The sequence below is a fragment of the Schistocerca serialis genome, chromosome 2 (genome assembly GCF_023864345.2).
Source record: "Schistocerca serialis cubense isolate TAMUIC-IGC-003099 chromosome 2, iqSchSeri2.2, whole genome shotgun sequence".
Lineage (NCBI taxonomy): Eukaryota > Metazoa > Arthropoda > Insecta > Orthoptera > Acrididae > Schistocerca > Schistocerca serialis.
Window position 1 is genome coordinate 632,208,320 of NC_064639.1, and position 131,715 is coordinate 632,340,034.

Consider the following 131,715-nt stretch of genomic DNA (forward strand, 5'->3'; position numbering starts at 1 on the left):
TGCACAGTTAAGTCACAGACAAAAGTCAGCAGTTGATTTGTCAGCTTACGTTTCATGTCTTAACGCTATCGAAACGAAATTTCAATGACGGAGATTTTTCTCAACATAGTTTGTGAATGCGTTATAGAAAATTGACCACTTCTTACTACACTAACTGATCAAAAGCATCCAGATACCCATTAATCAACACTAATATTGGAAGGGGGGCGGGGGAGAGGGTGCGTCCACTGTGCGCCTTTATGACAGCTTTAATTCTTCTACGTACACTTTCAATGGGGTGTCCAAATGTCTGTGGAGGAATAGCAGACCATCCTTCCCCAAGAGCCGGTGGTGATATTTCCTGGAGTGCAATTGGCGTTTTAGCTCATCCTGAAGGTGTTCCATTGGTTTCAGGTCGGGAATCTTGGCGGGCCAAATGAGTTCAGAAATGTTACTGTCTCCAAGCCATTGTCTCGTAAGTTCACCTTTATAAAAGGATGCACTGTCATGCTGATGGAAACAACAGTCGCCTCCGAACTGCTCCTCTACAGTACATAGTGCTGTAAAATGTTTATATCCTTTCGTATTTAGAGTTTTCTTATGCACAATAAGGCGACCACAACCTAAGCACGAGAGATATACCCATCCGGTAATACCATCTCCTCCACGTTTCGCTGTTGCCACTAAGCCTGAGGGCAGGTAAAGTTCTTCGTGCATTCGTCAAACGCAAACCCTTCCCCCGAAATGTAGGGGGCACAGCATTTATCATCACTCCAGATCGCTCATCTTCAGTCGTCCTCAAACGTCTATTAACGTTAACTACGTAGTATTATGCCGATACTAAATCAATCGCTAAATCCAAGATCACTTGATAATTAAATCAAATTACAGCAAAAAGAACATTTAGTTCAACAAAACTTACATATATGGTTTATGACGAAAATATCGACCGTTGAGCCCCATTCGTTTTATCTCCTTTCTCACATAAATTATAGAAACCGGACAGCCGGTAGCACTTTGAAACTCACGAGTCACTCCTTGCGCTGATTTTTTGCAGACACTCTCTGCAGTATTCGACGATGCCTGAGTGCAAGTACATAAGTACATGAGGTCTGCCTGGTCTTGCTTCAGCTACTGCTCTTCCTTCGCTTTTCCACTTCACAACCCTATCACCAACAGTCGACTTTCGGAGAAGGGCTGAAATATACCGGACTGGTTTGTTAGTCAGGTGACATCCCGTGACTGGTCCACGTTGGAAGTCACTGAGCTGTGTCGCTGCTGTGTCGCTGCTCCTCTCCTCACGACACAACACTTCCCGTCTCTCGTAGTACCGGGGGGGGGGGGGGAGGGGGGGGGGTCCACCTCTCGTGATGCTTAGGGATCAATCCCGAATTCAGAATTTTTTTGATCACGGCCTGTATGTCAAAACAGAGCGTAAATTCCGTCGGTTACGATATTGCAACCCTTCTTATTACTCTGTAGAGACTGTATTTGTAACAAAGGGCTATTTACGACTTTCCGTAGGATCTTGATATTATAGCGTCACCCACAGTGCCAACACAAGGTCCACTTGACGCAACAGGCAGCTCTCATCTCATTCATTTATCATTACGACTTGCTTCAATACAGCACGCCACCACTGTTTGTCGTTGTTGCGTCCATCAGTCCGAAGACTGGTTTGATGCACTCTCCATGCTAATCTATTCTGATCAAGTATCTTCCTCTCCACGCACTATCTACGGTGTTAGGAGACAATGCCTCAACGGCTGATCTAGGGCGGTTCTTATCATTCAAACTAAGGGCGAATGTGTTGCCTTCTCTCCCAGGGCTTCACCCTACCTCCACTTTAACTCTCCCTCGCTCCCTCTGGTGCTGTCCGTTCGTCTTTTCACTATCTGTGTTTCTCTTATCTTATGTTTTCAGGCTGAAGATTTTGTTGTGTTGCAAAGTGGCTGGCTCATCCTCTTTTTATTCTTGCTATCAGCCAGCCCAAGCTATCTGCTTTATTGTTTTAACACCTTCTGCCGCTTTTTTCCTTTTAGTAAATGTGCTCACTTTTGGCTCCCTTTCTTCGTTTTCTCCTTCAGTGTGGTTCTAAGGTTCCATTACGCCCTCTCTCGATTTGGGAAGACAGAATTCTTTTGGGGTATGCTTTTAATTGGTGCACTATGTGACTAAGGAAAAAGGGACTGATAACTGCGCCGTTAAGTTCCTTTAATTCACAAACGAACCAACAAACCATCTTTGTCTCCGAATAACCATTGAAACCTACATCCTTGAAACCTACATCCTTGTGTATCTGCTTACTGTATTCATCTCTTGGTCTCCCTCTGTGATTTTTATCCACCCCCCGCCCCCCACACCCACACGCTTTCCTTTCATACTAAGCTGACGATCCCTTGATGTTTCTGTATGTGTCCTATCAATCGATCTCTTCCATTAGTCAAATTGTGCCACAAGTTTCTTGTCTCCCCAAGTCCGTTCAGTACCTCCTCATTAGCCACCCGGTCAACCCACGTAATCTTCAGCATTCTGCTGAGGACCACATTTCAAAAGCCTCTATTCTCCGCTTATCTAATCTGTTTATCGGCAATGTTTCATTTCCACACATGCCTAAAATACCTTCAGAAAAGGCTTTCTAACTCTTATATATATACTCGATATAACAAAATGTCCCTTCTTTAGCAACACATTTCTTGCCATTGTCAGTCTACATTTTATATCCTCTCTAGTCTGATTCCTTCAGAATCACTTGATGTTATTCGACTACATACCATTGTACTTGTTTTGCTTTTCTTTGTGTTCATCTTATATCATTCGTTCAAGAAACTATCCATTCCTTTCAGCTGCTCTTCCAAGTCTTTTACTGTCTCTCACAGAATTACAACGTCATTGGAAAACCTTAAAGGTTTTATTTCTTCTCCCTGAGCTATAATTATTGCTTCAAATTTATCTTCCGTATCGTTTGCTAAACTGAACTGAATAACATCAGCGATATACTGCGACTCTGTCCCACTCACTGTTCAGCCACTGCTTCCCTTTCATAACTCACGACGCTTATAATTGCCGTCTAGTTTCTGTACAAGCTGTAAATAGCATTTCCCTCCTTGTATTTTACCCCTGCTATCCTTAGACATTGAGAGAGGGTATTCCAGTCCACATTGTCAAAAGCTGTCTCCAAATTAACAACTGCTATAAACGTTTCTTTTTTCCTTTCTTTATCCTATCTTCTAAGACGAAAGTAAGATGTAACTTTAGTTCTGCCTGACGTGTCCCACATTTCTCCCGAATCGAAACTGATATTTCCCGAGGTCGATTTCTACAGGCTTATTATATAAAATAATTCGTGTTAGTACTTCGCAGACATGATTTATTAAACAGATAGTTTCGCAATAGTCACTCCTGTTAGCACCCGCATTCTTTGGGATAAGAATTATTACAATCGCCTTTCTCATGCAATTTGGGCACCATGTGGAATATTTATTTCTTGGCTACCTCTCTCAGGGCTATCAGTAGTTCTGACAGAATGTCATCGACATCAGGCACCTTGTTTCTACATAGATCCTTTACTGCACTGTAAAATTCTTTTCGCAGTAACTAATCTCCCATCTTATCTTCATCTACGATCTCATACCTAGTTATAAGATCATTGCATCTTCATCCACGGCCAAAAGTAGACGTTGCAAGTCGAGGATGACGCAACCGTCGACCAGCAACACGCCCGCGAATGAGCTACTGCCGACGAAGGCGTTATGAGCGCGGAGACATCCACCCGTGTGGCTGTACTCGTCTCCCCGACGCCCCATGTGTACGTTGTGTATAATATTTCCCCTCTACACATTTATACTCTGAGATACCAAGTAGTAGTCGTCTGGAGCCTCCAAAGGTAGTATGACCACATAAAAGCAGATCTCAGATTGAAATTCATTGGTGGTATCTTAAGGAGACGTAAATCATCTACTAAAGAAGTCGCTTACTCTCATTCGACAAAGTCTTGAATTCTTATCATTGGTGTTGGGTCCTTAGGAGGTAGGATAAATGGAAGCGATAGACGAAACCGACGAATCTTTCCGCAGATGTTCCAGAGACAGTAACGGGACGCGCTACGTGAGAGGCGTTCTGCTTCACGGGAAGTTTTACTATTACAATTTTGAGACCCTAGTTTCCAAGAAGATTCGGAAACATATTACTTCCTTGCGTGCAGGTCTTCCGAAATGATCCCGACGAGAAAATTACAGACTTTGGATGTCATGTGGAGTTTAGGCGAGACTTACTTATCACTAACGCCATTCGTGAATGGATTGGGGAGGGAGACGAAGAAAGGTACCAGAAGTAGCCTCCGATACACCCTGTAAAGTGGCTTGCAGTGCACAGAGTCACTGTCCGAAACATGGTTATAATCAGCTAGGAAGTTTCCGAAAAATCTGTTTATAATTTCGTCTAGTTCATACTCTGTACTTAAATAAGTTTTTCCTATTTTCAGTATGCACTTTGGTGTTGTGGTAGTTACATGATGAGTAGCATGGAAGGCCTTCTGGCCCTCCCACACATGGTAATAAGACTCATCAAGCCAGACCATCTTCAGTTGTTGTGTTTCATTCCGCATATATGCATATGTTCTTTAGTATGCAATGGACATATTTCGTTATGCGAATGAATGATCGGACGCTCTGTACCGGCACGTAAGGGAAACAATTTGCACGGGTGACGGATATAATATTTTTGAATCATTTCTCCTTGCACCTTGCGACCGCCGTGGATGCTGAGGATGATGTTTGGTTTGTGGGACGCTCAACTGCGCGGTCTTCAGCGCCAGTACAAAGTCCCAAGTTTTACTCAGTCCAGTTTTTTTCCACAGTCCAATCTAGCCATTGTCATGAATGATGATGATGATGATGAAATGATGAGGACAACACAGACACCCAACCCCGGGCAGGGAAAATCCCCAACCCGGACGGGTTCGAGCGTAACCGGCGAGGGGAGAGAGCTGATGGATTCCCAGAAAAGCTGCCGGCCTGCAGAACATCCGCGCCAGCCCAGCGGGTGAACAGACCGTGGGAGGCCGAGGTCACCGAGTTGCCTTCTGATGTTAGCAGTCGGCGGCCGGCGAGCGCCCAGGAAACCGTCTTATGAGGGCGAACGCCGTTGTCCAGAGCGGCGTCTTTTGAGAGAGACGCTAAGGCCTCCAACACTGTCTGCTGGGGCTTCGCGGAAGCGGGCATCCATCTGGACAGGGCTGTGCCATGGCCGCGTCTCACATATATGCAGATATTCCGTAAGTCATCCTGTGGTGCGTGGCGGAAGGTACCCTGAGCCATTACTAGCCATCTCCTTTCCTGTTCCACTCGCAAACTCAGCGAGGGAAAAGCGACTTTCTATGTGAGTCCTAATTTCTCGTATCTTATCTTCGTGATCCGTACGCGAATGTACATTGACGACAGTAGAATCGTTCGGCAGTGAGCTTTAAATACCGAGCCTCTAAATTTTCTCAGTAGTGTTTCTCGAAAAGAATGCCGCCTTCCCTCCAGGGAGTCCCATTTGAGTTCCCGAAGCATCCTCGTAACCTGTACGTATTGTTCGAACGTACCACTAACAAATCTAGCAACCGCCACTGAATTGCTTCGATGGATTCCTTCAATCCGACCTGGTACGGATTCTACGCACTCAAAAATAGATCGAATCAGCGTCTATATGCAATCTTCTTTACAGGTGAAGCTCACTTTCCTAAAATTCTCCCAATAAACCGAAGTGGACCTTTCGTCTTCCCCATCACAGTTCTCACATGTTCGCTCTTTCTCTCTCTCTCTCTCTCTCTCTCTCTCTCTCTCTCTCTCTCATGTCGCTTTGAACCGTTACGTCCAGATAGTTAAACGATATGAATTTGTCGATCATGGTACCGGTAGTACTGTGTCCGAACATTTCAGGTTGCATCTTCCTACTCATCCGCATTAACCTATATTTTACCACATTTAGGGCTAGCTGCAATTCATACACCAACTGGTAATTCTGTCTGTCTTGTACGTTCCTACAGTCACTCACCTTCGACACCTTATCGTACACGATGGAATCACCAGCTGCTGCCCACCCTGTGCGCCAAAACATTTACGTGTATAGAGAACAACAGTGGTCCTATCACACTTCACTGGGGCATTCCTGACGATACACTTGTCCCTGATGAACGCTCGCAGTCGAGGAAAACATACTAGGTTCCATTTTTTAAGAAGTATTTGAACTTGTGCCGTATGCTTGTACCTTCGTTAACAGCTTGTAATGGGCTACCGTGTAAAATTCTGTCCAGAAATCTAGAAATATTGAATCTGCCTGTTTCCCTTCAACCATTCGAAGAACATCAAGTGTGAAATTGGCAAGCTGAGATTCGCACGGGCGATGCTTTCTAAACCTATGCTGATTCGTGGATATAAGGTTCTCAGTTTCAAGGAAATTTATTATATTCCGACCTAGAATATGTTCAAGAATTCTGCAGCAAACGGAAGTTAGAGATATTGGTCTGTGATTTTGCGGGTCCGTTCCTTTATCGTTCTTATATACAGGTGTCACCTGCTTTTTTTTCCAGTCGCTTAGCACTTTGCACTAGGAGAGAGATTCACGATAAATGCAACCTAGGTAAGTGCCGTAAAATTGTGACCATATAATTAGCAAATTCCGTCACTGTCCGACGCCCGAAAGCTTCCGGCTTAGACATCTCGCGGAGGCCGTGAGAGGAAGGTTGACTACGGCAGTCATGCAGACTGGCGGGAGGAGCTGTCAATGGTGGCTACGGTGACGAAATTTGATAGTGAAAGATTTGATGTTTTTATTTAATAACCATGACTGGCGGAAAAATTGTTGTTATACAGCATTGGCTGGTCACTAGCGCAGCGGAGCTGAAGCTGTGACGAAGAAAACACAAGGTGGAGGCGTCCTGAGCATCGCAGGAGTCGGATGTTATTCTCTCTTCCGTACTTTATCGGAGAGTAGTTTGCTACAGACTTATCTCTCCAGTCAACCTGGGCAAGTAGAGTGTCGGGGTCGATTGTGGAGCCCTCTGCCTAGGACACCATCGGCCTCATAGCAGCGCACTCGACCACGGATCGCAGCCGTCGGCTACACGCCCAAGTTTACCGTCTGTGGTAACGAACGCCATTCTGCCAAACAGGGAATCCATCGGTCGATGTCAGGCTTCAACGCAGAAGCCTTTTCTTCACAGCGGATGCACCCAGGTAGGCACCCTATTGGATTTTTTCCAGTGCCTCCATCTATTTTTGTCCGTAAATTTGTCAATAACTCGCGGCGCTTCTGATTTTCAAACAGCTCATATTAGAATTTCATGCTCATATTTGTCTTTTAGTCAACAAATCCCAGCCGGCCTTGGTGGCCGAGTGGTTCTAGGCGCTTCAGTCCGGAACTGTGCGTCTCCTACTATCGCAGGTTCGAATCCTGCCTCGGGCATGGATGTGTGTGATGTCCTTAGGTTAGTTAGGTTTAAGTAGTTCTAAGCTCTAGGGGACTGATGACCTCCGATGTTAAGTCCCATAGTACTCAGAACTATTTGAACCATTTTTGAACAAATCTCACTGTAATATTCTAGATCAGAATATCTCCTTTCCTACCAGTCATTATTTGTGGAGTTTAACCGGCTCAAGACGTGTTACATTGGGTTCAAATTAATTCAGCTTCTTTCCGTGCGTGGAACTGAGGGTGTGAGGTAAGCATCAGAGCAGCACTCTGGTCCTAATTATGCACATCGGTTAGGTACACCCACACGCAACCACATGCATAGTTCCACCTGTCACGTAGCATTCCCAGAGATGCTGGTCAGTACCTGAGAAGCAATGTTACAGTAGCGATCGACATTGATTTGGAGGGCCACACCAACCTCTGCTTTCCCTCCGGTTGAGGTGGCGTCAGATGACGGCGAATCCTACTCCAATACGGAACAACTAGTCCGCAAACAGAAGTCACTGACGAATCTCAAGAAACTTAGTCTTACGCCATCTGACGACGCCTCGATCTCGGAAGGCGTTACGCCTCGATCTCGGAAGGCGTTCTATTGAGCGCGCCCCCTTCCCCTCTAGCTCAGCGGTTTGTCCTCCGTAGCCTCTGACGCCTTCCCCTCCACCGCCTGCGCCCTCTGTTACAAGCCGTCATTGGAAGATGCCAACCAGCAGCGCGGAACCGACGATTGTACACCTGAACAACGCACTGTTGCTCTTCTATTTCTTGGACGAACGAAGTAAAGAAGGAAACGGAACGGCCTATGAAAACTGCGGGCGGGTTCGTTCCGCCGGTTGTGCCGTACGCCATCTCATAACAGTGAATACCGCCTTGTGCGGTCTGCCCTAGGCTAATGCCACTGGCGGACAGTAGCATTTACGGAACAGTTCTAAGGCGACCTACGATTACTGTCAATCCGTGTGCCGGATGAACTGGCGATGCTGACATCGAAGTGAGCCTATTACAAGAAGTGATGCTGGTGGTTATCTTAACCTATCAGGGTGTACCCCTTACGTTTCCCACGCGTCGTGTTCCGGTAGTGGTATGGCCATCCTACTTCATGAAGGGTAACCTGTCGACAACGTCCAGTATCTTCTGGCAGGGAGGGGCACGGCTGTCCCACTCTTCCACGTCCGAGTTATTAATGTCTACGCTCCTCCAGAATCAGAGAGGCGAAGGGAGCACTCTGCCTTCTTTGCGGACACAGTCTTACCTCTTCTCTTGGGGTGGCACGACGCATTGATGATAGGTGGTGGTTTTAATTCCACCCCGAAGATCAACTGCTGCGTCATTCGCCTGGGGCATAGTTTGCCATGATTCTCGACCGTCTCACCTTGTAGATACGTGAGGACACGTTCATGGTGACCCTCCCGGTTCCATGCATTACACAGCACATTCTTCTAGTCACATTGCTCAGCTTTGTATCTCGAGCTCGCTGATCGGAGGAACCCGACTGTCGGAAATTTGGCCTGTCGCATTTTCCGACCATGCAGAGTATGTCTGCACCATCACCTCTGTCGCCAGAGACTGTGCTATGGAAGAGATATTTGGAAGATGAATGTTGCTCTACTGGAGTCTCCTAACGAGGTGCTTAGTGCGATAGGCGTGCCCCCTGTCGTTGCTGCTGCATACCTAGTGTTATGTGGCCTACGACAAAGGCTGACGGGGTCTTTGGGTGGACAGTGACTTTGCTGCACTGCCTGTGCAGAAAATTTGTACCATTGCCTACGAAGTTCCGACGATATCTGGGCAACGTTTGCGTCAGTGGCGATCTACAGTGAAGCGTCGAGCAGCTCCCTTAATATTCGTTAACCGAGGAAATTTCTATCGGTACAGGTTCGCCTCGAGGGGAACGTTGGACTGTTCAACGTGGCTGATGTCTTACGTTGCCTTGGCATCGATTTTCCCGCTGACCTGTGGCGTACTGTGGTGCAGTGCGGCGCTCAACTGCAGACGACTACTGCAACGTGTCAAGTTCTGACTCGTTGAACGTTGTCTCCACTCCCTTGAACCCCTGCAATACGCTCTATGTCAACACTCACACACCATGGCTCGACGCATGTCTTAAAAGTCCGCTACGAGTCCCTCACCCTTCCCCAGGCTTGACGACGTGTGGGTCTTTACCATGTTCCAGATAACAGTTGGTGACGTGGCGGCATTGCCTGGCGTGCTTCACCACATTATTGCTTGGTGCACATGCCCCATCGAATATCTCAACTCCCTACTATCACAGAGGACTCTTTTTTCGGAGCGTAGCTACCTTTCCGCCTCTATGCCAACTGGGTGGCCTACACTGAGATGCAATAGGCCCACACTCCCACTGTGACAGTGTTGTGTTAGCAGAAGAGCCAACATCGTGTTACTGGAGGAGGCCTAAATGCACGCGTTTTAGCTCACTCAGGCTGGCGTGAGAAGGGAAGGACTATACTGACGTGAGACTGGAACATGAAAAGGAATTAGAATACAGAAAGCGGACGTAATTAGTTTGATAATTAACTTTAATCCATTAATGATGAACGTCTCTCTTGACGGTACATGATTCACAATATTATCTGTTCAGATTATAGTAACTGAATATAGCGCCTTGCTAGGTCGTAGTAAATGACGATGCTGAAGGCTATGCTAAACTGTCGTCTCTGCAAATGAGAACGTATGTAGACAGTAAACCACCGCTAGCAAAGTCGGCTGTACAACTGGGGCGAGTGCTAGTGGAGTCTCTCTAGACTAGACCTGCCGTGTGGCGGCGCTCGGTCAGCAATCACTGATAGTGGTGACACGCGGGTCCGACGTATACTAACGGACCGCGGCCGATTTAAAGGCTACCACCTAGCAAGTGTGGTGTCTGGCGGTGACACCACAGACAGAACAGAGGTACCCGCATTACATGTGGTGCAATATATGGCAGGCCGTGAACGCCCCTTTTCTTGACACTGCCCCCACACTCTGCATGGTATATCACCGTCAAGGACATACTACCCAATCTTTCTCGTCTTCACCAAGTTCACCTCGCCGACTCTCCGCTTTGTGTCGCGTACTGGGTGTCGCACATGGACGATCATTACTTCTTTTGGGCCCCGCAGTAGATGTCTGGCACATGGTCCAGTGAATTCTGGAATTCCTCACATGTGCCACTCCTAACGGAATTACACTGCATGTGATGTTCCTGGATGGCGCGTATTACTCGCACACAAAGACTGACTCTGTGAACTGTTCCGTGGCCATGCAGTTCGATATCTCTTGGTTACTGGCGAAGAGAGTGTTCTCGATAATAGGACTAACGCGAAAGAACGACATTGCGCCGTTGTCTGTCATCTAAAATACAGGCAATACTTACCCAACTTCCTTTGGAGTGCTTTCTACGACCCACTACGTTGGTGAAATGCCCCTGGAATGAGAACCTGATTTGACCAGATTCACTATTTTTGGATTTCTGATACCATAATCCCCAACGGTATTTCTCTTTATTTTCTAGATGACGTGCACGGATTTCTGCATGGCTATGAGCGAATTCATGCCCTTCACTACACGGTTTAATACAAAGATTAAAAAAATAAAAATGAATAAATGAAATTCTTCTCTGTTACAGCTTTATGATACCCTCTACCTCCCATTCCTTTCCTTCTCTCCTAGATTAGGCAGAGCTACTGGGATAGTTGTAGTTTGGGGTCAGTGCTTGAAGTGGCAAAAATATTGCTTTTTTTAAGATGAAAGTGACGGTGGCAGATAGACTTTTCGTGTAGGTTCCTCCATAATGAGGAACGTGAAGTGGAGAAAAACAATAAAAAAAGGGGTAGCGTGTTTGCAGCGCAATCAAAACGTCCTCATTTACTGGTTAGAACCCACCCACTGATTAAACTTTGAATGAAAATTTTTAGCAATGGCGGCTGAAGATTTACTGAATAAGAAGTGAACCCTCATGTTGCCAACGGCCATGTCAAGGAGGGTACAGGTTCAGGGCACTATCTTTCCCTTGGTGTGGGAATCCGGAATTATCAGCAACGACAAATGGCATTAAGATACAGAAGGCAATGAAAACCACTGGATTAAAAACACATAACGTATCTCCATAGGACACATAGCCTGCAACTGGAAAAATGATATCTCCATTGGCAAAAGATTTCGAATTAGTCCCCGATTAACCTCCGGGAGGGGGTTGACAAGGAAAAGTGACCATGATAAAAAGATGGAATAAGCAACGAATGAATGACTTCTGCGAGTCGAAGCAAAGAATGTCAGAAGTTTGAACGTAGTAGAAAAGCCAGAAAATCTGAAAAACGAAATGCAAAAGCTCAGTCTAGAAATAGTAGAGGCCTGTGGCGTGAAACGGAAAGAAGTTAAGGATTTCTGGTGAAACGCATTAGTATAATAACAAAAGCAGCATGAAACGGAATTACAAGAGTAGGACTGCGAGCAGTTTAGTGACAGGATTGTTCTCATGAAGTTCGAAGCAAACTAAAGCTGACCGTAACAGTTCAGTTATGCATGACGACATCACAAGCAGCTCAAAAGATATAGCATACATGGGGATACTGAACTGGTAAATCAATATGTAAAGGGAGACCAAAATCTGATAATTGTAGGGGACTGGAAGACGGTTTTAATGGATGGAAGACAGTGTCACGGGATATTATGGGCTTGGCAGTAGGAATGAAGCTCGTTAAAGATGTAGATACTGTGATAAGGTGCAGCATAGTAGGCACTTAAGTTTAAGAGAAGTACTGAAAATAGCAATTACTGATGTTTGACAGACAAACATAGGTCCAAGGGAAGAAACTGCGAAGAAACCCTGAGTAACAGAAGAAATCACGACTTTCAAGGCGGGAAGGAGCGCCTGGTCCCCGGCACGAATCCGTCCGGCGGATTTGTGTCGAGGTCCAGTGAACCGGCCTGTCTGTGGATGGTTTTCAGGCGGTTTTCCATCTGCCTCGGCGAATGCGGGATGGTTCCCCTTATTCAGTCTCAGTTACACTATGTCGGCGATTGCTGCGCTAACAAGTTCTCCATGTACGCGTACATACCCATTACTCTACCACGCAAACATAGGGGCTACACTCGTCTGGTGTGAGACGTTCCCTGGGGGGTCCACCGGGGGTCGAACCGCACAATAACCATGGGTTCGGTGTGAGGCGGTGGAGGGGTGAAGTGGACTGCGGTAGTCGTTGTGGGGTTGTGGACCACTGCGGCTGCGGCGGGGACGGAGCCTCTCCATCGATGGTAGGTTCAAAAATGGTTCAAATGGCTCTGAGCACTATGGGACTCAACTGCTGAGGTCATTAGTCCCCTAGGACTTAGAACTAGTTAAACCTAACTAACCTAAGGTTATCACAAACATCCATGCCCGAGGCAGGATTCGAACCTGCGACCGTAGCGGTCTTGCGGTTCCAGACTGCAACGCCTTTAACCGCACGGCCACTTCGGCCGGCTGTTTGTAGGTCCCCAGTTAACATACAATACATACAATACAACAGAAGAAACACTGCAGTTGCTCGACGAAAGAAAGGAGTTCGAAAGTATTCAGAGAAAGATAGGAATACAGTTCTACAAATGGCTTAAGATTAAATAAATAGGAAGAAGAGGGCAAGCAAGGCATAATGGCTGCAAGAAATACATGAAGAAATGGAAAAACTAATTTGAACCGTGTTGTAGCTCGCGTTGGTGTTGTTGGTAGGTTGGGATCGTGTAATAGGGTCTCATTCTCTTCTTGTGTTTACTGGCGCCACTACATTTGCTAGCGCTGTCTGTCCATGAGTGGCAGCAGCAGCGGTTATCGATATTTATTACTATGGTACTATGTTTGGAGGGACGTCAAGTGTTTTCCCCGTCGGAGTGAATCAGGGAGTTCGGTTGCGATGGAGCAGGAGTGCGGTCCGGCAGCGCGGGGACATGCCGGGACCACTGGTGGCACACAGGCACTGCTGGATCGAGGAGGCTGTAGTTGCGAGGGCCACAACCTCGTCGTCCACCGGACCCAGGACGTTTTAGTTGAGTGAATATTAAATCAGTAGTGAAATATCCACGATTTTGAGATCACGCCATTTGTTTGCACGTTGCTGCTCGCAGGGTCGCTGAGACGAAGATCAGCGAGTGGAGTGTTTGGAGTTGGCGAAATTAATTAACCATCCCCCACTTCTTATTATTAGTCATTGAATTCCTTGTGTTATTATTGGTGAAGTTTAGCCAGCGGTATTTTCTGCCTAGTGGCTGCTAACGCCCCAGTACCTGACCTGGAGATTAGCGTATTTTCACGGCAGTGTACCTTTCCTCGCCTTGCCGCTGCTGTCCGGTAAGGCGTGTAGTTCGACAGCCTCCTTGGTTGTGGCTCGGATATTTTGTTTCTTTTGGACTACTTTGGCCGTAGTGGTTGCTTCTGTTTCTGGATATTCTAAATACCAGATTCTGAAGGCGCAGTGCTGTCAGCCGGTCCTGCCTTGCCTGGGTTATTCCATCACTGTATTGGTTATCAGACGTTAGGTAGATTTTGCAAGAGTGTTGGTATGCGTTTAAACTGTCACTAGTTTGAGTTGCCATCCTATTAAGCGAATACAACTCTTGGCTGCCTGTCTCATCGTTCAGGAAATTGAGTGATTTTCCCAGGTCGATCAATGGAGCACTGTCTGAGGCCCACTTCTCTCTTGATTTGGTCAGATTGTGATGATTATTGTATTAAAAAATATTTTAATTTTGAATTATTACTGTTTCGGCCTTCAGTCGACAAAGACTTTGAATTTCTTGCTAATAAGGCCTGCAGTCATGAGTTTAACTTGTCTTAAGAAATTTTAATTAGACAAAATATCTTACCACTGAAATGTTCGTGATTGTTCTTTAAATATCTCTCGAAGAAGACTATTTGCTCCTCAAAAATTTGCTATCCAGGCCTTCAACCGTCAAATTGTTTTTTGAGTTATTACTATTGGGGCCATCAGCTGACAAATAATTTGAATTCCTGGCCTTCAGCCGTGAGTGCAACTTGTTTAAGAACTTTTTTAATTAGACATTGTGTCTTAACAGTCAAATTTGATAATTGTTCCTTATTGTCCACTTATTTGCAATTCATTCCAAATAAAGTGTACGTGATATAAAAAAAAAAAGCTGAGCAACCAACTGTAACTGATTATGGCCCAGTCCACACCGAATCCTACCTTTCACTAATACCAGGTCTCATAATTATCGTCGTGAGGACTGACTTAGCATACAGAAAAGTCGAAACAACATTCAGGGGAAATTAAAAGCAAGGGTGGTAATACTAAGAGTGCAATGGAAATTCAGTTGTTAAGCGAAGAGGAGAAAGCGGATAGGTGGAGAAAGTACATTGAATACTTCTATGAGGGGAGGACTTGTCTGATGACATGATAGAGAAGTAATTGAAGCAGACATGGAGTAAATATATGATCCTCTATTAGAATCGGGACATAAAAGAGCTCTGGAAGACTTAAGACCGAACAGGACAGAAGTAATTGTTAACATTGCACCGGAATTTCAAATATCGTTGGCGGAAGTTGTAACCAAATGACTATTGAAGCTGGTATGCAGAATCTATGAGATTGGCGATGACCGTTAGACTTTCGGAAAAATAAAATTCACGCAAATTCGAAGACAACAATAACCTGTAAGTGCAAGAATTATCACCCAATCACCCAATCAGCTGATGTATCCAAGTTCCTGACGAGAATAATGTACATAAAGTTGGAAAAGAAAATTGAGGATGTGTTAGATGACGGTCAATTTCACTTTAGGGAGATAAATGCACCAGAGGGGCAGTTCTGACTTTGCGCTTGATGATGGAATCGAGACTGAAGAGCCGGCCGAAGTGGCCGTGCGGTTAAAGGCGCTGCAGTCTGGAACCGCAAGGCCGCTACGGTCGCAGGTTCGAATCCTGCCTCGGGCATGGATGTTTGTGATGTCCTTAGGTTAGTTAGGTTTAACTAGTTCTAAGTTCTAGGGGACCAATGACCTCAGCAGTTGAGTCCCATAGTGCTCAGAGCCATTTGAACCATTTTCGAGACTGAAGAAAATTCAAGACGCATTCATACGGTTTCTTCACCCAGAAAAAGCATTTGACAAGGTAAAACGGTGCAAGAGCTTAGTAATTCTAAGAAAACTAGGAGTAACCTACGGCGAAAGACGGGTAACATACAATATGTAGAAAAACAAGAAGGGAATATTAACACTAAAGGACTAAGAAAGAAGTGCTCGGATTAAAAAGGGAGTAAGACAGTGATGCAGTCTTTCAGGCCTACTGTTCAATCCATACGAGTACGTAGAAGAAGCAATTAAGGAAATAAATGAGAGGTCTGAGATTGGAGATAATATCCGGTGTGAAAGGATATAGTAACTTTTCTTCTCTATATACACACATCAAAAAAGGCTTTGCATCGCCTCGGTTCCGAGAGTTCAGCAACCTGTATAGAAAATTGGAATAGAGATCGATATACACATCATTTCGGCCCTTTTTATTGTTCATGAAAACCACACATTGCATGTTGCACAACTATACAGCGAGACCTTCAGAGATGGTAGTCCTGACTGCTCTACACACCGGTACCTCTAATGCCCAGTAGCACGTCCTCTTGCTCTGATGCATGCCTGTCTTCGTCGTGGGATACTTTCTACAAGTTCATCAAGGCACTGATGGTCCAGTTTGTCCCACTCCTCAACGGCAACCTCAAGACACTGACTGCGCCACGTGTGCATGGCGACACCTGATGGCACGGACTGTCGCCGTGGACAGTGGTCATGACGTTTAGCTTATGACTGTAGTGTCTTCTTAATACAGGTGTTCCAAAATAATGTAATCGAGACGCCCTGCTACACCCACAGGACAGGACAGGTAGTTAAAATTGCGGAAAGGGACCAGAATATGTGACTGTCAGTTCCTCTCGAACATACAACTTTATTATTTGATCAAACATTACAGGAGCCCCAAAAAATTTTTTTTGAAATACACAGCTTTAATCTTTGGTACTTAATTACCGGCTGAAAGCCACTTTAATTTAATAATGGCTGAAGGCCAATAACTTAAAACGCAAGCATAATCAGAAATTTAAAAGGCAAACCTTATCTTACAACAGTTCTTTATTTAGGCTGAAGGCCCAAAGAATCTGTGATTTTCAGAGCAAACAATTTGAATCCAGAAATCGGCTGAAAGCGCAACACTTAAATCTAAACAACATTATTAAAAAAAACAAAGGCATTACGTAAAACAGTTCTTAATTAGGCAAAACGCAACCAAAACAGAAATTTAAAAGCAAAGCCTTATCTTAAAACAGTTCATCAGTTAGGCTGAAGGCCCAAAAAAACAGACAAAAGTTAAATTCAAATCGGCTGAAGGCCTAACACTTAAAACTCCATAACATTAATTTTTTTTAAATACCAAAGGCCTTACGTGAAACAGTTCTTTAATGTAGGCTGAAGGCCTTAAGAGCAAAACAACTCAAACTCAAAATCGGATGAAGGCCCAACACTTAAAATTCAACAACATTAAAAACTTTAAAATTCCAAAGGTCTTACGTGGAACAGTTCTTTAAATTAGGCTGAAGGCCTAAAGAGTCTTACGACTTAAGGGCAAAAACAACCTTAATTTTTAAAAAAATCGGCTAGAAGCCATACAGGTACAAACAACAAGAACAAATCAAAAAAATTGCAGTACGCCCAAGGGCGCTCAGATGTTCGGAGGGTAAGCCTGGAATTCAGACACTAACGCTCGCTTAGGTGAGACAGGCAGTTGGGCCAACCATTCACGATCCGACGACACCCCAACCGACCGACAGTCAACGGACCCACCGACAAGAAAACTGCCACTTCACCTGACCAGGGCACAACAGATAGTTCAACGTAACAACGTAGAAGATATTGGCGCCCACTACCAATCGCACATGGAACTGTCAAACTACACACCGTGCTGGACAACCACAACACAACGAGGAAACTACACTGCCTTATATTTACGTCAACGGACAGGGCAGGTAACCGGAACGTTAACGGCCACAAAGCAGACGATTCCTCTGGTGCACTTCAATTCAAATAACCAAATACAATGAAACTCCACCGGAGGGTGGCTAGAATTTTCCAACTTGAAAACCACGTCGTTGCTCGCGGGAATATCCCAACAGCCGACAACGAATTCCAAACGACAGTATGTGAACAGTCTTGACTTGCTTGCAGGTTAAATCCAAACTCAACATTCGTGCCCAGGGTCGGTGAGCCACGAGCCTCGTAACAATGGGAACAGCCGCACACACTCCGACACGGCGTAGACACTGCCAGCGCCCCCGGCCAAACTACGTCCCGTGGAGAATTCCTCGCTGCTCCACGCCTACCAACCGACTGAAGGCCCGGAAGTATTCAAAGGACCAAATATACGTCGGCCGATGAGACGACCAACCGAACGACCAACCAACGATCGTCCCGCTCCAATCTTCCTCCGTCGGACAGTTCATGTGTATCGCCAGCGGTCGGCGAGCACTGGCTGTTAGCGCCTCACTGGCGCTCCGTCCCTCGACTTCTGTACTGCTGCTTCCCGACTGCACGACGACCCGGAAATGCTATCGGTCGCTCCAGAGATGGTGCGACAGTGCACTTATCGATACGCGCTGCTGATGCCACTCACAGGCAAGTAAGGTAGGAAGTTAGTGACGCCAGTAAAGGGAATAAGTAAACGAGGCGGCAGTACCGTAATAGAAGATGACAGACAATAAATGGGATAAACGCGAGCTGTGCACGGCTCATTAATACTCATTGAAACTGAATCTCTCTTCAATTATAGGAGATAGAAGTACAGTACAATTTTTGTGGTGCATCTTAAAGTCCAACCAAAGGTGGTAAATGTTCGAAATGGCCTTCTTCCACAGCAAAACGCCGTCGATAACGACTTACATCAGGGCAGCATGCCAACTGTACTCCCCCCCCCCCCCCCCGAATAGAATAGCATCACAGGCCTGCTCAGATTTCTCTTTAAGATTAGCCAGTGTTTGTGGTCTTGAAGTGTAAGTGTTCTTGAGAGTACCCAACAGACAGAAGTCTAGAGGGATTAAACCGGGAGAGCGGGCTGGGATCTACACACTCCCACTTCGTCCTATCCATGTGGCAGGGAATGTCCGATTGAGAAATGTACTCACATTAGTGTGACAGTGAGGTAGCTCTCCATCCTGTTGAAAATAATAATCTTCATTTTCAAGAAAGGCGTTAAGACCAGGAGCTATCATACGGAACATTTCTACGTAAAAGGCCCCTTTGACAGTGTTTTCAAAGAAGCAGATCCGATTAAACCCTCTAGAAGACAGACCACACCAGACGGATACTCCTGGTAGATTATCATGCCTTTCGTCGGTTGCGTATGGATTCTCACTGGCCCAATATAGATAATTATGGCGGTTAATTGTGCAAAAACAGACATAATGTGTGATGCGATAGCAGCATCAGTGATTGTATAATGTTACTTATAATCCGTCTTGATTGCAAAAATTGTTTTTTATTCATATGACCGGTTTCGGTTCATTCAGAACCATCTTCAGATCTGATATTTCAGTTACAGGAGTAAACCGTCCAAATCCAGCAGCTTTCACACGTTGCGTCACTGAAATATCAGATCTGAAGATGGTTCTGAATGAACCGAAACCGGTCATATGAATAAAAAAAATTTGCAATCAAGACGGATTATAAGTAACATTATAGCCGTTAATTGTTGCATTACGTTTATAGCTCGGTTCATCCGACCAGAGAATTAGATCATTGAAACGTTAATGTTCTGCACGTTTGCTAATGAATACTCGCAAAATTCACTTCCCCTATCGGTATCGGTATCATTCCCCTTAAGAGCATGGGAAAGTCTTGGAATGTAAAGCTTAGATTTCCGAGAGCGCAGAAATCTATGAACACTCCTTTTGCAGACCCCAGTCTCACGAGAGCATTATCTCACAGATTTCTTAGGGGACTGTGTGTACACATGAATTATTGCTTCAACTCTTTCGTGTCTGTAATCCTTACCCTTGTTGGTTCTGGTGTTCCAAAGACAATTCTCCAATGACGTCGTATCTCACTCACATTTTTTTTTTCCAGTAACACTCCAGTACCCACTTCCGTGATCCAGCTATACCGTCTTGGTTATTTACAATCCTGAAACAACATACAACGTTGTTATGTTTTCGCCGCCTTCTGATTTATTAACCGCAGAAATTGTATTTCTACCTTTTATTAAAAAAATTAAAGAGATATTCAATGTCAAAAACTGTTTACATTATTTTGGGACTCCCTCTGTATTCATCGTCGCCGGCCGTTGTGACCGAGTGGTTCTAGGAGCTTCAGTCTGGTACCGCGCGACTGCTACGGTCGCAGGTTCGAATCCTGCCTCGGGCATGGGTGTGTGTGATGTCCTTAGGTTAGTCAGGTTTAAGTAGTTCTGAGTTTAGGGGACTGATGACTTCAGATGTTAAGTCTCATAGTGCTTAGCGTCGTTTGAACCATATTACATTCTGGAAAAAATTTGAGTCAGCATCAGTTACTTTTCTGTCCAAATAACCAATCTTATCTACTACTTTCAGTGTCTCGTTTCGTAATCTAATTCCCCGGCGTCATTCATTAGCCTTATTTTGCATTCTGTTTATGTTCACCTTGTATACTCCTTTGAAAACACAGTCCCTTCCGTTCAACTGCTCTTCCAGGTATTTTGCTGCCTCTGACAGAAATACAGTGCTATCGGCGAACCTCAAGCTTTTCTTTCTTCTTCCTGAACTTTAACTCTTCCTCCAAATTTTTCTTTGGTTTCCTTTACTGCTTGCCGGACGGGGTGGCCGAGCGGTTCTAGGCGCTACAGACTGGAACCGCACGACCGCTACGGTCGCAGGTTCTAATCCTGCCTCGGGCGTGGATGTGTGTGATGCCCTTAGTTAGGTTTAAGTAGTTCTAAGTTCTAAGGGACTGATGACCTCAGATGTTAAGTCCCATAGTGCTCAGAGTCATTTTTATATTCATCGTCACTGTGATCAACACAGTTATTTTCACAGTAAGTTCTGTCTTGTACAATCAGCTTGCGATTTAGTCCTAAATAAGGGCAGGCCAGACGATTTTTGCGTCCTCTTCACGCCCCCTACAAATCTCTTAGTCAAACTCACCGTCTTCCTAAAAGCGTGACGCAGACGTACGTATAAATCGATCGAGTAATTTTCTCTGTCGGCTTTGTGTTGGCGGATGGTCACCTTCACGGCATAAAGAAATGTGTCTGTGATCCGGGCTGATGGTGTCATCCTTCCTGTGGTGCAATCGTCCTGCGGAAAGACTTCCGCCGCACTTGTCGTTATAATGTGGGCCCGTGCTCCCAGCAACGCGGCCCACTCTGTGTTACCGCCTCAGTCTCAACAGTCAGTGATGTATCCAGCAGGCCTGGCCACGACGCTGCTGGTGCTGCTGGCGAGAAATGTCACCTCCAGCCTCGACTGTGTCTGCAACGACATCGACTACGTCACCGACGGAATCTGTGATGGTGAAGGAGTGATCTGGAAGATATACTGCGAAGGTTTCGGTGAGTACGGTCTCGTACAGTATCGATTCACGCTTCGTCATCGAACATACAGTCATAGCTACTCAGAGACGGTTTCACTTGCTAGTACTGTTGTGAAACGAAGTAAAACATTCTCGACTCAACAGCAAAGAACTATTTTTATTAGGGGAATAACTGCACGAGGTACTGGCGGAAGTAAAGCTGTGAGGACGGGGCGTGAGTCGTGCTTGGGTGGCTCAGATAATGTAGGTCACCAGTAAAATGCAAGGTGCCATCTATGAAAACAATTGGCTGTCCGTTGACATTCTCCAACGCATGCGACTCCTAAGCAGTTATACATTCAGTAAAGCGTACTATACGGACCAAATATTTCCAGTCCCCAAGATGCAGGCCAAACACGTGATGAAACTCTCTAATAGATTTATCTGGCAAGAGCATCTGTTCAAAGTGAAATACACCGCGCTGACGTCTTCCAGACAGGCTGGCGGACTCAATATGCCTGACATTAACGGAAAGCGTACTGCGTTATATATTAAACGAATCACCCACTTGTTGGACAAGGAACCTCTCAGCGTAACCAGTTGGCTCTTCCGAACCTTACAACCCACCGATTTGCACCCACCCATTGATGTACATTACAAACTACGACATGTCAAGCAGTTTTTTCTTGAAGTAAGCTATTTTGATGGACATTATATCACGCAGGATTTACCGACGACGCACCTGCTATTAAAAAGATGGACATCTCCAATAGTCCGGAATCCCACTGAACTTATATGCCCGAGTGTTCATTGGAAGGCAGTTTGGGACAACATAAGTTTAACCGTCCACACTGCTGAGGTGGGGTCCACATGGTATAAAGTGGTAAACGATGTTATACCCACTAATGAAAGGTTGCATAGAATCGGCTTATGTGACAGTGATAAATGCGTCCGCTGTGGTCTGGTCGACACCTTACGCCATCACTTCATTTGTGGCGGCCATCCGATTAACTGGAAATGGGTGCAGCAGAGGCTGGGCCTGTTTACCCGCAGCAGCCCAGCCAGCCACTGCACTGACATCCTGCTCTGGCCGGACACGAAACATTTTCCCGCTACCAAGAACAACACCGTGATGTGGATGTTAGGACAGTTTGTGACATATATCATCATCCACAATAGTGAAGATAATCTCATTAGTTTCAAGGCTTATATGAGAACGGCACGTTGGAAGATGAAACGTTACCCAAATTTCAGGACGATGTTTGGTAACATGTTAGACATACTGTTTGGAAAACAAGGCGTAGGGTAATTCCCCACGACGGTAAGGACACAAACTACGTGCAAGAGTATGTAGCGAACAAAATACACAACGAACAAGGGGTTACACCTGTTCCTAGGACTGCTCCCGACTTCTCAATGGTGTTATTAACTTCATTTGACGTGTTCCTTAATTTATGTTGCCTGTGCATGTCTTTGTTATTCGTTTGTATGCTCCAAATGACTTTCTGTGAAGAATTTGGACGGTTGTGAATCAATCGACAGAATTGCAATTCTAATTCTGCCAATTATATCCAAATATATATATATATATATATATATATATATATATATATATATATATATATGTTTGCATTTTCGTTCTATGTCTTTGCCTGGACTGAAGATGCTCTTGTCAGTTTAACATTTGTGTTCTGTTTTGTAAGCTTACAAATGTCACTATATGGTACTATGTTAAAATGTGTTCTTCAGTCTATTGTAGGATACAATTCGCGTTGAAACAGTTCCAGTACTTCATTATTTTGTTTTTGTACTTTTGTGCTTATATGATTGTTTTAATAAAGAAAAAAAAGATGGTAGAGCACTTGCCCGTTAAAGGCAAAGGTCCTGGGTTCGAGTCTCGGTCCGGCACACAGTTTTGATCTCCCAGGAAGTTTCATCATGAAGTATGCTTTGAAAAATACCCGCCCATAGCTGAGATAACGTTTTTATTGAGTCCAAATCGTTTCCCATATGTGCGAGACTAGGTGGAAAGCAGAGGTTGCCAGACGTGACGGATATTTTTTTGAACATCGAGGCGTGTTCGCGGGGAGGTTGTGAAGTATCTTGTCATATTCGGGCCCTTTATATAGTGTATATAATTATGCGTTTCACATATTATGTAGATTCACACACTACAATACAGAGCAGCTGTAAATGGATGTAGCAAATACAAAGAGTGTGAAGTTCTTCCATTTGTAAATTAACTATATTTATTCATATGAGATGTGGGTTACTGTAACGTTGAAGTTGCTTAACTAAAATAAAAGTACTTCGATGGAGTCCCTATTTTCGGTTAACAGTGATAACTACCCGCAATCTTATCAGAAATAATGATAGTGCCATAGATTACGGGCGACATCTTCAGAAGTAGCGGTAACCCGCAGTGGATAGGAAATGGTTTAAATGCTTGTTGAGGAGAACGACCGCCGAGATAACCTCATCTCGGCTCCTTTGTGGAAGATCGTGCTTGTACGGCTCTGAGGTCACTCCTCGCGGCTAAGCGTCTGTTTCTTTACAGAGATATTAAGTCTTATTCTTTTTTTCTTAACTTCACAGCAGAGGACTCTCACTGTCTGTTTTCTCACGCATTTACTCAAAAAGTTTTCAGTCGGACTTGCCAATTATTATTCTATCCCTTCGTAAGGTAATCAGCTGGAAGAAAAGCTTTTGCGCGCCAGAAGGCCCTAAAGTTACTGACACATGAAATTACACTGAGGTGACAAAAATCATGGCATAGCGACATGCACTTATACAGATGACGGTAGTACCACGTACACAAGGTGTTAAAGGACAGAGTATTGGCGAGGCTGTCGTTTGTAATCAGGTGATTCAAGTGAACTCTTTTCCGACGTGATTATGGCCGCACGATAGGAATTAACAGATGCTGGACGCGCAGTGATTGTTGGAGCTAGAGGCATCGGACATTTCATTTTTGAAATCGTTAAGGAATTCAGTATTTCGAGATCCAAAGTGTCAAAAGGGTGTCGAGAATACTAAATTTCGGGGATTGCCTCTCACCACGGACAACGCAGTGGCCGACGGCCTTCACTTAACGTTCGAGAGCAGCGGTGTTTGCATAGAGGTTTCAGTAGAGTTTTCAGTGCTTAGAGTCAAGCAACACTTCCTGATACAACTGCAGAAATCGATGTAGGACAAACGTACGACGAATGTATCCGTTAGGACAGTGCGGCGAAATTTGGCGTTAGTGGGCTATGGCAGCAGACGACCGCCGGTGTGTCTTTGCTAACAGCATGATACTGCTTGCAGTGCCTCTCCTGAGCTTGTGACCATAGGGTTTCCCCCTAAGTGATTCGAAACCCGTGGCCTGATCAGATGAGTCAGATTTCCGTTGGTAAGAGCTGACGGTAGGGTTCTAGTGTGGCGCTGACCCCACGAAGCCATGGACCCAGGTAGTCAACGAGACACTGTGCAAATTGATGGTGACTCTGTAATGGTGAGAGCTGTGTTTATATGGAATGGACGAGGTGCTCTGGTCCAAAGGAACCGATCAATGGTTGAAAATGACTATGTTTGGCTATTTGGAAACCATTTGCAGCCAATTTTTATGGATGATGTTACGCCATGTAACTGGCGATTTTTTGAAGAGCCTTCTGGACATTTCGAGCGAATGATATTGCTAGCCAGAGTACACTATTGGAGGGTAGTCCTGTTAATAGGAAAAGCTAATCAGTAGAGTTACCATTTTTACAGGCTTTGACCATACGATGTGTCTAATGGAAAAGGAAATCAGATATTGACTTTTTATAACCAACCAACTTAAATACTAAAATACTTAGATACAAAAGTACACACTTATTTATACTGAACATTTCACTTCAAGAAAATCTGTTTCTTACAGGAATTTACTTTTAAAAGCTATTACTCTCATTATTTATGACTATTTTATACACACAAATAATTTAAATACAAAATATCATCAAGAAGTTGTTTAACGTAATAAACTATTTAGATAGTATTTTACATATGTAAACGTAGGCTTCCGAGGCCGTTGTCACAGTCAATAAAATTCTTCACGGTTTGAGTCCGCATTGTCATCTGTAAAATTCCGACGTTTCGGTGACTGTTGCAAGCGGCCTTCCTCAAATTGTATTGCAATACACCCTGAGGAAGACGCCTTGCAACAGTCGCCGGAACGCCGGAATTTTACAGATGACAATGCGGCCTCAAACCCTGAAGAATTTTATTGACAGTATTTTACATACATTACTTACATTCAATACAAATAACTTCAACCTCCACTATATCACATTTTATCATGTAGTACCAATAGGAAAAATATTCAAAGCAACAAATTTAAAAAGTATAGATGAACTATAAACCAATAGTATAATACACAGTGTCAGACACATGAGTCATTCTGCTCCAAGCTATAAGATTCTCTTCATATTTATATGCAATGCCACCATTTTTAACAATTTTCGTGTTTTCTTTAATGCATTAAATTCCTGCGTTTTTCGACCCATACACCAACATATGGCTATTTGCGGTTGCTTTGGTTTGCACAATTACCGGCTTTCCAGAGGTTTTCTTTGCTTGTGTTAAGAATAAGGACAAGACTCATTGTCTCCATGACAATAATCATGGGGCTGGAAAGGACAGCTACACATCTTTTGATACATGGCTGCCTTGACAGCACAGATTTGGGTAAATAATTGTATCAACGTGTCAAGCAGACGTAATTCATTACCTTAAACGACATAGTGTTCTAACACTATAACATAAAACATTATTTCATAAATGTGATTAAGTTTCACCACGCTACGCAACTGTCATTATGCACTTGCATAAATACCGATCAGCCTCTCCCATCCAATCTACAATTATTTTCCTCCATAACACTTTTCCGATTTTTGAGGTGAGTTATGTACAAAATATATGGATTTGTTCGTCAGCTTGGGACTCCTACCTGCTTGGATTTATAGATGTGTGGATAATCTCCATGTTTTATCTGCACTGTGATGTAGCACCATCAAAAATTCGTACTACGAACTACACTCTGCAGCATGTGTAGATGTCGAAGCGTTTCCAACTCTAGCAACAGCTGCAGTTCTCACATCATTGCCCCTATACTTACTGCACTAAAATGCTTACTGATCACGTATGCTATTTTACTCTCACAGGCAAGGCACGTGACGTCTCTGTGTGTGTACGGTGCAGCTGGAGATCTGAGACAGGCAGAGGACGTAGCACATCAACAGACGCTGCAGGCATGACGTCTTGCTGCTGTACAGCCTGTCCCTTTGTTCATTTACAGATATGCATCAAGATGTGGTGCTGATGTATATGTGGGCGCAAGATACACGCTATTCCAGTATTTGAGGTGATGCTCGCTAGATGGTGCAGCAGGCGACTGTGTAACTCAAGTAAAACCTTAATATCCTAATGAAATTTAAACGAAGTACAGACTATAAATGTATTTGCAGCTGAATTATTAGCATCAGTACAGCTCATCTTATAACTGAACTAAAAGGGCTTTAACTGATATCAATATGACACAGCAATAAGAGCTTAATAAACTTATATGAAACAATTGATCTAATTTTATGTAATGCCCTACCAAAGTGGTAATTCACAATGATTTGCTGGGCGCAATTCGTGTCTCTGTTTAAGTGGCACACACGTTCTCATAATATAAAGAACATCATTATCAAATAAATTATGGACCATACATGAAGTCAAAAAAAGGTAGACAATTATTCTCATAATGACAGTAACAAGTAATAACAACAGATTACTCAGCTATACAAGAGAAAAAAGATACGAAATAAGTGATACTGCAAAGGACATGGAAACACATTATTAATGTATAAAACTGCATGTGGCTCAGTACCATGATACTAATACTCTCCACCACCAGGTTGACATTCCTGCTCTTAAGAGCAGAAACGTGCAGATTAAGTAATTATGTGCTATGAACATTGCACCAGTGAAATCAGTCCTCGTATGCGTCCAATTCAAGGTGTTAATATTACCCAAGGTCTAGGTTAAAACGGGTGTAAAATAGGAACCAATGTGATAAAACTGTCTCCCTCAGACAAAGCGTGATAATTTATTTCTGTATGTCTGTATTGTTTGTAATGTGCATGTGTTTGAAAAGAATATGATGTAATTTTTGAAGGCTAGGTGTGAATGTAACGGTACATCGATTACTGCCAACAATTTAACAGTAAATCCTAGTATAATTATATGATTAGTGTGCTTATCTGCTTTTCTCAATTTCCACAGGCATGATAAATGTATGAGTTTGTAGTATATACTAACTGCAGCTAGCAATAAGTTGTCGCTCAGGGCTTAGGTAGTAATGTTACCCAGGACTCAGGTGCAGCAGGTAAATGACAGGAAACCAATATGAGTAAACTGCTGTTTACAATATACATGGGTATACACATATATATATATATATATATATATATATATATATATATATGTATGTATGTATGTATGTACACAGAGAGCAGTTGTAAAGACGAGTCATATTTGTTGCCTAATGCTAAGTGGTAATGTTGCCAAGGTGTAGATTATAGCAGGTATAAGTTAGGAAATAAAATGATTAATCTGCCTATCTAGAACCGAGTATAATAACGTATTCCTGAATATCTGCATTGTATATCATGTACATGTGCCTGAAAAGATGCGGCAGCAGTTCAACCAGGTGTCAGTCTCAACATATGCCTTGGTTACTGGCTTATATTAAATATAAAATAACAGTATGAAAGTCCTGAGTATTTAAGTTGATTCCTGTTTGGTCCTATTTGATGCTGAAGACGTGATTTCAAGATATTGTCAGTTCTGAAGCCTACTGTGATATTACATTATTTAATGTAGTGCTCAGTTTCTTCAGATATAATCCCGCTGTAAGGCCTTGAAATGTATCTTTTACTTTCCTTTTTATAGTTTTTTCTAAAGAATTGTTTATTTTTACTTAATTTATTGACAACATTATCACACCTGTTTCTTTGTAATCGTTAATATTTGTTATTTATTTAAATATCAGAAGCTGCTTCAGAATCACATTTTGTGGCAATGGCACATTAAGTAACTGCTGTACCCCTGTGCAGCAATAAGACATCTTATATTGTACAGCATATTGTACAGAATTTATGATGGTGTGTGTACATATTAGTTTGCGATAAATACTGAATATGTGTTAACCTCTAGTAGGCTCTTATTATCATTTTATCTTCAGTTATGTCATTTCATTATCAGTTATTATCAGTCAGAGCTCTGGTCGTTCAATTTTTTAAGATGGACTGTACTGGTGAATTTTAAATGTATTTATATCCTGTTTTTCATTTAAATTTCATTAGAATATTAAAATTTTACGTAAGTTACACAGTCGTCTGCTAGCACCGTCTAGACACCATCGCCTCAAACAGTTCATCAAAGGTAGCAGCCATCAGACATGTCATTACTGCAGTTGTGGCAACTCATGTTTAGGTGATGTGTATTTCAAATACTGTGTTTCTTGAGCATTGTAATGACCATCAGCTGCAATACTATAATCATATGCCATGTTGTAATAACGTACTTTACGATAGTCTCCTCTATAAGATAACACATATAGCGATTAAACTGTGTCAGTTACTAAGTTTTAAAGCATAACGTCTTAAGTAAGACGATAACTGTTACATGCACATATTCATTCTAGTGGATAGTTCTGAGTTTTGTCAATATGTTCCCTCATTTTCACTGCCTCTTTCTTACCTTAACATACGTTTTTCAGTTTTATGATTTTCGTTGTACTTGATTTGTCATGAACGATATAAAGTTTTTTCACCTATACATAATGTATGGACGTTGCCTCTTTTACAAAAGATTTTAAAGATGTGTTGAGCTGTTGTGGTAATTACAGTATCAAGAATATTTTTATGGTACGCCTCCTGTTATTACATCTTGTTATATGCATTTGAACTTTGCTATAGCTTTGTGTGAAATTTCGTATTTTGGATCTGTAATTTGGTTTGTATAAGCTGTTTATGTTGCTGTATTCATTTCGGCAATTTTAAATCTTAGATGTGAAGATGACTTTTGTGCAGCAGAAACTGTTAATCAATATAAAAAGTTATTTGTTATATTAACCTCGAGGACTTTCAACCCTTAATATAAAAAAAGTCTTATATTTGTTGCATAACATATTGGAAAGTCGAAGTACCTCAAACAGAATGCACTTCCCCGTGGTAGCAATTATAGATCCTGGAAAACTTGGTTCATACGGAAAAAGACTGAAGCTTCCTGCACATGTTATGCGATGGACCATGGTTCAAGGCAATCAGAGGGGGTCAATATTGACTTACAAGTAAATTATAACTAATGATCACAGAAATAGTTATTAAATGGAGTGCTATCAAATTGTCCATGAAATGATTTTTTTTTTAATGGGCGACTTAGCATGGATAGAGAGTCCTCCAACATACATAGAAGTAGCCACGGAGAATTAGTTTGGCACTCTTAATATTTGTGTTTTGTGTTAATTACCTAGCAGAAACTTTTAACACAAACCTCAAGTTGTGGAGGTGTCTATATCGAAGTGCTACATGAAAAAGCTGCAGATGCTGATACGATTTGAGACTGGTGTCTAGAGGGACAACTTGGATGGAAAGTTCATAAATAAAAAATTCGGCAGGTCACAAATCGGAACATGTCAGCTCGTAGAAATTGTTGGGTATAACAATTTGTGGAGATATGATGTGGTACTGTCACACTGGAATAATAGCTGGAGAAGCAAGTACTAGACTATGGTCCGTTAGTAGAAAACTGGAAAAGGAATCAGTGTATACATGCGGATGAGAATAAAACGGTTGTTACTCGAGTGTATAGGATCAAAATCCAATGTGACTATCTGGCGACATCAAACATACACACAGAGGGCAAAACGGATGGTCATAGGCTTCTTTCAGGGTGTCATGGGAATCTTGCAGAAGCAATACTGCAGAAGATGGAGATCAGCTACACCACAAGAGACTGCGAAGTATCAAGATCAGTACTAAGCGAGGAGTCTGTGAATAAACTAGAGCCAACTACGCATCATTCGCTTAGGCACCATGAAGACAAGGTTAGACTAATTACCTCATGGCCAGAGTAACTTAGGAAGTCATTCTTCCAGTGCACCTGTACACAGCTCTGCCATCTTTGACATCAGCTGTGGCTCTTAACTGGCTGGTCGTCTAGTCGAACAGTGCTTGGATGTGAGGGGAGGATATGTCGTTCAGTGCTACCTCAGCTCTGTCTCAGTGGCTGCTGACTGGTGGTTTGCCAGTCTCTCAGCAACCTGCGACAAAATGTTTACAGTGGCTGGCAGAACTGGGGAAAATCCTGATCAGGGGAAACTTCTAAGCTCTGTATCCACCGTATTGAAGAATGGCGTGACAGCATGGGCTCCATGTAGTCTTGAACTTATTTGTGCAAATATAATGCCTGAGTCGAACATATGGCAGAGTCATCGGCTTGAGAAGTCGGAAGTGCAGTGAAGACTGTCCAAATTAACGGATATGAAATATGTGTCAGATGGCACACTGTAGTACGACGCTAGGTGCTGGGCGTGCATGACAGTGACGAATTCAACCTGACAACCTTCTCTCTCCTTGGAGCGTCAACACAGGGAAACGTCCGTCGTGATGCTGAAGTCAGAACAGGGACTCGTCTGGAAAGACGACGTGTTTTAACCTTTCAGAAGGTCGTCGTGCAGCACACCATTACTGGCGATCCTTTCTCTGTGTCCGCGTTGAGGGTACCCACCACCATGGTCGCCGTGCTGACGGTCAGCTGAAAAACTGATCCTTTTCCCGTGGAAACATGTGGTACACTTGACGCCATGTTGACGTTTATTCGTTTCATGCTGTTGTGATTTTAATAGTTGATAGTGTTGATGTAACTAGAACTTGAGTGCCTGCCTAGCTGGGATGTTAGCAGATATTTACATAAGCCACTTAGAACAAACATTTTTCAAGGTTAACAGTCACATAAACAACCAACTCATCTACTACAAAAGGGAATGTTCATAGTACAATAATTCTTTTTGATGGTACCTATGGGTAAATTGTTACATTAGCGTCAGATCTGAGCAGCATCAACAGAAACGTTCAGTTCACTGTTGTACATGAGACCAGCAACAGCACCAATTTCTTAACTTAAAAATCACCAACAAGAACCACAAACACCATTTTCAAAATTATAGAAAACCGACAACTACTGATGTGTGTATCAACAGCTCATCTTGTCATCCAAATCAGCATAACATGACATATTTTAGCTCCACGCTAAATGGCATACGTAAGACTGCACTTGAACCAGTTGAAAAAGAAAGCAATGTCAATAAAATCATAGCCTCAAAATACTGATACAGCTCTCTCACGATAGATAGACTATCACGAAAATCCAAAAACTTTCAGACAACAAAGCTTCTCATCAGAGAACAAAGCACTTAACACAAAATAAAGTAAAAAGCACTAGAAATATGCACTACTTTTCTTAGGGAGCATATCTTACAAAACAAAAACGCAATCTGTTTAAAAACACAAACATTTAGATCAGATTCCACATAAATAAAGATCTTGAGCAGATAGCAATTCACAACTTAAAGAATAATGAACCCCTGTACAGAAAATCTGCCTGATACAGACTCAGCTGCCAAAGCTGCCCTTCCTACTATATAGAATGAATTGAAAGGAGCTTTCTGACTCATTTGAAAGAGCATATAGATGTCATACGTTTGAACAACAGAAATAAATCTATGTGCACAGTGTGCACAACTATCGACAATCACGGAGTAAAAAGCACTGAAGACCACATACAAGTATGACATGATGCTGGAAAATGTGGCTTTATGAATTTGCTTGAAGAGATTGAAATATATGTACATAAAAGCAAATCACCACGAAGTCTGAGCAATGAATAGACTGAGCTAGTCAGTGGCGCCTTTCTTGAAAATTTCATTCATCTGCTTTCTAGTTTAAAATAAGCACAACACCATTTCACAGTAACAAGACGCAGGCACTAACTCAACTTGAAATAGTACATAAAATATAACACCTTGCTTATTCATACAATGTCTTCAACGAGCTGTGAAGCTTTAATGTAATGTCCACTATTGTGATATTCAATTATGTACGTCTATCCCTCATCATTTACGTTGCTTGCTGTGTATACTACAATATTGATGTGCCATTCCAGTAACGGTTTATAACAAATTGGCTTGTTTATTTGTTCATCTTGATTTTCATCAGTTGCCATTTAGTATAACTTGCAAGTAATGAAACGTTTGTAGTTTGTAAAATTTCTGCTGTCACATCAATGTACATACCAAAATGTCTGTGAATGAAATTCTGTAGCATTTTTCAAATGGTTCAAATGGCTCTGAGCACTAGGGAACTTAACATCTGTGGTCATCAGTCCTCTAGAACTCAGAACTACTTAAACCTAACTAACCTAAGTACATCACACACATCCATGCCCGAGGCAGGATTCGAACCTGCGACCATAGCAGTCGCGCGGTTCCGGACTGCACGCCTAGAACCGCGAGACCACCACGGCCAGCTTTAGCATTTTTATGGTTGTGAAATAGCCACACTTCCATTTAGCTAGATTTTTGATGTTCATGAGTGGTGCTTACACTGAGTATGTACACATACAAGATTGATTATTTAATCCATAATTGGGAACAACTCAAAATAGAAATGAGATACAGCCAAATGCCTTAGATAAAAGATACAACTGACAAAGACGGTAACGCATTGCTACTAATTGCCATGACTTACAACGTCATTTTCAAGACTATTTGGAGAATAAATTTATTTATTTAAATGGGAAACCTAATATTTGATTTAAGATTTGGAAAGAGTAGCAACTTTTACCTACGAAATACACTATACAGAGTCATGACAAGGTTTAATGAAGGTCAAATAAGCAAAGTTGGTTTTAGTTGTGCTACTTATTAACTCGGAATAGAGGAGGAATGCAGCAAAATACACATTTAGATATAAATTAGAAGGGGCATGAGGGGTCACGTATGATTACCAATAACAGTGATCTTAAAGGTAATTATTGACAGTCATTCGAGGGCTGAGTTCTGTTTCAGGGAAATCCCTATTTATTGTGTCGGATTTGGAAAGAACAAAGAGAAACTCTAACTTCAAATTGTAAGTAAGGTATTTCTTGACAAAAATAAATACAACGCAACTTATAAAAGTTATTTTGGCATCTACAAAACAGAACAAACATCCACAAGATATAGATCATTAATTTACAGTCGCTGTGTGAGTTCCATCACATCTCATTCCTCAGGACGTCGCTCCGAATTTCTATCTGACATTATATTGTGCTTTATCCCTCCACTATCCCGGGTTAACCCCTAGTACAACTAAACACATATTGGCTTATTTGACCTTTACTAACCAAGGCTATGATCTTGAATAAGTATCGTTTTAAAAGCAAAATTTTTCGCTCTTTTCAAATCTTAAATCAAACAGAATGGATACAATTAAAAAAGAGAAACACTAAACTTTAAATCACGTTCATGTACCGGCCACCATTAGTAGAAATGTGTGACCCATGTTTGCCACCCCATCTGCAACGTTTATCTCAAACATTTTACTGTATCTCATTTCTATCCCTATTTATTCCCCATTATGGATTAAAATAGTCAACAGTGAGTATCAAAAAGTGCTTTAAACAGTCTTCTCTATGCACGAAACAAGCAGTCTGCATTGCAACATAATTGTGCGCTATTTTCAAAGTAAGTAAATAAAATATTATTTATAGTATTCTGTTTGCATCGTTTGAAATTGGTATGAGGCACAGTTACAGATAAATAGACAGTTTATCACGTCGTATTTTGGTTGTAGGGCACCATTACTCCAAGAAATTTGCAGCACATGGGGGAATAAAAGAGGAAATTAATCCAAACTGCCACAAAAAGATGTACATTAACGTAACAAGCCGTCTGATGATGAACCTATCGATTCGAAACCGGCAACAGCGCACTGTAAAACGTGGCTGGTTACTGTTACCTTTTCTGCAAACTTCAACCTGTGGTCAATAAAACCTGTCTAAGCAGCTGGTACGGTAGCCTCACGGTGACTGACCAACGTTCCACAGATGATTACTGGGTGCACGAGACGTGCGAGACCCTCGCACCGCCGTCCGTGGCAGCGCTGGCCCTGGCACGCCTGGTGCCGCGCAGCTGGAGCCGCGGGCTTTCCCCACCAGTGGAGTGGGAAGCCCCGCGACCTGCAGGGGCAGTCCGGCGGCCTACAGGGGGAGTCCCGCGGCCTGCAGGGGGATCCCCGAGTCCTACGGCAGAAGAGGGGTGCGGCGGCGCCCTGGCGGCGTTCCGCGGCCTTCAGGGACAGCAGGCCAGGGAGCTGTTCTATATAGACATTCCGTGCCACATCGCTACCGACTGCATCGACTCCTGCCGTGTACACGGGTGAGTATGCCACTAAAGGCCACATCAAGTAATCGTACGCCTGATCCGCTCCTCTGCTTCTTAAATTTATTCTCTACCCTGCCAACTACTTTTCTTATTTTCTCAGACTGACGTCCATCAGTAAACATTGGTCACTTCCTACGAGTCATTGGATAAACGCTTGTGACTCCTGTATACGCGAGAGACGTTTCATAAATGATGCACACAAACTTTTTGTTTCACTTACACATTTACTTATTTCTTGCTTTTTCAGTATATCTTTACAGTCCTTGAATACATTCTCCCTGCTTCTGTATAACTGAACCCCAACATCTCAGAAGCCCTATTATTCCATCCAAGACCTCTTCCTTTCGTCTATCGAATGTCTTGAGTAACGATGGTAGGAAGCTCTTCCAGAGAAAGATAACGACGTCCATGTATGTCTTTTCAGCTTCCACAACAATTAGAAGTGTGGTCGATTCTTGTCCGAGCTGTAGGGAGGCTTGGGCAACGCTTTCAATTCGCATTCGCGCTGTTTATGGGTTGCAGCACTGCCGATATGCGAGCGAGTATCGTCATAGAGAATGAGCGGCCTAGCCTTGAGCAAATGACGACGGGTTTTGTGCATTTTTCTGCTCACATTTTGCATGAATTTACGATAATACACTGCTGTCACACTTCTTTTACGAGGGACTCCATCAGTCATGACGATTCCTTGGTAATCATAAGTACACATCATCAATTGCTTGAATTCTGATTGAACGAGTCGAAAATGTTTTGTAAGTGGAGAATATGAAGATTTTCGCTCACTGGACTGTCATTTCTATTCCGCTTTCATCAATAACGACTATTCGACACAAGAATGCTTGACCTTCACTGCCGAATCGTTGTTTGAGCAAGGTTATAATGTCCAGACGTTTATGCTTCTCTTCAGCAATCAGTGTGGGACCCAAGTCCCAGAAACTTTTCTCTTCAACAAACTATTTCTCATAATACAGAATATCGAGTTTGTGGGAATTCTTGTGGCTTCAGAGAGTTACTCACAAGTCGTACAGCTATCTTCTTGAAGAGCGTCTGCCACAAGTTCCGCACTTCGTTCTTCTGTTGACGTTTTTGGCCTTCTGAGTTCTGGATTGTCGTCTACGCTCATACGACCTCCACTGAAACGACTAATGCAAAGTGAAACTGTACTAGGGTGCACTGTAAACTCACCACAAACTTCACTTAACGCACTGTGGATCTTGATGTACGACGTCTGATCTTCAACAGTCACATTATGGAAGTCCCCCACAGGGTCCATTTCCACATCTCGTCAATTTCAGATCAGAGTACACATCGAAAAAACAAAAACTGTGCTTCTTCCTCAAACTACCAATTAAATTTGACGTAATTCTCGTTGTTGTTGCATCAAACCATCCGCAGTAATACCAACCTCTGTATTATTTATGAAATGTCCCGTATAAGAAGGATAAAAGAACGAACCCGAAAAATTACAGGCCATTATCTTTAACATAGGTTTACTGCAGGATCCATGTTCATGCGAAACCCAGCTTGCCCTTTTCTCACGTGAGATCCTCTGAACCTTTGATGAAGGGCATCAGAGGGATTCCATATGCCTAGGTTTCCGAAACGCACGTGACACGGTGCCACACTGCCGACTGCTAACGAAGGTACTAGTATACGGACTAGGTTCCCAGATACGTGAGTGGCTAGAAGAGTTCTTAAGTAATAAGACCCAGTATGTTGTTCTCGACGGTGAGTGTTCATAAGAGATGAAGGTATCGTCAGGTGTGCCACAGGGAATTGTGAGGTGACAGCTGCTATCTTCTATATACATAAATCATCTGGCGGACAGGGTAAGCAGCAGTCGGCCGCTGTTTTCTGATGATGCTGTGGTGTATGGGAAGGTCTGGATACAAGATGAGTAAGCCAAAATTTGGAGTTATTGTGATGAACGGCAGCCATCTCTACACGTAAAAAAATGTGAGGTAATGCAGATAAATAGGAAAAACAAACCAATGTTCGACTACAGTATTAGTAGTGTGCTGCTTGACACAGTCATGATGAATAAATATCTAGGTGTAGCGTGGCAAACCAAAATGAAATGGGATGAGCATATAAGGACTGTAGTAGGGAAGGCGGTTTATTGGGAGAATTTTAAGGAAGTGTGGTTCATCTGTGAAAGAGATTGCATATTGGACACCAGTGCAAGTCGTTGTTAAGACTGTTCGAGTGTTTGGGATCTGCAGCAGGTCGGATTAAGGGAAGACATCGAATCAATTGAGAAACCGGCAGCTAGATTTGTTACTGGTAGATTCTAACAACATGCAAGTACTATGGAGACGCTTCGGAAAAACAAATGGGAATCACTGGGGCCGGCTGGAGTGGCAGAGCGGTTCTAGGCGCTACAGTCTGGAACCGCGCGACCACTACGGTCGCAGGTTCGAATCCTGCCTCGGGTGTGGATGTGTGTGACGTCCTTATCTTAGTTAGGTTTAAGTAGTTCTAAGTTCTAGGGGACTGATGACCTCAACAGTTAAGTCCCATAGTGCTCAGAGCCATTTGATCCATTTTTGAATCACTGGAGGGAAGACGACGTTCTTTTCGAGAAACACTATTCAGAAAGTTTAGAGAACCGGAATTTGAAGCTGACTGCCAAATATTTCTACTGTCGCCAAAGTCATCTCGCGTAAGGGCTATGAAGAAAAGATCACAGAGATTACGGCTCGTGCAGAGTCAAACAGATAGTCGTTTTTCCCTCGTTCTGTTTGTGAGTGGAACAGAAAAGAAAATGACTAGTGGTGGTACAGGGTACCCTCCGTCCCGCACCACACGGTGGCTTGCAGAGTATGGATGCAGATGTAGATATACAGTAGACATCGCCTTTAGCTTTCACAGCGGCCTCCACTGGGCGGGCAAGAAACTCCACAAGTTTCTTCAGTTCCATAACACACAGCGGAAGTTACCCCCTGACGATCATTCGGTAAAATTGCCATTCTGTAATTTCCACTTTCTTCGTTGCTTTTTTTCGCCCAGTGGTAAAACTAGTCCCAGATGATTTGCACGAGATAATCATCGGGTGATTCAGAGCGCCACTCAAGGTGTGGTGGGTTGACTGAGCGTTTGTCAGACCAGGAATGTGTGCGTGCGGCCCTATAGACATGGCTGCTTCTCTCATCTTGTAAGATGAGAGTGTCCACGGCACACTTATCACAAAAATATAGGAGAAAGGGGATCGTTTGGTGACTGAGGATGAGGAAACCGTGGTTCGTGTCCACGGTAACCTGAAACAGCTGGTCCAAGTGGCGGTAGGAAAACTAACCCCCCCCCCCCCCCAAAAAAAAAAAAATAATCACAGAACCACTTTGGACCTGAGCTTAGCCCTCTGCACACAGCAGGGTAAACGTCTCTCATGGCCGTCGGTGTCCTGGGCGCCTCGCATCATTTCAGACGAGCTGAAATAGCAACATATCGGTTCACGCTAAATGCCTCCCCACAGCTGCAGCTCGCTGCCTGTGTTAACTAGCCCACTGGAGATGCGTATCTTAACTATGCAATTGCGAGCAACGGCATTTCTCCAGGCATTCGACTCAAAGTTTCTGGTCTCTGCAACTCCCTTCGTGATGCTAGCCCGGAAAATGGTTGAGGCCACCCTGCTTTCTATGGCAGCACAATTCGTGTCGTGTTGGAAACACCCTGCCATTGACCAGGAGTGTCACTCGTCTCCGCCATCTGCCGGCTACGATCATTTTAAGATCACTGCCGTTACGCAGCGTCAAGTGGTAGCGACTGGTACACCACTCCTTACACACATATTGGACGGTCCACGTTGATACACCAGAAAATCGGTAACTACTTTCATGGTACAGTCATGGGCAGTTCGAAACGCAATAGCCGCTTTCTGCCATTCTTTAATATCTCCGCGTCGATACATCACAATCATCAACACGACTGAGATGGGTCGATGCAGAGATACTAAAGATACAAGGAACTGGCACATCCACACAGCAATTACCTCCACATCGTCACGACTGATGACTGCAGCCGAGGGTCACGTTGTGGGACGGCGAGTAAGCTACTTCACTGGTTTAATGTTTTGATGCCGTCTTTAATCACGTGAGCCTGGCAACTAATTTGGTGGTCAGCCAGAAAGGGAAAGTAAACATACTGACCTTAGTTTCCAGTCTGCACGGCCACATTCCGGTCCAGCCCACTGAAATAAAAGTGTCTATTTCCCATTTGTTTGCGGGATCAGGACTATGACTTCAGTAAAAGTTTAAAGTTCCAATCATGATTTAATTTAATTAAAGTTTCTCACAAACAACACTTAAAATTGCTTTATGTTCAATTGAAAACAAGTATTTCTAATCTAACAGCACCTTTGGCAGTTCAGAGGCGACCTCTACGGTAACTTCCTACCAGATTGTTTTTCGCCCTGACTAGCATCACTCAATTGAAAGTTCCCAATAAATGTTCAAAAATTAATGCTCGCCATAAAAGTGGAAATAAATTCACCACTTGCCCCGCGGAATTGAATTTCACACGGACGGCGCACTAACAGTTACTTTACCGAATTCTAAACGATCCAGGAAGGTGTACAGTCCTCGCGAGTTCACTATACGTTTTCACTCCCAAATACGCGCTTGTCACAGTTCGGTTCTGACGTCATCCGAGGCAGAGCGCGACCAGACGTTTAACTGGCGTGGACGTCACAGTGTCTGAGAGCGAAGCGAACCTTCCTACTGCTTCAGGGGCTGTATTTATAAGGTGCCGGTGCGGACTGCCGAGAAAATATCAGTTGTCTCTGTCTACTTGCATTCGGCGGCAGTCTACAAACGACCGCTATCTCGGGCACATAATCTTTAATAATATAATTACCAATTATTTCAGAAACTTCTTAATTTTTGCTGGTATGCAGATAAGCAGTTTGAAAGCACGTAGAAAGTTTCAGCTCGCTAGAATGAAAACTTTGCTTAATAGAATTTATTTAGTGGAACTAATGGTAGATTGTTGCCTCTGAACCATACCTTTGCTAAGACTTATATCAGTTGCTATTTATGTTACAAGTCTTAAACTTGGTGTAGCTCTATTATTTGATATATTTGATCCTCTGGTTTAACCAAAATCCTCTATCATTAAAATTTCAAGTACTTAATCTACAACACCTAGATACATTTTAGTTACAAAATTAGTTTCTATTTATTTACTCAAATATATAAGAGGTAGATTAACGTGGACTCTCTGTTACTATTTTTAGGGTGTACTGAAGCATAAAACAAATTTTCAAGTTTCTAAGTCCATTGTTTAGCGCCTCTGATTTTTCCGAAAAACGTGGATTCTGGTGTTAATTTTTGTTTTATGGTTTTGGAAACCAGCATCACTTACTTCTAACTTCTAACTGCACCTTCTGACCAAATTCTGGCTTCCTAGCGTCATTATTTAGCGCCTCTGATTTTTCTCTTAAAACGGCATTTTTCCGTAAACTATTAAGTTTAGAACATCAAGACTTGGTGTGGAACATTATTACACTAAACTATAATTTAAAGTTTTAAACATAAATTTTGACTTTTAATTTCATACTAAATTGTGGTGCAATACTTGTGCGCTACATGTAGACGCGTTAAGGTGACGTGGCGCTACTAGCAGTGAACTGGTGTAAGTCCTGGTGCACTCGCTCGCCTCTGTATCTCACACATTATACAGCACTTGGTCTGCTTCAACGTGGCTGTGTGACACGGGATTACTTAGATATTTTCCGTTCCCAGGCAGAGAAAAAGCTTTCTGACCCTCATTTCGACATAAGTGTACCAGCAAGTAAATTACTTCTGTTCGTAATTGACTTGTACAGCTACTGCTGCTGCTAATAATACGAGTGGCGTTCACTAAGCAATGCAATATTTTTTTTCTGACAGCGGGTTGGTTTTATTCAAATGGTTCAAATGGCTCTGAGCACTATGGGGCTTAACTTGTGAGGTCATCAGTCCCCTATAACTTAGAACTACTTAAACCTAACTAACCTAAGGACATCACACACATCCATGCCCAAGGCAGGATTCGAACCTGCGGCCGTAGCAGTCGCGTGGTTCTGGACTGAAGAGCCTAGAACCGCTCGACCACAGCGGCCGCCGCACAATTACATTTCTTTGCCATTTATGGGCAATTTTAGTTATGAACTAACAAAACTTTTTCGGGGGGGGGGGGCTTTCTTACAGTATTTTCCGCGGTAATGTTGGTAAACTTTTTCCCCATTTCCATTTTATAGCTACATTGAAATGTGTAAAATTCGTCGACTTTTAAAGCGACAAACTCGCAAGTATCATATTTGAGTCAAAAACCCCTAATGGCTTGGCTTACAAGACGACATAAGGCCGCAGACGAACAGGGCTCATATTTCTGCAGAATTACGAGAGCCCCAATATTACGTTAATAGTACCGATTTCACAACTTAAAAAAAGGCCTCACTGGCGCCATATATTTGGTCGTTAAGGAGGGACAAATCTTTGTCGTCCATATGCCTAAATTTTTCAATTTCTTCCTAAATGTTTAACTTCTTACCCTTTTGCCCAAAATACAAGATCTTAAGATTTACGTTTTTTAGAGCAATGATCACGCATGTATGGGAATTGCCATTATCTGACGACGCAGTTAACAGAGAACTTGACAATCTAAAGTGTATCGTCCGTAATAATGGCTACAGTGTTGCGTTAGTTGATATGTTATACCAAGACAAAACAACGGTGTCCCTTCGGAGTACACTTAATGCACCTTCTGTCGCGGAGCGCAATTACAAATGGTCCAAATGGCTCTGAGCACTATGGGACTTAACGTCTGAGATCATCAGTCGCCTATAACTTAGAAATACTGAAGCCTTACTAACCTAAGGACGTCACACGCATCCATGCCCGAGGCAGGATTCGAACCTGCGACCGTAGCGGTCGCGCGGTTCCAAACTGTAGCGCCTAGAACCGCTCGGCCACACCTGCTGGCTTGGTTTTATTCACGATTCCAATACACCATATCATCCTCCACCCCTTTGTCTGCAAAAATCTATTTTTCAACATACTCTCCGTTCAATACGACGACATAACACCGCCTAACTGGCAGGGCCTGTATGCCCGCATGGTATCACTCTACTGGTCTACATTGGATCCCACGTCTCGCTGTACCAATAACATCCCCATCATTCACATACTCCTACCCGCGGAGTACATGCTTCACTCCGACAAACATATGAAAGTCTGAAGGGGCGAGATCCGGGCTGCAGGGTGGATGAGGGAGAACGCTCCAGTGAAGTTTTGTGAGCTCTTTTCGGGAGCGCAGGCTTGTGTGAGGCCTTGCATTTTCGTGGAGAAGGAAAAGCTCTTTTGCGTTTTTATGGCAACGAACGTGCTGAAGTCGTTTTTTTATATTCCTAAGGGTAGCTTAGTACACCTAGGAGACGATCGTTGTATTATCAGAGAGGAAATCAGAATAACCCCTTCAGAGTCCCAAATGACAGTCGCCATCCCTTAACCGGCTGAGGGGACGGCTTTGAACTTTTTGATCTGAAGAGAGACGGATGGTGCCGCTCCATGGATTGCTGCTTTGTTGCCGGATGTGATGATCACATGTATTATCACGTATGACGATGTTCGATGAAAGAATTGTCACGATCAGGCTCGTACTGTGCATGCAATTCCTCACTGACGGTCCTGCGGTGCTCTTTATGGTGTTCTGTTAGGTGGCGAGGAACCCAGTTGGAACACACCTCCGTGTACCCCAACGGGTGGACGAGTGTGTCCGCACTACCAACAGAGAAGTGCAATTGTGCAGCGAAGTGTTTCCGTCCATCACCTCGAATGAGAGTGTCCGCAGGTTCCAACATTGCAGCAATCACAGCTGTATGCACTCTTCCAGCACGCGGGAGTTCGGACTGGTTTGCTCGACCTTGTTGCAAAGATAACTGGCGCCTCGCCCAACGACTCACCGTGCTTTTGTCCACTGCCTGGTCTCAGTAGACGTAGAGCGAGCGTCTTTGGTTTGCCGCCAAAAGAAACTCAGTGACAACTCTCTGCTTGGAACGCACCTCCGTTTTACACTCAATTTTCAAGGCTACGTATTGCACCGCCACCTGTTGTAACATATAACTGTAGAAGCGAGAATACTCACGCTTCTTCCACAACAAATTCTGCATTAGCCACGAAAAAATATGCGTTGCATTATTTACTGAACGCCCTCGTAATAATAATAATAAATATATGCGTACTGAACCCAGCACATTCACATCAGCAAAGAGTGCTTCCCCTGTAGTGAATTCCTCAAACACATCTTCACAGTATAGTTGCTGCGTTATGTAAGAGTTCATAGAGACCACTTCAACACTGTTGACTCAGTCCTGCGTAATGGATGACCGTAAATAATAAATGAGTCTTTTCAGGTGCGTGAAAGAGCAGTCAGTGAACAATTGTTTGTAGCAGCTGACTTACAAATTCGTAGTGCAATCTCCAATTTACAAACAGATGTCGAACGTGGTTTTCATGCAACCTTCTATGCAGAGCACTTTAGGTTTTTATTCCGTTGACCTTAGATTAGTCATGGGTCAGCACACCACATTGTGCATGGTGTGCTCCAGTTTCACAAAGTGTCTGCAAGATGGGTGCCACGGCGGCTGACTCCTGAAATCAGAGAACGACGTGTTGATGCTTGCGAAGAACTTCTTCGGCGCTTTGAACGAGAAGGTGATGGCTTCCTTGCAAGAATCGTTACTGCGGACCAAACCTGGGTTCACTTCCACCAACCGGAAACGAAGAGAGCGAGCAAGGAATGGCGCCACTCCTCATCACCAAAACCAAACAAGTTTCGAACAGAACTATCAGCAAGCAAGGTTATGCTCTCTTTTGGGACGAAAAAGGCTTCATTTTGGAGCATTACATGCCTAGAGGGACCACTGTCACCAGTGCGTCATACACAGATCTCCTAAAAATCATCTGCGGCCTGCAATCAAATCAAAGCGACCTGGATTGCTGTCAGCAGGTGTCCTTTTGCAACTTGACAATGCAAGGTCCCACACAGCCCGTACAACAGTTTCAATAATCACAGACCTGCATTTTGAGTGTCTTTCCCATCCACCATACTCACCAGACCTTGCCCCAAGTGATTTTCGTATGTTTGGACCACTCAAAGACGCAATGGGAGGAAAGAAGTTCCGTTCTGATGAAGAGGTACGCCACGCGGTGTATGAGGGGTTGCGAGGACTACCAAAGGAATTGTTTCTAAAGGAATTTATGCACTTTGTAAGCGCTCGGGGGCTTGCATTGAGCGTGGGGGAGATTATGTTGAAAAGTGATACAGCTTTGTACCACTTCTGCACAATAAACAATATTTTAAAAAATATTTAAGACTTTCATTTGACTCACCCACGTACTTAAAAAGCCTACGTTGAGATGATGTATTTACGTGATACTTTGCAGCTTCGATAGGAAAAGCATTTAAGTGGAATCAGAGAGATAGACAGCCGGCATTTAGTAATTTTATTCGTTGGTAGCATATCTTTTACGGTGTTGCTTAGCGAAATTCGCCATCATATTGCCAGTTCATATACTGGAAGATTTTAGTTTATCGCTGCAAGTATTAAATTGAAATATTGGATTTCTATCCATCGTATACTCCTGTGCATAGTACTTTTTCATCGTGATTGAGGTTAGCTTTGGTAGTAGTTAACCTTACGAACCTAGTCATATCATGTGAGCCAGATACCTCATTAAGACCAGTATTAACATATCCCGGCAGCTACCAATAGCCCCATTATACCACTAAAATATTAATTGTGGCAATCCTTCAGCACATAGCGTCGTTGTAGTGATAGTGTGATATGTAGTGAGAGAAAATTAACATCCAAGCATACCTGCCATCGTTGTGTCTGGATGGACGATCATTCCTGAATACACAGATTACGTCGTTGATCTTAGGTATTGTTTTGTCTGCACAGTTAATGACGTGTTCCAAGGTAGAGGCTACACTGTTCGGCGTTGCTTTCTCTCTAACGTGTCGCAGTGTTGCTAGAATCTGCTCATACTGTGTTAGTTCTACGAGTAGTTTGTTTCTAAAGGGTGGCTCAGTACATGTTGCAAAGATCAGCTCGCTAATGCTATGGTTTTGTGCACTTGCCCTTCACCTTCTGTTTCGATCTGAAACATTTCTACCTCCTAGACGAAACAGGCTTGGAAAATTGAGGATGATTTAAAATCCTATTGTTTACAATGCTCCCTTGAGTTCTCCAAAGACCTGCTGACAGTCCTCTGTCCGTCTATATGGCACATTCTTCCTTAACGGTGTCCTCAAATAAGGCGCTCTGAATGAACATCAGGATCCAGTAAAATACCTACACCACTGACAGCGTATCCCAAGAACTTCTTTTCTTTTCTCGTAAATTGCATTTTGCACAATTTCAACTTTATTTCATCACTTTCTATAGCTTCTAAAACTGCATCCAACAGCACACAATGTTCTTAACAACTAGGAATCGAAATCAACACATCGTCCACGTAGATTGTAATCCTCTTTAACAATTCGTCAGCTATTGCTTAGGACATTGTCCTAACTAAAGAGCGAGCTTTGACTCTCAGTTCAAAAACTATCATCTTTTAATGGTCACACAGACCCACAAAGCCGCGCAGAGGGGCCGCGCGGGTTGAGGCGCCATGTCACGGGTTGCGCTGCCGCTACCGCCGGAGGTTCGAGTCTTCCCTCGTGTGTGTGTTGTTCTTTGCATAAGTTAGTTTAAGTAGTGTGTAAGTCTAGGGACCGATGACCTCAGCAGTTTGTTCCCTTAGGAATAGACACAAAAAAAGAAGACAATCTCACAAATAGGAAAGGTGTGTACATCCTGCATTCTTTTGCTAATGGTGGGTTCCAGTATCCATAAGTTACATTCATAGATGTGACAAAATTTTGCACATTTAAACCTCTGTAATAATTTTTCTATATTTTTAGGACTACCACTCACTGGTAATGTCATTTTGTTTAAAGCTCTTGCATCCAATGCAGGCGTGATTCATTGTCTTTTAAGGGAAAGACAAATAGGGGATTATTACAAACACTAATACCCTGTTCAAAAACTTTCCATTTGAGCGTTTCCTGAATCAATTCCCTTAGCGCTTCCTTATGTACATCATCCACAGCAAATAGCTTCCTAAAAGGAAGTGTTATATTCGTGTGTGGTTAGATAACATTCATAACCGCGAACTAAGCTTCTCATAAAATATTTCATTAGGCTTCTGCAAGACCCAATTTAGCTCATTCTTCTGCGTTTCTATCAGAGCCGATATTTCCTGTACTCTTCAGTTCTTATCTCGATCTCTCGGATTTCAGTGGTTTCTACTTCCGCTCATTCTCTGTACGTGTATTGGCTGTTATCTTCGCTGTTATGGTCTCCAGTCCAAAGACTAGTTTGATGCAGCTCTCCATGCTATCCTATTCTGTGCAAGCTTCTTCACCTCCGAATAACGACTGCAACTTACATAATTCTGAATCCGCTTGCTGTATACATCACTTGGTCTCTCTCTACAATTTTTACCATCCCCCCCCCCCCACAATAGTACAACCCAATAGTAAATTGGTGAACCCTTGATGTCTCAGAATGTGTCCTACCAACTGATCCCTTCTTCTGGTCAAGTTGTGCCACAAATTTCTTTTTTCCCCAGTTCTATTCAGTAATTCCTGTGATATGACCACCTAATCTTCGGTATTCTGTAGTATCACATTTCAAAAGCTTCTCTTCTCTTCTTATCTAAATCGTTTATCATCTATGTTCCACTTTCACCAAAATACTTTCAGAACAGACTTCCTAAAACCTAAATCTATATTCGATGCTAACAAATTTCTTTTCTTCACAACGCTTTTCTTGCCATTAACGGTTTATATTTTGTATGCTCTCAATTTGAGTCAGCATCAGTTATTTTTCTGTCTAAATAACCAATCTTATCTACTACTTTCAGTGTCTCGTTTCATAATCTAAGTCCCCCTGCGTCGCCAGATTTAATTCGACTACATTCATTAGCCTTATTTTGCATTCTGTTTATGTTCACCTTATATACTCCTTTGAAAACACAGTCACTTCCGTTCAACTGCTCTTCCAACTATTTTGCTGCCTCTGAAAGAAATACAGTGCCATCGGCGAACCTCAAGCTATTCTTTCTTCTCCCTGAACTTTAATTCTTCCTCCAAATTTTTCTTTGGTTTCCTTTACTGCTTGCCGGACGGGGTGGCCGAGCGGTTCTAGGCGCTACAGTCTGGAACCGCACTACCGCTACGGTCGCAGGTTCGAATCCTGCCTCGGGCGTGGATGTGTGTGATGCCCTTAGCTTAGTTAGGTTTAAGTAGTTTTAAGTTCTAGGGGACTGATGATCTTAGAAGTTAAGTCCCATAGTGCTCAGAGCCATTTGAACCATTTGAACCTTTACTGCTTGCTCAATATACAGACTGAATAACATCGGGAATAGCGTTAGAGCGAAATTTCATGGAAGTTTTGGGAATCAAAAGTGTTGCTGCCTAGTTTGTTCCTTGGATTCTGACTGAAAATCACACCATAACAGCGAGAAACACGGAAAAATGTGGCAGCCAATTTGTTAGAGCAAACGGAAATAAATCCAGAATTGTTGAGCCATGCTATCACTGGTGATGAAAGTTGGTTTTTTCAGTACGATCCAGAGACAAAACGCCAAAGATCGCAATGGTGCTCAAAGGATCACCCAGACCAAAAAAAGCTCGCATGTCAAAGTCAAAAGTGAAATGCCTGCCTGTGTGCTACTTTGATTCCAATGGTATTGTTCATAAAGAGTGGGTGCCTCATGGACAAACAGTTAACTAATATTACCACAAAGAAATTTTTGAAAGACTTCGTAAAAGAGTTCTTCGTGTCCGTGACAACATGGCTGATAATTGGATTCTGCATCACCATAATGCGCTATCCCATATTGCTCTGTCAGTACAGCAATTTTTAACCTGAAAACAAATTTCAGTACTACCACAGCCACCTTATTCACCACATATCACTCCGTGCGACATTTTTCTATTTCCAAGAGTAAAAACGGCTGTCAAAGGGACACCATTTTCAAACAGCACAAGATGTCCAAAAAGCTGTGAAGAGGGTCTTGGAGGATATTACAGAAGATCAGTTCCAGAAATGTTACCATCAATGGAAGAAGCGCCGGAGAAAGTGTGTGCAATCAGAAGGGAACTACTTTGATGGTGACAACACTTAACTTGACTAAAACGGTAAGCAACATTTATATTTTCACATCAGTCTCATTACTTTATTGTCGCACCTCGTACACCGTTGAATGTACCTGCATAATTATATCTATGTGCAACACATATTTCAAGATATATCACAACATCAAAAATAGATCAATATGTATCACGTCTTCAACGCTGAGATGCGTGAAAATCTGCCGCGTCATGCAATGACTTTTAGATTAATTATTAGTCACTCGCTGATCCGATTTAGAAAAAAAAATTGATATTGAGATGGACTGAATGCTGAGGAAGGACATAGGCTACTTTATAAAGTGTTGGTAGTAGATACTAAGTTGAAGAATATAACGCGAATTGGGGAAAAATATTTACCCTTTCAAAAACCAAATTACTCTTTGACTTCCGGTGTTCTTCATACATGAGAAAATTATTTTCTTGGTTGATATATGTTTCATGATACGAAAAAAATGGTTCAAATGGCTCTGAGCACTATGGGACTTAACTTCTAAGGTCATCAGTCCGCTAGAACTTAGAACTACTTAAACCTAACTAACCTAAAGACATCACACACATCCATGCCCGAGGCAGGATTCGAACATGCGACCGTAGCGGTCGCGCGGTTCCAGACTGTAGCGCCTACAACCGCTCGGCCACCCCGGCCGGCTTCATGATACGATTCAAAATACTGAATGCAAGGCTTATGTAATCTTCAACGTGTTTATTGCATACTTCCGCACTATTTGTTGCATAATGTACACGTTGCGTAAAGTACAGCTACTACGCGCACTGTCCAGTACTTGAGAACGGGAGAACTTGGTGGCTTGCAACGAAATTTACACATAATTTCAAACCGTTACGAAATTTGTCTCGTTGACAACACTCACAAGACGGTGAAAGGTAAAAAGTTTTTCGCTTACTGCATTTCCGCTGTTCATGTAGTAATCTGTCTTGTCAGGCATGACGTCATGATGTTTACACTTACTGCTTCTTTGCTACTAATTCTATTTGCGACACATTTACAAGACAATATGCAAATATGCTGCTGAATGTACCTACAAAATAATATTGCTGTACGACTCGCATGTAGTTCAGGTGACATGAGGGAAGGAGCCAACGGACAGATAAAATGGGAGCAGGAGATGGGCATAGGGAGGGGAAAGCAGCAGGTGGATGAAGGCAGGGGCAGGAGCAGAAGCACAGTGTGTCAGCAGTAGGTGAAACAGAGAAGGGGGAATAGGGGCGTAAAGAGGAGAAATAAACACATACCACGGCAACGCCAGGTACTTAACTAGTTTACAATATGATCCTGCTCTAAAATTTTACTATCCAAAATTCGTTCCTTGTCAATCTAATTCCTATAATCGCTGTTATTATCCTCTCTTTCACGAAAATCTGCCACGCTCCCCTTAAAAATACATAGCCTTCATCTCTCGCTTCTATTACAACTGTTTTACTGCACCAATATTGCAAATTTTTGTTTGGTGTGGGATTACAAATAGATTTGCTAACGGATTTGACATGTGCTCGTACAGTATGCAAATGCTAACCCTTTTACAGACTCCTATTAATTTTCCTCACCTTCTGTGCTATCATGAACGCTAGTACTACTTTCTACTGGCTGTCTAGAATATCGTTCATCTCATTCGGTTGGTTGCTGCTGTTGGTAATCGGGATTCCTTTCCCTGTTCCCTGCCACAATATCTACTTCTAGCAGGATAGCCTCGTCATCTATACCTTCTCCTAGAATGATTCAATCGTAGTACATCTATTCTATTTACATATGCTTTGATCCTATCCTCATTTTGCCTATTGTGAGGCCTATAATCTCTATGTGCATTCTCCTCTGACTTCTACCCTCTCCAGACAGAGAATAAACTCATTAATGGCATCCCTGGATACAGAAATTACCTTGTATGGCCAGTACAAAGGCAACTTATTCTCAGTTCCCATAAAAATCTTCTCAGTTTGTAATTCAGTGCTCAGTTGCATAAAGCTGTTACCCACTTTTGCACAAATGTGTTTTAGAATCAAACTAACATTTATTTCAGCTTAACCAATATTCCTCAAAGAAACCTGTTAATTAACTTCAGATAAGTTTCCCCATACAGGAGCTTCTGCCATTTACTTCGATATCACAGAGCCTATTTTCTGAATGTTGTTCCATAATATAGGCAATACATCCTCAAAGTTACTCCAGAATTTCTTATGCAGCACGGTTTAATTAGGGTCAAATCTCAAAACATTTTCTGTCGGTAACGTATGCAATTCTAGATGATTCTCCACACCACAGTACATCACATGACCATTACTGTTAGGTAAAATTTGTTCTACTCTTTGAAAATTACAATCACGGTGATGCAAGTTATCACTCAGAGCTGCACTACATTGCGTCAAGTTATTTTCCAAGTTGTTAACTCTTGCTCACACGGTCACACCAAACTCTTTGCACCTATATTTTGTTCCTTTTTTCAAAATATTATGGTTATTGTCACATTGTTCTTCAATACAATGTTCTTGAACCTGAATTCAACTTTACCTCAAACTGTTGGTTCTCTTCAGCAACTTCCTCACTTTCCACTGTTACATAAGCGTTATTACATTTCTGTTCCACTTAACCAATTTGTCCTTTCAAGTTATTATTAAGTTCTGAGATGTCATTTGTCAATGAATCTATTAAATTAGAAACAGTTTATTCGGTTCCCAGTGTATTTCACTTTTGAACTCTTTAATTTTGCTTAGAATTCTGCTTAATGTTTAATAAACCTCTGGTTAAGCCCAGAAAACAATCCAGTGGTTTCATAGATCATATCAGATATCAAGCAATTCATTTTACTATTAATGTCGCCACTCAACCAATTCATTTCAAAAGTCAGTCCGATTCTTAAATAGACGTATTTGTTCTCTATGTAGATCAACCTGAAGATGCCTAAATAAGGCGAAACGCATAGTTGAAAAATTAAAAATTAAAATTGCAGCCAAGACTGTTTTTGACCAATGATCTCGATATTTCAATAAACGGTTTAAAATTGAAGTCTCTTCACAATCATGGTAAAAGAACCGAGAGAACGAGCGATTTACTTCTCCTTAACTGAAGTTGGTGTGGAGCGTTTGCGAAGTTCAGTACAGGAGAGACTCCAGAAGACATTGCACAATGACAGCACCAGTCCTTCCGCTAAGCACGGGAAGTGCTTGATTCTCACTGGGTGATGACCTGAACAGCCCATCACAATAGCTCCTGCTCTCAAATATCCTCTGTAGTCCCTAAGTTGTCATACGCGGTATCAGCGATGTATTTCGCTCCAAAGGTGACCAAACAAGCTATTAAGTTGGTGTTCATAAAGTTTTGGCTCATCAGAGTACATAATAGTCTGAGCTATTAACGGTACAGCTGTAGTAGCAATGCAAGAATCTGTGTCGGGTATGAAATAAATAGAAGAAAAATTCCATAATGAGATTTTCACTCTGCAGTGGTGTGTGCACTGATATGAAACTTCCTGGCAGATTACAACAGTGTGCCGGACCGAGATTCGAACTCGAGAACTTTGTCTTTCGCGGGAAAGTGCTCTGTCGATTGAGGTACCCAAGCACGACTCAGGACCCGTCCTCATACCCTCAGTACTGCCATAATGCCGTCTCTTCCCTTCCAAACTTCACAGAAGCTCTTCTGCGAACTTTGTAGTAATAGCACTGCTGGAAGAAAAGATATTGCGGAGACATGGCTTAGCCACAGCCTGGAGGATGTTTCTAGAACAGGGAAGGGAAATACGTAAAGCCTCCATACTAAAACAAAACAAATTTCAAATTTTAAAAATTCTCGTTTTCACCTCTAGTAATTATCCGCCGTCCACACAACTCTTTGCTACTACAGTGTGGTGCCAGTTAGTACTTGTGGTGCCAGGTTGAGAGGTGTGTAACGACAGTCAGGAAAGAAGTTTGTTGGCAATTCAAAATAGCATCAATTTAAATCATATCCAAATCAAGAAGCGAACTCCAGTTAACATTTACAGTTTAATAACATAACTGATAGCTACTCTAAAGCAAGTCCAATAAGAAAGGAAATATCGAACTTTATAACTACTACAGTAATATTTCAGACTTAACTCTGACAGTACCCATCTCTTAATGTCACAGTTTAAAAGGTATCCCCTAAAACTCTCAGGTCTATGCCAGCGTTCACATTCCTTTTTAAAATAATTTCGTAACTCACGTTTTGATTTCAGATCCAGATTGTCCCATCCACAGAAATCAGACCCAAACTTTAATCAGCAGAAGTTTAAAAAATTAAGGCATAGTCTAACCAGGGCCACCCAAAAACAAGCAGTGGGCAAAACCTTAACAATAAAGATAGGAACCAAATTATCATCGACGCCACTGACGACAACCACAACAACTGTCATTCGATTGGCAACATTACCATGGAGCCTGTGAATGATGGTCAGCACCGAGTAGAAAACATCTGTACAAATTTTAAAAAAATAATAAAAAATAAATAAAAAATACCACTTTTAAAGCTGTCAGTAAGAAAGGATGTAGGATGTCCGTAACCCAGTCCCTACGACACAAAACAGGTTGCTATTGAGCCAAAATTCGGTACACTGGAGCTCCCTTTAATACAAGCGGAACTGAGCTGACACTGAGCCAAGGTAATATGCCAAAGGCGAACCAAGTTTATGAAGACAGTTTCCAGCCAGATGGAGACTCATGGCACAATGGACGCACTAACCGCCGTTGTGATGTTAGGCGACGTTTTCTTACTGGTGCCTCGACAGGGAACGCGGCGCTGGGAAAGCCCCGCCTCTGAAACGGTCCCAAGATGGCCCGCTCGCCAGCTGCTGCCAGCGTGCGTTCTCCTTCAGCAGCGCGGGCAGCACACCATCTTCATTATACGGCAAAGTCTTTTGGTATTGCACTGTGATTCATACACCCTACTCGCTAAACTGATACTCTAAGCTTCTCATATGACGTCTCTGAAGATATTATCAAGTTCAAATCCTAAAGCAGGATTGACAGAGAGGTACCACACGTAACGCTGACACCTGTAAAAGGAAATCATCAAAGACGCAAATAATGGTCGTGATAACCAGTGTTGTAGGATCAACACAGTATGTTCTTACTTTGTTCTTTGGAATTTTACAGTGGAAAATAAATAAATGAAGAACGCAAATGTTTTCTTTAATCTCTCTACGTGGAATACAATTTAATCTGAATCCTGAACTCACCACATAGTATGATACAAGTTTTTTCTCGTAAGTAACATTTAACAGAAATTTTCAGATGTAAATGCAGGCTTTCTTGAAAATCATTATCGTTAAAAACATGATTTCAATAAGTTACACTGCTGGAAACAAACTTAGTTCAGTCTTTTAGTGATTTCCAATTCACTCAAGATACATTGTTGCAACAGTTCATATGGAGTACATAAAATGATTAGGTTTACAGGTCAATGGCACAAGCGACTCTGAGGTACGAGGTATCCATCCTGCTGAAACAGCCGTATTAGTACACAGTGAGCCTCCACAGGCGGCAGTGCAGGCCCTGAGTCTGGCATCCAACCGATTTTACAGAAGACGTTTGTTATCCTGGGACACAATGGATATCGCTTCCCAGGATCCCACCTGCCAGACCTGTCCATGTAGTTTTGTGAGAGTTGTTGGCTGGCGAGTCACACGAGCCACTTCCCGTCCTGTCATATCCCACACGTGCCCAATTGGAGACAAGTCCGGAAACCGTGCTGGCCAGGGAAGTTGCTGAAGGTCTTGCATGGCATTTTGAGTTTCACGTGCAGTGTTTGAGCGAGCATCATTCTGTTGGAATAACGCATTACCTTCCTGTCGCAAGAATGACAAAATAAGGGGCCTGACAACATCCTACACATACCAAGTGCTGGTTAGAGTCCCCTCCAGAAGCACCAAAAGTGAACGAGAGTTGTAGCATCAAGCATCCCAGACCACAAGGTTTGGGGTGTGGCCAGTGTGTCTCGGACGAATGCATTCTAGCGACAGCGCTTACCAGGTCTACATCATACGTATAAACGACCATCACTTGGGTGCAGGAAGAATCTGCTTTCATCGCTGAAGACCACAGCACACCATTCCATCTTCCAAGTGATCCTCTGATGAAGCCAATCAGCCATGCAAGTCGATGCTATGGTGTGAGTGGAAGACAGGCTAAAGGGGTGGGAGCCTGTTGTCCAACTGTTAATAACTGGTTCTGTGTTGCGTGGACATCTAGAATCCTGTCTACGACTGTGAGGATGTTCACGTGACCACTGACACCAGCGTCGTTGCACAACTGATGTAGCGCGACTTACTGTTGCGGCAGTTCTCCGGAAGGACCATCCTGCCACTCGGAAGGCCACGATTCGACACCTTCCAAACTTGCTATGTTGGTCATAGGAACCATTAACGCCTCACTGTGGCGTGGTTGAGTGCTTGCTTCACACCTTTGCACCACTGAGCCTTCTTTCTGTGGGCATTCCCTATTAAGTGGTGTGCCTGGTAGCTATGCCACTACGCTGTCTTTTGGCGCACGACGTTAAAGCCATTATCGGTACAGCTACTGTCTCCCAGATAGCATATGCCGTTATCGGATCAAAATTGACGTCGTATTTCCGGCAGTGTAGCATTCTAGCACTTGTTGACTGCAAGTTTTGTTTGTTGTTGGGATAGGATATTATCGTTAACATAATATGCACCTACCAAGTATTCCAGAAGAAGAGATTTGTTGGCGTGTGTCGCTGCAGGCATAGCCCCACAGTTCCTACAGAGCGAAGCAGGTGCAGCAAGTAGCGCTGTGTCAGACATTCACTGCCCGCAGGTTCTGGAGGACGGCGCTTCAACATCCACATGTTAGCTGCCCATTATTTCCATAAATCCTCTCAAGGGACAAGGCCAATTTCCTTCCCCAACTTTCCTCATTTCAAGACTGCGCTCCGCCTCCGACGGCCCTGTGCTTGACATGACGTCAAACCCTCGTCTTCGTCTTCTTCTTTACTTCTTAGATGGAGTTCCGAGTAACATGTTAAGAGTAAGAAAGTCAACAACTGGGCATGTTTCGAATCAATCAACTGAAGTAAGGCTCTACAGCATGTGCTCTAGGAAAGACAGTAGTTCGGAGATGTAGTCCCCAGGAAGCCACTGGGAATGCTAAGAATGTATAAGACTAGGTGTTGTATTTAAATCCACTTCTACACGCTACCCATCAGTATGAAGTGCATGGAAGAGGGTACATTTCATACCAAACACCACACTGGAAAGTAAAAAATTAACACTCATAAGCAAAGTTTCTGTAGGAATTAAGTTTCATTGCCTCATTATATTGGTGCATCAGTATTCCAATATTAAATGTAACTGGGAAAACAGAAATTATGGAAAGAGCAAAACGCCCAGCCACTGTAAATCACTTACAAGATTTCCACAAGATTCAAGACTAAGCTATCATTGTAGGAAATATCTGTTTCCTGCTACAGACGGAAACATGATTCAAAGAAAAGAGAAAGTACAGATTCAGGTCGACAATGTATCGAGCGTGTTTGCAGCTCTTTAGGTCGTCAATTAAAGGAGCCTTCTCTTTCACAGTTGCATCCATTTAAATTTCAGTAATTCCTCTCGCCATATGGTCCACTTACAAAAAAGAGGCAGTAACTGGTATACTGGAAAGTGAAGAAACGCTGAAAGAGACTCGTTCGAAGGTAACTGAGCATTTGCTTGGGAGAAGCCTCGTAGTGGTTTTCAATGATGGCCGCCAGAATAGCTTAAACTTCTAGAGGTACAGAGATGAGGTACCGCCGTCTCATGTGCAACAAGTCAGAGCTCGTCAATGCTTTCTGTTCATGGAAGTTAATGTGAATGCGTTTCGCGCTGCAGAGGTTTCTGAATTTTTCTTACGTGAAGATATTGATTCCATAAAATGGCTCGTGATGATTGAGATTTGAGTCCTTTTGCCCATTATCTAGAATGCACTTGGAACTCCGTCAGTAGCCAACAAAGACTCCCCCACACGCCCCCTGCCAATACAGTACTGGAATCACCAGACAGAGAGCATTCGTGATAGGTAGGGTAACAGTTACTTGTAGTAAATAAACTAATCATCAAACGTTTTGCTCAACCCTTATATCTGGGAACACGAACGGGCTTACATTCCCGTGCAGCAGAGTGTGAGAAAATCAGACTTATGAAACTAAAAATGCAACCTCACCGTAAAAGAAGAGCGAAACAACAACCAAAATAAATGAGGTCGGTTCCAACCTCAGTTAAATCGATGTCTGTTGCCAGGAAAGATTCATCACCATGTTGCCCCGCCCCATGCTGTGTAGTGTGTTTGGATTCCCCTCTCAGTTGTTTTGTCCACTAGGTGGTCGAATTGTTGCAGCTTCTGCCTCTCTTTCTCGTCCACGGCGGCCTTCCTGTGATCATCCAGGTTGTAACGAAGCATTAAAACTTTGGAGCAGTCCCAGTACACTGATACGCCAAAACGCTATCGCCACTGCCCAACGCGAGGATGGATGTCGCCTATTGGCGTTGCGGGAACGTGACACGGTAAGGAAAGTAAGAAGTGGATCAAAGGCGGATGGGGAATCATTCTAGAGACGAAACGGGCCGAAAATGGGGAAATATACTAACATGAGCAACATTGTCAAACATGATATTATTACCAAGAGCCTGTGAACGAGTATCTCGAAAAAGGCGTAGCTGGTCGAACGTTCACGTGCTGCTGTATTGAGCATCTATGGAAAGTGCTAGAATGACAGTGAAAGTACCACTGGACGATAAGTGGCTGGACATCTACGGCTCTCCACAGAACCTGGGATTCGGAGGCCGAAATAACGCACTGCTGGTGCACGCACAAGTGTTTTGTAGCACATCATTCCTGTCACGTTTTTGATCATAGGACTCCATAGCAGACGACTCCTACTTGTTGACGCAACGACATCGTCAATTACGAAGCAGTGGCCACGGGATAGTCGAGACTGCAAGTTGGATCAATGGAAACGCGTGGCCTCGTCGTATGAATAACGTTTTTGCTACACCAGGTCGGTGGCCGACTCCACAAACGCCGTCAAACTCGCGAATGGCGCTTCGAAACGTGCAGCGCGCTACGGGAGCAGGCTGGTGGGAACAGTATTATGCTATGGGAGATATTCTTCTGCCTTTGCATGGGGCCTGTAATAGTGATCAAAGACAGCTGAGGTTCACCTGCATCGCTTCATGCTTTACGTCTTCCCCAACGGTGATGTCATCTTTGAGCAAGACAATTGTTCAGAACAGTAGCACAGTGTTTTGAGGAACATGACAGTTAACTCACACTGTCATCTAGGCCGCAAAGATCGACTGATGGAACCCATCTGGGTCGCTACCACTCGCTAACGCCGCACCCTCAAGCAGCAGCCCTTTGTTTGCGGAAATCAAATGAATTGCGCTAGAAATCTGGTGCCAAATATTTCAGCCGTCTTTATTCCATAGAAATAACACATACATGAAATGAAATGGTACACAGGTGGTCATAGGGTTTTGGCTCGACAGTGTAGACTCATTAGGTTCCCTGAAAACAGACACCACTAGCTACGCAATTCGTTTGATACCCATCGCCTGCAGAAAGTTATTTACGAGGAGACCATGATGTTCCCACGCAGTATCCTTTTGAAAGATGAAGCATCACCGGAATCTTGTGTGTCGAGTTGGACGGCAAGCTGAAGGCTACTGTGTAGCGCTAATATTACCGTCGGTACCCGTCAGAAGTATCACCTATCCCTTCATCGTACCAGCCCAAATCATAACTGCCACCGCACCCCCACCCCAAGCCAAGCCCGTGGGACTGCATGGATAAGACCCGGTCACCTCCACACTCCTCTACGAAGATTGCGAGGCTCGATACAAGTTCTATAATACCCAGTGAAAGTAATCTGACACTGTAACCCAAGTTCCGTTCGAAGTGTTCCCTTTCTCAGTTTCTTTACACACCAGGATCCTGATGAATGTGTAGTGTTGTTCTTATGGACGCGAAGCAACCAAACTGATGGTGTGCAGCTGGTTGAGTACTCTCTGGGTCGACGTAGTCCTCATATTTGACATCATAATGAATGAGAGTTAATGGAGACTTGTGCCAAATCCAAGTAAAAGAGGGTCATAGCCCTCCATTTCTAGAAGAAAGAGGGACACAGGATCTTACTGACACAGGAACTTACACATCCTATTAGATCGGATCAAAAGTTTCCCACACCTACTTCCCTAAGTAACTAGGTCACGAACCGATGAAACGAGATTGGCTCAATAGTAAGTCTAGTACACCACATCGTCGGAAACAAGTGGGGACAAAATTCAGATACACTACGCAGTGATGCAGCCTGTCTTGTGTCCTCAGCTACTGAACATGGTGTCGCTGCATGGTAGAACAGCCCACATACAAATAACACAGAATGATGGCCTGAGGAGCATTAATAGCACTAACATGTCAACTCCCACTCAATGGTTCTCTCTTCTGTCCAGTATTGCTCCTACTAGACAAAGGCGCCAAGAGAATCAAAGGCACCGCGGAGAGTTCCAGAATCCATTAACTGAAGAAATTTGCGGGGTGTGATCTTTCGCTTCACGAATACTTAAGACCCTACCATATCTGAAAGGCACAAGGGAGACATCCTCAACAAGTGAGCTTGTATGGAAAGTGTTGCTTGTGAGTGTGGTGCCAGCAACATACAGTGAGAAATATGGCGGAGAGCTGCGCATTGTAGCCTGAGAGACTTGCCCAAATTGTCACCGAGTGCAACGATCTGATTCTCAGATTTAGACATTACCCTGGGAATATATTGCGTATGAATATCTGTATGTTGTGTAAAGAGACAGGTCTATAATGATACTCCTGTACTAGACCATGTTCTAGTCCTGTCAGAAGTTTGGATGTGTGCACAGGCGTTTTTGATTTCAGCAGAGGCTGCTCCGTTTACAAAAATGTGTCAACAGACTAGTATACCCTTCATAATTTACACCGGAATAACTCAGACCAATACCTTGCTTAATCCTTAATGCCCTGGAACTCTTTCAGTGCAAACAATAAACACTGTGGAAGGGGCAGTTGAGTTTAGCTTTCTCTATTTTGTTCCAGAAAATACAGTCCTGTTTCATAATATCATTTATTATGTCAGCTGATTCCATTTTCTTTTGAAAGGTTGAACGACGTGGAATGGAACTTGGGAACGCTGCCAAATGATCATCTGAGGGACAGTATTCTTTCCCCTTTAATGCACACTGTTCGGCGCATCACAAGAGCCATAATCGTCAGGAGATGGTGCTATTACCGACGACAAATTAAGTTTTCTGTCCGACACTTGAACAAAACTGGTGAGTATCTTTTAGGTAAGTTTTATGTTGTTAAATACCGCGCAATGTTCTCAGTAAGGCACGCCATCAAGAAAACCTCTCCTGAGATAATGTATACATACATGACATTACTGTGTCGGCGCCGACAACAGTGTCAAAATTCATAGAAAACTACTGTCGTAGAAGTAAGTAATAAGCGAATCGGACGAAACCATTTATTATGCTTACTAATGAACACGAACTCTGACAACAATTTTCACCTGATGTCAGATAAGCACGTCAGACAAAGAGTTAGTCGCCCGCGGGCAAGATGACGCTACTACTGCACAGTTCACTGCCTGTAGCCTAGATAACTGAGTTCGGGGAGGAAGAGAGTGTCCACAAGTTTCTCCAGGTGTGCCACACCCAGTAGCCACTCATCAGATCCCGCACAGACACCAAATTGCGAGGATGTTGGCTGTTGTGCTTCACGCTCCAGACCGTCACATTTCCTGTGAGACTATAACCGTGTGATTAAGCGAACCAGTGGATGCGTTATAGGACGTCTGAGTAGTCGTCAAGCTAGGGACTGTCGTCTGGAAAGACAGGAATGTCCACCGCACGCTCTGAATGAAGATGGAGAACAAGAATGGGCTACGAAATTGCTACACTATGCGATGCCGTCTAGGCTGCATGTTTTCAAAACTTCAACGCACAGCTCCAGAAGGCGTTCTTTCGAAATTTCTGGAGATTTGAGGCCATCTGGTGCCCTGAGTAGCCCATCTGGAGGTTTATTGAGACCTACCTTTTAAACACACGCTACGGAGAGTACATGGATCCACTACCAATGCAAACCCCAATAGATCAGAAAACATGAATTGCAAGAAAGTAAGAATAGACCCTGCGCCACTACGCAATGGTAAACGTGGATTCCAAACCACATTGAATTTCGAAAATTTTGATTCTCTTGTTTATTTATTTATTTATTTCACATGGTCAAATTAGGGCATTTATGTTCTCTCTTACATCTAAGCAGACATCCTTAGGGATTGAACATTACAACATGTATAGTACATCAACAGTATATAGTTATAATAATAATAACAATACTCGTAATAGAAGTAATAGTAATTATAGTAATAATAGCAATAATAATAATAACAGGTACAGGAATGAATATATGAAGCTTAAGAAATGTTCTGTAATATCATTTTTAGTCAAAATACACGTACTACCAAAATGTTAACCCCATGTTTTTTTAATTCATGCGGATGTCAAGCATCCCAAAACATCGATTTCGGAGAAATTACTTATCTAACGATTTGCAAAATCAGGATTCGTTACTTTCTAGTATTTCTACGCCATTCTAGTAACATATTACTCCATTATAATAATATCAAAATTTTATGTACGCAGCTGCATTAAGTTATGGCTGCCAGCAGAACAAGAACGATACCGCACCGGGCTTAGCCTTTGAGCTGAGAGGAACGAAGGGCGAGTCTATCTTTCTCATTGTCACTCTTTGTTTTAACTTGGAACTGTCGCTAAGTATCGAAAGCTTCCCCATGGGCCGTGTGATTAGAAGAGGCCCGAGATATGGGAAAATTCAACACTGATTGCATCATGACCACACAGAGACTCCGAAATCAGATATTTGATTGTAAGGTGTATCCAGTGCTATTTTACTGTGGTCCTGTCGGTCACAAAATGGAAACCACGGCTTAGACATTGTCGTAGCATTGTACTAACTTTCCAATACCCTTGTCATAGAAGGCAGCTGCCTGTTCTTCTCGACAATTCTCTGCGTCGGTCTGCAGCTCGTTATGTGTGCAAAAATGTTATCTTCATATCCCTCCTCACTGCCTCTGCAGTGTACGGCCGAGAACTGTCATGAAGAAGGAATTGTATGACAGTTACGTTATGTGAGCTGCAGGATACCAGGCGAAATCTCTCAGCATGCTCTCACACATGGGGAGAGATCATTCTCTAGGCATCTTTACGTACAGAGATGAAAGGACATACAAGATATGATCGAAGGGCATACCAGAAACACTGCTCAACACGTCTGTGCAAACTTTCTTGGATTTTCACTGTGGTTTCCATTTCACCACCGATCGGACCTCAATAAACGAATAGTCCTCGTAAAATCGAATTACAACTTAGTTATGATGAATAGTGGACTGAAGCTTAAGAGAATGGTCCACAAGAACCAATGTGGATGAAGTGAGATACTGAAGCGCTGGGCATATGATGTGGTGTGCTGTAATTTATCCAAGGCTGTAGATATTACGTTAATGAATTGCACAATAGGCAATTCATTTGAAGAGAACAGACATCAGTAAAAAGGGCAGTCAGAGAAATTACACAGACAAATGTAGATATAAGGTAGGTAACAGCGAAGAGTAACATAAAAAGGACTTCAACTGATTGACAAAATAAGAAAGTATACAAATATTCAAGAAAATGGAGGAATACAACAATGTAATCCCTTAGGAACGAAATAAATAGGAAGTACAAGGAACACAAAGAGAAATGGTTGCTGGAAATATGTGAAGAATTATAATAAGATGTGTTCGTCGGGAGGACTGATTCATTGTAACGAAAAGTCAATGGAACATTTGGTTAAATTTAAAGCAAGGGCATCAACTTTGAGGCTGCAAAGTTAATTCCACTGATCAACAGATAAAAGAATGGATAGGTGTGTACAATACACTGAAGGCATCCTCGAGGGGAAAGGCTTGTCTGTTGACGTCACTGAAAAGAAACTGGAGCTGCAGTGGAAAACATAGGTGATCCAAGTAGTTAGAGCTTAAAACAACGTTGGAAGACCTGCGGTCAGATAAGGTGGACGGGATAGATAAAAATTTTCTGAAATCATTAGTCGAAGTGGCAGCCAGACAATGATTGAAGTTGCGTGTAGAATCTACGTTGTATGAGTTTGGAGATACACCTCACACTTTCTGAAAAATATAATCGCATTACCATGAAGGTAGCAAGGGCAGTTGTGCGAACTGTCGCACAATCAGCGTAACAGCTCATGTATCCAAGTTCCTGGCAATCGAAAAGAAGATTGAGAATATGTGAGAATATGTAAATATGTAAATGAATTACAGAGGCGGTTCTGAGGTTGCGGTTCGTGATGGAAGCAATACTTCAGAAAAACAAGAATAAGACTGGAAGAGCAAGAAAAAAATGCTGTTCTTTCTTCTTGTCAGCGTTTTCCCTATGTTCCATTCTTCACCGATTCTGCGGAAAACCGCCTTATGTCTTCTTTGATCAGTCCACCTATTTTTCAGATTGCTTCCACAGCACTACATCTCGAACGCCTCGAGTTTCTTCTTTTCACTTTCATACAATCCTGTGTCCCAAATTTTGCCCTCAAATTAGAGCTAATGTTTGATAATAGTGGATTTGTTTTGGGTTTTGGGCGAGAATGCCACTTCGCCTGCCTGTTCTAGTCTGGTTTTTATGTCTTCCTCAATATTTCCGTTATGAGTTTTATGCTTTCAGGGTAGCAGAATTCCTTTACTTCATTCACTACCTCGCCCAAAATTTTTATGTTAAGTTTATCAGATGTGTCAATTCTGGCACTTTTATTTTGACCGATTTATTAATTGAAGGGGTTGTAGAGTTTTCTCCTTTTCATATCTTCAGTTTCCTATCGGATCATCCTGTGTGTTCATTAGACTGTTCATTCCAGTCAACAAGTTCTACAGATATTCTTGGCTTTCAATCAGGATAGCAATATCTTCAGTCAATCTTATTCTTCGATGTACTGTGTGAAAGATTACATTCTCCTGTTACTCCCTTTCTAATGTGAAAACTTGGTTGTTGGTCTACGATTCCCATTTTTTTTTCTTCTTGTTTCTTGGAAAAATGAAATATTACCGACTTTTCCTGTAGCTTACACCTACGATCCTGAGATTTTCTAACATCTTGCAGTATTTTAAACTGTCATTTGATTTTCCTACGTTGGCAAATCCTCTGAACCTGACTTGATCTCTCGTAAGTCTTGCTTTAATAATCGATCACAGCCTCTGTCTCTATGGTACCTTTATCTTTCCTAAAACGTAACTGATCGTGTTCTAGAACTTCCTCAGTTTTCTTTTCCCTCTTTTGTAAATTAAACCTGTCGGCAACTAGGATGCATGAACTGCTAAGCTGATTGTGATAAAAGTCCTAGCACTTATTTGCCCCTGCTATCTTAAGGACTGAGTGGATGATATTTTCCCATATTATTTCAGTTGTCTTTACACTTTGTCTTCCCTGTACTTCTTATTTATTTCATTCCTAAGCCACTTGTGCTGAATTCTTCTTCTTTATTTGGTCGATTGAAGTATTTTTTTCTGTTATCCAAGCTGTCCTCGCTGCTGCCATCCGTATACCTATTTTGTCTGTCCAGTGATGTTATTCCCTTTTTTAGAGATGTCCATTGCTCTTAAACTGAATTCATTACCGAAATACCCTATGCCCGTAACGTCGAGATGTATTCTTGACCTATTGTTGTTGTGGTTGGTTTGTTGTCGATTCTGATGAGAATAATCCTATCACCGAGCTGTTCACAGAAGCCTGCCGGTGTGGCTGAGCGGTTCTAGGCGCTTCAGTGTGGAACCACGCGACCACTACGGTCGCAGGTTCGAATCCTGCCTCGGGCATGGATGTGTGTGATGTCCCTAGGTTAGTTAGGTTTAAGTAGTTCTAAGTTCTAGGGGACTGATGATCTCAGATGTGAAGTCCCGTAGTAGTCAGAGCCCCTTTGTTCACAGAAACATATTCTCTGCTCCTCCTTCCCATTGATGACGACCCCTACATACATCTCTTCTTTTTCAGCTTGATATTAGCCCATATTCTGCTGACGAGAAATCCTTTTCTTTCCATTTCATTTCACTGACCCTCAGTAGTTATAGTTTGAGCCTTGGTATTTACGTCTTGAGATATTCTACCTGACCTACCACGTTCTGATTTCCGTCACTCCACGCTTCGACTGCTTTTGGTTTACGCAGTTTTCGTGTTGCGGTCACCTCTCACTCTGCAGTGCCCACCTGCAAATACCAGTGGAAGACAAATCCGGAATCTTCTGCCAATGGAGACATTCATGAAACATTTTCAATCACAGGACACATATTCTGTGGATTACATTACCTGTCTTTAATGCCATGGTTTCTACTGCCTTCAGCATACTCATGCCATTGATTCTTGTTGAGTCTTCTGACCTTTACGGGTAGTTTCGTTAACAAGGCAGATGACAGATCGAGGCTCACCGCTTGTACTTGAAAGTTTTCAGCCACTTCTGTCTTAGATAGCTTTAGTTTCATGAGGAACAATATCGAGCGCATCCGGCTGATTATAGCATACACGAAGATTCTTACGTGTTCTCTTGCTCTCCCAGTTGAGGTCATTAGGAAGAGAGGCTAGAGACAGAGTTACACGGAATTTCCATGAGGTCTCCTAAAAGCGTAAATTCTTTCCCTGTTTGTTATTTTTTAACTACGAAGGTGACAGTTTTCTAGTCGTCTCTTACATCTAACTGCAGGTACTGAAGGATGTTCATAAAGAAAATATTGTATATAGGTTTCAATCCAACAAACAGTATGAAAAATACACGTTTCGATCAAAACGTATTCGGTATATGTACTAATAAAAGGCATGGCAGCAATGCGGAGAGAATTGAATCGAGATCGAAGACCATCTTTATGACACTGTTAGGACACACAGTTGCTGTAATGCCACGTGTTAAAAAAATTAAAATAAGTAAAAAAAAAAAAAAACGACGCACAACGAATGAATTCTCCGAATGGTACGGAAATCGGTAGAGCTTATGTACACGTTCAGATAAACAAGTGATTACAATTTCATAAAAACTGGATGATTAATTCAAGATAAAGAGCTTTACAAATTGTGTGAAAGGCGTTAGTCCACCTCTGGCCCTCATGCAAGCAGTTATTTGGCTCCGCATTGACTGATAGAGTTGTTGGATGTGCTCGCGACGGATTTCACACCAAATTCTGCCCAACTGGCGCGTTACATCGTCAAACTTCCGAGGTGTTTGAAGGTGCCTGCACATTATGCTCTAAGCGTTCTCAATTAGAGAGAGAGGTCCAGAGAACTTGCTGGCCAAGGCAGCGTTTGACAAGGACGAAGACAAGCAGTAGAATTTCTCGCTGTGTGCGTGCGAGCACTATCTTTCTGAACTGTAAGGCATGTGGCTTGCCATGATGCGCAGCACAACGGGGCGCCGACATAGAGCAGTGCTATAAGGATGCCACGAAGGACAACCAAATGGGTCCTCCTACGAAATGAAGTGGCACCGCAGGAAATCACTACTGACTGTGGGCCGTATGGCGGCCGACAGTCTGCTTGGTACCCAGATACATCCTTGCTGGTCATAAGGTCTCAGCTGGAAACGGGACTCACCACTGAAGTCAGTTCTACTCCAGTGAATGAGATTCCAGGTCTAATATGCCCGACACCACTGCAAGTGGGCTTGTCGGTGAACTGTCAGTGTTAGTCGGCCTAACGGGCGCCGTGAGCTCAGGCCCATTTCTGTGAGCCGCCTCTTTAGTGCTTAGTTGTGGTCACTGAAGCGCGAGAAGCGCGTAGGATCGATGATAACGACGAATCCGGGGCTCTGAGTGCTTCTGACGATTGCTCGGTCCTCACATTCTGTCGCCTCCCTAAGTCGACGCATCCTTCTGGAAGCTGTATTCTGCCATGGTTCACCCCGTCCTGCCTGTACAGAAATAAATTCTCAAAAAACTTTATGCCCTCGTATCGTCATGTCCGCTGTTTACTATCCTTACCATCTGGGCGGTGAAACAGCGCTGCAGTGACACACATTCATCCGCCGGCCGCCAAAGTTACAATTTCGCATCTTCCGTCGATATAAATAAGAATTTATAACCTCGTGGTCCGTCTTGATATTCTTTTTGTTTGAATGTATTATGGGTACTACATGGTTCAACATTCATTTCGTATGGACTAAGAATATATAACCTCGTGGTCCGGCTTGATATTTTTTTTTTTTTGAATGTATTATGGGTACTACATGGTTCAACATTCATTTCGTATGGACTATGAAAATAAGAAATGCTTTTTGAGTATCGTCTTGAAGGATTAGTTGCGATTTTGAAACACATGCTGTGTCTGTTGATGAGCACTCATTTATTTATTTCATTAACAGCACAGAGTACCCTCCACCTCGAAATCTAAGGTCGATCGAGGGCTGCTAAATCTAATAGCAAAGAGCTCATATTTTTACAGCGTTATTGGTACGCATTTGTTAAAGCTATTTTAAATAACATAAATAACAAAGTACATAAAAAATTTTCTACTTTTGCAGAGAATTTAATGCTTTAGGACTGCCAAAGTTGTTTCTGCCTAGTTGAGGAAAATATAATTTATATAATGCAAAAGTCGAAAAAATGTCATACAATAAGTTTGTTAAAAATAAGGTACAACACGTAGAGAGAAGTGATATGCTGCATTTGGATGTGTTAATATAGGCTAAGTAGCTTGTTGGTTGATCACATCAGAGATGACGTTGTTGTGGGTTTTTTGTGTTCGTGTGTGTAGATACATGGGGAGTTGCACGTTGGGACACTGTATTATATTCAGTAGACTTTTGTATAATTGTTGGTAATTGTGGTATATTATTTGTGATACCTTACATACATACACACCTGGTGGTATACAGATTATATACTGATCTAGCATTTGATACATGGGGTACACGAATTTTAGTTTTACATGAAGAATAAACGTCTGGTTGTAAATTTAGTAGTAGAAATAGAATGTAGTTCATTGTCTCTTGAGTGCAGTAATCCTTAAATAACTTAACCCATTAGATTTTTGGTTTTATACATGGTTTATACAGAAAATACATCTGATGTATAAAAAACATTGGTTGTAGCTTTACATAAAGAACAGAATATACTTCTGCCTACACATAACAAAACGTATAATACATTACTGCTTGTGTACAGTATACTATACACAACATGCAGTGCGTCGTTGGGAAGGAGGAGCCTCGGAACAAAAATTCTTTCGTGCCTTTTCCTCCCAAACGACGTTTGCCTTTTTACTAAAGTTCTTTTATGTGGTGTCACTCATTCTGTCAGTGCTTTGTTTGTTTTATGATTGTTACTACCTGTTGTGTTGTTCGTGGCTCTGTTATGACGTATAGAGTCGTGTGTTGTTGGTTTGGGTCCCTTACGTCTTGATCCCATTTTAATCATATTCAACCTTAGTGTGTTGCTTTATTCCTCAGTTTAGGAATCTATGGTCGTGCTTGCGTCCTCCGACGTGGTTTGTTGTGTTTTTGTGCTTGTGTAAGCCTCCTTACATATAGGTTTTGGCGCTTGTATTCTTCGTACAATGTGTTCGATACACTATCAGCTACGGGATTACATATTATTCTGGCGATGTCATTATCGTTCTATATAGGTCCCACATGTGCTACCGTGTTACATTGCAGTACGATGCGTTCTGGTGTCCCAGTTTCTCCACAAATGCATATTTCAGTGTTAGTTAGTTGCCGGTCAGGAAATGGACCATCCTCTGGCTTGGGTCGACGTGTTTTAGTTGCAACATTTCGCGTACGTTAGGGAAGAAAGAGTGAACTTGGCGACCCTTGTCGAATGCCTTGCACTCTCTCTGTCATGTTTGAATCCGCCATTGTTTCATTTGTGTTTTCTTTGTGATGATGATTCCTGTAATCTCGGTGAATTTATCGAGCTTGCCGTTCTTAAGTCCCCATCACAATGCAGCGTGTCTCTAGTGATGTGGTGTTGAAGGCTCCACTCATCCTCTTGAGTACACTCCGTTGACCTCGTCTTGCAATTATCTTGTTAGTCTGTATGTTCAGTCTTGCACTTGCGGTGAAGCATGCAAAGCATGAGCATTGCTGACAGCGGCTTTTATGATGGTATACGTCTTCCTGCCCCAACTCCGACATGCTCTGTGGCTGACAAATCAGGGGACACGGCTTGCTATTCACGGATTCGTGCATTCCTCTAGATGTCTGTAAAGTATAAGTTCGTGTGGTATTCCGCTGAAATATGCCACTTGGTACCATGCACACAACGGGTATGACATCAGAGTTTACCATTTTGCTATATAGTGGCGAGTATACAGCCCCCTTCAGCAATTTAGAAATGAGTTCTGCTGACATATCAGTAGCTTCCCAAACGATGATACCATGTATTGGAGAGATATGTATGTCGAGTATCACCGCTTCCTGAGACTTTTCAGAAGGTCGTCTGAAGAAAAAGCAGCGCCAGGCTTACTACCACAAACAGAAAGTCATTCCCGTCGATGAATATCACGCCATGTCCCAGTCGACACTGGGTCTGCTCGATCCAAGTCTCTGTTGTCAGTGGTAAAAGCTACATGGCAAATCCACATCTCAAACCAGGTTCCATGAATCGCTTCCTGTCGGTTGGTGGTCTTCTTGCCACACTCTTGTCCTCAGTCCATCATGTCGCCACATGCTCTGCCATCAATATACTGCAGCCAACTGTACTTGTGATATTTCGGTGTGACGTTATCAAGTCCCTCACGCCAAAGATTCGACGTACCTCAGCGTCGGAAAGGCGTCAACAAACTACACATGCACATACTCTCGACAATATTTGTTGTGCTGTGCCCCTACTAGCATTAGAAACACACAACACCTGTATCATGTACCACGCGTACCACCAAATACCATCTGTAGTGATGTCATTTTGCTGGACTGAAAATACTGAGAATAAGCTCGCATAAGGATGATGCGATAAAAATAGCCCATAGACACAAAAAATACTGGAGTATGAGTTTCGTAAAGGTGTCCGCGTTGCAACTCTAAACACTTCCGACATGTATGTAGTTTCAAAAGTTCTACAGTTTTACAGTCTGTAAGCTGGTTAAGGCAGGAAGTGAAAGTTGTGCTTTAACAGAAAGTGGATGCGCTGGATTATTCACTGGTATGTCGCCTTTCTCCTCCTCCTGCAGGGTTCCTGGAACGCTACTCCAGCTACAGGCGAGAGTCCGCGCAGCTGCTCTCCCTCGGTGTGACGTATCTCTCACACCTGTTCATTCCCCTCGCTTTCGAACACATGGTAAGTGGCGTTTTTTTTTTTTCCTCCTATTTTGAGCTGCGCTATATGTGCATGGGTTGAAAACCTGACACACACAGCTCTGTGTAAGTATTCAGTTCTCAGTATCTGTTTCCTGACTTACCTGGCTCACTTTGACATTACCTTACCTCTCCGACTGTAATGTTAACTCTGAAGGAGTTCTGACCCATCTCTCAGGCTGCAGTCCACGTGGGGCTGTCAGACAGAAAGTGAAAAGTCGAAATAGGTATGGGTAGGAAAGAAAGTCTTCTGCATCTTTTTTTTATTTCTTACTTTCTTCGAATTTCCTATGTAAACTGATGGGGAAATACATCCCAACACCAAGAAGTAATTAATACAGACTAGTGAAATTATTGGAATACATTTATCTATGTAACATATTTAAGTGATGAACAGGTTAAGGTATACTCGAAGAAAGCCATTGCAAGTTGAAATGCAGGTACATTAATAACCAGTGTAACCGATAGGATGTTGAATGCAAATACACAAACATGCATGCATTGTGCTGTACAGGTGTCAGATTTTAGTTGTGCAGCGGAGTACCATGCCTGTTGTACTTGGTCGGTTTACACGGGATCTGGTAACACTATTTGTGAATAACGCTGGAGTTATTGTCCAATGATGACACATATGTGCTCGGGTGGGGACAGATCTGCTGATCGAGCAGGCCAATGCCACATGTCGATACTCCATAGAGAATGTTGGGTTAAACTAACGGCCATAGTCACACAAGGGGTGATCCCTGTGGTTATGGGACCAGGCAGACAGGTTTTTTAGGTTAAAGCCAATTTCCAGACAGACAACAATCAAGGAAAATAGAAGAAAAGAAACTTCATACACAGCAAGTAGGGATAAAGCTAAGGGTGGTATCAACTTACTTCACCAAAATATCAGGGGAATAAAAAATAAAGTAGATGAGCTGATAATGTGTTTAGATGATCTAAAAACTAAGAATGAGATTGATATACTTTGTCTGTCTGAGCACCACGTAACTGTAGGGACGGAAAATGTCAGTATAAATGGGTATAATTTGGCATCTTTCACTTGTAGATCTAGTATGGATAAAGGTGGAGTTGCCATTTCTATAAAACAAGGGTATAAATACAGAACTGTTGAAGTAAGCTAATTTTGTGTTGATCAGCACTTTGAGGTTTGTGCTTGTGAACTTCAGCTAGATAATGTTGTGTTGATATTAGCAACAGTGTACAGGTCTCCACTAGGAGATTGGGAGCTTTCATAAAAAAGTTAGATTCCCTATTATGCTGTCTGTCAGCCAAAAAGAAATAGTGTGGTGATTTCAATGTTAACTTTCTACGCAATTCTGATAGGAAAAGTAAACTAGAAGTGTTATAACAACATATAACTTAGAAACAGTGATCAGTTACCCTACACGTATAGCTCAGGACAGTAGTACTCTAATAGATAATGTGTTTGTACAGCAAGAGGATCTAGAACAAGCACACACTTTGCCTATGGTAAACGGATTATCTGACCATGATGCACAGCTGATTAACTTCCAAAACCTAACAGGCTGTACACTTCAGAAACCATTAAGTATAAGTGTGAGGGTGCTCAACCCGGTATCTATAGATCACTTTAGAGATAGTTTAGGAAATGTAAACTGGGAAGATGTATATAATGAGCCAAATGCTAAAGATAAATGCAGCATATTTCTTGATAAATTTGTATCCCTTTTTAACATGGTTTTGCAAAGAAAATTACTAACTGTAACACCACAAACTTTTCAAGGAAACCTTGGATTACTACAGGTATTAAAGTGTCTTCAAAAAAAACTGTATGAGACAGCAAGAAATAGTAAAGATCCAGAAGTAGTTGTACACTATAAAAATTATTGTAACATACTGAGAAAAGTTATAAGGAAATCAAGAAATATGTATGTTAGAGAAGAAATTAGCAACTCCAGCAATAAAATCAAATCAGTACGGAATGTTGTTAGAAGGGAAACAGGAAAAGTAACCACCGGGATAGGTAGTATTACTGTTAAAGAGAATGAGACCATCTTAACCAACAGTACACAGGTAGCCAATGTATTTAACAATCACTTTTTAAGTGTAGGAGAAAAAATTGATGAAAATAGTTCAAAAGAAATAGCCAGGCAGTACATGGAAGAGTTAGTGTTGAAAAATTTTAGTCAGATTAAGTTTCATGTAACAACCTCTTGTGAAATAACGAAAATTACTAAATCTTTGAAAAATAAATGTTCTGTTGGAGTAGATGATATCTCTAACAAGTTATTAAAACTATGTGGAACAATTACAGCTGATGTTTTGAGTCACATATGTAATGCATCACTGACTCAGGGCATTTTTCAAGACAGGTTAAAATATGCCATTGTCAAGCCTCTCTATAAAAAGAGGGAAACCCCAGATGTCAATATTTACTGGCCAGTATCCTTGCTTACAGCATTTTCCAAAATCTTTGAGAAAGTAATGTACTCAAGAGTGGTTAGCCATCTCAACAGTAATGAGATGCTTAGTAAATCACAGTTCAGATTTCAGAAGTACTGTTCCACTGAGACAGCAATATACAATTTCACTGTCCACATAGTAGAGTCTTTAAATAGTAAAATATCACCAGTAGGAATATTCTGTGACTTATCCAGAGCATTTGATTGTGCACACCATGACATTATGTTAGATAAATTACAATTCTATGGTGTCAATGGAACAGCATATGAGTGGTTTAAGTCATATCTACAGAATAAGAAGCAAAAGGTCTCTTTACATGCTTAAGTGATTCAAAGGAGTTTGAAACTTCATCTAACTTTGGTGAAATTACATGAGGTGTTCCACAAGGTTCGATCAGGGGTCCCCTCCTGTTCTTGATATATGTGAATGACCTCCCATCTTATGTGAAACAAGATGCTGATCTGACACTGTTTGCTGATGATACAAGCATAATTATTAATCCAGTAAAAGAAAGTCCGATAGAAAATTATACAAATGTCTTTGGAATAGTTATTGATTGGTTTTCTGGACTTGCTCTGAACTTTGAAAAAACACATTACATCCAATTTTCTGTTGCAAAAAGTATAATTCCTTCAAAGAACATAACACATCAAAAGAAGTCAGCTGCCAGAGTAGAGCATACTACGTTTTTGGGTGTACATATAGATGAGAATTTTAATTGGAAAATTCATATTTTGGATCTGCTAAAGCGACTAGGTTCAACAACTTTTTCAATCAGAATAATTGCCAATTCTGAGGATGTAGAAATTAGTAAGCTAACATACTTTGCATACTTCCACTCTCTGATGTCATACGGAACTATATTCTGGGGCAACTCAACACTTAGGCAAAAGGTATTCACTGCTCAAAAGAAAGTAGTTAGAATAATGTGTGGGGTTCATAGTCGTACATCGTGTAGGCATCTGTTCAAAAGGTTAGGAATTCTTACAACTTCTTCACAGTACATTTACTCAGTAATGAAATTTTTTCTCAGCAACATGGACCAGTTTAAAATAAACAGCGACATTCTTGGTTACAATACCAGAAAAAAGAAAGACCTACACTATCCTTTACATAACCTATATTTGACACAGAAAGGGGTGAAATATGCGGCTATAAAACTTTTTGATAAATTAACAGATGAAATAAAATGTCTGACAGACAGCCGTAATAGTTTCAAAAACTAATTGAATGCATACCTCCTTGACAACTCCTTCTATACTATAGATGATTTCTTGAATATGAGTAAATAAATCTGGAGATATAATGTATGCATCTTGTGCAATTTAAAGGAATGGGATAGATAATAGAAATATTTATGTATAACACTATAATGTAAACAAAGAAAAGAAAAAAAACTTGTTTCTTGTGCGAATTTCTTGTGCATTTGACACATTCCGCATCATAACGGTTTTCCGTGTTATTGATGAATGGAACACGTAACTAACTAACTATGTGAGGGAGCGTTATCGTGTTGAAAACACCCCTGGAATGCTGTTCATGAATGGCAGCACAACATGTCTAATCACGAGACTGACATACAAATGTTTCGTGAGGGTGTATGGGATAATGAGAGAGTGCTTCTGGTGTCATATGTAATGGCACCCTAGATCATAGCTGCAGGTGTAGTTTCGCTGTGCCTGGCATTCAGAAAGGTGGCTTCCAGGCCCTCAGGTAGCCTTTCTCTTACCAACAGACGGTCATCACTGACACAGAGGCAGAACTGTGCGCTTTCGTCACCACCGTTGCCAGCAATCACGTACAGTGGCTACATTCCAGCTCATTCTGCAGTAACCTGGTCCAAACTCAATGACGTGTTGATACTGACGTCTTATCCGTTTTAAAGGCCTTCTTGACTAAAGTCAACTCGCTACGTCCAAACTCAAAGGTAATTAATGCTCAAAACCGTTGTTGTTGCTGCTGTTCTTGTTGTTGTTGTGGTCTTTAGTCCAAGTACTGGTTTGGTGCAGCTCTCCACACTACTCTATTCTGTGCGAGCCTCCTCATCTCCCAGTAACTATTGAAACCTACGCATTTCTGATTCTCCTTACTATATGCCTCTCTTGGCCTCCCCTAAGATTTTTATCCCCGACACATCCCTCTAATACTAAGTTGGTGATCCATTGACGTCTCAGAATGTGTCCTATCAACCGATCCCCTTTTTTGGCCAAGTTGTGCCACAAATTTCTCTCCTTCCGAATTCTGTTCAGTATCTCATCTTCAGTTACATGATCGACCCATCTAATATTCACCATTCTTCTGAGGCACAGATTTCGCAAGCTACGAGGGTTGTCCAGAAAGTAAGTTCCGATCGGTCGCGAAATGGAAACCACAACGAAAACCAGAAACGTTTTATTTACAACAGTTAGGTACACCTTCCACCTACTTCTCTACATATTCGCAGCTCCAACTTCGAGTATTGTAGTAGTGTTACATCAAATTTCAATATCCTCATCATAGAAAGCAGCCGCCCGTGCTTTAGGCCAATTATCTGCACTGGTCTGCGGCTCGTTGTCTGTGGAAAAATTTTGTCTTCATAGCCAGCGGTTCTTGTGAGCAGAGATGAGACTCAGGGGTAGCCAATTACGGACTGCATTGTGGGTTATCAAACACATCTCGTCGGAAACGCTGCAGGAGCGTCTTCATTGTGCCTGCAGTGTGCGGCCGAGAATTGGCATGAAGAAGAAACAGCTCGACAGTTGTGTTACGCGAGGTGGATGACATAGGCGAAATCTCTAACCAGGAACTCATACTTGGCGGGAGACGCTATTCCCTACGCATCTTTGCATGCTCACTGTTCACTCAAAACTGAAAAGAGCGACGCGACACAATCGACGGGCAGTACAGACACTGCCCAACACATCTATACAAAGCTTCACCAGATTTTCCCAGTGGTTTCCATTTCGCGACCGATCGGAACTTACTTTCTGGACAACCCTCGTATGATTCTCTTTTTATCTGAAATGTTTATTGCTCATGTTTCTCTACTATATATGGCTACACTCTATACAAGTACCTTCAAAAAAGACACTTAAATCTATATTCGGTGTTAGCAAATTTCTCTTCTTCAGAGATGCTTTTCTTGCCATTGCCAGTCTATATTTTATGTCCTCTCTACTTTAGCCATCATCAGTTATTTTGCTGCCAAAATAGCAGACCTGATCTACTACTTTAAGTGTCTCGTTTCCTAATCTCGTTCACTTCGCATCACCTGATTTAATTCTACTATATTCCATTACCTTTGTTTTGCTTTTGTTTATGTTCATGTTACCCCCACCTTCCAAGACAATTTCCATTACGTTCAACTGCTCTCTCAAATCCTTTGCTCACTCCGACAGAATTACAGTGCCGTCGGCAAAACTCGAAATTTTTATTTCCTCTCCCTAATCTTCAATTCCTATTCCACATTTTTCTCTGATTTCCTTTACTGCTTGTTTAATGTACATATGGAATAACATTTGGGGTAGGCTTCAAACCTGCCTCACTCTCTTTTCAACCACTGAATCTCATTCCTACTCCTCGACTCTTACAACTGCCGTCTGGCTTCTGTACAAGCTGTAAATAGCCCTTCACTCGAAATATTTTACCCCCGGCTACTTTCAGAATTACAAAGAGAGTATTCCACTCAACATCGTCGAAAGATTTCTCTGAGTCTACAAATGCTATAAATGTAGCTTGGTCTTTCCTTATATTGTCATCTAAGATAAATCGTATGGTCTGTAGAGCCTCATGTTTCCCTACACTTTTCCGGAATCCAAATTGATCTTCCCTGAGGTCAGCTTCTATCAGTTATTCAATTCTTTCGTAAAGAATTCTTGCCAACATTTTGCAACCACGACTTATTAAACTGATAGTTTGATAATTTTCACACCTGTCAGCAACTGCTTTCATTGGAATTGGAATTACTACATTCTTTTTGACGTATGAGGGTATTTCGCCTGTCTCATACAACTTACACACCAGGTGGAAGAGTTTTGTGATGGTTGTCTATCCAAAGGCTATCAGTAGTTCTAATGGGATGTGTCTAACCCCGGGCCCTTTTTTGACTTATGTCTTTCAGATGTCTGTCAAATTCTTCTCGCAGTACCATATCATCCACCCTATCATTCTTGACATCCAGTTCCCTTTCTATAATATTGCTTTCATCTCCCTTGTATAGGAGCTCTATATACTCCTTCCACTTTTCACTTTCCCTTCTTTCGTTACGACTGGTTTACCATATAAGCTCTTGATATTCATACAGCTGCTTCTCCTTTCCACAGTCTGCCTGCTTAGCTGGGTTGTAACGTGCTTGCCTCCCATGAACTGCGCCCGAGTTCGATTCCAGGTTGGTCAGGGTACGGCTTGGCAAGCACGCAGACAAGCAGTAGAAACTTTCGCTGTGAAAGGGCGGGAGTTATCTTGCTGAAATATAACCCATGATGACGAAGGGCACCAAAATGTAATTGTGCCGTGGATGACAACGAAAGGGATACTGCTCTGGAAAGAAATCACACTCCAGACCATCACTCCTTGTCGTCCGGTCACACAACGAGCGACAGGCAGATTGGTATCCCACAGCAGCCTGGAATGTCTCCAGACGCGGTTCGCTGGTCAATGGCGTTCATTTCTAAGAGGAAACCATTACTGAAGACAACTCTATTCCAGTCAATGAGATGCCAGCCTCCGGTTGCTTCGTTTTACCAAGGTCCCATCTCCTTAATTTCCTACCTTTTTCAGATTTCTCCAACTTCAGTCTGCAGTTCAAAACCAATAAATTATGATCAGAGTCCACATCTTCCCTGTTGGAGATCTGGTTTATAAGTCCTTATCTTAGCATTATTTATTGGATGTGAAACTTTGCAGTGCCTGCAAGTCTCTTCTGCGTACAGAACTTCCTTTCATGATTCTTAATCCAAGTATTATCGAGGATTAAATTATGTTCTGTGCAACATATTACCAGGATGAAACTGCCTGGCAGATTAAAACTGTGTGCCGGATGGAGACACGAACTCGGGACCTTTGTCTTCAGAGAGCAAGTGTTCTATTACGTGAGCTGCCCATGCACTACTCAAGGCCCCTCCTCGCAGCTTTACTTCCGCCAGTACCTCGTTTCCTACCTTCCATGCTTCACAGAAGCTCCCCTGCGAAACTTGCTGTAGTAGCACACCTGGAAGAAAGACTATTGCGGAGATATGGCTTTACAACAGCCTGGTGAAGTTTGGAAGGTAGGAAACGAGGTACTGGTGGAAGCAAAGCTAAGAGGAGGGTCTACTCAGATAGTAGAGTACTTACCTGCGAAAGGCAAAGGTCCCGAGTTCGAGTGTCGGTCCAGCACACAGTTTTTATCTGCCAGGAAGTTTCATATCAGCGCACACTGTGAAAATTTCCACAGTGAAAATTTCAATCTACCAGAGTGCTTCCCATTTCATTCTTTCCGCGCTGCCACTTTTTCTTCTCTTCCTTTTCTGACTACCGATTTCCAGTCACCCACCAAAAATAATACCTCGTATAACGTAAGTATATAATTTTCTTTATTTCAAAATATGTACATTGAATGCCTTCAGCAACTGCGGAGCTAGTGGGCGGCTTATGTTAAAGCCATCCTCAAATTTTTTGGGCCCCTTACGGCTGTTGCTGGCGGTTCCTCGGTTTTCGCATGATGAAACGATCGTACACAGTGATTATCACTTGAAAAACCGAGGAGCCGCCAGCAACAGCCGTAGGGTGCACAAGAAGTCTGAGGATGGCTTCAACATAAGCCGAGACTAGTCGTAACAAACAAATGTTATTGCGAGCTCGACTGTTGTTTTTATCAAAGTTAGCACCAGATCCCTGCGCCCCGCGGACAATGTTGCCTAAATTTATCAAATGCAATCATCCTACACAGAATATCACTTACAAATCACTTCGTGTCCCATCTCAGAATATTTATTAAGTTCGAAGGACTTGTACAAAATAGGACTAGCAGAAAATATTGAACATATACAAAGAAGGGCTGCACGGATGGTCATAGGCTTGTTTGACCCGCGGAAGGGTGTCACTGAGATGTTGGAGGGACTGAACTAGTAGACTTTAGAAGGTAAACGAAAACCTCCAGAGGAAGTCTACTAACAAATTTTCGAGAACCAGGCTCAAACGATAGCTCTAGAAAGATACCACAATCCCCTACTTATCACTCAAGCAATGAGTAATGTTTCTTCTGGAATACATTTGTCTGGGCAACAAATTTAATTGATTGACATTTCAAGACCAGGCGTCAATGTAAGCACAAGATCAACCATGCTAATACAGTAATAACCGATGTAACCGCCAGAACCTTGAATGCAAACATGCAAAAATGCATGCATTGTATTGTCACTTTGTGCGATGGATGTCGATGGCTGTTGCACTCGATCGGCCAGTACAGGGAGTTTTAATGCTCTTTGTGAATGGCGCTGGAGTCGTTGTCCGATAACAAGGAAGAGACGAGTTTCTACCGCAGAGTGTGCTCTCAGCAGCTCGCAGATTGCAGTAAAAGTGCACGCCCTCAAGTAACCCGTGCCCAGTGCACCATTCAAGCGCCAGTGGATTTTTAAATGGGACAGTTCAGTGTACTTCCGCTAGTATACAGTTCAATACAGCTCTTCTCCGAAATATTGTGGCAGCAAGTCACTGACATCCGAAGGTTCTCTCGGAATATTTTGGAACAGAGCCTATTTCATATTTCACGTTCCTCAAAAGCGTTTGTCGAAAGTATGTCATCTTCTCTTCCGTAAAGCTTGCATGTTCAGTACACCTTCCAGCAACAAATCTAGCAGTAAGCCGCTGAATTGCTTCTATGTGTTGCTTTAACCCTGTCAGGTCTGGATCCCAAACACACGAGCAGTACTCGAGGAATTGGTCACACAGGTCTTCTATACGGAGTCACCTTGATAGATGCGTTACACTTACCTAAAATTCTCCCAATAAATCGAAAAACACTATTCGCCTTGAGACCTGAGCTTCTCCTGGTGTATACAACTTTCAAATAACTTCCGGGAATTCAGCCGGGTAACACTTCCAGAGACCACCGATATTTCGGCGGGAGAACACCCCGCAATCTTCAAGGCAAACTGCAACGGACAGGCGACGTACATGCAAATTTAAAACTTCGGTCCATCCCTGTTAACGAGGTTGATCGCTAATTTACTCTCAACTGCCTCCTTAATAACACTGTCCCAATAGCTGGTCGTGCACGCCAGTATCTCGGTGTTATTACATAACATGGGGTGACCAGTATCCAAGCAGTGCCCGGCAATAGCAGATCTACTTGGCTGCTGTAATCGTGTGTGCCGATTATGCTCAGTACATCGGTCCTCCATGGTCCTGATAGTTTGACCGATATATACCATGCCACAGCTACAAGGAATGCGATATACACACGCCTTAGCAGACCAGGATCATCCTTAACAGAACTCAAAAGCACTCTAATTTTAGATGGAGGTCGGAAAACACATTTCACATCGTATTTCCGTACAATACGACCCATCTTGTTGGAAGTGTTTCCTATGTAAGGCAAAAAGGCAGTGGATCCGATGTACAGTTGGTCGATAGCGCAACGCACGTTCAGTCTGTTTATCACTATAACCATTTTGACGAAACGTAACTTCAAAATTGGACAGCTCAGCTGGCAAAGTCTCAGCGTCAGAAACGACATGTGCCCTGTGTACCAAGGTACGAAGTACCCCTTCACACTGAGCCGGATGGTGAGAACCATTTGCCTGTAAGTACAAGTCGATGTGAGTAATTTTCCTGTAGACTGCATGTTCCAGTGATCCATCATCCCTCCTCCTAACAAACACGTCAAGAAAAGAAAGGCAACCATTCTCTTCCACCTCCATCGTAAAACGAATGTTCCGGTGGATCGAGTTCAGATATTCTAGAAAAGCACTCAAATTCTCCTTACCATAAGGCCAAACAACAAAGGTATCGTCAACATATCTAAAGAAACAGGCTGGTTTCAAAGGCGCCGACTCCAAAGCACGTTCCTCGAAGTCTTCCATAAACCGTGATATGTTGACGATACCTCTTTTCGAAAATCATTCAAAAATCAGAACAAAATCTTCGTAGACTTCCAGTCGCTTCAGGTGGGCACACACATGTTGCAACGTGACGCCGTTGGCATCCCCCAGAATATATCATTCATACTGCCACGAGAACATGCATTCGTGCTTTAAAATGTTTATAATGTAACTATTTAGAAATATCTACAACTCTCTTACCTGGCGCTATAGGTTAAGATTTGTGTGTATCTCCTGAAATATCGCTAGAGACGTACGTAGTCCTGCTTCACTAATAATTTAAATGCTGTATAACAGCCGTACCTAGAAGTGGAAATTTTGATTGGCTGTTGCTTGTGAATGTAATGGAAGAAATCTGAACTGTTTTTCATGTGTCTCAGGGTAACCATATGAGTGATGAACTACTTCCTGGATGGATTAAGAACATAAAACGTGTGAGGGACATGTTGCACACAAAATTAAGAGGCTGGGTACAAGATACGCAATTCGTCATCGACCAGACAGTGAATTACAAGATTGAAGAGGACAAGAATAGTTCTGGAAAGTATATTCTCAGGTATAAACCAGCGCACATTCAAACCTTTTTCAAACTCACTGTGATTCATAAATGTTTATTTCGTTTCCTTGCCAGTAGCGTAGTCTTTACTCTTATACAAACAACTGAGATCACTGAGATCATTTAATCGGGGATAGAGTAAGAGAGCACTGGTAGATAGACAGTAATGAATGAGACGGTTACGTCAACTAATAATTTACAAGTTTTACGGATCAAGTTTATCTTCTGCTTTTAGGTTTGTCTTCTATCTTTAAATCTCCCTCATATTACGCACCAGATGAGCAGACCAAACCGTTACAATGAACAGTGTTAATTCTTGGACCAGAGGAAATACTGTTTTTTTCCAGATATTACCTAACGTTTCATAATTTGTGGCAACAACGATAACTTGGAAACACATCCGGTACCTGACACAAAAACTAAATTTGTCGTCACAACGAACGCAACATAGTAAATAGCTGCCCATATATGAGATTCATGCTAATATCGTACATTAATGCCTCTGGACCAATGTCATCGTTTCGGCGAGGAGTAGAGTCCGCGAGTCATGTTAATCTCAATAAACGAAGTGAAAAGCTATGAAACGATGAGGATGAAACAAACAATGGGATGTTGACAGAAGTGGGGAGACATGGTTTTAACATCTCAATTTGGACTGGTGTGTTTAAATCATTTCATTGCATAGGGCGTAAATGCTGCAGGCTTGGAGAGAGAGGGACAGCGTATGTGTCTCTCCAGTGGTGGACATATGAGGTCATGGAATAGCCAAGTCAGGATTGTCGTGGAAGGTGAGTAGCACGTGAGGCCCGAGAAGTTTTACTTTACATAGGCTATCATGGAGGAGTTGATTACGGAGTGGATGTTGGTGGAATGGGGAGGATTGCGGCTGGTATGTCGTTGGCAAGCTTTCCAACAGTTACTTGAATCTGTGAGTAGTGTGGCATTTAGTTTATAGCATGTCTAACTATAGTCGAGGCGTCTTTTTGCATTAAGCATATTATGGACGTTTCTGTGTAATTTCTGGAGGAGGGAGGAGGGGGGTGGGTGTTGTTGTGTACCAGTCATGGGTGCAGGAGAAGGAGCGTTAGGCTTGCAGGATTCACTGAAGTCAGTTGGATGCATGGGGCGGCTGTGTGTGTGTGTGTGTGTGTGTGTGTGTGTGTGTGTGTGTGTGGTTGCAGCTTCGGTCAAGCTTATCTGTAGGAAGGATGTGGTGTTGGAGATACCTTCGTTGTGTGGAGGTAGCTTGCTGTTTGGATATGCGTAAGCTCCCAGAAGGTGCTCCAGATTTTTTGGTGATGTTATTGGATTATTTTAGTTCTGTTGTTGCGAGATGGCTATGAATGTGAGAAGTGTAGATTAGGACTGAAGCTGGACTGGTGTTGGTATCGCTTCCAATCAGATGACTTATCAATTATGTTTCTGGGGACGTTGGCAGAAATGTCATTTTGGGGATTTTTGCGTCGAGGAAGCAAACTATATACCGCAGAAGGCAAGTGATTAACTGAGGGGCCCATTTAAGTTCAGCATGGGAGTGCTGTATATATAAGTCAGTAAAAATAACATAGATGCAGAAGGTTAATCTATGACAGCGAGTAAATTGAATGGGGTAGAATAAGTCGTAAAGATACAAACACTGCACAGTTGAGTGTTGAGAAGGTAAAATACATGTTTAGAATAAAGTTTTCAGCAGAATTATTGTAGAGGCCATGTATCTGGTTCGGGGTGTTTGCAGTTTCTACTCCACATCTGGCATGGCTACTGTGTGTGGTTATTGATCCACTGTAGGTTATAGGGAGACATAAAGGTAATGTGGCAGAATAAAAGCATGGGTATTATGTTGGGTAAGAGTGTTGATGTCTTGGGCTGTCTTGAAGCAGATGTTGGAATCAAGGATTTGTGTATTTGTGGCGCCATTTAGATTTAGAAAGTAGTGTAGGGAATTGAGTAGCTCCAGTTAAGGTTAATAAACTGTCGAGCTGCTCGTGGGAGAAGGCAGCGATCACATTGAGGTGGAATACAGCTGGGGCACATAGGGACAACTGTTGTAGGGTATGGGGATGTTCGATATAACGGATAATTATGAGGACGTTGTTTACAAATCTGAGTATATTATAGTCTGTACGCTATGACAGTCTTCGTGTAGGTTATTAGACCTGTAGTGTCGACAGGTCGGTGGGTTTTTAGACTGATTTGTGTTGTTTCATCGTAGTGAAGACACCCAAGGCAATGGATGGCTTGCAACTGGACTTTGGATGGTTCTACTTTATGGCGTTGGAGGTAAATGAATGTTCTGCTTTTAACTAGTTGGTCAATGCTGCTGGAGGTTTCTGATAAAACGCAGATAAAACCGATGGGTCCATAGTTGTTATGGATGTGCATGCCGGTTCGTATTTCTAAGTTGGCGTTTTATTTGATTTCCTGCATGTCCTCATCTACCATGACCTCAGAGTTGACACTCTACATCATGACTGTAAGTCTTGGCAGGTGGGTATAGGGAGGTGACAGTGTATGGAAACAAAAAGCAGGATGTCTGCAGAGTAGGATTGGAAGTGGGGACTCATGGTTTTGGTAATAATAGTAAGTTTCATAGGCATGACTTACGATATTTATGAGTTTGGGGAATATATTCGGATTTCCTGTGAAAGTATTTTCTGGTTCTGAAATTTCTTTCTATGTTGGGGCAGCATGAATGTTAAGTGCTTGGGTAGGCGAATTAGAAGGACATGGGTAGATTGGATGACGATAATTGAGAGGATGTATTTGTTTCATGTCTATGAGTCACTGAGATCTTCTGTGAATTGATCTTTTTCTTTTTTAAAAAAGTGGAGGCATTGTCTGCTCTATTTAGTTTATGTTGTCTTATAACTGTGTGAATATTGTTTATGGGATAATAAGTAGGACTAGTTGAGTGTAGGTAGGGACATGAACAGGAGCTTATGGTGGGTGTGATATCAGTGCAATGGTGGCGAATATGGCTGGAATCACTGGGACTGGCCAAGATGCTGGCTGTGCTTTCGTACACAGTGATGAGGTGGCGATGATTTTTGACAATAGAGCAGGGGATGTCACTTGCGATGGAGCCGACGATGATCACGGTTTTTTTGTAGGTGGCAGTGAGGCGACGGATCATTTGGCAGTGCCAGTGGTGAAGAAGGTGCAAAAATGGAGCTCCTCGTGAGAGGTAAAACATTGAGGAAGACGAGTAGGCACGATAAATTACTGGCAAAGGATGGCTGCAGGTGAAGGAGCTTAGGTGGTGACATAGGTTACTATCGGTATGATGCAAAGACGAAGTCTGGCGGTCTATCAGGGAGGGGGGGGGGGCAGAGGTGAGATGGTGGTGGCGCAAATTTGACGCCGTTCTTTTAATTTATGGAATGCAGCAATACCGCATTACTCGCATGTTCTATATTTTTCGTTTACAGTAGCTCACCTAAAAATTCCACCAGTGCAGTTAATTACTCCAGACATGTAATAGTAAAGGAGCCAATGCCCCAAGTCGAAATAACAAACAGAACACTGACCCTTGCAGAAAGTCTTTCTGCTCACACTAGAGATGATTGTCTACCATGGTAGCTGTCTCCCAGGCAGTAGTACAGTGTATATAGACATAGTTTCCTTTAGCGAGTAACTAAACTGACCACTTGAGTTTGTCCAAGGCTTCTGTAATGAAAATAAACAATCACAATCGCATTATTTATTGTATCTTCTTCTGATTTACCACTTCTTGCACGAAGCGGCCAGCGAGCAGCGCACGGCAGACAATGAAGACGTGAAGCCGCCAGGTGGGGGAGCCGCTGGATGTCGTTAACTACAAATAGACTGGACAGACGAACAAGTAGCGGATGACAGACACTACGACCGACCAGGACACAACACGAGGCAAGCAAGTAAGAACTGAGGTGATAAACACTGCGAGACAACAACAATGCAGGAGCACTCCAAAAAACAACAGTAGGTATTTCACTACACGTAACTCAAACACAATGCAGCCGAGATGCGAACTACGGCGAGTACCAGACTGCCGGGGTAGCACCTTGTGGCACCGACCGGCAGTGGTGGGTTGGGAGGGCCGTCTGTGGAATCCATCAAAACGTCAGCAGAGGGTTGGTAATGGCATTGCCGTTCTGATCCTTGTGGATATGAGAAGGAGACCTAGGGTGCCTGCAGTGAGCCGGCGACAGCGGAGCTGAGTAGAGGGCCTTGTGCACACCAGAAGGAGGTGGAGTGTTGGGTGACCTGTGGTGCCACAAATGGGAACGAGAACGGAGTTGGTTATGGTGGCGGCGCTGGAGCCCCTTTTGCGTCTGTACCAACATCACATGCCACCCATGGGTCGCGAGTGCTGTGGCGGGAGTCCAAGCAGCACTGCCCCAATATGAGCAAGCCCACTTGACTGTGCCCAGGTTGTAGCACTTATACGGTCGTAAGTGGGTCTCAGAAGGTGACTGCATCACCAAATCGACCAGGGTTTGTGGTTATCACCGATGGAGGAGTTCGGCTGGACTATGATTGAAAGGAGCATGGTGCAGGAAGCACTCAGGATTAAGGTAAGGGCCGATGTGGTGGCAGAGAATTGAACCGCTTTTGTCAGCTGTTGTTTAAACATCCAGACCAGTCATTCTGGTGTGCTATTGGAGTGCAAGTGGAACAGAATGGCACATATGTGTTTCATACTGTTGCCCTCACAGAATGTGTGGAAGAAGACTGCTGTGGATTGGGTGCCATTATTGGAGACCAAGGTACGAGGCAGATCTTTGATGGCGAGAACCTGAGCCAAGGTCATGAGTGTGGCATCAGTTGTGGTGGACGCCATGTGAACAACGTACGGGTATCTGGAGTATGCATCCACAATGAGTTACCACATCGATCCCTAGAACAGGCCCACAAAATCGAGAGGGATGCAGTCCCTGGTGAGGCAAGGCATGGGCCAGGGGGCAAATGATTGTGACAGGCTGACCTGGTGATCTGCGCAACTGTGTGCCCATGGACCAAATGTTCGATGTTGCGATGTCGGGCCAATACACATGCCGGCGAGCCAACGCCTTCATATAGGTCATCCCTCAGTGTCCATTGTGTGGCAAGCGTAGAATGCAGTGACATAAATTGGGTGGGAAAATCACGTGAAGTATGCCAGCCATTATGGCCAACAGAAGGACACCCACCACAAATGTGAGCCTGTGGGAGAGGTGCCGCCAGGGACTGAATACCGTTTTCAAACGACATGTCAGATATGTGGGCCAACAAGGGGTCACATAGTGGAGAACCTCCCACAGAATGGGGTCCTGGCATGTTGCAGAGGTGACATGTGCAGCCATGATGGGAAATCGATCCAGTGGGGGGCCTGAGGGAGGTGTGACAAGGCATTGGCGTTGGAGTGTTGAGAGGTGGTCTTATATAAGTGTAATTGCATAAAAACAGGGCCCAGCTCTAGAGACACTGGGCAGTTCACTTGAGTGTGTGTGTGTGTGTGTGTGTGTGTGTGTGTGAGGCCGAAGCATTGGTTGCCTCAATCAGGGGGCGATCCGGAGAGAAGGAGATCAGGCAAGAGGCAGACTTGAGCATAGTTTTCAAGTGGAGAAAAGCTTGATCACAGGCAGGAGTCCAGTTGAACAGCTCCCCTTTGTGACGCAAGTGATTGAGGCCCTGTGGAACGTTAGCAGCCTGGAGTAAAAACTTTAAGTAGTAGTTAACCTTGCCCAAAAAAACTTGGAGGTCAGATAAATCCTTGGGTTGGGTAAGGGCGTTGATGGCCACAACATTGTGATCCGATAGCCTGTGGCCTGCAGAGTGTGGAATAAGGTATCAAAGTCTTGCAAATGCCCATGGCGTGTCTGTCAGTGACCAAGATGTCATCGAAATAATTGACAAAAGCTGAGATGGACTGTCTAATCTGCTCCAGGTACTTCTTGAAAATTGCCATTGTCAAGGAAATTCCAAAGTGAAGGCGCTTGTGTTTATATAATCCGAACGCCGTGTTGATGACTACGATGTTCTGGGATCCCTCATCTAAGGGTAATTGGTGTTAAGCCTCCGCCAGGTCGATCTTAGAGAAGTACTCGCAATGTATGAGTTTGGCGAGGTCTTCCTTCTGGGGAATGGGATATGTTTCAACCAGGTACTTTGCATTGATTGTAACTAAATCCCCACATAGGCGAAGAGAGCCGTTAGGTTTCCTGAACGCCACAAATGGGGGCGCCCAAGCACCCGCCTTCATGGGCCCAATGACGCCAGCAGCCTGTAGTCGATCGAGCTCTTGCTTGACTGCTGAATGTAACGTACTGGAATAGGTCAATCCCCAGAAGAACCATGGCTGAGTATCTGGTCAGAGAGCAATGTGCTCCTGGAAGTCTGAAGCACATTGTAAGTCAGACTGAAAAATAGAGGCATAGTCTGAGGACAGAATGTCGAGGTCCTGGAACGGAACAGCAGTGGAAACGACCTTAACTTCGTCAGAAATTTGTAAGGGATCCGTGATCCCTTACGAACATAGAAGCTAGTATCCGACGCCCAGGTCGATAGCAGACAGGAATCGATTGTCGAGCGCTACAGAAGGCAGTGAGACGAGTGTCGGGTGCGGAGCGATACTGGAGAGAGTCGAGCGAGCGGTGGTGCGGGAAAGACAGGCAAGAATGGTGGTCGAGTGAGTTGTAAACGGTAAAATTCACTGGAGTATGACGATTGAGCACGTCCCCCTGATCGTCGTGGGGTTGACCCTCACTAATATCGATTCGCGAGTGATATGAAACAGAAAGTGACAAGTGCCGAATTACGTGTTTCGCGTCAACTGCGTCGGCCAGCAACAACCATGGATTGCAGTGAGGATTGTCGTGAATGTTAACCATCAGCATTGCGTGTGACGAAGTACTGAAAATCAGCAACCAATAAGAAGATATAACTGTAATTAGACATGTAAGGCGAAGGTAGCAATTGCCTCAGAATTTGTGTGTTCGTAGAAAATACAATACAGTTTGTACATCGCAACCTTTGTGGTCCTTGATAATAGACAAACTTTCAATCATTCCACTATTCAGTTGCATAACAGCCGCACTCGGTTGAAATACCCCCGAAACCATAGCAGAAAAACCGATAGCCTTTCATCCATTAAGCATACGGTCATATAATCATAACAATTAACTGTTTGGCGGCTTCGATAAATTACACAAAATCCAGTAAAAAAATTTAAACGGGGGTGTTTCAAATCGAAAAACGAAACAGCATAATATCATGAAGTCCAAAAATGTTTGAAGTCGAGGGATCGTCAGGAGGTGCAGAATGCGTTTATAGGTGGCCAGGACCGAGAACTCCCCACAAAGGGAGATAGGACAATCACTGTTTTTGACCAGTCGCTGAGAGGTGGAAGAAAGCTCCGGGGAACCCAGGCGTGTATGTCGCGCGAGAGCAGGCAGAAAAGCACTGCGCGCAAGACAGATGCAACCCACGCGACCGCCTACGAGGGACGACTGGCGGCTCCGAAGCCATAGAGATGTCGGACAATGCGGAGTCTCGACGACGTGGCTCTCTGTGGGATGTACCACGCCAACGACGCGAGGGAGGCGCTTGTGGGAAGGACTCTACTGTTGCCACCTACTGCCTCGCCATAAGACGCTCGTCCGCCGCCTGTGCGATTTCAAAACAGTGAGCTACGCGCAGAATGTGTTTCAGTGAGAGGTTATCGAGTTTCAATGCTACCGTGCGGACCTCTGGATCGGGTGCCAGGTGAATGACAACATCCCTAATCAAGGAGACCACATATATCACCTTGCAATGGTCATTGCTGCAAGTGAAGTCGCATTTGCAGCTGAGACCCTGCAAGTCTGTGAGCCAAGAACGGTATAACTGAACCGGCTGTTTATGGTACTCATGTAACTCAAGCCCAGACGTCACGACATGGTAGTGCTGGGAGTAGTTAAGGTCAGTAGCAGAAATATCTCGTTAAAGGAGAGAGCGATGGGGTCGGACAATGGTGCCAACCGGCAGAACGGAAAGAACGTGTCTGCCGATGCCCCGTACAAGAAAAAAGGTCGCTGTAGGGAGTCATTCGTGGCTTCAAACGCTGTGAAATGTTTCAAATGATGCAAGTATTTTTTCCAGTCTCCCTTAGCGTCGTCAAAGGGCGGACATGGGGAAGCGTTCAGAATCCAGGACACCCAGGAGCTGATGCGGGAGGGCGTCTCACGCCTTGACTTTGTCCATTAGCAACTGCAAGTACTACTGCAACTGGCGCTGCTGCTGCTGCATGAGCTGCTGTTGTTGCTCCAGGAGACAGATCAACTTAGCCTCCATGCTACCAAACCTTTCACCTCGTCGAGAACGTTATAGCCGCGAGCGACCGGCGAGCGGTGCACGGCAGAGAATGGAGACGCATAGCGCCAGGCGCTTGAGGTGTCGCTAACTACGAACAGAGAGGACAGACGATCAAATAGCGGCCGACAGTCACTACGACCGACCAGGAGACAACACGAGGCAAGCAATCAAAAACTGAGTTGATAAACACGACGAGACTACAGCAACACAAGATCACGCCAAACAGTGACAGTAGGTATCTCAACACACACAACTGGAACGCAGTAGGGCCAAGACGCACACGGGAACTGCGGCGAGTAGCAGACTGCCAGGGTAGCGCCGCACGTGGTACAGAGAGTGGCGCAATCGCACGGTGGGGCTCGTGGTGCAGGTCCGCGCCGGAGCACAGAGACCCCTAGTGGGCATCCAGGTCCATACCCTCTGGCGCGCATTACTCTTCCCCGCCTTGCGACACCAGAATACGTACTCCTGCATTCACTGTTGTAGTCTAAATTCTATCGTTATTGGTATGTACTACAGTGGCAAATCGTTCACAAGTTTCGGGACTTTCCTTATACAGGATGTCATACATAAAACCAGTACGTCTTATGTACCAGTTAACCATCTCCAATCTAACTGCTTCTGAAGTGGCAGGTCTGTTTCAAAACTTGGGTACACAGCATTTAGCCGAAAAGTTGATTGCGGCTATGTGTTCGTGCGTCAGTTTTTGTGAGAAGCCCGTACTGTTGAACTGCTACAGAAAAGTACCATTCTGCATTAGAACAGCGAACTGATGTTGTGGATTTTTATGTAAAGACAGTTTCCATCAAGGAATGTTAAAGAATGTTTCAACTGAAGAATCCTGGTAAGAAACGCCCCACGACCAGCGCTATTCAAGAACTGTACAAGAAATGGAGGGCTGTAGGATCCGTTCACAACGTGCAGAGGAACAGGCGAGTGACGGTGAGGACTGCTGAAACTATTAACAGAATTCGCACGAACTTTACGAGATGTCACTGCTAGTCAGCAAGGAGACTATATCCCGACAGCTTAATGTATAACGTACATCATGTCATCGTGAACTAAAAGATATTAAATTAAAAGCCCATCATGTGGGTGTGGTGCGAGCTTTACAATTTGAGGACCAGGAAAATGGAGTCCACTAGTCTCACTGATTCTTAACATCAATTTATAGTGATTTCCTGGACACCTGACTTTACTTCACGTCAGATAAGGTCTGGTTTCATTTGTCAGGTTATGTGAACTCCCCGAATTTCAGATACTGGTCTCAGGACAACTCACATATTCTGCACAAGGCACCTCTCCACTGAGAGAAGTTACGTGTTTGATGTTTGTCGTCTGGCATGCCCATTATTGGCCCCATATTTGTCAATTACATCTCACACACTGACAGATATCTACTGTTCTTTGACTCTTTCTATGCACAATTAACAGATGCACAGAAGCTGTATGCAGTATTCCCACAGGATTGAGCAACTGCTCACACATGCAATCAAAGTATGGCGTACATCACCAATGCTTTCCCTGAAGACAGACTTGTCGGTAGAAGCCTCTGTCCCTAAAGGTCCACAGAATGAAGGGGGCAGGACGTCAAACGGACAGACTTGGAGCAGGAGAGGCACCACAGAATTTCCACTGCCTACACTTTTATATATAAATTTATAAAACTTTGTCAGTATGACCAGGAATGATTCAGGATTCACATTCATAGCAGTAGAAGTTCAAAAATAAAACAAAATAATTTTTTGTGAAATTTCATCATTTTTTCCGTAGCCGGCAGGTGTGGCCGTGTGGTTCTAGGCGCTTCAGTCTGGAACCGCGTGACCGCTACGGTTGCAGGTTCGAATCCTGCCTCGGGCATGGATGTGTGTGCTGTCCTTAGGTTAGTGAGGTTTAAGTAGTTTTAAGTTCTAGGGGACTGATGACCACAGATGTTAAGTCCCATAGTGCTCAGAGCCATTTTTTCCCGTCCTATTGGCTGCATTTTTTCCTATAGGTACACTTTTCTCCGAGTAAGAGAGATTCTTCGATGAATTTTGCACAGCATAAAAACCATTCTTACAGGTTTATGAAACTCTACAATTTATTTAACTTATGAAAAAATTGATGAGCCTTTACATTTTAAACTTGATGTTTAGGAGAAACTCAAATTTTTTTAATTATCTCAATTTTTAAAGTAGTTTGTAATAGATTTGGAAAATTCTAGAGTTTCATACACCTATAAATATTGTTTGTAAGCTGCACAAAATTCATCGAAGAAACACTCTTACTTATGAAGGAAAATGAACCTACAGCAACAAATGCAGCCAATAGTACGTGAAAAAATTGATGAAATTTAACATTTAAAAATGTTTATTTTCTTATGTTTTTGAACTTACACTGCTATGAGTGTGACTCCTGGATCCTCCCTGGTCATGCTGACAAAGTTTTATGAATTTATTTGTGAAAGTATAGACAGTGGAAATTAAAATGTCCTGTGGTGCCTCTCCTGCTCCAAGTCGGACCGTTTGACGTCCTACCCCCGTGTGACATTTGTTTATGGGCCACTCTAAAAAGCAAGGTGTATGCTGACAATCCTCGAACAATAGATGATCTTAAACGGAACACTACTGTGAGAAATTAACAACATCACGCCTGCAGAATTGCAGTGTGTCGCTGGTAACGTCATCACACGAAATGAATGATGTCTGGTTGCCCATGGTCACAACTTTCAGCATCTCTTATAAACGGGCAACTACACGTTTTTTAACGTTACAATATCTACTGTTTTTTAGTTAATTCATTGTTACCCGAGTCTCGGGCATGATGTATACCGGTTTGATGCGGCAGACACTGTATATTACTTTAGTGGAAATTATATACTCACCTTCTTCCTGCGGCTGGTCCTGGCGGAGATTCGAGTCCTCTCTCGGCCATGGGTGTGTGTGTTTGTTCTTAGGATAATTTAGGTTAAGTACTGTGTAAGCTTAGGGACTGCTGACCTTAGCAGTTAAGTCCCATAAGATTTCACACACATTTGAACATTTCTTCCTGCGTGTAAAGGCTTGCTTCTGTCGTCTTTGGGAAAGAACCTGGTCCACATCTCAAAAGCAACCCTCTCCCACAGTTCGTCCCCAATCAAACCCCTGTACAGTGGTCATCCAGACTGTTGTATCCACATGCTCTATCTTCAGCACTCAAACTGTGACGTCTTGTAGCAAGCAAAGTACTTCAGTAGGAGGTCGAGCATACACTACAACACTCGCACAGATCACTAGTAATTTATTAAATCATGAGCTTGGTAAATGCTTTACTTTCTACACAATTAGAGTACAGACAGTTGACGTGTATTGTATCCTGTCTCTCACCCTTATAACACCAGCACACTGTTCACTGTAGAATGAAAGTTCACATAAGAGTACAATTCTTTAACTAGATTTAAAGTTCAGAATAACTGTTCCATGCGCACGCAGCAGGATCTCTACTATGGTGGTACTTTCGTAGCAAGCGGTGATTACAAGTAGTCGCTGATTACAGCTCGTACAGGATACAGTGGACGATGCGCAGTGACTAGTTTTCGTCCAAAGCAGGGGGTGAGTTCGTTCATTTATTCAGAAGGAGAAGCGTTTCCGGACACATGTCCACATAACATCTTTTCTTTATTTGCGTGTGAGGAATGTTTCCTGAAAGTTTGGCCGTACCTTTTTGTAACACCCTGTATATGAAGATGGTAATGTCCGAAAGAACAGATACCATCGGTGACTATGCAGCTCGTTGGAATGAAATTATAATGAAATGAATACCCTTAGCTGCATACAGGCGTTGATATAAGTCAACGGGGACAGTCGAAAATGTCTGCCTCGACTGGGACTCGACCCCGGGATCTCCTGCTTACAAGGCAGACACTCTATCCATCTGACCCACCAAGGACACAGAGGATAGTGCGACTGCAAGGGACTTATCTCTAGCACGCCTCCTGTGAGATCCACATTCGCAACTTATTGTCCCGCACTATATTCATAGTGCCCCTGCCCATTATACTCATTACTTGTGGCTTTACTGCTGATTTCCGTAAGAGTTCAGGCACTGTTTGTGCATCCGCACAGAAGAAGATGGTCAAATGGCTGGTGAGCCTTATATATAAGTACAGACTTTTTTGGTAAACGAATGTAATTTTTAAAGGTCATCGGTAGCTGGTAAAACGAGAAATGCAAAGATTTTTGGAATCACATGTGAAGACATTACTTTTTTTTGCTTTTTACAAGCTACTGACTTTAGTTTTCCTCAGTTCCTCTCTTAATAAACTTAACAAACCACTGTTTCAGCATTCTCTCGCAATTGTGTCTGCACAACATGTTAGTAAGATGAGACAGTGTAAACTCCGCTGTGTTTTGGCAAAAGAAGCAAATTTTGTCGTAGCAGCCAGAGAAATGTGTAGGTCCTGTTCAAAATTCGCCACTCATGACGCTTCTCTGAATGTTACAGTTGGTTAACAAGCAAGGCGAAAATGAATCACTGCATTTTTGAATAGCCGGCCCGGGGTGGCCGTGCGGTTCTAGGCGCTATAGTCTGGAACCGCGCGACCGCTACGGTCGCAGGTTCGAATCCTGCCTCGGGCATGGATTTGGGTGAGTGCCTTAGGTTAGATAGGTGGTTAGTTAGGTTTAAGTAGTTCTGAGTTCTAGGGGACTGATGACCTCAGAAGTTAAGACCCATAGTGCTGAGCCATTTGAACCATTTTTGAATGAATTCTTTTGAGATACTAACGAAAGCAGAACTGACAGTAGATCTTTTTCAATGGTCACCATGCAAGTGTGGGCGTGGAGGGGCTCCACTTAATATTTACAAAAAATGTGAGCGTTGGCTTGAGTTTAAATTGCCACTTAGCCTCCAGTATTTCCCCTGCAGCGCTCTGAGGGACCCCCCAACACTGCTCCTCTCCCCATGCTTCCCCAGCCGACTTGTAGCCGTGGGATTTTTTGCACACTATACCTAGAGACTGGCAGAGCTCGGAACATAGTTAACATCGCGGCTGCAGCGGCGCAAGGAATCAGGTGACAGCTCTTCTATGCTGACGTCTCCGAGACTTCTCTGCATCTGGCATCGACTGTCTTTACTTTTGGTGCCATCGTAATGTACCAACATCTGCATGGAAACTCTTTCTGCAGACGACACCACACAAATAAATTACTTTCAAAAATGTTCAAAGGTAAAAAATGCAAATGCCATGCGACCAGGGCCTCCCGTCGGGCAGACCGTTCGCCAGGTGCAAGTCTTCGATTTGACACCACTTCGGGGACTTGTGCGTCGATGGGGATGAAATGATGGTGATTAGGACAACACAACACCCAGTCCCTGAGCGAAGAAAATCTCCTACCCAGCCGGGAATCGAATCAGGGCCCTTAGGATTGACATTCTGTCGCACTTACCACTATTTTTTAATCTCATTTTGTTCTATTGTTCGTTACTTTGTGGCGGGGGTCCGATGACACTCGTTCAGGTTGTTTGTTGATCCGCTGAGCTACCGTACTGGCATCCATTCAGCTACCAGGGGCGGTTGTTCAAAGGTGTGTTACTTCCCAAGGGACCAAACTGCTGAGGTCATCGGTCTCTAGACTTACACACTTCATGAACTAACTTATGCTAAGAACAACACACACATCCATTACCGAGGGAGGACTTGAACCTCCGATGGAAGAGGCCCCGCGATCCGTGACATGGCGCCTCAAACCACGTTGCCATTCTATACGGTTAGTTTCATTATGATATGGATCCAAACTTCATGTACCTAGCTCATTAGCGGAGCTGGAATGGTCCTGTATGATAACGCACAATTGCCAGCAACTGGAATCAGGCAGAAGCAAGTGATTTGTTTTCTTCAACAACGTGACATTACGTGTCTTGCAAACGAATGCCTTTCGGTGAAACCTGGGACCCAGAAATCAGACAGAAGTTGTTGTAATAACTTTTCACTGCTTAACTGACGATTTTGCTCCAAGAAACCCTTAAAAGTCATGAACGCAAAATACTATTACTTTACTTTTTTATTACCGCTTTTGGCTTATCTACAAGCCACATACAGATTTGCAACATGAAGATTTGCGTCTAATTAGTGCGGAAGAGTAACTTGTTGATATACAAATTTCACCGCATGATACATACAATAACAAAATACATTGGTCAGTGTACGACTGCCAAACGGTGGGACCCATCGTCATAGTTCGCGAAAGCAGTGTCGTTTGTTATACAGACTATTGAAACAATGATACAGATTATCCTAAAGACATTTTTATATCACGACAGTAACTTTATAATGTCAGAATACTCGACAAGGAAATTTAACAATTACCCAGAATAAAATGTCGTAATACGCAAGGCGCATTGACAAAATCAGACAGTTCACATATGAACACACAGAGATGATGCTTGTCGCATCATGTTATCCTAAACTTTAATGTGGCAGACATGATATCAGTGTCCACGTATGTCAAATGCCTGATTCTGTCATGGTGCATTATATATGACGAGACTTTATTCTGGGTAAGAGTTGAAGTCTCAACTTATATTTCCGTTTTGTGTATTCCTGCATTATAATACAGGTACTATTGTCATTATTTAAAAATATTTTTAGAATTACCTACATCATTTATCCATTGGATTCTATAAGAAACAATCCCGCTCACGATAAATATGACAATGAGTCCCTTCGTTATGCAGTTGTACACTAATCAACATATTTTGTTATGGTACTCGCACGTATTGTGTGATGGAACTTTGATACTAGCAATTTGCACTTCTGCATTCCTAGATGCAAATTTCTGTGTGGCAGACTTGAAGATGACTTGCTGATGAGCCAAAAGTAGTAAGCAAAAAAATCATATTTGTGATCTAGATTACTAAGGGGTTTCTTTCAATCCATAGCTTTAACACAACAGATCATGTGTCTCCAAATTTGATCATGTCAAAGAATAGGATAACGCTGATATACAAGGACCACTCTACGAGGGAATGACTTCTTCTGCATGTTAACTGGCTGTATCTGTACCTTCCATCATCCAACAGGGAAAACAATCGTACATTAATTACAAAAAAAAAAAGAAACTGTGTCAGAATTCAAGTAACTGCTCTTCATTCCCTTGTCCCATGATGCGATGTACGTGATACACATACATCGAATCTACTTTGTCTTACGGACATCAAGTGCCCTTTGAAACTTGCACTGTCGAGCAAGGGACCCAAAGCCCCACTCACGAAGAGATGTCCCCAGAGACTGATTGCAAAAACATGTATACAAACAATTCTCTGCAACAGTGTAGCGTTATTTCTTTGTGTTTTATGTCTGGAAACTAGTACTGCTATACACGAAGGTCGAAATAGTCTCAAACGCATGAGTACATGCAAATGTGGATGTACACAACAATTCTGCACATAAGCAAAAACCCCATGGAAACACAAACACTGACATTTTTAAGCTAATAAAACAAAACGCGTATGGTAAAATGATTACACAGTTCCAGTAGTTGGAAAGAAGGATTTTAAATACATCAAGTGATCAAATCGTGCTATCCTCAACAAACGTATTGTAAGCTAGAGACTGGATAAGGAGACCTATTTTACGTTACATTCATGTCCATCGATTAGACATCATCTTTGCCTGAGAGTTCTGCTTTCAACAGTGTTAGCAGTACTGAGAAACAGAATTGTTGCAACTGTTCCATGGTTTGCAAGCTAGCGTATGATGGTGGCAGTTCTCCGTCTTCCAAATGACTAAAAAGTCGTAACGACCATACACAAGAGGTGCCACATTTATCGATAGCGCACGGAAATCTTACGTTAAACAGTGGCCCCTGTGTGGGTCACCCCTGAGTTGGCTAACTAGACATAAAATTAATTTAATTACTACAAACCCACAACGAAAAAATGACATCGTAGAGAATGAGAATGAGTGTCATTGAAAAGCTAATAACAAGGAGCTCCGGTATCACAAAGAGATTTATTAACTAATATCAAGGGCAAGGGAGAACAAACATATAAACAGAAACTTCAACATTGTAACATTTCATTAACACGAACTCAGGTTGGTTGGCAATATACTTCGGGAACCGAACTGAAATTTAAGTGTAAATGAGACTGGCTACCGTGAGTGGAAGAACGTCAATATAGGCAAGCACACTATGCTGTATAGTTCCACTGATTGGTCTCTCGGGTGAAGATACAATTAAGCATGCAATGGACACTGGGAGTGACTACTGCGAGTAAAAGGCTGCTATGAATAAAAGATGGTCGTGAAAACGATTGATAGTCTTCTGAATTTAGCGAAGCTGCGCCACGTTACCGATATAGCGGGTGAAGGACGAGACGCTTTCGTCGGCGTGCAGGCGCTGCTGAAGCATCGTACTGCGGAAGATGAACCCACGTCCGCCGGTGATTGTCTCACGTCCGCGAAAATATAAAGTCTCGCCCGGGTGTCCGGACGTCTTTACAACTAACTGCTCTCTCCGTAGAATTGGAAGAACTCTAGCGACTGTACTCCGCGACGGTCGAGAAGCAAGTGGTCAAAACCTTCCGAAAATCCCGTTCCCCCTGATGTTCTCAAGTAAACCTATCATGGCCCGGCAGTGGTTACAGTGCCAATCATGTTTTCTAGCAAGGAGGCCCGATCTTCCTCAACCAATCACTGCAGTGCAATACACATTCTGTTCTCCGAAAAAAACGGTACACAATGCCTGGAGGTCCTGCAGCCGCAACCCCTGGCGCATTTCACAAGATGAGGGAAGCTTCCTAGTGGAAACAAGCACTGTCTCGTCCATAAAACGATTTAGTGGGCGGCGTTTTGGCGGAGCGAGGCGGCATCTAAGAAACGCGACATCCGGAGAAATTCGTCGTCCCGTCTCACCGGGTACGCTGTTCTTGTAATAAACACGTTAGCTGGGCGCCAGCCCGACGCTGCTTTACCTGGATCTGCACATGTGATAAGGAGACCAGGCTCCCACAGCCCGTCCAGTCGCTAATAAAGCAGTTATGCCGGCGACAGGATGCCCGGCGCCGCTAGTTTCTAAAGAAGTGTTATTTCGCATTCAGCCACGGCGTTCCCACCCTCTTGCTTGGCCGACAGCGGAAAAAGGCTGACCGCGAAATGACGGCCTATAAAACACTGCTCTGCCGCGCCCACGGCCCGCTTCGGTTACTAGAAAGGAATCATCGAATTCGTTTGCTGATCAGCAGATTTCGCCTGCGTGTCAGCCTGGGTCTGGGAACCACGACATTTCCCTTTCACGGGAAACCACTCTCTCATCCGATCCACCCCAGGTACGACAAACGACCCGCCCTCACAGCTTTGCTTTCGTCAGCAGCTTCTGCTGGTTCTAAATTTCACAGAAGTTCTCTTTCACACTTTCAGGGGGTACCACTTCTGGAAGGAAGGGTACTGCGGAGAAATGGCACAGACACAATCTGCAGGATAGCTTTCTGTAGGTGTTGATCTCGTATGTTACCGGAATTATGTGAAATCCAGTATTCTATACAATGCCTAGGTAATATACAGAATACCTAAAATCTAACGTCAATGTATATTTTATACATAGCCTAGGCATTACATACTTTGTCAGATTGTCTTCTGACACAGTATATAATAATCCCACTATTTTTCTTCCGGCTACCCCTATTTGAAGTTGTGTATGAGTCTTTGTTTAGTTGTTGCGAAGACAGTGTATTGTTGTGCAATGTTCAAATATCATGCCGAGGATATTGCCATAATAATTTCCAGTGCATAGAATCCCGCTGTAGATCCACAGATACTATCCCATCATCCTTCCTCATTGTTCTTGTATCGGCACAAGGTAGTTTAATTTCAAGACAGGAATCCCGCCATGCTGACATGCAACGATAAACAACGAAGTGAAATATCCCAGCTAAGAATCAACGTTGCTAAGAGCTTTGTTTTTCTAGTAGAAATCAGTTACCAAAACATAGTCAACGATATGAAAAAGGCTAAGATGACCATGAAGAAGGAACCAGGGGACTATTGGCTGCTGAAACACTGTGTCGTAATAATGGTCGACAACAAAACTAAGTTTGTCTATCCTGTTAAAGAAGGTATGAGTCCTATTCAATTTTACGTCACAGACTGTGAGTTATCTGACGAACTCCATAAGGCCCATTTGGCTATAGGTCACGGAGGGCGGGGCAGGATGTTGGAAGAACTCTCACCCAAGTGTAAGAACGTTATACGTCATGATATTGAGCTGTACGTTCACTTTTGGAAGCATTGCCGGTGGGAACCAAAAGGCGTTGTGGTCAAGCCAATGTTTTTTTCCGGAATTCAGTTCCCGACGTCAGGTCGGTCTTATCGATTTTCAGTCCCATCCTCACAGAGAATAAAAGTTTATATAGGTCTAGCAAGATCATCTGACTAATTTTGTAGTTCTCAAGGCTCTGAAATGAAAAAAGAGTGGAAGAAGTAGCCTACAACCTCATCGACGTATAAGGGTTGCCCACAAAGTAATGTACCGCAATTTTTTGTCAGCAGAACACAATGTTACGAATGCGGAATGTTATGTATGTATTATTTGAGGTCTCCTGAGTGAGCGCGCCAAGTTTCCGTCACTTCCAACAGATAGCATAGATGCAGACAGTTTCAAAATGGCGTCTGTAGGTGATGTACGTGCCTTCAGTGAATTTCTCACTGCAGAGAAAGAAGTAGTGAGGAGTATTCACAAACGCCTGTGCATAGTCTATAGAGCATCTGCTGTTGTCAGAAGTACAGTTAGTCGCTGGGCACGGAGATCAGGTCATCATAAGGCGATTCGGCGGAGTTCCACGACTTGCAGCGGTCAGGGAGACCATCCACGGCTGTCACACATGACGTGTTGCAGCGATCTGATGTTGTCATTCGCGACAACAGACGCATTACGACTCGGCAGTTGGCACTTCTTCTGTCAATCAGCAAAGTAAGTGTGGATGCAATTATCCGTACTCTTGGATATTCAGAACAGTGGATCACAAATCGCACAGAAAAAACATTTGTCTTGATTTGTTGCAACATTTTGAAACTGAGGGGTAGGCCTTCTTGTTCCGGACTGTGGCAGGTGATGAAAGCATTTTGAGCCAGAAACGAAACGACAGTCGGTGGAACGGTGTCATTCCCACTCCCCATAGAAGAAAAATTTCGCCGATAAGGCCCTGATAACCGTGTTCTGGGATTGCGAAGGTGTGATTCTCACTGATGTGATTCCAAGAGGCGGCACCATTAATTGTTCAAATGTGTGTGAAATCTTATGGAACATAAACCATTAATTCAGAATCGTACGTCAACACATTAAAAAACTCAAGATGCGCTTCCGGTGACTTCGGCCCGACATCAACGCTGGAAATGTTTTTCTGCAACACGATAACGCTCGGCCCACACAAGTCTGAGGACGGCTAAACACATCGAAAAACAGGTTTCTACAGTATTATCCCATCTACCCTACGGCCCTGACCTAGCCTCCTTGGACTTCCACTGGTTTGGGCCATTAAAGGATGCCATTTGTGGAAGACATTTTGAGGACAATGAGGAGTTGATACACACAATGAGGCACTGGCTCCGCCACCAGGACAACGGCCAGTCGGTGTGGCCGAGCGGTTCTAGGCGCTTGAGTCTGGAATCGCGCGACCGCTACGATCGCAGGTTCGAATCCTGCCTCGGGCATGGATGTGTGTGATGTCCTTAGGTTCGTTAGGTTTAAGTAGTTCTACGTTCTAGGGGACTGATGACCTCAGATGTTAAGTTCAATAGTGCTCAGAGCCATTTGAACCACTTTGAACCAGGACAAGGATTGGTGCCGACAGGGCATACACGCCCGTGTTTCGCGCTGGAGGAATGCCATAGAATGGGATGGAGATTACGTGGGGAAAAAGGGTATGCAGATAAAACACCACTCTTTCGTGTGTGTCTCATTATGTTCAATAAAGAATAGTTGAAGAAAAAAATGCGGTGCATTATTCTCTGGGCAACCCTCGTATTTATGTTGCTCGGTGCTCCAACGATTCTACTGTCTGATAAAGGCAGAAAATTTTGCAAACAATGTGGTAAGCAGCCTAAAGGATTATTGGCCCACCTTGAAGATGGTCTATGCTAAGCCGCGCCTCACACAAAGTCAGGGGAGTGTACAAAGAACAAATCAAGATATTGAAAATATGTTTCAGGCTTGGATACAACCTGCTGCAGTGACGGACTGCGGTTAGTCCAGTTTACGAAAGACAGAGCTTTCCATTCTGCAATTAACAAGTCACCACACCAAGCCCTGTTCGGCTGAAAGACTAGAGTAGGTCTCTCGACGTTGTCCTTGCCTGACGACGTTTTACAAGACAAGCTGTAGATTCTGAGGAAGAGCTGGAGAATGTAATAGAGAGCGTACAGACAGCGAAAAGAAAGACGAGATGAATTCTGCTCCCTGCAGAAGACGTAGGTGTGAATGGAGTCCATGATGGAGGAAACCAAAGCAGTGATGAAGCCATGGTTATCGATGAGACTTCCATTCCTGTGTTTACCGAACATCCTTCTTTTTCTGATATCTTTTACGTCTGCTTAAAAGAAACCATGGGTGCTCATATATGTCAGAAGTTTGGAAGAAACGTTCATGCCATTTGTGTACGTTTTCGTAAAGCCGATGACGGCGACGAAGTAGGAGGTTATGGGGTTAGCTTTTTGTCCATTGTTCACGTCAATATTGAGAAAGCTATCCAAAGTGAAATGGAATCGAAATGGAACCTTGAGGTCCATACGAAATAAACGAAAAGGGCTTCTGACAAAAATTTCTTCCTGCACCTTTGAGTACTCTGCGCCAGTACCGATTCCCGACGTCTACAAAGGGCGGGATGACTCAAGCAAACTGTTGACATTTGTTATGAACGTGACGGTGGAAGGCTTTTACCGACTTACGACTGCAGAAGGAATCTTGAAGCAGCTCTAAGCAAGATCAGAATTCACCGGACGTCCAAAGAACTTGATGAGAGTTGAAGACATTCCTGACCACAAAACACCTCTCCGATCCGCAGCTACTTCTCAGTCCACAGAAAACAGTCAGGGATTCTTCAGATGTATCTGCAACACGGAAAGCAAAAATATGAGGTGACATTGTATCAAAAAGAAAATTGAGTGCAATTCAAAATATCACTCCAGCCTTTCCTGTTGCAAGAAATAGGTCGTGCCAGTTCTGTTTTGTCTTCTACGGGTAACAGCATTCTGTTCACATTCTTCTATAAATCGCGAAATGTATGCACAAGATCAAACTGCTAAAATGAAAAGTGCTTTTTTCGTGAAGTAGAAACGTGAGTACTTACTGCAATAAGTACTTCAGCCTCTGTTCTGCTATACTGTTTTCTAGTAAGAATATTCTGCCCTTTATCTCGTAATTTTGTTCTTTCTGTTTCTAATACATATTAATTAATGAAGTCTTCTCATGATGCGAAATTTTAACACTTCGCGTAAATTGTCCTGGTTATTCTGTATAATACACAGGGGTCATATAAGCTGCCTACGAAAGGTATGTAAAGTTTCACAAAAAACTTATATTTCATAGTTTGCCTAAGACCATCAGGCATTCTTTATATTACCGAGGCATTCTAAAAAACAACGAAATTTCACGCAATGCTGGTAACATGTATATTTTGGGTCTGGTACACGGCTTCAATCTTTCAGGAAGTTTCAAATCACCGCACACCCTGCTTCTGAGTCAAAATTCATTCTTCATATTCCTACAGTTCAGTATGTACTGTACATGATTAAGCAAGCTGATAATATTAGTTTTACAACTCTTTAAACTCTCATTCCACGTTACAGGCGACCGCTGTTGAGTGATGCGCTACTGGTCTACCATGGGGAGTATCTCTCCTTTCATGACGACTTCAGTGAGCTGTGTGAGGTGCAACATCCAGAGGCTTCACAAATGTTCGGTCTCGCCGATGCGCTGTACAACTTCTATCATCGCTACTGGTATGATAGAGCACTGGACTACAGATCACTGGACTTTAACCAAAAATATAAATATTATACCAAGACCGTGGGTAAGTTTAATAATGGGCCTCATCCATTCCGCGTTTATGTACTGATGACAGTCAACCGTACTCTGATTCGAGGAATTAGGTTTGCAAATCACTTCAGGCATTTAGTTTTAGATCTTCCATGACTTTCTGTGTCACACAGGGAAACTGAATGTGTTATTTTCGTCGTCAGTTTTTCGAAGGTTAGCAAATCTTCATTTGGATCTATCAGAAGATGAATACCATATTTTGACGTGCTATTGAGTCTTTCGTTATGCAAGGTGTAAAAAAAAACTATGTATACAATATTTTAGACTGTATAGAAAACATATAAAAAATACATTTTTATGTGATAGAAATGTCATAGCTGCTCAGTATCCCAGCGAGGAAGGTTTTGACGCTAGTAACATTCAGAGGTGGTATTCTAACTGCTGTTTGATGGAAATGTGGTGCATTTGTATTAATGCACAGCTGGTATCTACTTTCTAATGACTGTCTAACTCGCTCAGAGTCACAGGTGACTCAAGAATAATGGTTACAGCTTCAACCACATGGGCAACAGCTGATCTGATCTGATGCGTCTATCGGTGTCTCATACACGAAACACTTCAGCTTCGTCCACAAACCAATTTCCATAGGAGGTCAGCAACATCTCTGAAACAACGTTCACCACACGGCAGTTTGAACACCGTCTGTGAACATCGTTATCAGCAAAACGAGCAAAACGTTCATATAGCCCTAGTGCAGAAACAGAGCACTGGACAATTGTATCATATAAAGAACTGTTTCTTTTTAAGTTCTCTAAACAGTCTATGTGCACATAATTTTATTTTGTACCGTATATCTTGCTTGTTATAAAAATGAAAATTTGACCTTCTAACGGAACAGCAACATACACAATTTAATTTTTTGTTATAAGTGATGTAGCCTTCTACATTTCTCATACTTTCTATGTTTATTTAATGAGTAATATTTGGCTTTTCTACTGAATAGTTTATTGCACAACATAAGCTTATAATATACATTTCCGGTACAAAGTTGGTACACCTGGAAAGATGACGTCGACTTTGATTGTGTGGCGGCATATGCCACCTGGGGGATAGTAGATGTGCTGGTCGTATCAACGTCGTCCGCCACCAAATTACGTAGTGCAGTAGCTACCAGAGATCTGTCTGTGTCTACCCTCTAACATCCAATGCTCACAGCCAGAATGCTTGTGAGCTGCAGACGTGTGAAGCAAGCAGGCAACGATGCCATGGAGATGCACTAGTGCCTCCTACAGCCAAGCGAGCGAGTTTGGAAGGTTATCAAATCGTGGCCTTCCGAGTGGCGGAATGGCCCTTTTGGTAAAACTTCCATATAATTTGGACGCCCTGCGTCATTTGTGCAGCGCTACTGGTATCAGTGGTCGTGTGAACATTTTGACGCAACCACAGATGAAGTTGGGGATGCCCGTGCAGCACAGACACCTGCAGGGATCTTCCTATTGGAACAGCAGCACTGACAGATTGTACGGCTACCACAGCACAGGTGAAATGAAATGTCGTGTGGCTAAGGCCCCCCGTCGGGTAGACCGTTCGCCTGGTGCAGGTCTTTCGATTTGACGCCACTTCTGCGACCTGCGCGTCGATGAGGATGAAATGATGATGGTTAGGACAACACAACACCCAGTCCCTGAGCGGAGAAAATCTCCGACCCAGCCGGCAATCGAACCCAGGACCTTAGGATTGACATTCCGTCACGCTGACCACTCAGCTACCGGTGCCGGACACAGCACAGGTTCAAATGGTTCAAATGGCTCTGAGCACTATGGGGCTTAACATCTATGGTCATCAGTCCCCTAGAACTTAGAACTACTTAAACCTAACTAACCTAAGGACATCACACAACACCCAGTCATCACGAGGCAGAGAAAATCCCTGAACCCGCCGGGAATCGAACCCGGGAACCCGGGCGTGGGGAGCGAGAACGCTACCGCATGACCACAGGTAACAGATCTTGTGAGGCCAGATGTGTCAAGACGAACTGTTGTGAACCACTTATTAGCAGTGGGACTACGGGCACGCTCACCTCTAGCCCATCTTCCAGTCACGCCGTATCATCGACGTGCACAGCTTGACTGGTCCCGTCAGAGGATGACTTGGAATGGCGCACTGTGGTCTTCAGCGATGAAAGCGGATTCTGCTTGCACATCAGTAATGGCCGTTTCCGCGTATGGCGTAGACCTGGTAAGCGCTGTCTAGTGGAGTGCTTTCACCAGGACACATCGGTCCCATCTCAAGCCTTATGGTCTGAGGTACGAAAAGCATTAACTCCCGTTCACCTTTGGTGTTTCTGGAGGGAACGATAACCAGCGCTTGGCACGTGCATAATGTTGTTAGACCCATCCTTTTGCTGTTCTTGCAATCAGTAGGTGATGTGTTGTTCCATCAGGATAAAGCTCGCCCACACGCTGACTGTGAAGTCCAACTTGCCCTGGCCAACACGATCTCTGGGCTTGTCTCCATGTGAGGGATATGCTGGGACGAGAAGTGACTCGCGCAACTCGTCCATTAATAGCTCTTACTCAACTACGTGTACAGGTCGAGCAGCCGTGGCAAACGTATTCCAGGACAGTACTTGCCATCTCTACGATCGATGGAAGCCAGACTCAGCACCTGCATTGCTGTCTGTAGAGGCTACACTACATAGTAATATGGGTGTTTAAAGAGGAACGACAGGCTGATGGACGAAAGTATTGCTCAAATTTAGGATTATTTTCTCCGTAGTGGAGTGTAGTAGACAAATTGGGTTTGTTGCAATGAATAAAATATACATTGAAGTTTTTATTGGTATTTTTATTGAAAAATGTTAATATCTACGCTGCATAATTGAGGATTTTCCCGAGGCAGCTCTGAAAGGGGATAGATCGACGGTTGTCGCTGCACTCCGATTGTGGTGATGTAAAACATGAACATATCACGCTGAGGGGAAAGTTGAAGGATATTTGCCATCGTGAAGATGAGCGTTTTGCATTAGACTGTTAGAACTATCCCTCGAGGTCTCCCAGGAGCTCCGTAAGCAATTTAAGGTGAATGCTAGGACGGTTGTTTTGGAGGGCACAGCTGAGTTGCTTCCCCATAATTCCGCAGTTCTGTCTTGTGCTCTGTCTGTAATGGTTTCGTCATGAACAGGACACTGATCCCAAATCTTTTTACTTCATTCGTTTTATCTAAAGCCTTATCTGTGTCAGACTCACATCCCCCAAATTAGCTCGGATCTCCACTCTCCGAACACTTTACAATTCATTTTAAAGCCCAGAATGCCAAGCACTCTTTCCCCTCTCACAGACAACCTCTACCAGGTGATTAAATTGCCATCTCCTCTCAAGTTCCTCGTGTATCTCACAAATTCTATAGATCCTGTAAACTTGGAGAAGAAAGCAACAGTTTTCTCACGAATCCCCTGGTTCGTGTTGCACCTATATTAACATGTTGTACCCTCCCTCCTGTTCAGCACCTTTCGAATCGTATTCCAAGGAAACTTCCTGTCCCAGGACTGCGTGCTGACATTCCCCCATCTTACTAGCTATAATTGTAGCGTTTATATCGCCTCCGTATGTCAAGGCTACAATACATCATCTGACCTCCCAATGAGCATAAATTTCCCCACGCTCTTCCCTACACCCGCTCACAAACCTACCGATCCATATAACCTTTTCAGCCCTCACCTCCATCCTATCTTAATAGCCTTATAGCAGCTACCTTGAGCTGACCTCAAAGGACTTTCCAGAAGCAGTAGCTTTATCTTCACCTTAGCACCAGCACCAGCATCACCATCGCCATCTTTGCTTCTTTAGAGATACATTGCTTTTTAATTTATCTTAATCTTGTTAATTTAATTCATTCTAGCGGTAAAACTATGTAAATATTTTACAATGTCAGTTTGCTGCGGAGTAGCAGTATGTATGCAGTCTGCCCACCACTCCATCATGTGATGAGAATGAAATTAATAGTAAAGAAAAAGACGTATCAACATCAAAGCCGTGTTATTGGCCTTGCATATACCTGCCCGTGCATAAGAGTCTTTTGTAATATGAAACTTCCTGGTAGATTAAAACTGTGTGCCGGAATCTCATTCTTTTGTAATGTATTTGTCTTATTGGGTCTAGATTTGCACTCATCGAACCAACGCACAACATACAGTGGATGATGCACAGTATATATCATTTCTCTTCGCTTTCTATTTTGAACCTGAATGGTGTTCAAGAAAACAGCTCCCAGTGCATCTCAGAAAGTAAGAGGTCAAGCTGGTTTGGACACTACAATGCTTTGCCGGCCATGGACCTATGTTTATTGGTGGGAGACGGACGCTTTGATGTGGTCTTCCAGCCATTGCACAGTTTCGGCATTTTCTGTGTCGCCAAACCATTCTAGGGGTGAGAAAACGATAAGTGACAAACGAAATCTATCCCAGAACAGCAGATGTTTCGAGTTTTATTCCAACACTCAACCACTCATCGACCTAGCCATTATACACTCCTGGAAATTCAAATAAGAACACCGTGAATTCATTGTCCCAGGAAGGGGAAACTTTATTGACACATTCCTGGGGTCAGATACATCACATGATCACACTGACAGAACCACAGGCACATAGACACAGGCAACAGAGCATGCACAATGTCGGCACTAGTACAGTGTATATCCACCTTTCGCAGCAATGCAGGCTGCTATTCTCCCATGGAGACGATCGTAGAGATGCTGGATGTAGTCCTGTGGAACGGCTTGCCATGCCATTTCCACCTGGCGCCTCAGTTGGACCAGCGTTCGTGCTGGACGTGCAGACCGCGTGAGACGACGCTTCATCCAGTCCCAAACATGCTCAATGGGGGACAAATCCGGAGATCTTGCTGGCCAAGGTAGTTGACTTACACCTTCTAGAGCACGTTGGGTGGCACGGGATACATGCGGACGTGCATTGTCCTGTTGGAACAGCAAGTTCCCTTGCCGGTCTAGGAATGGTAGAACGATGGGTTCGATGACGGTTTGGATGTACCGTGCACTATTCAGTGTCCCCTCGACGATCACCAGTGGTGTACGGCCAGTGTAGGAGATCGCTCCCCACACCATGATGCCGGGTGTTGGCCCTGTGTGCCTTGGTCGTATGCAGTCCTGATTGTGGCGCTCACCTGCACGGCGCCAAACACGCATACGACCATCATTGGCACCAAGGCAGAAGCGACTCTCATCGCTGAAGACGACACGTCTCCATTCGTCCCTCCATTCACGCCTGTCGCGACACCACTGGAGGCGGGCTGCACGATGTTGGGACGTGAGCGGAAGACGGCCTAACGGTGTGCGGGACCGTAGCCCAGCTTCATGGAGACGGTTGCGAATGGTCTTCGCCGATACCCCAGGAGCAACAGTGTCCCTAATTTGCTGGGAAGTGGCGGTGCGGTCCCCTACGGCACTGCGTAGGATCCTACGGTCTTGGCGTGTATCCGTGCGTCGCTGCGGTCCGGTCCCTGGTCGACGGGCACATGCACCTTCCGCCGACCACTGGCGACAACATCGATGTACTGTGGAGACCTCACGCCCCACGTGTTGAGCAATTCGGCGGTACGTCCACCCGGCCTCCCGCATGCCCACTATACACCCTCGCTCAAAGTCCGTCAACTGCACATACGGTTCACGTACACGCTGTCGCGGCATGCTACCAGTGTTAAAGACTGCGATGGAGCTCCGTATGCCACGGCAAACTGGCTGACACTGACGGCGGCGGTGCACAAATGCTGCGCAGCTAGCGCCATTCGACGGCCAACACCGCGGTTCCTGGTGTGTCCGCTGTGCCGAGCGTGTGATCATTGCTTGTACAGCCCTCTCGCAGTGTCCGGAGCAAGTATGGTGGGTCTGACACACCGGTGTCAATGTGTTCTTTTTTCCATTTCCAGGAGTGTACAACCCATTTCCTCTTCTTGATAATTATTCTCACTATGAGAGATGTATGTGAAAGGAAGTTATACATTTATACAAGTGTTTTACAGTTGTACTCGCAGAATATCTCTCTCTTCCGCCACAGTTTTTTGCCATTATTGCTCTGTCTAGTACAATGGAGGTTATACTCATATGTCGTAGCACATAACCTATCATCTTTTCATTTTGACAGTGTTCCCCATGCATTCTTAACCAATTGCTCACAAACCTGCTCATTTCTTATCAGTCCACCTAATTTTCAACATTCTTCTGTAGCGACACATCTCAAACGCTTCGATCCTTTTTTGTTCTAATGTTGCCATTGTCTATGATGCTGAGCTCCAAATGTACATTTTCGGAAATTTCTTCATAAGACTAAATCCTATGTTTGATGCAAGTGGGCTTCTCTTGTCCAGAAGTCCTCCCTTTGCCTATGCTGGTCTACATTTTGTGTCCTTGCTTCGTCTGTTATGGGCAGTTTTGCTTCCAAGGTAACAAGTTCCAACTTCGTCTACTCCAAGATCACTAATTTTGACGTTCTCATTTCAGCTACATGTTATACTTTTCTCTTTTTCCAGTTTGCTCTCGATCCATATTTTGTACTCGTTAAACTGTTCATTCCATCCAAAGAATGGAGAAGGCACGTCATCAGCGAATCTTATCATCGATATCCTTTCATCATGAATTTTAATTCCACTCTTCAAACTTTATTTTTTCCCGTCATTGTTTTATCGATCAATGGATTGAACAGTAGAGTAAAATTACTACACCTCTTTCTTACACTATTTTTAATCGGAGCACGTGCTTCTTGATCATCAATTATTATGACTCCTCCTTGTTTCTTGTACATACTTCACTTCTCTCCCCATAGCTTACTCATATTTTTCGTCATCTTGCACAGTTTTACATTGTCGAACGCTTTCTCTAGGTCGAGGAATGAGCGTTTCGTCATTCTTCTTCAGCCTTGATTCCGATATCAACCGCAACGTTTAGACTGCTTGTCTGGTCACTTTACCTTTCCTAAAGCTGCTCTGATCGTCATTTAACAGATCCACAATTTTCTTTGCCATTCTTCTGTATACCGTTCTCGTCAGCAGCTTGGATGTGCGAGCTGTTAAACTGATTGTTCAATAGTTTTCGCACTTGCTCGCCATAGCTATACACGGATTTGTGTTGATAGCATTTCCTCGAAAATGTGATGGTACGTCACCCATCTCATAGATATTACATACTAGCTTGAATATTTGTTTATTTGTCACTTCCCACAATAATTTTGGAGACTCCAGTGGAATATAATCTATCCTCTGTGCCTTATCTGATCTCAGAGCTCTTTTAAATTCTGACTGTAATACCGGGTCGCCTGTGTCATCCATATCGAATCCAATTTCCCCTTTTATCACTTCATGAGACACGTCCTCTTCCTCACATAGGCCTTAAATGGTATTTGCACTACACACTCACTCTTCTGATTTTAACGGTGGAATCACCTTTGTACTCCTAATCTTACACCGTTGCATTCAGTTTCACCGAAGGTTCTTTTGACTTTCATATACTTATACTGTTTCGGTCCTGCCTTCGATCATTTTATTTTCCATTTCTTCACATCTGCCTTGCAGCCATTTCGGACTGGCTGACCCCATTTGCTATTTAGTTTATTCGTAAGTAATTTATAATGCTTTATTCCTGTCTTTCCTTGGCCATTTCTGTATCTCCTTCTTCCGTCAATCAGTTTAAGTATGTTTTCTGTTTCAGAAGGTTTCTTCCCAGTTACCTTCTTTGTAACTATGTTTGTTGTCCAAATTCTGTGATTTCCGTTTTTAGAGAGGTCCACTACTCTTCAACTGAACTGTCTACTCCGGTGTTCCTTCTTGCAGTCTCCATATCCTTAGCGAACTTTAAGCTCGTCTCGACATTTCTCACTACTACGGTATCGCACTTCCTTTCACACTGATTTTTTTTCTGACGATTGCTCCCTCCTGCGTATATCTCGCGAAGAGACCATGAGGATAAAATCAGAGAGATTAGAGCCCACACAGAGGCTACCGACAATCCTTCTTTCCACGAACAATACGAGACTGGAATAGAAGGGAGAACCGATAGAGGTACTCAAGGTACCCTCCGCCACACACCGTCAGGTGGCTTGCGGAGTATGGATGTAGATGTAGATTCCCTTAAACTTCAGTCTACTCTTAATCGTTACTAATCTGAGTCTATATCCGCTGCTGGATAGACCCTTACATTCCAATATCTGATTCCGAAGTCTCTGTCTGAACATCACGTGATCGAGCTCGAACTTTCTCGTGTCTACACGTCTTATATCTCCCCCTCCTGTGATTCCTGAACAGAGTATTCGGTATTACGAGTTGAAATTCATTGCGGAACTCCGCCTTTCTCCTCTGCCAAGCCCATTACATTCCAAAGTCCTATCTTCTAATCCCCCCTCGTACAACAATCATATTTTCATCTCCTATTACTTACTGAATTATCCGTTCAGTATCCCAATACAATCCTCTGTCTGATTATCCGATGCTTGGGGCGTTAGCTTGTACACCGGAACTATGATAGTCAGCCTTGGTTTACTGGCGAACCTGATGCGAACAACAGTATCACTGAACCGTTCATGTCCTACTTTCCAATTCATAACGAATCCTACTCCCGTTATATCACTTTCAGCTGCTGTTGATATTATCCCGTATTAGTCTGATCAGAAATCTTTATCTTCTTTCCATTTCACTTCACTCACTCCCACAGTATCTGGACTGAACTTTTGCATTTCACTTTTCTGACCTTCTAGCTTTCTTACCACGTTTAACCTTCTGATATTCCATGGTCCGACTCGTAGAATGTTAACCCGTCGTTGGTTATTCAATCTTTTTCTCATGGTTACCTCCCCCTTGGCAGCGCACTCCCGGAAATCCGAATACGAGATTGATCAGGAATTTTTTCCCACAGCAGAGATTATCATCACACTTCTTCTATTATATGAATCATGTCCTGTGTATACACAGTATGTGTATTTAATGCAGTGGTTTCCCTTTCCTTCTGCTTCGTGCCGTTGATCATTGCCGACTCATTCGCATTTTAGGGGCAGTTTTCCACGTCAAGGCTAAGAGACTGCACTGAAGCTCTATCCGCACCTTCGCCCTGACAAGGCTTTTGGCAGAACGAGGGTGACTTCTTACGCCAGGTGTCCTTAGCCACGATTGATGACGATATCTATTCAAAATTCAAGCAGTGGCTGCGTTAGAACCCGAGATCCAAGGACATGTTGGTTCGTAATCAAAGATGCTACCCGTAGATTACTGAAAACATTTGTATCTAACAGTTATGTATGTGAACCATCTTGCCTTAGGGAACTATGTTTCTCCTTGTGCCTCGTCTCATCTCGCGAAGCGTCCCTGTAGTGACGCTCCGAAACATTTCCGCTTCACTTTAGCGAAATTTGCCATTGGTTTTGTAACCTTCAACCACATGGAACCCAGATATCCCAGTTGGCGTGGTAACGTCTGGAATTCGTGTTGGCCACTTCATTGGCGCTGCAGATGTTGCAGACACATGCCCAAACGAGAGCGACGTTTACCGTTAAGCATCTCGCCTGAAAATCAAAGTGTTCTGTACTTCATCCTACTGTAACCACAAAATATCATCCGTGGCAGCCTTGTTATCGTGCTCAGGAGTTTTTCAATTTCAAATGAAAATTTCTGTTCATTTACCCTTCAAAAAAGTGTTGTCGAGACATGTGTCGTGATAATATCCTGGGCCATATAACACGATGTGGGTTCCTTTCCAACTCTTGCACATAACAGTGGTTTTCCTTAGGCTAGAAAACGGTATTCCTCCTGTGCGAACTGCGATATGTAGCACATTTATTAGAAAAGTAGTGACTCGCCCCACCTTTGCATGGGTAGCATTTTCTAAAGCTGGACGCACTGCAAATATTAACTGATGACCATCCAAAATGCAACACCATGAAGGAAACATCCAATTCGGATGCAATTTGTGTCACGATTAGCATTTCAGTGCATGTTCATATCACGGGCGCCAGTAGCTCCACCTGCAAGCGCTGTATAAACGGGGAACAGTGTGGACGTACCGGAATTGATCTTTCGCACGGCTGTTTTGTGTCAGCAGCTTCAGTATGCCTCGTAGAAGGCTGTGAGGTTTCGTAGTTCGACCGAGGAACAATAGTTGCCTGTATGGATTGTGGAGTATCCTTCAGAGAAATCGGTGACCACGTCGGACGGAACCGAACAACTGTGATGCAGATCTGCAATCGCTGGTCGCAGGAGGAACGGCGGACCGACGGGACCGGCTGCACCAACCTCGCTGCACCGCTACACGTGGTGGCAGGCTTACTGTGCACATGGCTGTGATGGATCGCTCTGCCACATCACCAACCGTATCAGAAGAAATTCAGTCTGTTGCGCAAGAAGTAGTGTGCGCGCGTACTATACGACGTTGTTTGCAGGAGAGTGGACTACTGTCCGCAAGGCATCCATTAGTGCGTTTACCACTGAGTCAACGGCACAGGCATTCGATCCGGCAATGATGCGGTGAACGACAGGCATTCACAACCGAATGTGGCGACATCGTTTTTACCGGTGAATTCTGGTTCTGCCAGCACCACCACAGTGGTCGCATTACTGTCTGGAGGCACCGCGGCGAGAGACTGTTGCCTCATCCACCGCCAAACTGGTCCTGCACCTGATACTATGGTTTGGGATGGTACTGCATTAAATTCCTGCACCCCCCAACTACGCCCTGCTGTTACACAGCCAGTCACAGTTACATCTCTCAAGTGCTGGAGCCTGCTGTCCTCCAATACCTTCGGGGCTGGCTGATGGCCACATTGCAACAGGATAATGACCGACCACATCTGGAATGCTGTGTTCGAGACTTCGTCTCACCCATCGGATTGCATTGCAGGCTTGGCCTCCTTGTACTTACAATCTCTCTCCTTTGGAAACGTCTCGTCCGTGATTGCGGAAAGCCTGGCCGGGGATACATCACTAGTTGCTACTCCAGATCAACTTTGGCAATATGTGTGAAGTATCGTGGGCAGCTTCAACAACACATTCAGAGCCTGTTTCATTCATTACCTAGGCGTGTAGTAGCCGTTAGAGCAAGCAATGGCAACAGATCAATACTGACTTCATCATCTTCCTCACATCAGATGAGGCCGTATTTTCAATCATGTGATCTTTGCACAACGTGTCATCTCCCAAATAAATTTCGCTGCGATATCTCCGGCCCTTCTTGGAGTTGCATTTTGGATGGCCAGCATTGTATTCGGAAACTGTCCTCTTCCAGTGAAAATCCTACATTAGTTTTTCAGATTAGCATTCACATACGGACAGAAACAAGCGGTAGGGGACTTTAACGTATAACCTAAACCCTTCCATTTTCAGATCTTTTTTCATGGAAGCCACGCCTTGTGGCCACCGTGCTTCACATTCATCTGCTCCTTTGGAAACTCATCTCATTGGAGACAGTTCAGTTGATTAAGGGACGATGGCAGGTACTTCCTGTCTTTGACGCAGCACGAAAATACACGAAGTTTCTCTCTGCCACGCAGGGTTTCTTTGCTAGGTAGATCATTGCAAATGCTCTGATCCTCTCTGTAATAGAATTTCCCAACCTGTGAGCTACACAGTGTGTGTAGCCGCCACCAATCGCTGCGTTGCAATCTATCTGTGTCGACATTGGATTCGCAGCGCAAACAATACAACACTGGAACAAAACAACACAAACTGACAACACTGCTATTTGTCAGCTTCAGAGCAGGAGCAATACCTATTCATTTCCTCAATTGTACGAAGTCAAGTGGGTTACGGGGACTCCTCGGATACGCTGTAGATGAAGCAGAGGTATGTGGTATTCACTCCATCAATCTCAGATATCTGTTTTTCTGAATACGTTATTTATATTTCCGTTTCGTCTTACATCGTTGTGAGCGATTACTCCTTGATATTTGTTGATTATGACCTACCCTATTCTATTCATTGATCATCTATGATTTAGATAAACGACACCCAACTGTGCTGTCCGGAGGAAAATTCGAATGCAGATACCACCAGTATACGAGCATCACCAACACTTGTTTGTTGTGATTGTTTTTCAGATGAGGAGTGGCAGCTGGAAGACAGAAGCAACGCTACGCTCTACGTGGACACTGGCTGCGTGCAGCTGTTGGTGAATGCCCTGGACCATCCCACGTGCCCACTGGAAGACCTGCCACCAGAGAGGATCGAGCAGCGTGATCAGTGCCGTGTGCAACTTTGGGACGACATGGTGCAGAGGTCACCCCACATACCTGTGACCAGCTACCTGGCTTACACGCAGAGGACAAACGTCAACCTCTGCCTCTTGGCCTGGATGACTGTCAACTCACACAGCATTTGTCAGGACGTCCCCTTTAGTATGACGCAGTCCGTACAAGATGCTCGCTGCTATTTCGATAGCCCTGACGACCAGTCGTGTCTGCAGTCGAACGATACAGATGCCATCTGCTCTGTTTTCAGAGCTCTTCTGTTGCTGAAATGTCGCGATTTTTCCTCACATAAGCCTCTAGAGGTGTGTGCCGTCAAACTTTACTCAGATGGATCGTACTCTACAGTGTTCAATGCAACTTGGGGAGAAGGTATCTACAAACAGTATGGAAAGCCAACACAAAGAGCCCTGAAATACAAATACGGTTTAAACAGCGCCACGTTGAAATACAAGGATTTTAAAATTGACAACTTAAAACCATTAGAAATCTCATTTATAACACTAAATATTCTTTTCCGCTTATTGACTGCAGGGGTATATATGTACCTTCCCCAGTTACGTAATTTACCTGGAAAGATATTCTTGTCCTTTCAGATCACGGGTATAGTCCAGATCCTGTGCTCCGAGGTCGTGTATCGTATGGTAGGCGTCCCTGACTTATCGACAGCAGTGCTGATCGATAGCGCCCTCACACTTTTAAGTTGTTTCTGGCTAAACTCATTCTGCTACCAAATGTTCGCATGCATTCGTTATCTCAGACTCCCTAACGACCTGCTACGTGCTGAAGCAAGCCAGATATTCCGTCGTCAGGCGCTGTATGCAGTAATAGCCTGGAGTACTGTATGTGCAGCATGTATTGCTTTCGAAAAGACAAGCAAACATTACCTGATGTACAGTCGGATATTATTCCTGCTGGGTATTACACTGTCGATATCTTTCAATTTGATTTGTCTCGGACTGCTGGGATACATGTACCTATGTACTCGGAATTCCATGAAGCAACTCAAAATTTTTAGTGGCGCTAAATTTGCTTCAAAGAAACAACTTCTTTTTATGTCAGTGAAGGCTGTAATCTTAAGTGGAGTAGGAATAATCATTCGAATTGGGTTCCACCAGGCACAGGGTATAGCTCAGTTTGTGTACTACGTACATATCGCTACAATGGTGCAGGGACCAGTGCTATTCGTTTGCTTCGTTTGTAACGAAACAACACTCCCTCTTTTCAAGAACATGATACTGTCGTGGTGGGACCCAGACATCGTCTGTCACGGACGAGAGCTCTGTTCCGCAGAGGAAAGAAATCTGGCAAGGACCCTCAATGAACAGACTTTGGCTGCAGAATACTCGTTGTAATCTTCATAAGGATCCTTTTAACGGACTACCTTCATTGTAGACCATAATAACGTCTGTGACTAGTTATAAAAATAGAATCTACTTCATGAGATTACATTAACTGCGGCCGATATCGCACAGTCAGTACTTCAGCTTACTAATTTGTACTTTGTTTATAATTGTGTGCTTGTTTGTACATGTTAGTCTATTTATACGCATTCTAATACAGTGAGATTAAATAATTACTTACTAATTTCCATGAAAATAAGAGAAAAGTTCTTGCCCTACTTCCTCTGCCCAATCATATAATGAAGCATTAAAAGGAGTATAAAATTTAAATAACGCCACCTTTTTTATGTCTAACATTTGTCAGAGGTGAAAATAATGCGAGAACTTCCTGTTCACTATACGTTACTGTAACCACTGTTCTATAAAGTTGAGGCAAAGCAGTGAACTCTTACAATTCATTTACAAGAATCTTTTTCCTTTCGCATGATCATTCGAAACTTTTGACAGATATCAGTATTTATCTGATGTTTAAAACTGCATAGCCACTTTGTACGTAAATAATTGCAGAGTCGTGCCACTATTTGTATCTCACACCACGTGGAATAATGCGGTATTGGATCTGGGACTGGTGCAAGGTATCACTTTTTTCTGGAACTTTTGAGGGACTATCACTTCTGAAAACGCTTTGAGCACCTGAAGATTGTAATACTGTATCATATTCAACTAATTTCGGACATAATTCGTAGGTGTGCCTTTATTTATCAATATAGCTAGTTAATTTAGATTATTGATAGTATCCGAACTAAGGATAATTTACATAGGTGAGTAGAAGGTGAATTGAGGGATCAGAAGTAAAGGGCTACAAGTGACATATCCCACAAAAATGAGGTAAGTTCACCTAGAGCATGGTAAGGCAAGTGAAACTGTCATGTCAAAGGGATACAACTGAAATTCCACTCTGTATTGCTCCACGGTGAATGAAAAGAAAACTAGCTACAAGATGTCACGAAAGACTTCCACTCTTGTAAGATTATATTGATCTTTTATGTCGTATGTTATCTAACTAACCTTTTTACGACACATGACAAGAAGGAAGTGACCTATACAGTGCGAAATATTTTCAGCAATAAGATAGTGCATTACACAGTATTCATTCTTAGTATGTGTCACTATCGTAAGCCACAGAAGGGATAGTGCTCATGTAGCGTTATATATATATTGCTCCAGATAGCAACTGTGTGATAACTGAATTGATAACAACCAATAATGAAGTATTATGGAGAAAAGTTGAATCGAATATCCTTAATTACCAATATTCTGGAATCAAAGAGATACAATATAATACAGACTATTATGAACTGTGATATCAAACTGATCATTTATATTAAATTGTTACTCCAGCATGAGAACAGAAAATGCTACAAAGTATTTTTATGTCTAGTACAAATTAAAAACTTGAAACTCCATTTCGATATCTCGAGAGAATTTTGAATCCCTGTGAACTTTAACTTCAGTCTTCTAGGAACAATAAAAGTGTACTTATACCCCTTTGCTTCTTACCCACTCAATTGTAATTTAAGTAATATGACAGGGGAAATTAAGGGGAGTTGGAACGCCCTATCCCCACAGTGTTAAAGTTACTGACTTGGCTTTCCTGTATTTCAGGAACCACTGTAGCCATTGGCATGAAACTTTTACAGGACATTACACTGTATCTTCAGAGTCCAATGAACTACAATAATTGCATTTCAGCTACTGCTTTCGGAAATGCAATTTTTTAATTACACGGTTAAAATGTTATGTAACTTTTTTGTACGTTATCCTAAATAATTTTAATTAAACGTAACATTATGTTCTTCTTTTGGTTCAGTAGACTCAGAATATATACGTTATTACTTCCTGAAAATTTGAGTAATCTACTCAAAGTCATTTTTTATATTTAGGGAAAAAAGGAAACAGAAAATGTAAACTTGCGGGAACGGCTTCTAAAGTTTGAAAAGACTGTAACTCACTTAGTATGTGCTTAATTTTTTATTTTTAGTCACTCAGAAGCACTCTGCACCATACTGTATATCATCCTCTTGATCTTTTTCCAAGTTTTTCTTCTTTTCTTCTTTCTGGACTCCTTAGTGGCCAACTGTGCTGCATACTCTGCTTTACCAATGCGACCTTGCCCATGGGAAGTCAGTCCATATAAGATTATTGAAAGACCGATTGGGATTTTTAGTCTCACCAAGCAGACACTTCTTCAGTAATTCAGAATTTTCCAGGTTTCTGGAAATAGGTTTTATGATATCCATGACTGCTGCTTGAATGGAATATTTATGGCTCTATGAACCGTTTGAGTACTGGGCATTGCTGTAGTTGCACCATGAATCAGTTCCAGGAGGGCAAAGGTGGTGTACTAGTTTTTCATCAGTTGACAGTCCGTGGAAGAAGCTAACCTGCCTGCTTCATTTTCAACAAATCCTCAGTATTATTTCTAATGGCTAGCCCATAATACTGATGTAGTTTATCAATCATTTTGTCTGTCACCCTGCCTCTTATGATTTTACCATCAGAAAGTTTCTTGTCTCTCAAACTTTGTTTCAACTTCCTCAACCTGGTGCCCATCCTCACCTGGACATGATCTTTATAACACAGCAGTCTGCATCCTTCTATATAAAAAAATTACCGATTTTATTAGATCTTGAAGTAATGCATGTAAAAATTTTAAGATTTTCAACTGGTGTAGATTATATTTTAAAAAATAAAATAAAATACTCCCCTTGTGAGTTTATAAGTGATATTTACATCATTTTATTCGAAAAATTGCAAATTCTATAATGAGATAAATATACGAAAATGTGAAAAAAAAATTCCCGTTCTAACTCCCCTTCAATCATTGTAAAAGCAGAGAAGCAAGTTGCTGGTTACAACTGAAGGGCAGCAATGTGTGAATGAACCTGTAATGGCGTTTGTTGGGCCGATTAGTGGTTGTGTACCATTATTGATTGATTGCCATTGTTTACTTCATATAGGCTATCAACTGCGCTTATAGTGATTTCAGAGTCATCAAAGTTCAAGTCTCTGTTTGCATTCTTACCAAGAACAACCACTCTTTTAAGCCAGAAATCACAGTTTTTTGCTCGCCCACAGTCATTAACGTAAATTCAACTATTTGTCTATCATGTACTAAATTTTCTAGTCTGTTACACCTGTCTAAAGCAAACGTGATGGCTGTGCACATGCTTGTTAAATTTTGATCAAGACTTCTTATTGTGTTAGAGACCTCTTCATGAATCTGCATTATTCGTTCATCAAGGTCTTGGCATTGAGAGGGAATTGTGTCAGAATACTCGTGCATTCAGGTTTTGTAACACACTATTTCTCTAGGTATTGTTTAGTAACAGCATCATAGCCATTTACAGGGTCTTTTACATCTACGATCCTTCTTCCCTTAAAGTGAACGAAAGTCTTAGCCACCTTAAAATTGTTCTTCAACTCTTTCCGAAACCGTCTGGTTACAAGTCTATCTTTTAGTCTATTGACGCATAAACATCATTGATTTCTGATCTAAATTCTTCAATTGAGTCTCCATCGATGTTAGACTCAAAATTCTTAACGAGTTTGTTTCCATTTAACATGTTTAAAATGTCGTTGAATCCATAATTCATACACAAGAGTTTCAAGACAAACAGGCACAGATGACCACAGACAAATTCATCAAAATTTTGTATTCTCTCGCTGTTGTGATACAACTCATCTTCACCCAACTAACTAGCGAGCTGCTTAGGGATAATCCCACCAAACAAGTTAAAAACGAGCTTTATGTTGTTGTTTTTGTAGTAGCAAATACAGTGTGTGCCAACATGGTTTGAAGTGTTTAAGTTCACTATGCCACATTCAAAATTTTTCTCCTCATTGGGCAGTTCAAAACTGGCTCTGAGCACTATGGGACCTAACATCTGAGGTCATCATTCCCCTAGAACTTATAACTACTTAAACCTAACTAACCTAAGGACATCACACACATCCATGCCCGAGGCAGGATTCCAACCTGCGACCGCAGCGGTCGCGTGGTTCCAGACTGAAGTGCCTATAACCGCTCAACCACGCCAGCCGGCGGCAGTTCATCAATCATGAAAACACCCCGAAAATGATCAATTTTTAGCTGTTTAGCCAGTGTTTCTATGTCAAAATTCGACAGTGGATCATCAATTTTTTTAAACATCTTTTCGATTATTTTTTTTTTTGGTTACTTTTGTCCAGCGTTACCTGAAGGACTTCTTCCAGGGTTCTTCTCCATCTCCAAATTGATTGTGTCTTTTCTTTTCGTCCAGCTCTTTATCACCTTTTTTCTTGTTTATGACTGATTTTGCGATTGCTGCAGACCCATCAACAAGTGAGTCAGTTGTTGCGAGATATGGTAAAGCTGCCAGAAATAATAGAAGAAAGGCACCCTCATGCTTCTGTTTTGTTAGGTACTCGATGATTTTTTCACAACTGGTATGGATAGCGTGACGAGCAAACTTCCACCTGCTTCCTTCTCATTCTTCCGCTTTTGGGCATCAGTCAAGAATGGCTCAATCGCATATATTTGCTCATTTTTCAACCTCAAATTGATTGATTTTGGCCTTGTCTTACCGCTTGGAAGCAGTGTATAATTAACTGAAAGGCTACCCAGTTATGAAGGTAAGAAAGCGATGAACAAAAATTTTTACAGGCCCCGTCAGTTTCAATCCCCATGCCTAATTTTTGTTTGCCGTACATTATTCCTCAAACTACAGTTGCATCTTTTTCTCCTTATGAAGCATCACTTGCATGCATTCCTTTTTTTGCAGCTAGTTGAAGCTCTTTTCGGCTTATGTCTTTTTTCTAAGTCTCTGTTGTCTCTGTATGCTAGGTCATGTCGTTTGCACGCCTCATCCAATTGATTGATTCCTTCATCTTCTCTAGCTAATCTTTCTTCTAACTTCGTCCCCAGACCACAAAATTTGTAGCTTGGAAGAGGCATTTCGAATGGCAATTTGTTGATGAGAGTGTTTACTAGACTTTTTCCATGTTTTTCACGCGTCCAGAATGTGTGCTGAAGATTGTTCAAAAATCAAGTATGGAATCCCCTTGGGATTGTTGATGATGAAGTCGCTAAATTTGTTCGTCAGCACCTGCGTTATGCCAACTTTTTCGTTGTGAAAATTTTTGTTCCCTGATAGTTCTTCGCCATGGATAACTGCTAATCTGTCGATTAATTGACGAACATCGTTCATCCAAACATGTTCCATCGGTCTCGTTGTGTATTTTTTAACCAAACCGTCGCCAACCATGGTCTGAGAACTGCTTTGACTGTCCGAACTACCACCAGCTCGTTCAAATGACTCGTTGAGATTTGACGCTGAAAAGGCGTGGAATTATTCATCAACGATAATTCTGATTAAGTTATTGTACTTGTTGCCTTTACTCGACTTTATTTTATTGGGGTTGCTCTCGGTGTACACAGCGTTTGAATCGAACAAAATTCTTGCGTAATTCTGCAAGTCGAGAGAATGAAACTTGTCATCAGAATCATTCAAGGTTGTATCATTTTTAGTCAAGAGACTCATTAGGTCACTAGTCCCATCATACTCCTTATCACTTTCAACCTGTCATCATCAAACTTTATCGGCAATTTTCCGACATACTTGGAGGTGCCAACTGGCCTTATTCCAAAGACGTGGTCTTCACTGTGGTTGATAAATTCTAGCATTCTTTCGTTTATGTTGATTCGTCTGACGTCTTTACCTTTCATTTCACTTCGTTCTTCGTCGTCTTTGCTCTTCATTATGCCTCGTTCTTCATCGTCTTTGATCTTCATTTTACGTCGCTCTCCTTCGTATTTTGCTAGCAGATTACATTAGCGTGTAATCTCTCTCTTCGTCATCAGGATGCTTGATTGATGGAATATCGTGAAATTCATCAAAATGGTGTTGTTTTTTTCGACTTCTCTATTCTCTTGAATGGCCTTCAGTACTTTATCACCCAAGCCTTCAATTGCCTCTTTGACTTTTTCAATCAAGTTGGTTCTTTTTTTTTTTTAAAAAAAAATTTCATATTCTGTCCTTGGCTACTTCTTCCACTTTTGAACTGTTCGTATATGTCCAGATGTGTGTGAATTCTTAAGGGACCAAACTGCTGAGGTCATCGGTCCCTAAGCCTACACACTGCTTAACCTACCTTAAACTAACTTACGCTAAGTACAACACACGTGTGTGTTCGAGGGAGTACTCGATCCTCTGACGGGGGGCAGCCGCCCGGACCGTGGCAAGACGCCTCAGACCGCACAGCCACCCCTCGCGGTTTTTGAACTCTTCCTTTAGTTGTGCCTTTACTCCCATATTCTGCCTGGCTTTCTTGACGGCTTCGGGATCGTATGCTTTCAACATGCTCGTCCCTTTAGAGCGCTCGTATTTTGCGAACATTTATTAAAAGAAAAATGTTGGACATCCATCGTTCATCGTTCAACGTTAGCATTCATCGTTCAGTGTTTGCGTTCATCATCATCGTTCAACGTTTGCATTCATCATCGTTCAACACGTGCATTCAATGTTAACATTTGCATTCATTCATTCAACGTTCGCGTTCATCATTCTACCTTTGCGTTCATCACTCAACGTTCATGTTCATCGTTGATCCTTCATCGTTCATAGTTCATCGTTCAATGTTCAACGCTGATCGTTCATCACTTACGTTCACCGTTCAAAAAATCATTAATATTCTCTCTATACTTGATCTTAACATGTCAATCGTGATGAAACCGTGTTTGTCTCTATGCCAGCATCTACTGCACAGCTCCTTAAAGTCGTCGAACTTCAAGTCACCACCAACTAATTCATGATTGATATGACTCAAACTCCTGTCGTCCTGCCTGAAGGTGTTCAAAAACTTTAGGTTGTCCCGCACTAGCTGTTAGGCATTTTTGAGTATGTCTGGGTGAAATAAAAACAATCTACCCCCTTATGCCTCCCTCTCGTAAAATATTCTCTGGCTATGTCTACATCTACATCTACATTTATACTCCGCAAGACACCCAACGGTGTGTGGCGGAGGGCACTTAACGTGCCACTGTCATTACCTCCCTTTCCTGTTCCAGTCGCGTATGGTTCGTGGGAAGAACGACTGCCAGAAAGCCTCCTTGCAGGGTCAGCCACTTTAGTTTGTTAAATATCCCCGTAACGCTGTCACACTTACCAAATAACCCTGTCACGAAACGTGCCCCTCTCCTTTGAATCTTCTCTATCTCCTCCGTCAACCCGATCTGGTACGAATCCCACATTGATGAGCATTACTCAAGTATAGGTCGAACGAGTGTCTTGTAAGCCACCTCCTTTGTTGATGGACTACATTTTATAAGGATTCTCCCAATGAATTTCAACCTGGTACCCGCCTTACCAACAATTAATTTCATATGATCATTCCACTTCAAATCGTTCCGCACGCATACCCCCAGATATTTTACAGAAGTAACTGCTACGAATGTTTGTTGCGCTATCATATAATCATACAATGAAGGATCCTTCTTTCTATGTATTGGAAATACATTACATTTGTCTATGTTAAGGGTCAGTTGCCACTCACTGCACGAAGTGCCTAACCGCTGCAGATCTTCCTGCATTTCGCAACAATTTTTTAATGATGCAACTTCTCTGTATTCTACAGCATCATCTGCGAAAAGCCGCATGGAACTTCCGACACAATCTACTAGGTCATTTATATACATTGTGAAAAGCAATGGTCCCATAACACTCCCCTGTGGCACGCCAGATGTTACTATAACGTCTGTAGACGCCTCTCCATTGAGAACAACATGCAGTGTTCCGTTTGCTGAAAACTCTTCAATCCAGCCACACAGCTGGTCTGATAATCCGTAGGCTCTGATTTTGTTTATCAGGCGACAGTGCGGAACTGTATCGAACGCCTTCCGGAAGTCAAGGAAAATACCATCTACCTGGGAATCTGTAGCTAATATTTTCTGGGTCTCATGAACAAATAAAGCGAGTTGAGTCTCACACGATCGCTTTTTCCGGAATCCATGTTGATTTCTACAGAGTAGATTCTGGGTTTCCAGAAACGACATGATACGCGAGCAAAAAACATGTTGTAAAATTCTACAAAAGATCTTGAAAACTGGGACTACTTGTGCTCTTTTCCAATCATTTGGAACCTTACGTTCCTCTAGAGACTTGCGGTACACGGGTATTAGAAGGGGGGCAAGTTCTTTCGCGTACTCTGTGTAGAATCGAATTGGTATCCCGTCAGGTCCAGTGGACTTTCCTCTGTTGAGTGATTCCAGTTGCTTTTCTATTCCTTGGACACTTATTTCGATGTCAGCCATTTTTTTCGTTTGTGCGAGGATTTATAGAAGGAATTGCAGTGCGGTCTTCCTCTGTGAAATAGCTTTGGAAAAAGGTGTTTGGTATTTCAGCTTTAGGCGTTTCGTCCTCTGTTTCAATGCCATCATCATCCCGGAGTTTCTGGATATGCTGTTTCGAGCCACTTACTGATTTAACGTAAGACCAGAACTTCCAAGGATTTTCTGTCAAGTCGGTAGATAGAATTTTACTATAGAATTCACTGACCGCTTCACGCATAGCCCTCTTTACGCTAATTTTGACATAGTTTAGCTTCTGTTTGTCTCAGAGGTTTTGGCTGCGTTTAAACTTGCAGTGAAGCTCTCTTTGCTTTCGCTGTAGTTTCCTAACTTTGTGTTGAAACACGGGGAATTTTCCCGTCCCTCACAGTTTTTCTCGGCACGTACCTGTCTAAAACGCATTTTACGATTGCCTTGAACTTTTTCCATAAACACTCAACATTGTCAGTGTCGGAACAGAAATTTTCGTTTTGATCTGTTAGGTAGTCTGAAATCTGCCTTCTATTACTCTTGCTAAACAGATAAACCTTCCCCCCTTTTTTATATTCCTACTAACTTCCACATTCAGGGATGCTGCAACTGCCTTATGATCACCGATTCCCTGTTCTGCGCTTGCAGAGTCGAAAAGTTCGGGTCTGTTTGTTATCAGTAGGTCCAAGATGTTATCTCCACGAGTCGGTTCTCTGTTTAATTGCTCGAGGTAATTTTCGGATAGTGCACTCAGTATAATGTCACTCGATGCTCTGTCCCTACCACCCGTCCTAAACATCTGAGTGTCCCAGTCTATATCTGGTAAATTGAAATCTCCACCTAAGACTATAATATGCTGAGGAAATTTATGTGAAATGTATTCCAGATTTTCTCTCAGTTGTTCTGCCACTTATGCTGCTGAGTCGGGAGGTCGGTAAAAGGAGCCAATTATTAACCTAGCTCGGTTGCTGAGTGTAACCTCCACCCATAATAATTCACGGGAACTATCCACTTCTACTTCACTACAGGATAAACTACTACTAACAGCGACAAACACGCCACCACCGTTGCATGCAATCTATCCTTTCTAAACACCGTCTGTGTCTTTGTAAAAGTTTCAACAGGATTTATCTCTGGCTTCAGCCAGCTTTCTGTACCTATAACGATTTCAGCTTCGGCGCTTTCTATCGGCGCTTCAAGTTCCGGTACTTTACCAACGCAGCTTCGACAGTTTACAATTACAATACCGATTGCTGCTTGGTCCCCGCATGTCCTGTCTTTGCCCCGCACCCTTTGAGGCTGTTGCCCTTTCAGTACTTGCCCGAGGACATCTAACCTAAAAAACCGCCCAATCCACGCCACACAACCCCTGCTACTCGTGTAGCAGCCTGCTGCGTGTTGTGGACTCCTGACCTATCCAGCGGAACCCGAAACCCCACTACCCTGTGGCGCAAGTCGAGGAATCCTGCAGCCCACACGGTCGCAGAACCGTCTCAGCCCCTGATTCAAACCCTCCACTCGGCTCTGTACCAAAGGTCCGCAAGTAGTCCTGTCGACGATGCAGATGGTGAGCTCTGGTTTCATCCCACTAGCGAGACTGGTAGTCTTCACCAAATCAATTAGCCATCGGAAGCCAGAAAGGATTTCCTCCGATCCATAGCGACACACATCATTGGTACCGACATGAGCGACCACCTGCAGATGGGTGCACCCTGTACCCTTCATGGCATCCGGAAGGACCCTTTCTACATCTGGAATGACTCCCCCCAGTATGCACACGGACTGCACATTGGTTTTCTTCCCGTCTCTTGCTGCCATATCTCTTAGGGGCCCCATTACGCGCCTGACGCTGGAGCTCCCAACTATCAGTAAGTCCACCCTCTGCGTCCGCCCAGATCTTACAGACTGAGGGGCATCGCCTGGAACAGGACAATCAGCCATGTCCGGCCGAAGATCAGTAACCACCGGAGACAGAGCCTGATACCGGTTTGTCAGACAAACTGGCGAGGCCTTCCATTCAACCCTCTGGAATGTCTTTCGCCCCCTGCCACACCTCGTGACGACCTCCCACTCTACTACAGGTGAGGGGTCAGCCTCAATGTGGGCAGTATCCCAGGAAGCCACAACCATAGTGCCATCGGGGGGATGCATGGGATGAGCTGGCCGTCCCCAACAAACCCCCATCCGGACCCCCACAGTGATGCCCATTGGCAACAGCCTCAAGCTGTGTGACCGAAGCCAACACTGCCTGAAGCTGGGAGTGAAGGGATGCCAACTCATCCCGCATCCGAAGACAGCAGTTGCAATCCCTATCCATTCTAAAAACTGTTGTGCGAAGTGTGTCTTGTGTGTCTTGATTTTTGAGAATGAAGTCGTCGAAGACTCCAACTGAATCACCTTGACATGCATCCAATGGTATAATTTCATCGCTGTGTTCGATAAGTGAGGCAATCTTCTCATTACGCCTGTCTTCTATGCTTCTACATCTTTTTATAAATGCATTGTACTTTCGCTGGTTGAAACTTTTGGAGTATACATACAGATGGTTGATCTTCTTCCAGTTAAACCAACCGGGGGCCAAAATGTAGTTGTCAATCATCAGTGTTGTGTTTCCACACCCGCTCGGCCCAATTATTGCACATTGGATTGAACTTGGCAAAAGTTGACCGTGCTTCTTCTTTGACTTCTTTTCTGGAGTCCTCACCTTTGACTCCCAATCTGTGCGACTGTCAACGTTGTCTTGTCTACAACTCATTTATTTAGGTTTTTATTGGCATAAGTGAGTATATCGTCGCACTCTAAAGATGGTGTTGGCAGTCGTCTGTTTCTACTGAATGGTACCTCGTCTATTCTCAAGAAGCGGTTGACTGTCCACATAAGAAATTTAAAAATTGTCTCGTTGATTGACTTCTACTCAACCTTTTGACGCCAAACATCACGTCGAAAAACAATAAACTATACTATCCACCAGCACAAGCAGCGGCAGCTGAAGTAGCAATAGAGATTCCTGTTGGTCAGCACAGCTTGAAAAAACTGGAGAAATTCATTCGCTCAAAGATGCCAAATATTCACATCAAGGCTGATGAGACGTTAAATAGAGTTACCATCGAAAGTGACGTCAAAATTTTCATGGACAGAGACGACTGTGTGGGCAACATCTTAGGCTTTAGCAACCAAATTATTGAAACCAATCAAAAAACTGTAGCTAATGATGTACCCAAAATAATTCCGTTTGAGTTGATCAACATAGATTTTAACCTTGCTGATGAAATGTTTCTGAAGCACACAGACCATTTTCATAGGGAGACCAACATCATCACCTCATTCCAGCCAAATGCAGAATTTGGGGGACCAATTATTCATGAGCCACCTTAACCCGTAAATGTTCCAATTTTTGACATCGTTCATGACTTAAAAGTCACTGTAACTGACTAAAATGATCATTTGATCGACTTCAATGGTGCCTGTGTCACCGTAATTTTAAAACTGGATCATTGAAATTTTTCCTAAATAAATCATCGTCAGTCAACGTGGTTGTAGACTACATCATGAATCACATCAAGAGCTACCAATTCTACTCATTCCCCGTGAATGAGAAAACAAAAAAATAGCTTGAATCTTCCCAAAGAGGAGACAGAGATTAACATCAATATTGGGTCCATCCAAATCATGCGCAATTGTACATGAACTTTACGGTTGTTAAAGTTGATGGGTCAGATTATCCAAAATACGATGGGAAATCCAATAAAAGATTGATCGAGAATTATGTGGCAAATTTGTTCGATGTCATCACCATAAAGAAGGGAAATAATATTTTGTCTAGAAGCGAACATCCTTTTATTTCTTAATCCGTTCTGTTAATTTGACTTCATCTCTTGCTGATGAAAGATGTATAGAAGGACACATATTACATACTAAAAAATATGGAGAAAGGAACAAGAAGTATTGTATCCACTATCGATGCTTAGAGGAGACAATAATTTTTAACTGGAGTTTGAGTGCTGGAGATGTGCTTCTTAGATGATCTGATTACAATGACGCTAGAGTTAAAATAAAAGATATATTTCCTCTGGAAGGAAAAATTGTAGTTCAAAATATGTAAATCCTGTTACCGTTGTTAGATATGATCCAGAATATTCGCTTGAATTACAACAAGAAAGGCTAAAAAACCCAAAAATTCCAATCTCCTTCTTTGAGCCCCAAACAATCTAATTTGCTGGACTACAGTGAAAATGAAATTTTGAGCTGGACATCACAAACTACTACAATTCTGTCGAATTTGACATGCCCTACTTCATCTTCGTTGTTTTCCAAACCAACCAAAAGAAAATCAGCTGCTTGATTCTTCGTTGTTCGATCATGTCAAGTTGCAGAATTTCTATGTCATAAATGGAAGAAACGAAGTTTTTCCTCAATAATTATGGGATCTTGAGCCACCAAATAGGTTCTTGAAGACTTACAAGGCGTTCAGAGATTTTAAGAGAATAACGCACTTAAACACCGATGTGAACTTGAATCCCTTCAACTTCATTCAAAATTACCCGATCTACGTGATCCATATGTGCAAGAGATGGAATGTTGTAACCACTCAAAAAACATCGATGAAATTATGTGCATTCTTCAACGAAAATGTTCCAAACGACACAGCTGCACACGTGATTATGTATGGCGAGAAGAATATGACTTATGACTCACAGCACAGAATACCTGCTGAAAATTTTTGATTAATGAATTGATTTTTTGCAGAAACTGACACTATTTTTTAGTATAATTTGCATATGATTGTGTTCATATGCTAGCGCATGTCCCCCACGTAGAACATGCTGACATATGAACACAATTATATGCAACTTGCTTCTCCATATGTACACTACAAAAATTTGTACACTACAAAAAATTTTGGATATAAATGGAGGCTGTGCTCTAAAGCTCAACAACGAGAGTGTCTCGAGTGAGACTAAGAAACTTGCTGAGTTGGTTACGAATGTTCTGTACACCATCACCGGATGTGACTACTTGCAGACTAAATTTGGTGAAAAAATTTGTATGGAGGTCAATCATGAGTTTAAGATCATTTTAACCAACAGATACTGCAAGATGATTGGTGAGTTGGATCTTGAACTAGTTGGTGGGGGAAAAATGGAGCTGAAATACAACGAGAAGAAGAAACTTGCGAATAAAGACGTCGAGTATCATGATCTTGAGTTCTCGGTGTGAATTTTTCATGCATTCGTATAAAAATTGCGTTGCTCACGGGAATATGACTATAATGCGATTTTCATGAGAAAGTTGCAAATTTTTCATGCATTCATCTGAAGAAGTGTGTTACTCACCCAAAAATATAACTCTGATGTTTCATTTTCATGCATTTTCGTGCATTTGCACAAATTTGAGGTATCGGTTGAAATGTGCGATTTGTCCTGGTGGTCTAGAACATACAAATTTATTCTAGTAACGCCGTTTCTACGTGTACCATTAATATTTCGTTAGGATCTGGTATTCATTTAGCACCTCTCCGAACAATAAATGCCGTTTCTTGTTCGTGAATTTTGAATAGCTTTTTTTTGAACGACTGGAAAGTACCTGCTCTGATCTGGACCCAAATTTTTACGAAGACATGTTTTAATAGGCGGTGACTGTTGTTGCGAGTACTGTGAAGTTGGTGAAAGCGACCTAACTGCTGACAAGCGCCCTATGTTAGCGGCATCCTATCCTTACTGGCATGATAGTAAATAGCTCTTTGGCAGGTGGACCGTGAGAGTAAATCCGAAGCTTAGCGCATTTCGACAGAGTTACGATGTCACTAGAACGAAGTGTTTCATGGAGGGTAATGATCCCAACGTTCGCGGCATTCAATACGCCACATATCTGTACTGTGACATGACAGGCCGGCCGCGGTGGTCTAGCGGTTCTAGGCGCTCAGTCCGGAACCGCGCGATTGCTACGGTCGCAGGTTCGAATCCTGTCTCGGGCATGGATGTGTGTGATGTCCTTAGGTTAGTTAGGTTTAATTAGTTCTAAGTTCTAGGGGACTGATGACCACAGATGTTTAGTCCCATAGTGCTCAGAGCCATTTGAACCATTTTGTGACATGACAAATCATCCCACCGCAGAGCCTTAGTTTCGCAAGCAGGGAACAGGTTTGACGAACCTGGAATTTAGCGCCGCTAGTCCCCTATAACCGTCACGTCTTGCCCTACGTGAACGACCTGATGCGAGGACCGTGTGGCCTGAGACCACCGTAACATTGGAATGACCCACGTGAAACGGTGCGAAACGATTACACTGTTCTACAAGTACAGCGCAGCAACAGTATTCCACCATCCGCACAAACGCCCACTCAGTTCAGCTCATTCACTGTCGACGGGCGAAAAATTGTTTAAATTAAAAATGCATAGTGAAGGAACATGATCGACGAAAAAGGTGTGTAACCAATACTATATACCTGGAAAAATATATGCGTAGAGAATTTCATCTACGAAGAACTGAAGTGTCATTCAAGGAGTATGCTCGAATATTACCTGCAACGTTTGATCATGTTGTGGACGCTATAAAAACCTTTTCTGCAATTGAAATCCACCTAATTCCAGCGACTTATTTCTCTTGAAAAATCGCTGCTTATGTAAGATCTAAATTGAATTGGGATTCCAACAGAGGCTAACAGGTAACAGACTGGTTATGTCCACAGCAAAATCAAATGCAGAATTGTTTTTCAATCATATAGTGAATCTTCCAGCAGAAATAGCATTAGGCCTGTAACAGATCTCTACGAAACTGGTGGTCAAATACCCGTAACTTTTTATCGACCGCAACCTATCCTGAAAGCTGCACACAAAATATATGGCTACGAAATGTGAGATTGCAATCAGCATAATCAGGAAAGCTATGACAGCGTTTTATTGCGCAATGCACACCACCCCTACCAGTTTTACGTGAAGCACATGAACCTCCAGCCCATCTTCGCCGGCAGTATTACTGTGGCGAATTGGTTTTTACGTGGATTCAATTTTAATCCAACAATCAAAAACCTCACCATACAATGTTAAATGGACGCTTCTGGACCTCTATAGCTCTTCCGCCTCTAGTCCAAGCGTATTTAGATAGTCAAGAGATTTCAAGAATGATCATTAGAGGTTGAGGACTAAACAGTTTTAGCATTCATTACCCAATGAGGCTGTTGAAGGTGAACATAATAACTGGCATTGCCTTTGACCATGAGGCTCATATTACTCTTACGCACTTTGGAGACAGTCTCTTCAGGCAACATATATCTACACTGACGGCTCCAAAGGCAGTTACTTTTCTGGAATCCCATACTGCTTACCATGTCTGCAGAAGACTGGGGTATTCAGATTAACAACAGGGGCAAGTATCATGGAAGTAAAACTTGTCAC

At 43.0% G+C, this 131,715-nt stretch overlaps 1 protein-coding gene across 3 annotated transcripts; it reads left to right on the top strand.

Annotated features, from left to right (window-relative positions):
* Nucleotides 1-20,804: 20,804 nt before the first annotated feature.
* Nucleotides 20,805-116,214, top strand: LOC126457710 (uncharacterized). Of its 3 annotated transcripts, none has more exons than XM_050094240.1 (7): nucleotides 20,805-20,986; nucleotides 34,099-34,429; nucleotides 58,802-58,974; nucleotides 68,920-69,026; nucleotides 79,914-80,089; nucleotides 102,201-102,424; nucleotides 114,476-116,214. In XM_050094240.1, exons 1-7 carry the CDS (start codon nucleotides 20,833-20,835, stop codon nucleotides 115,975-115,977), a joined length of 2,667 nt encoding a protein of 888 aa, XP_049950197.1. In that variant the 5' UTR covers nucleotides 20,805-20,832; the 3' UTR covers nucleotides 115,978-116,214. The 3 variants fall into 3 exon arrangements, with proteins under 3 accessions (XP_049950197.1, XP_049950198.1, XP_049950199.1); XM_050094241.1 differs by having other exon boundaries at nucleotides 102,201-102,353; nucleotides 114,476-114,610; XM_050094242.1 differs by lacking the exon at nucleotides 102,201-102,424 and having other exon boundaries at nucleotides 114,476-114,588.
* The last annotated feature ends 15,501 nt before the right edge of the window (nucleotides 116,215-131,715 follow it).

What these genes read in the sequence shown, in the direction of transcription:
- LOC126457710 (XM_050094240.1), top strand. Translation starts at nt 20,833, where the DNA reads ATGTATCCAGCAGGCCTGGCCACGACGCTGCTGGTGCTGCTGGCGAGA. An exon ending in CCGACACTTGAACAAAACTG is followed by an intron (nt 58,975 to 68,919) that starts GTGAGTATCTTT and finishes CTCCTCCTGCAG; the next exon opens with GGTTCCTGGAACGCTACTCC. An exon ending in TCTGGAAAGTATATTCTCAG is followed by an intron (nt 80,090 to 102,200) that starts GTATAAACCAGC and finishes TCCACGTTACAG; the next exon opens with GCGACCGCTGTTGAGTGATG.